Source organism: Trachemys scripta, chromosome 10, assembly GCF_013100865.1.
Source record: "Trachemys scripta elegans isolate TJP31775 chromosome 10, CAS_Tse_1.0, whole genome shotgun sequence".
In the NCBI taxonomy this organism is placed as follows: domain Eukaryota; kingdom Metazoa; phylum Chordata; order Testudines; family Emydidae; genus Trachemys; species Trachemys scripta.
In genome coordinates, this window is record NC_048307.1 from 10,517,609 (window position 1) to 10,661,787 (window position 144,179).

General features: G+C 44.1%; 2 protein-coding genes across 4 annotated transcripts in view; both read left to right on the forward strand.

Moving 5' to 3' along the window:
• Positions 1-11,607: 11,607 nt before the first annotated feature.
• Positions 11,608-87,258, forward strand: CARD11 (caspase recruitment domain family member 11). 2 transcript variants are annotated; one of them, XM_034784573.1, is made up of 24 exons: positions 11,608-11,851; positions 48,707-48,919; positions 49,600-49,737; positions 50,548-50,873; positions 51,385-51,564; positions 53,189-53,341; positions 53,818-53,943; positions 54,464-54,658; positions 55,322-55,501; positions 56,677-56,728; positions 57,890-58,005; positions 59,178-59,281; positions 64,920-64,972; positions 66,851-66,983; positions 67,603-67,804; positions 73,055-73,181; positions 74,256-74,496; positions 75,133-75,229; positions 76,343-76,432; positions 77,760-77,892; positions 78,471-78,650; positions 81,432-81,556; positions 82,460-82,575; positions 83,116-87,258. In XM_034784573.1, the coding sequence occupies exons 1-24, from the start codon at positions 11,839-11,841 to the stop codon at positions 83,318-83,320; spliced, it is 3,498 nt and encodes a 1,165-aa protein (XP_034640464.1). In that variant the 5' UTR covers positions 11,608-11,838; the 3' UTR covers positions 83,321-87,258. The 2 variants fall into 2 exon arrangements, with proteins under 2 accessions (XP_034640464.1, XP_034640465.1); XM_034784574.1 differs by lacking the exon at positions 11,608-11,851 and adding an exon at positions 34,138-34,297.
• Positions 87,259-108,105: 20,847 nt separating this feature from the next.
• Positions 108,106-144,179, forward strand: part of GNA12 (G protein subunit alpha 12) — an 87,274-nt gene continuing 51,200 nt past the window's right edge. Inside the window, exons 1-2 of one of the 2 annotated variants that reach the window (XM_034784428.1) lie at positions 108,110-108,703; positions 128,708-128,923. In XM_034784428.1, coding sequence (XP_034640319.1) covers positions 108,389-108,703; positions 128,708-128,923 — 531 coding nt within the window. In that variant the 5' untranslated portion in view covers positions 108,110-108,388. Of the gene's footprint in view, positions 108,704-128,707; positions 128,924-144,179 lie in introns of both variants that reach the window. The other variant, XM_034784429.1, reaches the window with a different exon arrangement.

Consider the following 144,179-nt stretch of genomic DNA (forward strand, 5'->3'; position numbering starts at 1 on the left):
CTCTCTCTCACTATTTAATTTCATAGACATGTCATGCATAGAGGGAGCCTAGCTTCTACCTATCAGTACCATTGTTTCAAAGAGGACTATGAAAAATGTAAAACATAAGTAAAGCTAGGTATTACATTTATGGGTTAATAAATAGCAGCCATATAATTTTACAGCCATGTTTAATCGCATGTAAGTATAATAGTGAGTGAAATATGAGTGCTATTTATAAGCAATTTGAGAGTTCCTCCCGACATACGGTTAAGTTTCATTCCCTTGGGGGGCACACAGTTAAAAACTGAACATCAGAGCCTTAAAAGAACAAATAGAACCAAATATGATAAAATCTTTCACAAGCAACAAGTCATAGAACAAACATACTCCATCTAAACTGACTTCTGAATACCCTGCGACTTGTTACCTGAATCTTGTCCTATTTTAATGAGCCCATAATAAGAAATAACAGTTATAACACAATGTTCATGTCATAGTCCAAAGGTCTGAAAACTGGTCTCTGGACCCTGATAACGTCTCATCAACTGCCATCAAGTTACTAACTCATCCCAAGTTTTTTCTGCAGACTCCAGTTCCTAAACAAAGTGTATCTTCCTTTCACATTTGCCCAGCAGTCTAGCTGCTTCCAATCCCTCTTCCTGCAATGGTTTCTTTACAAGTGAGGAATAGGGTGAATAAGTGGAAGATAATAGATTCTGCTTGTTTTCAGCACATGTAACATCTTTCCTTTGTTTTGCCATTTAAATTCTATGTATGGGCATGTTACTCCATTACAGGGTTTCTTGCACTCTCTACTGAAGCTAGATTGGTCCATAAAGTTAATTCTTATATTCACATCCCGTGTCCAGAATTTTCAAAGCCAGGCTTTTCCATTTAGTTTTTTAATATTGTCTTTGCTCTTGCCTCCCATGCATCAACTGAGTATATTGGATCATTTTTACTTCAGTGTCTTGGTGTTTTGTCAGCTGTAGGATCGATTTATTAAAACAAAACACGGACCAGCTTCTCCTTCCTTTGGTTTTTTACTTTCTCCAAACAACTAATTTATTTCCTTAGTTGTAGGATTGTAATGAGGCAGAGTGGTTTCCCTCTGAGCCTGACAGGGAGGTGCCACTACAGACACCCTGGTGGGTGGAGCCATGGGCGGCTCTATATTATTTGCCGCCCCAAGCACAGCAGGCAGGGGCTTTCGGCTGCGCACCTGCGGGCAGTCCGCTGGTCACGCAGATTCGGTGGCATGCTTGTGGGAGGTCCGCCGGTGCCGCACCATCAGCATATCCACCGCCGAATTGCCGTCGAAGCCAAGGGACTGGTGGACCTCCCACAGGCATGCCACCGAAAGCCTCCTGCCTGACGCCCTCACAGCGACTGGCTGGCCGCCCTCCGCGGCTTGCTGCCCCAGGCACGCACTTGCTGCGCTGGTGCCTGGAGCTGCCCCTGGGTGGAGCCAAGCCAGCCTCGCCCCCGTGCCGGAAGCAGAGCGGTGGGACAGGGAGTATGAGGCAGACCCTTCAATTCAGTTGGATGGGAGCCAGGGAAGTAGGCCTACATCTCTAGCCCAGTGCAGGACTGTGGCTCTGCTGCTGAGCCATGTAGCACCCTGTCCCCAGAGGGCTGACTGCGGAGAGGAGCTGCTGGGACTGCCGTCCACCATTTACCCAGAAGAGCCTGAGGACTCGCAGACTACGGAGCCATGCCAACGGAGGGCAATAGGAAGTAGCCCAAAGGAACCAGACGTTAGTCCAGTTGTGCTGCTGGGAAATGAGTCAGCATGTTTTGGTGGGATCCCTGCTGACCCAGTGGTAGGACCACCTGCCACTGTTACTGCCCTGGGCTGGGACCTAGTGGAGTAGGGTGGGTCTGGGTCTGCCTGCTGCCAACCCCACCCCTGGGATGGTGGCCTACTCATCCTAGGTCAGAAGGCCTGTACCTTGTTGGTGGCATGCCACAGCCAGAAGGCTGAAGCTAAAGACTGCTTGTTGTTCCATCCTACCCCAAGGGTCAGAGCCCCAGATTATATTTGCTGTCTGCCTCGGCCCCACCCAGAGGGCCAGGGTCTATACACTGCTCATTAATAGTGGTTTTTCTCCCTGATGCAGGAAGCAGAGTGGCCTCCCTCTAAGCCTGACAGGGAGGGGCCATTACAGACCACTATAGGGATTCCGTGTCTTTCCAATGGCACTGAATTTCACCTGCAGGCCCTCTTCGCAGTTTTTAGTCCTGGACAAGCAGGGATCTACATTTTTCACCCTTGAAGTTAAATGACAAACTTTTGATTAAGTCTTGTTTTTCTGCTGATTTCCCATGACAACGCTATAACAGTAAGAGTCAGACTGAAGGTTTTCCGTTGCCCTGGGATATGTGGCATTTGAGGCTATTGCACTGAATATGGGTGGTTCGGCTCAGAAAATAGCCTGGCACTCCACTTGATGCATCGTGTACTGACGCTGGGTGGTATAGTGCTTACTTCAAACATCCTGGGGTGGAAAGAAGAGTTTAATGCTTTGAAACAACACATACCCACAAATAAAAAAGGGAAGTAGCAGGAACATCCCAGGAATATATCAATCAGTGACCAAAATGAATGCATCACCCTCCACCTTGATGAGGGAAATTCAAACAACCTTAATGCAACTTCTACTGCATATCCCTCTCTTCGCTGGTTTTCCTTTCCACAAGGGATATTTTCGCATTATAACTCTAAAGTTCAGCCCTTGTATTTATAGACAAGGAGAAACATGTTTACAATGTCGATATTCAAGGGAAGTCTAAATCTGACGGGCTGTAAGTAAATCTGAAACACAGTTATTTTTTCAAACAGTAATTGATAGCCAGCTGGATCTACTTGTATTTTAACTTTACAATTGCATCAGCTCCTGTCTTCCTCAGATAGCACTTATTTTCAGCCTTGTAGGTAAACTCCTATGGCATTCCACTTTTGGAATAACAGGATTTTTTTTTCCAATTTGCCATAGAGTTATGTCACATTTGCTCCCCAAACTTACTCACATAGTTGCACTGGAGATGCATTTGTAAAAGGTTTTACTTGGGTATGCTATTAATAGTTATCTCTGAGTCACTTCCCCGCTACCTATCTTACATTTGGCTAGATCCTCTAAAAATATTATTGCTTATAAATGCAAAATAGATTTAGACTATGGTTCAGGTTGGAGGCTAAATTAAGGTAAAAGACTAGGGTCCAATTCAGGAGCAAGCGAAAACTGTCAAGCTGTTTTGGGATTTTGCCATTTGACATAAGAAATGTTGTGGGATCAGCTGATCTCAAGAGATTTCTCATAAAAACAGCTGTGGTATTTGCAGCTGAATGGGCCCAGAAAACAAGTATCTTCTCATTTCAGACCCAAACTGGAACTAACACCCTGGGGCAGGAGGGGGCTCAGAACCAGGATTTTAAACTGAATCCTGCCTCCCCACAGAACTTGAAGAGGTTTGGATTTGAGGTTCAGGTTTTGGAACATCTCTAACTTTATGTATCTTCAAAGCACTTATGGTAAATATTTTACAGATAAGGAAACTGAAATCACAGATCAAGTGGCTTGCTCAAACTCACTGAGGGAGTCAGTGCGAGAGCCATAATTAGGGATGCAGAGTTCTTACCAGTACTGTGATCATGCCTCTCCCTAAATTAGGAGAAGCTGCTATTTTTGCTACATTTATCCCCTAACCCTGTTCACATTGTAATTATTATTTGCTTCAGGCACTGCACCATTTGTTAATTATTATTATTATTATTTTATTACTCTGTCTGTGATGTAGTAGATCCCTCTGTATATGGCACTTAGCAAAGATTTGCTTCCTCCTGACCTTTTATGCAAGCCTTATGGAATTAAAAAGAGAGAAAATTAAGAATAACTCACAATCATTAAGACTGTGCAGGTGCTTTCAATTTGTTTCCATTAAAAATACAGGCAAATTACTAATTAAAATAAATGTTGACCTGTGAAGAAGACTGCAACATTTCCACTTTAACATAAAGGAACAAGAAGTAGCAGCCTGCTGCTCGGTTTTAATTTTGATAGAGTGGCCTTCTGACTCCCGGTGTCCTAACATTCTTCCCAGCTTAATCCCATAGAGTACATATTGGCAGAGCAGTCACTGCATAGGCAGAAGGATGGCATTGTGCTTAGGCATCGGACTGGGAACAGAGCTGACCAGAGCTTTAGTGGAAACATTTTTTCAACAACAAATGGCTCTTCAACAACTATGACGTTTTCAGGTTTTTCAGTGAAAAACGGAAACTGGATGTTTTCCGGTTCTGGACAATCTTTTTGGTTTACAAGCCCCAAACGTGTGGACGGGGGTAATCGAAAATATTTTTTGGGAAACCATCCTTTTTTAGTTTTTTTGTTTTAATTTTTTTTTTCATTTTTCACCAAATATATTCATGGGAAATTTTGAAGACCAAAAAATTGGCATTTTTGACCAATTCTTACTGGGAGTCCTAAGTCCTTCTCCTGTCTTCACTATAGACTTCCTGGGTGAGTGGGCAAGACTCCTAACCTCCCTATGTAGAGTTAGCTTCATCATCTGTAAAACAGGGATATGAATACTTATCTCGCAGAGTTGCTGTGAGGCAAAATTTTTGATCTGTAAAACTAAGATTCTTGGATTTGAAGCCCTATAGAAAGTATAATTAAAGCCAATAGTGCAGCCAGCGTGCTGAGAAATAGCTCACACAGAGCATTAGTAACTAATGTCTGTGTAGCAGCGAGGGGCTGTTAGCCTAGAGTCAGACATTAAATAAACCCGTATTCTTTTGGAAAGAGTGCCATAGTATCTTAAACCTTCACCTATACAGCCCCCGAGGCAGGCAAAATAGATCTGAGTTCACCATTTCAGCTGAGGGTTGCTCTTCTGATAGGTTGTCACTAGGGATGTAAATATCGGTTTAAAAAGTTAACCAGTTAAACGATTAAAAGTAGCTCCGGCTGGCCAGGGCTGAGGTCCCTCCGGCTGGTGCAGGGCCACCGGGGTTAACAGTTAAGGTCGGTTAATGGTAAGCCTAGTGCTTACCAGTTAACCGTTTAACCTTTTACATCCCTAGTCGCCACCCACCATTACTTTAATGTGAGGTCTTAATGGATGCGCCCCAAAGTCCTGGAGTGGGATTTGAACCCAACCCCTTACAGAACAAGGGTGAATGTGCTAACAACAGGCAAACACTGCTAGACCCAATAATACTGTGCCAATCACTAAAGGCTACAAATTTTGTGCAAAAATACATAAAATCCTGTACAGTCATATGAGAGGGAATTTTATACTATCTGTTGCCCCTGTGATATATGCCTCACTAGCACAATATTTCATAGTTCAGGCAATTGAAACACTATTTGAATGTGTATCATAAGCCTACAGATGGGAACATTTTCCTGCTGGATTTAAACCATTATCCCCATAGGTGTTATAAAAATCCACCTGCATGTTGCTTTTTAAGATCAAGGGGTATTTCTGATGTCTGATGTTAGAGCTGAAGGCTTAACAGCTACTTGTCTGCAGGGTGGTGAAATGGATGGGGAAATACATCTGAGTCAAACCTTCAGAGAGACATAATAAATTATGAATATCTCTAATTAAGAATGATGTTCTGAGGAGCTGGTTTTTAACCTTTTTACATTTGTGGACTCCTAAAAAAATTCTAACGGAGGTGCAGACCCCTTTGGAAATTGTAGACATAGTCTGCAGACCCCCCAGAAGTCCACGAACCACAGGTTGAAAACCATTGATCTAGGATAATTAAAAACACTAATAATATTAAAATATGCCTCGATTCCCCCTCCATGGTCTACCAAGGGCACCACTTTAGACTTCTGGCTCCCAACCATCACCTCTCTGGGGTGGAGACTCATGTCTCTCTCCCTCCTGACCAGCAATTTTAAGGCTGCCCAGCTCCCTGACTTACATTGTGATAGCCCCACAAGCCAGATGGCCTAAAAAGGCCTAGGACTATGACCAGTATATTGCCCACAGTTATAAGTTATTACACAGCTCCTTCTAAGCAAGCACATTTATTCTTACAGTAAAAGCATTACAGATCAAACATATTAAGACAATAAAAGAGCCTACACACATGCTAAAAAGATATCAAAGACCACCCCCAACTCCAACCTAGGGCTCTGGTAGGTTTCAGTCCTTCAAAACCCAGAATTGGGTTATCCCCACGGTTAAAGTTCATATCTATCTTAGATCCAGAACAACATCTGGGCAGATCATCTCTTTCTTTATACCTTTGATCTTGACCTTCTGTAAGAGGTAATCAGCAGACAATTACCCTCTGTTGGCATCGCTTCAAAAGGCTGGGTTTTGTGTAACTGGATTTGGGGAATTTCCATTAACCTCTTTCTAGGGATTTCCCAGGAAATCCATTTAACACTTATTGTCCCGAAAGTCAATACTTCTCAGGCACAATTTCAGTATAGTCTTTTGAACTCCCCGGTCTCACCTCTGTCACATCTCCCCACTAAAGAGGATACACACAATCCTGGCCCACAAATAATACATAAACGTAATACTAAAAGGCTTTTCAAGGATATTGCAGGAAATTGACATCTCTGTCACAAAAGGTATTCAATAGTTCTGTTTCTTTGCTGCAAAGGAGTTGTGTAAACCATATATACAGTACCACAGAGCTATGGCCTCCAGGACAAATGCATTATATTAATTCTCAGATCAATAGTTTGTGAAATGCATTTCTTGTATCCCCAGGGACTTTCAGAACTATTCTGCTGATAAGGAAAGATTTCCTAGGAGTTAAGGGCAGTCTTTGCATGAGCTGGGATTACTGTCTGGGGAGAAGGAAGAGAAGCACAGGGATGACAATTTAAGAGCTGGACAGTTTAGTGTTCCTCTGCATCCCATGGCTGATTCTGGTCAGCCTCTCCAGCATGGGAATATCCAAAGACATCTAGCAGCTTTAATGATGGACTAAAGAATGCCTTCCTGGGTGCCAGTGATCCAATTGCTGTGGAAAGAGAAGAGCGGGGGAAATTGTGCAAAGAGGCTCTGCCAGTGGAGAGAGACGCTTTGCATAGCTCCTATGGTCTAGTCAAAGAGAGGATGCCTGCCTACAGACCACAAGAGTTCTAGTTTATGTCTTGGAAGCATTAATGGGAAGGATGCATACAAAGCAAGTCCAGCAACCTGAAGAGGGACTCTGTTAATGTGCTAAATCCACTCTAATGTTTGGCCACCCTGGTAGACCAAATGAGCTAGATTCACCTCCAGGTTATGCTTTGGTTTCTGAAGGTGTAAACTCAGATACAAGGCTCCCAATGGATAATGTGCTACAGGGAGGGAAGGTACAGTGGGATACCGCAGCGAACGAGCAAAGCCCCAAAAGTGGGTGGAGCTGGTCAGGAGTGTTATGGACAGGACAGCTGAAGGGTGCACTCATTCACCAGCTTCCATTGGCAAGATTTCTATGGAGCCACCAGAGGAAACTAAAACTCCTCTTCCCTTATAGATATCCTGATGAAGAGTGGTAGTGAACACACCTCCTATGTTCCCTTTTGGTGAATTTCCTCTTCCAATGCCAGATCCCTTATCAGAGAGATGCAATTTACACTTTCTTGTACCAGGCTGACTGAATCTGGGCCAAGAAGCTGCAGGGGGAAAATACCACTTGCTCGAGAGCCTTTTCCAGGACACTGAAAATAGGGATCAATGGTAAAAAGAAGTTCTTATGAAAGAAATTGGGACAGAATGTGACCTTGTGTCTAAGGGCTGGATCACACCAGGCTAATCTCAGTGTATGGGGCTTCCATTTTATTATTAGGATAATTTTAAATCATTGCAGGTTTCAGTGGCAGGATCCTTAGGGTTTCTAAAGCCCCAGCAGATAATTAACCAGTCTGTAAGACCCCACTCTGAGCCCAGTGAATGCTAGGCTCTTCTTTAAAACAAGTTACTGAGTCTTTTGAAAGCTGTTTATGTACCTAACAGCACCTTGCAAAATAAACCAGGAACAGATCCTAATTCCCATATGCCCTATTTCCAACCCATTTTCCCGCTGGGAGTCGGGGAGGGGTTATCAGTGTTGTAAAGGAACTGTGGCTTGGTATTTATGTGAAAGAACTTTGGGAAATCTCAGCTGTGAACTGCCTGGTATTTCTGTAGAAGTAAGAGCTACAGGCAGAGCTAGTACCAGTGGTTGTGCTGCAAATGGTTCACCTAGTGCATCTGCATATCAGCTTCCTCTGTGAAAAGAGTAGAAAGCATAAAACAGAACTTAGTCCTATACTTGTTTTCTCAAAAATATCCTTCTGTTTCCTTCCTTTGCCCCAGCCTGTTGGCCACACTTCCCCAAAAGCTGCAAAACCTCTTAGCATGCAGTGTTTAAATGGCACTTCTGCCAGTAGCACCAATTCAGATATTTGGGGAGGGTGCAAGGCAAATTCCAGATCCTCCCTCTTCCCCCCTCTCCCCCCGAAAGTCCAGCTCTCCCTAGGCCAGGAAACCTCCCCTCTCACCTTCATAGATTCCACAGCCAGAATGGACTATTGTGATCATATAGTCTGACGTCCTATTTAACACAGACCATGGAATGTCCCCAAAATAATTCCTAGTGTCTCTCTTAGCAAAACATCCAATATTAATTTTAAAAATTGTCAATGACAGAGCATCCATCATGACCCTTGGTAAGTTGTTCCAATGGTTAGCTACTTTCAACTTCTAACAATTTACATGTTGTTTCCAGTCTGAATTTGTCTAGCTTCAACTTCCAGCCATTGCATTATGTTGTACCTTTCTCTGCTAGACTGAAGAGTCCATTATTAAGTATTTGTTCCCCATGTAGGTACTAATTGACTGTAATTCAGTCACCAGCGCATGAGCCAGCACCGCCAGGAGACAAGTTCTTGGCAGATTCCCCCGGCGCCAGGTTGCAACACCCCTAGGCTCGGCTGCTCCTCTGTCCATATGAAAGGGCAGTTTGGTCAACTTCAATGGCGTTGTGACACGCAGCCAGAGCGACACTCTGGACCACTCCAGTAGCAGCTGTACTGAAGTAGAACAGGACCACTGCTTAAAAATAGTTGGGTCATGGCCTCCTCCGGCTCTGAGGCCTATGGAACTTGGAGCAAGTGCCGAAACATTGCAGGGGCGATTCACGCTCCGGCCCCCAAAGTCCTCTTTCACTGGCTTCTTCCTGCCCAAAGAAGGAAGCATGCAGCTGAGGTGCACTCCTCGGTCTCCCACCAATCCTCTCTGTAAATGACACATGCAGTACAGAGGCTTCACCACAGGCTGAAGAGGAAATTTTTGTGAGAGGTCTGATAAAAGATGGCCCTCATTTAAAAACTGGAAGAGAAGGAGGTAATGAGGGGTGTACTGGGCTGTGCGTTGTACCGTACTGCAGCTCTCTGCTGGAAATGAGGAACTCCAGTATCCTTTGGTCTTTGGATTCTTGTTCTATTTATTAAAGTAATTACAGCATTTTAACAGGAAACTGGATTCCCCTTCAGTTTGAGCCCTCATCGGTTCCTTCCCCTTGGGGGAGCTTTTGCAATTGCTCCCTAGCTATCAAGGCAAGAGGCCCGGGTGCAGACGTAAAGTGGGGGAACCAAGAGGAAGAATTAAAGTTGAGGATGGAGAGGCGAGGCAGGCTGGCCCTAGCCATTTTGCTGCCCTAAGAAAATGTAGTTCAGCCAGCACAACACATTCTGTCCCTTCTTAAAAAACACTTTCATTAGGGATTTAAGTTTTCTGTTCAGTAATACAACTTTTTGAGACTTACATTTTCTGCCTTGCATTCATTCTTTTCACTTTGCCCTCTCACTTCCTTTGCTGTTCTCCATGACCCTGTTGTATCTTGGTATTTTTCCATTGGCTTTTTACATTTGTTTTTCTGTCAGCTGTATTTTTCTTTATAGCATAGCAACTGTTCCTCTTTCCTTCTCCCCCCTTCCTCATTCTTTTCCGGTGTAGCGGTCTCTCCCTCGATCCCTTCTCTCTCTCTCTCTCTCTCTCTGTTCCCCAGTCTCTCTGATTTCTCCACTAGTATAGGAGCTTATATAAGAAAAAGACCCAAAAATTGGGACTGTCCCTATAAAATCAGGACACCTGGACACCCTACCACACACTGACAGTCTCCTCTTCATCTGTCTCTTTACTCCCACTTAACTCCTGGTGCTGATTCCTGATGAGGGTGGGTCCAGTTCTATAGCTGCCCGAGTGCCTCCTGCTGGTGGCAGTATAGTAGTACCATATCTGTTGCATTCTCTACCCCCTGGAGGCTGTGCTGGCCCCAGCAAGCAGTGACCCGGAGGTTTTGGGGTGGAGGGCGATGTGAGCCCTTGTGTGTGGGCATTCCTGGGGCTTGATGTCAGCAGTGGCAGGAAGGGTGGTGCTGGGAATATTGGGCCAGCAAAGCAGCAAGGGAAGGGAAATGGAGGGGACATGTCCCCTTACTCCGCATGGCTGTGCCGATGGTAGGAGGCCTCTTTCCACGTTTTGGAAGGTGAAGGTGCTCAGTGAGACGCCAGTATATGGGGGTTTGCCCACATATGGCCCTGAGCCAGTAGACTAGCATCAGGCCTGCAGAGGTTCTGCAAGTCAAAGCTCTGCTGCATAGTGAAGTCAATAGAGATTTTTCTCCTCCTTGATAAAACATGTAAAATGTTATTTTAAAAATAATAGTATTTAAATCCCCCCCCCTTTGTTTAAAAACAACAAAATGAACAAACAGTCAATAACCTGGATGTCTCCTGGAGAAGCCTCTGAAACTTGGGCTTGGTCTACACTACCCCCCTAATTCGAACTAAGGTACGCAACTTCAGCTACGTGAATAACGTAGCTGAAGTTCGAAGTACCTTAGTTCGAATTAGTTCGAACTTACCTTGGTCCACACTCGGCAGGCAGGCTCCCCCGTCGACTCCGCGGTACTCCTCTCGGCGAGCTGGAGTACCGCAGTCGACGGCGAGCACTTCCGGGTTCGACTTATCACGTCCAGACTAGACGCGATAAGTCGAACCCAGAAGTTCGATTTCCAGCCGTCGAACTACCGGGTAAGTGTAGCCAAGGCCTTGGAAACCCCCAAACTCTGCCTGAAACTGCTGCTCTTGAAACGTTTTATTTTTCACTGTAGGCAGCAGTGTCCATTCGTCCTCTCCCTTCCCCTCTCTGGCTGGCGTGGGCTGTGGGCAGGGAAGGGCTATTACCTTGTGCTGGGAAAGGAGCAGTGCTGTAAGGTGTGTGTTTGCCATGTCTGCCTTCGCATCAAAGGGGAACAGATTGTGCAGACTCTGAGCCCTGGTGATGCAGGCAGACTCATAAGAGGCAGGGAGGAAATCTGATACTTCCACCCCAAGCTGTAGTTTGTGGTTGTGCTGCTGCTGGGCTGCCCAATCCCTTTCTGGTTTAGAGGCTGGAGTTTGCTTGCAGTGTGCACCTCTGGGCTCTGCTTCCACCTGCGTCCAGAAGCCTTTGCAAGCAGTCCCTGTACTGCAGAGCAGAGGGTGCTCTTGGTTTTTTTTGGTTTTTTGTTTTACCTTTTGCAGATTAATAGAGTCTGGTTTCCTGTCATGTTTTTGCATTTTCCTTCTCCGCCCCTCCCAGCCTGTGACACACTTTTTCTTACTTTCTGTCTTGCCACTTGCTCATTCTGACACTGGTGCACTTGCATCCTGTATTCCAGAGCCCTCTTCTCCCTAGACTCTTGGCTATCTGCAGGGCTCTGGCCCTTGCCGTTCCCTTCCCTCCCAGCAGATGCAGAGCAAGGTTCACCTCTCTAGGGCTCCTGCAGAGGGATACTTACAAGTGCATGGAGATGACCTAGTGAATTTCACCCAGCAGCAGGACAGCAAGTGAGCCTGGTCACTCATGAGCACCCAAGGTAAGAAAAACAACCGCCTGCCAGTCCAACTCCACACCATTGTTGGCTTGGTTCTGATCACTGCAGCTTCCAATTTCACTCCTCCCCCCTCCGCGGAGACTTCTTTGATAGTCTTTCTGCTAGCTCCTTTCTCACCCTCAGCAGGTCTAGCTCCACTTTGCATGCACAGATATATGAAGCCCAGGTTGCATTCATAGGTGCAAGACATAGCAAAATATTTTGGGGAATCAGGAGGAAGAATTGGGGGGCAGGGAAGAGGGAAGGAGATTGATTGACCAGGGCTGGTGCTAGGGAAGTTTCTCTTCCCACCCACAGCACAGTCCATCCAGCCCCTTTCTGTAAAACTCGTTTGAGGATTTATGCTTCCTCTAAGTAATAAAACCACTTTGAATGTTTTTACAGCTGTACTTCTCATTTCTTCCACTCTGTTTTCTTTGACCTTGATATATCTTCTATTATCTTTTCTGACATCTTTTAACGTCTATTTTCCATGCAGCATAATTTCTTTATTGTATGACAGCTGTTCCTATTTTTCCTTTCATCCTCCTCCAGCACCTTCCTCTTTTTTTAGCCTGTGCAGTGGGCTGTACCTCTTCCCCCAAGTTATTCATTTCTCTCCCTTCTCCCTCTATTATTTTGTTCTTCTCTGTCTTGTTCCCCTTTCCCATCTCTCTGTTCTTCCCTCCTCTAGTCTCTCTCCACTTCCTCTCCCCAAAATCTCTCTCACACATAGGGCTGCCTGCTCTTGCTTTACCCCAAAATTACCCTTCCATACACATGCTGTCTCCCTTTGCACATGTCCACACTTGGAAGATTTGTTTCAAAAGCTCCCCAGCCCCCCTAAAATCCCCTCATCTCTCTCTCAATCACACACACACCTATGCAGGTTTCTTCAATCTCTCTCACTAATACACAACAAACAGCCTCCCCCTTCTCCACACTGACTGTCTGTCACACACACAGCCTCCTTGCATCTCCCTTTATACGCACATCGCTTCTTCTCCATGCACATTTGCACATATATACGGCTCATCTGAAAAGGAGCCATTCTCTCCTGCTGCGAGTGTTCTCCTCTTCTAACAGTTTCTCTCTCTTCCCACCCCTCCCAGTTTTCCCCTCCCATGGCTCCCCACCCCAGCCCTTCCCCCATGTATCCCTGTCTCCCCCAGGTTTCTTCCTGCTTCCCCCATGTTCCTATTTCCTCTTCTCCCCCAGTTTTTCTTTGTCAGTTTCTTCCCTTTAGCTCCTGGTGCTGCCATACTGGACCGGAGCCCACCTTGGGGATCCAGTTCTCTGCTGCCTCCCTGCCTTTGCATCCCCCAGTGGTGCCTGCAGGAAATTTGGAGGAAGTGCTGATATCTGTGCTTTCCCTTTCCATTGCAGGCTGTAGGAGCAGAGCAGTGGGAGTGGGGGTGGGCAGAGAAAGGGAATGGTTTGTCCAAAATGTCCTTGGAGAATGGTAAAGAATCACAGAATGAGATATGTGCTTCAAAAGCTGGACAAGGAACTTAATTGAAATAGAAAAAACAATTACGCTCTTCCCTCTGCCTGACTGCAGAGCGTCTGCTCAGGACCTTCTGAGCCTTGAGGAGGAGGTTGTCCTGTTGATTCTCTTGGATTATCAAATCCCAAAGATGTAGACTCCGATTAGTGTGTGTCCGTCCATTAAGACTATGGTGTGATTGCTACCAGAACCTCACAACAATTCAGCAGGGGTTAGAAACAGTTAAGAGGCTACGTATTTCTTCTGTACCGAGAATTTTGAGTTGTCTCAAACATGTAGGATATTGGGTAATAAGGTGATATTGTGTCCTGGTTTAAGTTCGGATACATTTTGGACTGGATTGTGACACTTAAAGGAAGGCCTGAGACTTCTTAGATTTGACATCTCTCAGCCTCACATCCTTAAACCAGGGCCATTTAAGATGAAGATTTACTTCCAGGGCTGGCAGTGTTGTTCTGATTTCAGATTTCTCAGCATAAAGCTAGGGAATTGCCCCGTATCCCAGCAGAACTAACGAGGGGTCTTTATGTACTGGAATTCTTCTAGCAATCCGTCCTGCTCTCTAGATGGTCTTCCCCTTGTGGATGGGGAGTGGAGGGGAGAGGGAGGCAGGCCTGCAAATAGCGTGCTTGAAATGTGACAGCATCCCAAGAGTTTCAGGGCAATCTATGGCCTTTTGTCAGTGACCATTCCTTCCCGAATGCTGAAATAACAGCATTCTAATTTTTCTGTCACCTGTTGACTTGTAGGCCTATTGAGAAGTAGAATTTCTACAAGTCGAGAATATTATCACAGGCTCCCAGATAGTCGATTGCTTTTCTTCCTCCAGCTCTAATGCTATTATTTCTCATGGACTGTAGGCTCGTTTTGTGGGCATGAAAAGTACTTTGAGTTAGGGGCACTGGGGGGTGATTAGTGCCCCCACAGTGAAAATATTGGGGGTGCGGATCTATCTTTCTGCCCCCCAATGTTTTCCACCCCCACACTATCTCATGCAGACAAGAGGGGGACCAGAAGGAGGGGCTGGAGTGGCCACCAAGGTGCACAAGATCAGGCTGGCCACCGGGGAGCAGGTAGGACTCCCCAGCTCAGCATGGGCCTATCTTTCAGACACTAGCCACTGTGGGTCCTGGAGATGCCCAGCATGGGGGAGGGGCAGGAACACATGCATCAGATGCTGGGGTGGAGGTCAGGACAGGGCACTAGCACCTGAGCAAGGCGGCAGGGGGCCAGTAGCTAAAAAGTGTGTGTGGGAGCTCAGGGGGCACTGGGCACCAACCACATAGGAACGGCCGTAGGAACTTCCCAGGTTGGAGCCAGCTCCCTGCCCTTCCCCAGTCTTAATAGGTCCCCTTGCTTCCCCTTCTATCCCTCCACTGTCCCATTCACAGGGCGCTTCTTTCCCCCCTCTCCCCCGCTTTCAGTTGCACCATTTTAGTCATTCTGCATGATTCCACCTTGCGTTTTAGGTTCTTTTGTGTGCTGGGCCACCATACCTGACATGTTGTGAGGCCCTGGCATGTCTCGTGTACCCTTTCATTATGTCATCCTGCAAGGACTGTGGGACTACAGTACAATTGCTATAGGTAATCAGACCTCCCATTTCAGAGAGTTTCCCTCTTACTGCACCAAGTTGCAGGCTGGGACACCTGATAAGTAACTGGCCTTTGAAAATCTCCTCCCAGGACAACAATGTCTTGGCTGTTATTCAGTTCATGAGCTTACTTACAGTGGCTTCATTAATGACCAGGAGGGGTCTGAGACGTGCTCTTTGTCTTTGTAGCTAGTGGAAGTTTTGAATTAGCATGAACAACTTCTCTTAACCTCTAGGTTTACCCCAGTCTCCTCCAATATAGGTCTAAAGGTTAACGCCATTTTGCCTTCCCTTCCACTGGACTGAGAACAGTTACTCCAGAATGGAGAATCGGGACATCAGTCTTTGACTCCAAGACATTTTCATGTCGCTGTCTCAAGTAAGAGATGGCCCTGAACTAAGCGAATAACGAACCCTATAACTGGTGTGGAAACAGTACAGTCTTCATCCATGCACCTCCGTCAATTTATCACCATTTTGATTTGCACCAACTAAATTTGGACCCTTCATTGAACAAACTCTCCCAATGAATTTAACTTTAGTGACCAAGAGCTGTTGCCAGTTCAGAGCCAAGGGAAAGCAGCAGCAATTCGGACCACTTATGAAAATGAGGGTTTTAGACAGTTTTTCTCTGATTCTTCATTTTGCTCTTTAGGCAAATTATGACTCCCGTTAAAAAGCAAATAACCGTTTTTTAAACACTTAGGGCAGGTCTACACTTAACATGCTTCATTGGTGCAGCTGCACTGCGATAGCTCTTGAATGAAGAAGCTCAATGCCGACGGGAGAGAGCTCGCCCATTGGTGCAGTTCATCTGCCTCCCCGAGAGGCGGTAGCTATATTGACAGAAGAAACTCCTCCACCGACGTAGCGTTGTCTACACTGGGGGTTAGGTTGATATATTAAGTCACTCTGAGGTGACGTAGTTATACTGATGTAGATCTGTAGTGTAGACCAGACCTTATTTTCTCTGAATTATGTGTAAATTCATCCCCTTTGGAGCCTCCTGTTTTCTGGGACAAGCTTCCAAGGCATTATGTGAGATCTTCAAGAGTCTGCCAGCCCCCTCTGTAGACAATCTCCAATGCTGCAAAAACAGCAAACTTGTGGTATTTCCAGCGTACTGTTTATAATAAAAAACTATCTTGAATTTTTGCTTTAACAGACTTTTAGCACATTTTGAGCCCAATCCTGACTCTTTATGCAACCCAAACTCCTTGGGCATGCAAGGAATGTAAGATCAAACCCTTTATTGGTTTTAACATAAACCTTGGGCCAAATTCTCCATGGCTTTCCCAGTGCAACTCAGTTGATGTCAGTAGGATTGCCACAGTGTAACAGAGAGGAGAATTTCACCCCCAGAATTTAATGCTCCATGCTCCAATGTCAAGAGTTTTGATGAATTTATGAAAACACATCAGAAACTGACAAAAAGTGTTTCCATAAATCAAACAGTTACTAGAAAGATACTAGGGTCAGCTTTTAATAAAGTTCTCCATTTGACTTTTCCCTGGCAATCACCCCTGTTTGTCCTGTACTCCAATTGTAAACATTTGGTTTGATACATGCAGGAGCCTTCACAGATGACCACTTTCCAACTGGAAAACATTGACTATCAAAAGTCTGAACAAACTTGTAAATAATGGAGTGAGCAAGAACAAACTAACCCCATTTATAAAGGCAGCCTCAAGTCTATTTTTGCTCTGGTTCAAACTGGTGTGTGAAATGTGGACATTTCCTCTGGTTTTGGGCACTCCTGGTGGAGCCACAACCTTCACTAGGATTGCATGGTCATAAATGAGAGTGGTAGTTGGCCCATTACATCTCTCTTAGTAAATAACATCCATGTTGATGTAAAAGTTGGGAGCACAGGAGTCAACACCATGGGACCTGATCTTTCACCACTGAAATTATTATTTAGTATTTTTATTATTATAGCATTAGAAGTTATGGTGGATTATAGTCTGTTTTTTAAAAACAATTAAAAACAGATTTTTATGGTTGTTATTTACAGATTTTTTCTTTTAAAAAATAAACCTGTTTAAAGTGAAATCTGAATTTAATACAAAATATGTTTGTGATGTTGCACTCTATATGATTTTATGAAAATATGCTAATGAGTGTGAATATAACGTAACTGGAATGTGCTTCATGCAAAAGGTCTCTTGTAAGGTATCATTACAAAGCTTATAATCTACTGAATGTGGTTATTCTATTTGTATAAATGTATCACTCTTGTATCTGAAACTAGAAATATGAAATATAACTCTGAGGACCTATTGTAGTTATGCAAAGTGTGGGCCATTAATGGTGGTTTGGAATCTTGATGGCTCCCAGCAACCAGGACAATTGACTGTGGATGGCTCTGTTTGCTTGCAGGCCTTCCTGTGAGTCAGGCTGGGAGGAATGGGGGCTTGAAGTTTTACAGTGACATGTGATCATGTCACCTGAACTGGAATCCATCTTTAACCTGGTGCTTTTCCATTTAGAAGGAGGGGTGGGAACCCAGAGAGAGACAAAGGATTCCCGCCTTGTGCAAAAGATATATAAGGAGGTGGAACAGAACAAAGGGGACTGCAATTATAATAAATCCCCTAGCTACCACCTGAGTTGGAACAAGGGCTGTACCAGGGGAAAGGATTGTGCCCAGACTAGGAAGGCGTCCAGTCTGTGATAGAAGCTTATTGAAACATCTCTGAGGGTGAGATTTTATCTGTATTCAGCTTTCTTACTGTATTAGGCATAGACTTGCATGTTTTGTTTTATTTTGCTTGGCAATTTATTTTGTTCTGTCTGTTATTACTTGGAACCACTTAAAACCTACTTTTTGTATTTAATAAAAATAACTTTTACTTATTAATTAACCCAGAGTATGTATTACTACCTGGGGGAGGCAAACAGCTGTGCATCTCTCTCTGTCAGTGTTATAGAGGGCGAACAATTTATGAGTTTACCCTGTATAAAGCTTATACAGGGTAAACTCATAAATTGTTCGCCCTCTATAACACTGACAGAGAGAGATGCACAGCTTATACAGGGTAAAATGGATTTATTTGGGGTTTGGACCCCATTGGGAGCTGGGCACCTGAGTGTTTGAGACAGGAACACTTCTTAAGCTGTTTTCAGTGAAGCCTGCAGCTGTTGGGGGATGTGGTTCAGACCAGAGTCTGTGTTTGCAGCAGACTGGCATGTCTGGCTCAAACAAGGCAAGGTTCCGGAGTCCCAAGCTGGCAAGGAAAACAGGCTTAGGGGTACATCAGTTGGCAGTTCCCAAGGGGTTTTCTGTGATCCAACCCGTCACAATGTTAAGGGAGAAACTTATTATAATCTCTTAAAACATTTAAATAAAAAATAACTATGCTGAATCCAGGAGCCTTTATCAAGAACTTTGAGTTTAAAGGCTGCTTTTCTATATTAAGAACGATCTTTTCCCTCTGATTCTAACTTTTGAGGTCAAGCTTTATAAATGCGGCGCAATAGTAAATAAGCAATATACAATTCACCATTTTCAAACATATTAAAAAAGTACAATTAATAAGAATCTGAAAATATTAAACTATGTAATTGCTTAAATAAATATAGATAGTTATAGTGTACTGTCCTAGATAGCAAAAAGATGTACCAAATCTAGTGTAAATGCTCTAGTTAGTTGTGAATCAACATGTTTTAATGGTTATATCAACCCATGAGAATGCGCCTTTCTTTAGAAAAATAACTGAAGTGCAAATGGAAACCAAAGATTTAAATCAAGGCTTTACACTTGGTTATTTAAATTAGCAATCCACCCTGCTAGGCGCCCCGGTCTTGGGCCAGGACTCCATTGTGCAAGGTGCTGTACGTACACAGAACAAAAAGACAGCCCCTGCCCAAAGACCTTGAAATCTAATCACTAGGAGTGAGATCCTGGCCTCGCTGAAGTCAGTGGGAGTTTTGCCATTGATGTCAGAGGACCCAGGATTTCACCCCTAGGAGCTTTGCCCACTGACTTCTGCAGAAGCTGGATTGAGCTCATAGAGTGCTGCCCTCACTGCTGAGGCTACAGTGCCTGTATTGTACAGTGCCTGTACTTTTAAAAAAAGAAAAAAGAAAAAGCATACGTTTATTTTCAGTACAGATGGATTTTTACAAGTGTGCACGTCAAACAGCCTCCATCTCCCCCACCCCAACATTTCCTTAAAAATGCTGCCTTCACCCTCCTGTCTGGGTCAGTAGTTTTAATGGAGGTGAATATTTTCAGGAGAGTAACCTTTCTGCTTGTGATTTGTTCAAGGGCTCAGGAGTTATAATGGTCGCTGTAAGATTTATATGATTGCTATCTGTGGCACAGATCCAACAAGGTATTAAAAAGTGCGTCTGTTCTAGCTTCCTCAGCCACGTTTTCCTCTCCTCTTGGCCCCCCTCACTCACTTTTGCCCCTTGCAGACAAAAAGGAAAAACAATATCAGTCTATTTAAATTGCAGCTTTGGCAGAACTGGGTTATACCCATTTCACATATGACGTGTCCTAAATGTAGTTGGTGAATTACTTTTTTCTGGAGGATTGTCACAATGGCTTCAGTTAATGTTACAAGTGGTTTTCAGATTTTATTTTACAACTAGACTTCTCTTCCCCTCCACATTCTCCTGCCAAATATTTGGATTCCAGAAGAGACTAAATTTAGTGAGGGCCATATCCTGCCATCAGTCCACATGCAAAACTATCTACTGAAATCAGTGGGGAGTTTTGCATTTAAAATCACTGGCAGACAGGGCTCTTATATTTTTATACAAAAAACCCGAGTACATTTTGCAAAGCTCATGAAAGTAAAGAATGAATAGCACTACTAACAGCTGGGCATAATGTATGTAGTTCCTGTGCAAGTGTAGCAGAGGGATAGTTCTTGTAAAAGCCCCACTAGGCCTCATCTGCTTTCACCGCTGTATGTGGCATTGCTTTCCAATGTTATTAGCTGCGATGAGTCTGTGTAGCAACTCAACAGGAAAGAGGAATAGGCTTCCAAAGGAGGTTGTGGAATCCCTGGAAGTCTATCAGAAATGCCAAACTAAATGTTTTAGTTTAAAGAGGGTAAATATACATAGTACTGTATAAATTACTAGAGGCTTAGTACTTGTTTCTTCAGTGACTGAATCTCTGTGTAAAGTAAATAGGTATAGCGATGACAGATGCTTGGATTATGGTGTCTAAAGTAGGGTTACCATACGTCCGGATTTCCCCGGACATGTCCGGCTTTTTGGTGCTCAAATCCCCGTCTGGGGGGAATTGCCAAAAAATCGGACATGTCCGAGGAAATAGGGAGGCAGCATAAGCCAGGTCCGCCCGGCCCCAGCAGGACCCGCCGGGTCCGCAGCGCAGCCCAGCCGCCCGGCTACATTGTAGCGAGCTCGGGCGGGGGAAGGAGGGGAGCGCAGCCACAGAAGGCGGCGGAGGGGCCGCTGCTGCCCCCGGAGGCCGGGCGGACCACGCGCCCCAGCCGAGCCCGCAGGACCACGGAGAGGCCGGGCCCAGCCAGCGGCTCGGGCTTCCCTCACGGGCTTGGACTCCCCGGCCACTGGGGGACCCTTCCTGCGGCCCCGTCACCCCGCGTGGCAGGAAGAAGGCTGCGGCGCGGGGCAGGAGTGCGGCATGTGCCGGGGCTGCAGGGACCCGCGCTGCCCCGGTTGCCGCTGAGCATCCGAAGCCCCCGCCAGGCAGAGGCTGCTGGGTGAGCGGGGGAGCAGGGCAGGCGGGGCGGGTGCAGAGGCTGCAGGGCAAGGAGGAGCAGGGCAGGGCAGGAGGGGGGCGCAGAGGCTGCAGGGGTGGGGGGGTGCAGGGGCTGCAGGGTGAGGAGGAGCAGGGCAGGCAGGGGCAGGGGGTGTAAGGGCAGGTGGGGGCACAGAGGCTGCAGAGGTGGGGGGGTGCAGGGGCTGCAGGGCGAGGAGGAGCAGGGCAGGCAGGGGCAGGGGGTGCAGAGGCAGGGCAGGCGAGGAGGAGCAGGGCAGGCAGGGGCAGGGGATGCAAGGGCAGGCGGGGGGCACAGAGGCTGCAGGGGTGGGGGGGGGCAGGGGGGGCAGGGCAGGCAGGGGCAGGGCAGGCGGTGGGGTGCAGAGGCTGCAGGGTGAGGAGGAGCAGGGCAAGCAGGGGCATAGAGGCTGCAGGAGTAGGGGGCGCAGGGGCAGGGAGGAGGCGCAGAGGCTGCAGGGGTGGGGGGGTGCAGGGGCTCCAGGGCCAGTGGGGAGCAGGGAAGCACTTAGCAACCCCCAACCGAGATCAGAGTGGAAGGGAGGAGGGGGAATGTGGGGTGCTCAGAGGAGGGGGCAGAATTGGGGCAGGGACTTTGGGGAAGGGGTTGGAATGGGGGTGGGGAAGGGATGGAGTTGGGGTGGGGCCGGGGGCGGGGGTGGGGCGGAGTTGGGGCGGGGGTGGGGGTGGGGCCGGGGCCCCGTGGAGTGTCCTCTTTTTTAAATGTTTGAATATGGTAACCCTAGTCTAAAGTCTGTTTTGGCATAGTCAAATATACTTTCTCTTTGCACGAATATCATGCTATTCTGTAAGCCCTCTTAAATAATAGCATTTTAAAGTAAATTGGGTAAAGTTGTGAGAAAATTCATAAGCATGAAGGTTCCTTATCAGTGTTAGAAAAATAGTCTTTGACCTGATCCAAACCTCATTGAAGTCAGTGGGAAGCCTCCCATTGACCTCAGTGGGCCCTGGGTCCCTTCGTTGGTGATTAAGTTTTCCTCATTAATGTGGATAAAATAGAATATTTGCTATGTGAATGCTGGAATAGGCTAGATGGTGGTAGTATGTACCTGGATGCCATTAGCAGTTAACAGGTTGTTTCCTTTTTGTTTTGTAAGTATGTGTGTATGTGGACATATGTTTATAAATTAATTCTGAAAAATTTATATGCGATACATAAAATACTTCTACATAATGATTACTGTAACAAATATCAGTATGTGCAACGCTAGATTGGTTAATGGCTATGGGTTTGTTTAATGGGTTTCCGGATATTGTTTCTACACCTAAGCAGAAGAGCCATTTCCATAAAGATTAAAAATAACAATGAAGAAACTCTTAAAATATTTCCCTCTGTGAATTCTGAATCCTGAACATAAGTAAACGGGGAAAACACCTGAAGTCGCTTCACTCTGTGCATGTGTTTTAAACAGGATTATTTACTTTCTTCTTGCAGCACTCTATGGGTTCTTCCAAAACTCTACCACTGCACCTTAGTCCTGAACAAGAACGAACTCTTCCGTTCCAGACCTCGGTCCCATACTGCAGCTTCTATTTATTGGCTTCTCCTGTACAAAGAATTGCAGTTCCGTCAATCTCTAATGGCTTAGTAGTATACCCAAATTTGAGATTATCAAACTCATTTCACTGGGAGAGTTGTGCTTCTTTTGCAGCCTTTGCTATGAAATATGTTGGTGCAATGTGAAACGCAAAGTATTTAAACTCTTGTCTCAAGTCAGAAAGGGTGTGCTTTTTTTTTTCTTCTGCTTTGATTGTTAGAAGAAATAAAGGAGCCTTATGTTTCCTGTAGGGCTGGAAACACTGAATCAGTTTCTTTTTACCTGAAACTCTATGGTCAGAAGGGAGGATGGGACATCTCAACATGGTGTTGTTGTACATGTTGGTGTTTGTACGACTCCCTTGTGGTCATTGGGGCTAATGGAGTAGGAGCCTCTTGGTTAAATGCTTCTGACATTTATGGACGTGCAATGTCAGTGAATTCAGGGGTGTTGCACAGGTGTGAGAATATATTGGCCTTTTGTATACATTACTGTTAAGGATAGATTGAACTCTCCACTTCAAGAAAGCAATCAGAAAATTATATTTGTGGTTGAAGGTCTGGGCAGAAATGCTGGTAATTTTAACCATCATTTTGGGGGCTGGCAAGTTGTCAGAAAGTTCTGGCAACAGGTTCCGACCTTTTTTCTATAATGTGGAAGCCACAATGACTCAAAGTTGCATCATCATGACGTTGATGCTAAGTCACAACCTGATAGTGTGTTAGCCTGAAGCTATTTCACCAGGGACAACATCAGAAAAAATAGCATTTGAGCCTGTTAAATTACAGATGTCACCGACCCTATATGGCATCCTTGGGCCTACATTTGAAACATTGGCTATTGGAGGCAGAATTCCATTTTGGATAAAAGTTGACAAATTGTAAACATTCTTTGTTTTTCTTTCTTTTTCTGATATCTAGATTTCACCTGCCTGAATTTCATATATATCTGAACTTTGTTTTTAATGGGCCCATTATTGATTTGTGAGATGAAGAAAAAGTTGAATTTGTGAATACTGATAGAATCACAGAAACTTAGGGCTAGGAGTCATCACGTCTAGCCCCCTGTGCTGAGGCAGGACCAAGTGAACCTACTATCCCTGGCAGGTGTTCGTCCAACTCGTACTTAAAAACCTCCAATGATGGGGATTCCACAACCTCCTTTGGAAGCCTATTCCAGAACTTAACTACCTTCAGAGTTAGAAAGTTTTCCCAAATATTTAACCTAAATCTCCCTTGCTGCAGATTAAGCCCATTACTTCTTGTCCTACTTTAGTGAACATGGAGAACAATTGATTACCGTCCTCTTTCTAACAGCCCTTAACATACTGGAAGACTGTTATCAGGTCCCCGTCTTCTCCCCTGCCTCCCGTCATCTTTTCCCAAGACTAAAAATGCCCGGTTTTTTAAACCGTTCCTCATAGGTCATGTTTTCTAAATCTTTTATCATTTTTGTTGCTCTCCTATGGACTCTCCACGTCTTTCCTGAAGTGTGGTGCCCAGTATTGGACACAGTGCTCCAGCTGAGGCCACCTGGTGCCTGGCCTTGGCACTGGTGCTCTAGCTATGTACCAGTGCTGAGCAGAGCAAGACAATTATCTCTCGTCTCTTACCTACGACACTACTGGTAATGCATCCCAGAATGAGATTAGCCTTGCACCTGCATCACATTGTTGACTCTTATTCAATTTGTGATCCACTATAACCCCAGATCCTTTTCAGCAGTATTCCCCATTTTGTAGTTGCGCATTTTGATTTCTCCTTCCTAAGTGAAGTACTTTGCATTTGTCACTTTTGTCCGGCTTAATATAATATATGGAGATATACCTATCTCATAGAACTGGAAGGGATCCTGAAAGGTCATTGAGTTCAGCCCCCTGCCTTCACTAGCAGGACCAAGTACTGATTTTTGCCCCAGATCCCTAAGTGGCCCCCTCAAGGATTAAATTCACAACCCTGCATTTAGCAGGCCAATGCTCAAACCACTGAGATATCCCTCCCCCCCGTCTTTGTCCGTCTCTGTCTGTCTCTCCATGAACACAAGTTGACGCCACGCCATTCTATTTTGTTGCGAGCATGTTCTTTCCATTTCTGGCCAAAGAGTTTTGTCATGGGATCAGCCCAGCGCATTTTCAGTCTGCCCATTGGTCGCTTGTGGTCTCTGGGAATCCAATCACTGATGCGGGTTGTCAACTTATTGTCTTGCCTGCGGACTACATGACCCGTCCATCTTCGCTTTGCATTGTACATCGCCTGCACTACATTGGTCACCTCCGTATGTCTTCTGAGCTCCTCATTTGGTATATGATCACGGAGCGATATCTTACACATTCGCCTTTCCATTGCTCTCTGGGTGACAGCAAATTTTTCTTCCTCCGCTTTCATCATTGACCAGCTTTCTGCTCTGTATATTATTGCTGGCAAAACAGTGGAGTTATACAGTTCTTTCCTTTTCTTCATGGGCAGTTCATCATCCATTAGGGATGTCTTTATTTTGTTGCAACTTGGCCACCCCGCCTTTCACCTCCTACTGCATTCCCCTTTGAATGAGTCGTCTCTGCTCAGCTGCTGACCCCGGTAAATATATTTGTCGACCTCCTTGATTTCTTTCCCATTTACAGTGGTCATTCCACATCCACTTCATCTTTGACATGTTCACTTCCAACCCGATATCATGTGAATATGTTTGCAGTTGCTTGTCACTCACCACACTGACGCTGCCTGCTGGGCGTTTCGGGAATTAGCTCAGTCCCAATGGGTGCACCCTCGGGTGGTGGTGGCTCTCCTGTCCTCACTTCCGCCTGCAGACCCATTACAGCTCCTTCCTCTCAGCGTCTACTTCGTGGCACAGCCCTCCGGCTGTATCACCATTCGGTTTCCCCCCTTCTGGGGGACTCCTCCAACAAGAGTCCAGCTACTCCTCGTAGCAACTTGACAGTTCCCAGCTCCTTCAGTAGCTGGTGGGGGAGGGGCAGGCCTGCCCACTACTCCAGGCCCTGGCCCAGGGACCTGGCTAACAGTCGCTTCCTGCTGCCTCTTCCTTCCAGCTCACTGTCTCTATTCCCTGGGCCACTTCCCCGCAGCCTCAGTTCCTTCTGCTCCTGCCTCTGGCTCCAGCTCCTTTGTCCTCTTTCCAGGGCCTCAAGCCTGTAAGTCCTGGCAGCCCGTCAGGAGCCCTCTAGGAAGCCAGTCTTCTCCCTAGGGCTCCCTGCAGCAGACTCCCTCACTCTGGTCTGCAACATCCTTTTATATGGGCCGGCTGGGCCCTGATTGACTGGTCCAGCTGCCACCCTAATTGTCTGCAGCCTCTGCCCTAATTGGCAGTTTGCCGCTCAGCCTCCCTAGGCAGGTTTTAACCCTCTGAGGCCAGTGCGGGTCAGGTGTCCCATCCCATTGCTGTAATTTGTTCTCCATTTCTGCTGTGTCCTTTGCCAGTATTACACAGTCATCAGCAAAGAAAAGATGCGTTAACTGTTCATCAATTCTGGTTCCTTCTTTCCAGTTCAATTGCTTGAACAGACACTCCAGTACTGCTGCAAACAGCTTCAGTGAGATTATGTTGCCTTGTCTGACTTCTCTGCATATACTAATAATGCAGGGGACATTAAATAATGTTATCTCTGTCAAGCAATTGCGGTTAATTTCTTCCAGCAGGTCGATGTATCTCGGGTCGATTCCGATTTCATTGAGTGCGTTGAGTACAGCGTTGATCTCTACTGAGTCGAATGCCTTTTTGTAGTTGACAAATGCAATACACAGTGGTACTTTGTATTCCTTGCATTTTTCGATGAACTGCCGAACTGAGTGTATGTGATCAATTGTTGAATACCCTGAGCGGAAACCACCTTGTTCTCTGCTTTCGTGCATTTCAAGATCCTGCTTAATCCAATTGAGTATGACGCAGGTGAAGACTTTATACACTTGTGGGAGGACTGTAATTGGACAGTAGTTGCTCATTTCTTTTGAATCACTTTTCTTCATCAATAGTATTGTTTTTGATTTCTTCCATGCATATGGAAGACGCTTTGCACTTGTCTTTACTGAATTTCATCTTGTTGAATTCAGACCAATTCTCAAATTTGTCAAGGTCATTTTGAATTCTAATCCTGTCCTCCAAAGTGTTTGCAACCCTTCCCCTCTCCCCCTCCCCCTGTTTAGTGTCATCTGCAAATTTTATAAGCATACTCTTACTTATATCTGAAGTTGCCAAATGTAATTTGAATTTTCCCAAGGTCTCCTCAGCACTGGTATAGTAGAAGTTTTGCCGGTTAGGATTGGGGTATATTGGCAGATTACTGCAGAGCATGTATCCTAGAAATGAGTGTCCACTAATCAGCTTTTTTATGATTATGAATGTTAGTTGGGATAAAAATTTCAAAAGCACCTCAGTGACTTAGGCTCATAAGTAGGGCTACCATACGCCTTCAGGGTTTTCCTGGACATTACCTCTTTTTTGAGCCTCCATCCTCTGTCTGGGAGGATTTTTCAAATAACAGGCATTGTCCGGCTCAGAAAGAGCCCCAGATGGGTCCCTTCCCTGCATTGACAGCTGATTTGGTCATTCTTCTGCAGCCACAGCTGTCGGATCCCGCCCACCCAGGCCCCGGCTCCTAGCCCTGGGGAGTGGGCCCACAGAGAGGCACCAATTGACAGCTTTTGCTGCATCCTGGACTTGTGCCAGCTGCCCAGTCACCATGACAGGGAGCGATGCTGTCTCCCCCACCTCTAGTGAGTATCCCTGCTGCAGGTATCACCTCCAGCTCCCCCAAATGTACCCTCCTCTAGATCTCTTCCTCCCCTCCCCTCTTTTTGGTAACCTGAAATATGGTAACCCTAAAGTCCCATTTATTTTAATGAGAATCCCAATGGGAGTTAAGCACCTAAAATTTTGAAAATGGGATTTAGACTTCTAAGTCACTCAAGTGCTTTTGAAAATTTTACCCTTTGTTTCTTCTTAAAAAAAACCTCTGGAGAGACAAAAAAAAAATTAACAAACGAAAGTTAAAGTTGTGACAGATGAGTTAAAAAAAAATCCCAAGGAAATTCATAGTTAATGGTGCCATTGCATTCTTAACTCACCACATTATATCAAGATATTATAAGGATGTCAAACACTGATTAAGTAGCATAATGTATTTGCTGTAGTGCCCAGACATTAAAGAGCGAGTTAAGAATGGAGTGTCAGGCGTAATTGTGCGTTTTCTCATTTTATTGCTTGTGTCACATCCCTAACATTACTTTAAATGTAGTTGTGCGTATGTTTGAGTTTTCTCTTATGTTTCCCAATGGCTAGTAATATTTTGTGTTGTAGTTTTCCTCTCTTTCATGTGCCATGTTATCCATTACTGTCACCAGCCCTGCCAGGATGTCCTTGGAGAGGCGCCTTAATGGAGCTGTCCTGGTTAAAGAAATTCAATGTGATTGAGCTGCAGCAAAGAATCAAAATCCAAATATCTGAAAGGGATGAATAATAACTAGGTATTAAAGCATATTGGTTATTTATTACTGGCGGAAGGCAGGAAAACATTAGCATGTAAAAAGCTTCATATTAATCACTGCTGGTGAGTGGAAACCTGAAAAGTCACCTCTATCTTTGCTAACTCCATTTTCATTATTCCTGGTGTGTTATCACTCTTCCAGCCCGCTCTCCCCCAACGTCCACAGCTGGTAAGAAATAATTCCGAACAGGCAGGCTACAGAAACAGACAGGGTTAATTACAGGAAATAGAAGTAGTCAGGATGCCAAAACATAGCAGGTGGTTTCTTTATTTTTCACCTGCTCAGGTCCAGCTTCAGCTACGGTCTACAGGGAGGAGAGTGAGACTAGAACCCAGAAACTGAGCTGTGGTTCACTGTTCTTCATCGGGGTATAAATAGGGTCTGCAAGCTCAGCTGGGAAAAAAAATCTGTGATGAGAAATGGAGGACAGTGCAGTGATTAGAGCAGGGTAACTGGGCATCAGCATTCCTGGATGCATTCCTGGCTCTGCCACCAATTCACGGTGTTCCTCTGTCTACCCACATGTAAAGTGTGGCATAATGATACTTACGTGCCCCATGGAGGTGTTGTGAGAGTTAAATGATGTTCGTAAAGCACTTTGTGATCCTCCGTTGAAAAGTGCTATGCAAACCCAGTGAGCTTGATTTGATCTGAGAGGCTTTACCAGCAGTCAGGTATCAGCACCTGGCACTTTCCTGAGCCAGTATTACGAAGCTCTTACTTTTCTAAACAAACATCAGAGATGTAAACTCCCTGCCTTAGGCCATGCTGAGGACGACAAGATCCTGTTTCATCTGGAAAATCTTCAGCAGCCCCAAGCCACTGGGTGGAATGCTGCTCGTTCTTAGCCACTGTTTTCCATTACTGACCAGAAGAACTGCCTCTGGGTATGTCACATTGGTAGGCAAACTGTTTGTATGCAACCTCATTCCAGCATCTTTCAGGATTTTAAGACCTGCCCTGAAGTCTCAGGAGTGAAGCCAGAAGAATTAAATAGTAACCAGGGCCAGTGCTGTTAAGGCCCATCTCATAGACTCATAGACTCATAGACTTTAAGGTCAGAAGGGACCATTATGATCAAATGGTCTGACCCCCTGCATGCTGCAGGCCACAAAACTGTCCCTACCCTTCCCTTGACTCTGCTGATGAAGTCCCCAAATCCTGTGTCTTGGTGACTTCAATTGGCAGAGAACCCTCCTGCTAGTGATCCCTGCCCCATGCTGCGGAGGAAGGCGAAAAACCTCCAGGGCCTCAGCCAATCTACCCTGGAGGAAATTTCCTTCCCGACCCCAAATATGGCGATCAGTAAGACCCCGAGCATGTAGGCAAGAGTCTCCAGCCTGACCCTTGTTAGCCATTATATTATTTACCTGCTATTGCTCGGTATTCCTCAGCTAATATGTTTTACAATTAAACCATTCCCTCCATAAACTTATCTAATTTAATCTTAAAACCAGACAGGTCCCTCGCCCCCACCGTTTCCCTCGGAAGGCCGTTCCAATATTTCACCCCTCTGACGGTCAGAAACCTTCGTCTAATTTCAAGCCTAAACTTCCCCACTGCCAGTTTATATCCATTCGTTCTCGTGTCCACATTAGTACTAAGCTGGAATAATTCCTCTCCCTTCCTGGTATTTATCCCTCTGATATATTTAAAGAGAGCAATCATATCCCCCCTCAGCCTTCGTTTTGTAAGACTAAACAGCCCGAGCTCCTCTAGTCTCCTTTCATACGACAGGTTTTCCATTCCTCTGATCATCCTAGTGGCCTTTCTCTGCACTCGTTCCAATTTGAGTTCATCTTTTTTAAACATGGGAGACCAGAACTGCACACAGTACTCCAAATGAGGTCTCACCAGCGCCTTATACAACGGAAGCAGCACCTCCTTATCCCTACTAGATATACATCGCCTAATGCATCCCAAGACCACATTTGCTTTTTTCACCGCCACGTCACATTGTCGACTCATAGTTATCCTCCGGTCTACCAGAACCCCTAGGTCCTTCTCCTCTTCCGTTACTTCTAACCAATGCGTCCCCAGCTTGTAACTAAAATTGTTGTTAGTCATCCCTAAATGCATCACCTTACACTTTTCACTATTAAATTTCATCCTATTTCTGATACTCCAATTCACAAGCTCATTCAAGTCTCCCTGCAGAATATCCCTATCCTCCTCCGAATTGGCATCTATTTTAGAAAATATTAGCGAGACAAAGTGGGAGAGGTGATATCTTTTATTGGACCAACTTCTGTTGGTGAGAGAGACAAGCTTTTGACTCTGTCTCTCTCACCAACAGAAGTTGGCCCAATAAAAGATATCACCTCACCCACCTTGTCTCTTTCATATCCTGGGACCAACATGGTTACAACAATACTGCATACAACAATGAGAAAAGATTGTCATTTACAGCACTAGTTCAAGTACCAGCAGTACTCTTGCCCACCCACAGAATTGCTCCAAATGCTTCCCAAATAGTCCAGAAATCGTTTCACTTGCACTAGCCCGGGCAGCTCCTGTGAACATTTCCGTCCACACCAATTCGTTTCCAACCATTTCACTGCTAGAACAGGTAGGCAGTGCAAATTTTGTGGTTGCACTGGTTCAGGCAGCTCTCCCAGTGTTCTCCCACAGTACTTCCCCGCTTTTCAGTGATGACTCTATACAGGGTTGTTTGGGGTTTTTTGGCAACTTGTGCTCCTCCACCAGGGCAAAAAGGACCTGTCCATCCTTGCTCTGAACTTCCCTCAGGCAGCTGTGGCTGTGTGGTTGTGCAGGAACCTGGCACACTCCTTCCCCCTTACACCCACACTGATACACAGACCCAGTTGCAAGAACTTCTGTCTCCTGCTGCTCGGGAGCCGCATCAGAGGAGCTGGCAGAATAACACACATACACACGCTCCCAGGAACAAGCCCCTTGCTCTTAGGGTATGTCTTCATTGCAGCTGACCCGTGTCAGCTGGCTCAGGCAATTGCAGTGTAGACGTTCAGGTTCAGGCTGGAGCCCGAGTTCTGGAACCCTACCCCTTCATACAACCTCCTTTCCCTCTGGAGCTAAGGGAGCTAGAGACATGGTAAGCCCTGAGGCAAAGGTGTACAGCCCGCAAATGCCTGGATGTGGGCTGAAGACTAGTGAGGGACACTAGGTTTCTATATATATTTTGTAGGACTCTGGTAAGCCCCCCGGTGCTCCTCTTCTGTTGTTCTTTTGCACTTTGTATGTTGCTGTTTCACACTGGAGTGATTGCTACCACAAGGACAGAGAATCCTTCCCAGGAAAGAAAAACGTGGCACAACAGCCTTAGAAGAGCTGAAGATCTGGCAGGGAAAAGCAGGAGTTAAATTGCCTGCTGCTTAACAGTTGTGTTTTATGCTTGCCTGTCACCTCAGTCTCATTTTCCATGGTGGCTTTGTTAGCAGTGAGCTGCTAATTAAATTTCATATTTATGATGAGAAAATAAAATCATTGGACCTTTTTTAAATAGTCTTTTTTTTTTTTTTTTTTTTTTTTTTTGCATTTTGGCTCAGGCAGCTGAGTCAGCAAGATGAAACTTCCCAGCTTTCACAAGGAAGATAAACAGAACAAATAATGATGGAAGGAGAGTCTAATCTAAAACCCATGTAGTTATTACACTATATTAATTTTTGAATACAAGAAAAACAATTCTGTTTGCTCTTCTCAGAAAGCAGTGTTGCTGAGGAGATGGGAAAGAACCTTTTTGATTTTTTTTGAAAGGTTCAAGGTGCAAATACTAATCTAACTCTCAAAAGGTTGTTTGTGATGGGAGATAATATGTTGAAAAAGACTCTAGACTGGTCCATTGACAGTGATTACTACCATCTACTCTCCAGCAGAATGTTTATTTCTTGGGTTCCCAAGGATTAAATATTACCATGCATAAGCATTGATTTATGGTGCCATGTCTCTTCCTCTTGGGATTTGTAGTTTTTCTGTAGTAGTGGAAAGTTTATACAGTGTCATCAAACCAGAACTATAAACTACTACTTCCAGCAAGCTTTGTATGCAAGAAGTGTTCTATAGCCACATCCTATTCATGCAAAGCTAACATCTGAAGAAGGCTTTAAGGAACAGATTTTCAAGTACTCAGCATCTATAACTGAACCAAGATTTTCAAAGAGCTCAGCCAATTTAGGCATCTAAATAAGGGCCAGATTTTCTGAAGGGCTTAGTACCCAGCAGCTCCCTGCCATTGTGACACTTAGGACCAGATTTTCTCACCATTTGGGCTAGGTCTTTCAAAAGTCCAGCTGTGATATTTCCTGAGGGCATCTAGGGTTGTGAGGCACCCCGCCACCATCTGCCATTAGCATGAGGAACTCTTGTCTGTGCCTACCAGAAGTCAGCTCCCCAACTCCACCAGCAACACAAGCATTTCCCTCCAGACATGTGCAGGCCCCACATCCCCCCTGCAGGTTAGTGATCAGCACACTCCAACACCTGAACCCTCTGAGCATCTGCCCTGGAGTGTCTAGCTCCTGTTCCATTGAACGCTCTCAGTATTCACAGATTAGCTGCTCCCAAAGAAGCATTGTGCACCAGTTTACCAGTTTTCCTTCAGAACACTGCTCTGTTTAACACACAGCACTTAAATATGGTTGAAGTGAAAACAAGTACAAGTTTATTTAACAAAGCTTAGAGATTTGAGAAGTAGCAAGTCAAAGTATTGGAAACAAAAGATTACATGTAAAATAACATGATACACAAGACTGAATTATCCAGATACTCTCCTGTCTGGTGAAGTTTAGCCCATCTAAAGTATTTGCTGCATTTTCTAGCCAAGACTTAAACTGTAAGTCACACAATGATCAGCCAGAGAGAGAAGGGTCTACTACCCCCTGCCTAGGGTTACCAGATAGCAACTGTGAAAAAATGGGACGGGGGAGGGAAGTAATAGGCACCTATATAAGAAGAAGTCCCCAAAAATGTGACTGTCCCTTTAAAAATGGGACATAGGGTCGCCCTACCCTTGCTTGATGCAAACCTGCTTGTTGTCTTCTGGGGAGCTGTCTTATAACTCACATATCTTAAGAATATCGTTTTCAGTGTATACACATAGCTGTTTAAATATCCATACATACATCTTGCCATGATTAGGACGACCAGTGTGTTACTAGCTGTTGGTAGAGACCTCACATCCCACCCTTTGGTGCACTATTTTGTAGATGTCAGACCCAGGCGATCCCTGTAAACTCCTATGCATCCCTTACGTCCTCTGCCAGTTGACACCAACGGGTCGCTGGGTCACCCCAGCTGTTATTTTGCTGCTTACATGGCAGCTGAGCTCTTTGCAAAACATGACCTTGATTGTGGGTTGAAAGAAAATAAAAAATCTAGTTCTAAGGCTCTTGACTAGAGCTGAGAGCTGAAAGAATTCAATCCTCAAGTGTGGGAATTATTTACCTATTCTCATATTACAAGAAAAAGGTGACCACCGATGGATAGCTCTTTTGCAAAAAACATAATTAACCATTGGTAGTGGGTGATATGAGATAGCCAGGTATATAACTTGTACACACAATCTCTGCAGTTCCACTAGCTAGAAGAAACATGGGTAAGGATTGTTGTTCCTCATGTTTCAGGAGAGAAACCAAATACAAAAGGGGAAATTTTCAAAGGCCCAAACAATACTCTGGTACCTAATTTCCATTGACTTTCAGTGGAATTTAGGTGTCTGCACTTCGTGCCTTTAAAAAAAGGCCCCCTAAATGGATGGGATTGGGATTCTTCGACCCCCACTCCTCGTCATGTTTTTAGAGTATTTTCCAGAAAGGGTGTTTTACTGGTACTGGCCACTCTCAGAAACAGGATATCCATGTTAGATGGAGCACTGTTCTGATCTGATCTGGCAGTTCCTAACTGCTCCTTTCCCATGCTGAAAGAGGGGAATTCAGTCAATAGTACTCCTTCATCCTGTGTTTCCCCATACTGCTCCCCATGATGACCACGTTCTCTTAGGAGAAGATGATAGTTAGATTTCTGACTTGTTCAGTTCTTGGCTTCTCCACTCTTCACCAGTGATGCAACTTGACTCTGAATTGAACCAACTGGCCTCTTCTGTGGTGAAAGTGGAATTCCGTCTCATGCCATGTTTCGCTAGTCCTGCTGGGAACAACTTTTCCATACTGGAGTTTGTACCTCATCTTATTCTCCTTAGCTGAAGCAATGGGTCCAGTTTCAAGGTAAAGCAGCGCAAAGGGATTTGTTTAACTAAGTAATGTTTGCACAGCACAAACGGTAATGTTTGATGGTAGAACCTGCTATAGAAGTCCTGAGTATTGCTATTATTCCTTGTCCCTGGCAGTGGGATAATGATTAATGGAGAACGTTGCTTACAGGAACAAAGTACAGTCCCACCTGTTAAGGAGTTAGGAGTTCATTACGGTGCGGCTCATCATGCTGCTGCCCTAATAGGCTGTCTCAAGGGAACGTTCTCCCAGGCTGGGAATGGTCTCGTGCATTCCATCTTTGTTTTCCCCACCCTTTCACTGATGCACATGTTGCTGCAGAAGGACCTCTGTTGTAATGTCTGCAGAAGAGAAGGCTGCTTTCAGGTAATACCCTTCTCCCCCATCACATCCAGAGCAGAGCTCTCTAACACCATGAGACACTTCCTCTTTGATTTCCTTCTACAGAGGTGTCATGTTTTAAAGTCACCCACAGCCTCTGTTCAGAAGAAATGGGGAAGTGAGGCAGCCCCCAACACCTCTCCCCCTGCTATATATAGACACAGCATTTCTGAGAGAGGATGGTGGGTGTGCGCTTCCGGAGCTATGTCACACAGTCCCGCTGCGGCAGCAAGTGAAGAGGCAGGACACAGAGCGAGAGGAAGGAGAGGGGATCAGAGGGGGTAACGAGGGGAAGCCAGTTTAACTAGATGAAACTTATTTAAAAGGTTCAGCCACTTCTGTATGAAAGGCACTGCTTTCTAACCAGCAGAACTGTAGGTAGCCTGCCAGGAGCTGCTTCTCACTCCTAGTACGACTTTGTACTTCCTCAGCAGTGTTGCATTTTATCTGTTGGGTAATTTTCCTTGCCAAGTGACATCCAGATTTCTACACGTGCTTTGTGCTCTGCTTGCGGGGAAGAGCTCACAGCACTGTACTTCCAGCTTTAAGCCAGGGGTTCCACAAAGGGAGTCTTAGGAACGTTGGCACTGCCCATCCAGAGCCATTTCCAAGGAGCTTTATGCCTGAGAATGGAGCCTACCACCAGTTGAGTAAGTATGTTCCCCCAGAGGCTAGCACACCCTCTGCTAAGTTGCAGTGCAGTAGCATGTCCCATCATTTGACCCACTGATTCTGGCTTGGAAAGACACCTGATGCCTGTGTTATGTATGGGTTTACTTCGTTCTTCAGGCGGATCTGAGAAAGAAACGTGTGAGCAACTGGACTAGTAAATTGGGTCTTTACATTACAACTGTTGGCATTTCAAAGGCATAATTACAGGGAGGTACAAAATTGAATAAGTAGTTAGGTGAATACTATATATGTGAGGATCAAGAAGCAGTACACAGATAGTAACAATCATTGGCCGTAGGGTGCTGAGCAGTTTTTGGGATGACAAATTCAACGGTAAACAGTTCGCTGGTAAACATACAAGTGATTGATTCTACATAGAGAGCTAGGTGTGAAATCATTATACATGTGTATAGTGCATTTGAGATGTTTGAAAGAGCTGTCATATTCCCATGAAAGGCCAGAATTGTTGTATTGTGATACTTTATTTTAGTGGTGAGGTTTTGTGTCTTGTATTGTCTTATGTGTTGGGAGTAGTAGGTCTGCTAAGATCCATCTGTCTTCTGAAACTGTCAGTCAGCTTGTTACTTATTCATATCTCATATTTCTTGTATTTTGTCTAGCCACCGTGTAGTACTCTCATTTGTGAGCAGGAGTGTGACAGTACATTCCTAACAGTAGGTGATATTGGATCTCATACAGTCTTTTGAGTAAAGTAGTATTCATGAATTTATCTGGGCCAAGATGAAGACAGTGGAATTACATGAATGTAACAGATGAAAATTTTGGCCTTTCTGCTCCTTGGAATGTCACATGACTTTGTGCTCATTTCTTGCTGAATTTGGACACTTCCTGGTAAATGAGACAATCTGGTCCTGACTCTCAGACATTCCATGTCATGAACTGGTTGTTTGGAAATGACAGAACACTGTACTTTCAACAAGAATCCCATTGACCTCACTGGATGAGAGAAACATTGCAAGTTTGAATTTTGTGGACGCATTTTCTAACCCATGTAACATATGGGTTTAGAATAAGCCAAAACTTAAGTAAATAACACCCATGATAATTTTATATGATACAATTACATTTCATTCTCTCTTAATATTTATCTGTTTGTACTCATAAAAGGGAGGTGCTAATAGCACCAATGAGAACCAGCTATAATGCACGCAAGGGCAGTGGGAGCTTTTGCTAATGTGGGAATGAACCTCTATCCCAACCTTGGTTCCCACACAGCTCTGTCAATTCAACTTAATATGAGCCAAGGCTCACTGTACTAGAGTTAGTGCTAGTTTTATGATGGGGACGAACACACACACAGATATATACGATAAGTAGGGCAATGATTTTGGTGTCCAGAAACCTCCGTGACTTGAGCCTCTGGCGCCTGGGAGGTGCAGAGTCCTCCCCATAGCCCATGGTGGTTGGAAACTGTGGAGGGCCCAAGCTCCCAGCCGCAGTGGATGACGGGGTGCCCTGCAACTCCCAACCGCTGCGGGGGTGCCCTGCAACTCCCAGCTGCTGTGGTGGGGCAGGGATGCCCCGCAACTCCCAGCCGCTGTGGGCGGTGGGGGTGCCCCATAGCTCCTGGCCGCCATGGACAGCAGGGCCCCCGGGAGTTCCCAGCCACCACGGGCGGGTGCCCTGCAGCTCCCCACAGTGGGGGTGCCCCGGAGCTTCAAGCCACCACAGTCTGCTGGGGTGCCCCAAGTTGGGAGCCATGGGCGGTGGGGTGACTCCACAGCTCCAAGCTGGGGACCTCTGGGATGGTGTGGGGACCCTGCAGCTCCCCATTTTGTGATGCATATTTTTAGTAAAAGTCACAGACAGGTCATGGGCTTCTGTGAATTTTTCTTTATTGCCCGGGACCTGTCCGTGATTTTTACTAAAAATATGTGTGACAAAATCTTAGCCTTAACAATAAGACCTAAGCTAAGATCACCAGACTCATTTGCACTGATGGCCAAAGTGAATTTTGAACCCAGATCTCCTGAGTTGAACGGCTAGCGACTTGACCTTCCTGTACCTAGCATCTTGTCCTCCCCTTCCTCTTAACTCGTAACTCTTGCTCCCCTTAGCCTAGTTGGAATCCAGATCCCAGTTGTAAAAACAGACTGTTCATCACCACTAAAAACAAGTGTGAAGCCTGGAAATGGACTTCCCATAATCTCAACATTCCCTAGATCAAGTATCTCATGAGCCATGTACTACCCAAGGACAACAGCTTCTTTTTATACCTCTGTTTTCCCCCGCACTCTAGTAAAAAGAGAGTGTCTGTGTCAGCAGCTAAATGCTGCATTCAAACAAAAAAATCCAGTCTTTAAACCTGTTTGTATTACAATATCACCCTCATTGTCGTCGTCCTCATCATCATGCACAGTAGCGTGGAGGATGTGTAAATTAAAGTACTTACTAAGTGTCGAGCTTTCATCTCTCTGCTTGCTGCTTCTCGAATCCTTTTAAACGCACTAAATTCCTGTGGTAAATTATTAAAATTATTGTGCCATTAGCTTGATTTGCATGTTCTGAACTAACACTAATCTTTAGCATGCCAAGATCTGTCTCGGGACCTCCCAATCTTACACTCCCTGTATCTCCCCAATTGCGTCTCACCTCTCACCATTTTTACTACAACCCTTCTTACTTTCACCCCCATCTCTCTTGTGTCTCCTCTTTGTTTCTCTCTGCATTCCCCTCTCTCTCACCTTTCCTACTTCTTCTTCCTCCCTTCTATCTTTCCTTATCCCTGTTTCTCTTTTCTGTCTTTCTCCATCTCTCTTTCCTCCTGTTTCCCGTCCTTCTGTTACAGGAGAGCTGTCCCTAGAGGCACCATTTTAAACAATGGTGATATAAATGGAGCATTGAAATCCTACATTTGGATGTTAGATTGGCACCTAATGTGCATGTATAAAGCAGCTACATATGCACCTAAGAAGCCCTGTTAAGATGCCCACATCTGAAAATTCAGATGTACGTCTTCAGACACTCCTGGGGGAATACTGCACCTTAAAAATTCGGCACAAATTTTTAAAATTGTGCAAAATTCTGCAAATTTTATTTGTAAAAATTTCACTATATAATCATACCAGTTTCAATTATTTTGATAATTTATTTCAAAATACCTGTCAGCAAGTATGTCTGTAACAATACAGACACACACAAAAATTCCCCCCGGAGTAGAGAGTTAAAGAAACCCCTACGACAACCCAGTTCCTTTTTCTCTGTCCCCTTTCCCACAGAGCCCAGCTGGGGAGCCAGACATTCACACTCCCTCCCCGCTAGAGCCCAGCCATGGCTGTCCCAGCCCAGACACTCACCCCCCCTTCCCCCCCAACCCAGACCAGCCATGCCCCCCCCCCCTTAGCCCAGACACTCACACACACACCCCAGACCAGCCATGGGCCCACCCCAGCCACTCACACTCCCTATCCCCCAGAGGCCAGCTGCAGGCCCAGACACTCTTATCCTCTACCCCCACAGAGGCCAGGGAACCAGAGGGAGAAAGAGCCTGATGCTGGGTCCCAGGCTTGCACGGAGATTCCTGCGCACTGCCCCCCTCCTTCCTTCAGGGTGTACTGGAAACTGCAGGTGCTGGGAACCCTCCAGTTCCCCCGGCCTTGTCTTCTATTTGTGAGCTGGGCTCTGCACTGGCCCTAGTGGCATCCAACGTCTCTGCAGCCCATTTCTGGGGGGGGAGGGGGGAAGGAAATTCTGTGCGCACAACATTATTTTCTGCAAAATTCTGCATTGCCCAGTGGCGCAGAATTCTCCTCAGGAGTAACACTTGTCAAGTTGTCTGTCCTGATCACCGTGTTAATCATTCCGTTTTCTCTTAGTATGTATTGGGAAATGCCATGAATAACACTTTCAGAAGAGCCTACGTTAAATCCCATTTTCAAAAATGATGTAGACACTTAGGAGCCCAAGTTTCATTGTCTTAGGGCTGGTCTCCACTGAAAATTTACATTGGCATAGCTATGTCTCGGGGTGTGAAAAATCCACAGACCTAATCCTGGTGTAGACAGTGCTAGGTCAATGGAAGAACTCTTCTGTCAGTCTAGCTACTTCAAGCTACAGCCTAGCCACCTCTCTAGGAGGTGGATTAACTACAGGGATGGGAGAACCCCTCTCAGCACTGTAGTGAGTGTGTACCCTAAAGCACTACAGTGGCACAGCTGCAGCTATGCCGGTGTAGCATTTTAAGTGCAGACATAGCCTCACAGCGTTCAAAATGGGATGTAGATTCCTAAGTCACTCACAGATGCTTTTCAAAATGATTAGCAACTAGTGCTCAGATGCTATGGTGGTGGGCGGGATATAAATACCTGCATAGAAGAGAATACACACAGAAAGGGTGGCAAAAAAGCCTAAGTGTCGCTACCACGCTGTTTGCGAAGGAGGGTTTTTTCCATGTTCTGTGTTTTTATTATTGGTAATAGATGTTGTGCAGGCAAATCTGATTGGATGCTGCCTGTCTGGGCTATCACAATCTGTTGTGGGTTTTGCTATTCAGACAAAATTAGTCATTTTCCTTCCTGTATGAGAACTTGATAAGAACTCTGAAGGGCTAAGGCTAACAGACTTGAGGAATGCACAATCAGTTTGCCCTGGACCTCAGATATCTTACCTGATGGAGAGCACTGCAGAAAACGTGAATCTTAATCTTGTACCGGACTGAAGTCACTGCAGTGACATACTAAATATTATTGCACTGATTAGGAGAACACATGACCTCCACAGCAACATCTCATAGGACAAACCAGCATTCTCAGTAAAGGATCAATTTGCCCTTCCACAAAATAGATTAAAGCTAGGGATGGGAATCCCCATGCAAGCTCAAGTAAAACTAAATGGAATAAGCAAGAGTGTGTACTGTTCAGATATTAAGCAAGATTCTCCTGGCATGCAGAACAATTTCCAGCATTCTGTCTTTGATGCATATCATCTTTTCTAGACTGTGAGGTGCAAAGCCACTCCTGAGCACTACGCAATAACGATAATAATTGATCCTTGCGTCATCCATGCATGATTCTTTCACTTTTGGTGGAATGGAGTTTTATACGTTGTTCTGTTATTAGTTGGGAAAGTAGAACTCTTCTGAGGTTTATTCCAGTTGTTCTCTCCTGTTTAGAACTCCTGACTAGGAACTAATCTCCTGGGATTTATTCCACTATTTTAATATTTCATAAGGACATAAATATGAATGTAGGGACAACTTTGTAGATTTCTCCTTTTTATTCTTCTAGGTCTGACTCTCTTGAGGAAGTGATAATAAGTATGAAGAGTGAAGAGGAATTCTTTCTCTCTCCTTTTGCCAGAAGTGAGTTGGGTTTGCTTCCAGAGCATTCTGAACCACAGTTTAGGTTTGGATTGTCTCTGCCTCTCGTCTCTGATGTGTACTGAAAATGAGAGTTGGTTCCCTTGTGAACCAAGAGGGAAACTGAATAACGGGTAACTCTCTTGTGAACTGCAAGTGAAATCAAGTGATATATGAGCGTACCTCCTAACTGTCCTCAGTGAGGACTGTGATAGGCTGGGCCTCTCCTTTGGGTCACACTCAGGCAGTTTGAGTCTCTTCCACTTACAGAGTCCTTTCCCCATTTGGGAACTTTACGCCAAACTCTCTGGCACTATGGGGATCTCCTGCTTAAGGGGACATTCAGTCTCTGAGTTCCCTTATAAAGGTCTGATTTGTATATGGCAGTCTGGCACAGCTGGATCCGGGTCAGGGTTTACCTTCAACCTCTGCCCTGCAGTGATCAGGTTGTTCTATGTCTAGTAAGTCCTTGTAGGCAGCAGAGGCTTGTCAGCTGTTTCCCTCTCCGCTGCTCTGTTGCAAGAGTCCGCTACTTCTGGGACACAGCAGCTTTCCTCCTGGTTGCTACGTCTTCCTGTGACAAGATTTCTTTTTTAAGCTCGCTTCCTTCAGCTGGAGCACGCTTTGCAGGTGTCCCAATTTGGTACCATTTGAGCCCAGAGAAGCTCGTTAGCCTTCTCCTGATTGGGATGGGGACATGCCTTAGGACAAGGACCCAGCTTTACCTCACTGATCCCCTGCAAATCTAGTAATGGTCTCTTTCCCGCTGCAAATTATTTGTAACAAGAAGCCTGACTCAGTAAGAGAAGTGGATAGAAGATATTTATGCTAATGGAAAACTATATTGTGTTTAAAACTTTCTATTCTGTTTTTTATGGGTCCGACATTTTATATCTTCTACATTTTGCTGACGCTGGGGCATTTTGCAAGCTGGTTGACTCTCTTATAGACAGAGAGAGGGAGTGCTGATTGAAGTGGTTGTTTCAGTGTCCACCCAAACTAAGTAAAGCAGAAACATAGCTATTTTCAACCTTGATTATCCAGCAATGCTCTCGGCCTCCTAGAGATACTTTGAGGATTTCAGAATCTGAAGTAATAATACTGTAGTAATAATAATTAATACTTCCCTAATACCTACCATCCTGGGATTTCAAAGTGCTTTGCAGTTACTAATGAATCGTGCTTTGTGATGTTGGTATTTATTGCTATCCTGAGGCCTTGGCTACACTGGCAATTCACAGCGCTGCACTTGCTGCACTCAGGGGTGTGAAAAAACACCCCCCCCCGAGCGCAGCGAGTGCAGCGCTGTAAAGCGCCAGTGTAATCAGCGCCTGTAGCGCTGCACGCTCGCTCGCAGCGCTGCAAGCTATTCCCCTCAGAGAGGCAGCGCTGTGAATCCGCGAGTGTAGCCAAGGCCTGATTATCAGATGGAGACACTGCAACACAGAGACTAAGGTTCACATTTTCAAAAGCAGGCTCTGATTTTAGGTTTCCCTCCTCTAGGGTATCCAAATTTAGACACCTGTCTGGACAAACTTTTCAAATGTGGTTCCCAAAGTTACCGGTAGGTATCTAAATCCATATTTATGTATCTAAATAAAAGGGGCCTGATTTTCAATAGTGCAGAACTCCAGCCAGAAACAGTGAGAGTGGTGGGTACTCAGCACCTCTGAAATTAGACTGAGGTTGTCTAAAGTTCAGCACCCACAATTCAGAGGCCACTTTTGCAAATTTGGCCTTCAATGACCTACCCAAGGCTATATGAAAAACTAGTGGCAGAGCCAAGAATAAAGCCACGTTTCCTGGTTCTTTAAGCAAAAGAACTGATTTCCCTATTACATTTCACATTCTGATTTTCCTTTAGGAGGAAAAATAGCACAAAATTCTTCTCTTTTTATTGTATTTTGTTGTAGTTGGATGTTGCTCTGATACCGCAAAGCTGCATCTATCCAAAGAGAGGGCTTATGAAAAAAGCTCTCTGCTGTCATTATTATGGTTAAGGCTATGTTTTTGTCAAGGTTTTTTAGTTAAAATCATGGACAGGTCATGGGCAGTAAAGAAAAATTCATGGCCCATGACCTGTCCATGACTTGTACTATATACCCCTGACAAAATCTTGGGGGTGGGGGAATGGACCGGGGGTGCCATGGGTACTCTTGCGGGGGACTACCGGGGGGCACCAGGGGTGCTGAGGAGGGCGGACTGGGGGCGCTGCAGGTCCTGGGAGGGCGGACTGGGGGGTGCCAAGGGTGCTGGTGGGGCAGACTGGGGGCGCCGCCGGTGCTGGGGGGGGTAGTGGTGTGTGACCCAGGACTCCTGCTGGTGCTGGAGGGTTGGTGGGGCTGGCAGGCTCCCTACCTGGCTCCGTGCCTCCCCAGAAGCAGTGACATCCTCGTCCCTCAGCTCCTGGGTGTAAGCGCGGCCAGCCAGCTCCGCATGCTGCCTCCACCCCGAGCGCAGGCTCCACAGCTCCCATTGGCCGTGAGCTGCATTGGCAGCCAATGGGAGCTGCAGGGTTTGTGCCTGCAGGCAGAGGCAGCACGCAGAGCCCTCTGGCCGCGCCTCTGCCTAGGAGCCGGACATACCAGCCGCTTCTGGGGAGCCCCCCCCCAAAGTAAGTGCCACCCACAGCCCTCATCCTGTCCCGCGCCCCAACCCCCAGCCCCCTCCCTCACCCAAACTCCTGCTGCTGGGGGAGGGGGACACAGTGACCTGAGACTTCCCCAGCAGCATCCAGTGTGGCTGACCCAAGGGCTGCCTGAGCTGCTCAGGCGGCCCCCGGGCCAGTCACACCGGCCACTGCAGAAGTCACGGAGGTCCTGGAAAGTCACGGAATCTGTGACTTCTGTGACCTCCATGACAAACTCGCAGCCTTAATTATGATTTATTATATTACTGTACAAACACATGGTAGGAAGGCACTTCCTGTCCCTTGTGTGCTAGAGAAACATACAAAGGAAGAGAATGAGCTACAGCATACACGCAAAGCATTGCTGATGATAATAGGCACACATCTTGCAGGTTCCAGCTTAAAAATCTTATCCTTCTTATGTAACCCTTTTCTTTTTTATAAATATTATTTAAAACCTTGCTTTTATTTCATCTATTTAGCATCAAACACTAACCCACGCCCCCAACCCACCCCCGTTTGTATATTAACGTGTAGTTAACATGAGAATTTTCTGTGTTGTGGTTTCTTTTTAACTGCCACCACGCTATGAACATCTGTGAACAAAATGCGGAAGTCCAAGGGACCCAGATAATTCACCACTTCCAGAATAAACTTCCTCCTCCTCACTTGCACGGCACCCTGTGTTTTTTTCATATCTCAACCAAGAAGCAACCAAGTGATCCACAGAGATCACTGAGCACTGTGCTCCCACTCTGTTCTAGAGAGCAGGGTTTGGTTCTGGTCACCTCAGGACTGATAGAGTGGCAAGAATTCAGAGGAAGGTAATGGAAACGATTAAGGGGCTGGAGGGATTAACTTCTGCACCATCATGGTGAACGCTGCCTGCGTTGAATAAAAGTCTGGCCGTGGGAGCTTTTCCACAACAGTGTTTTAGCAATGCTCCCTTGAGTTGAATTGCAGAATAACAACTCCTCCATCCCCACGATTTTTCCCTTGCTGTTCTTGTTGCTTCTAAGAGAAGCTCCTTGCCTGTCCTGCCTTTGGACTTCCACCTAACTAAGAGACCCCAGGATTCAAAGCTAAACTCATTCACTGGATGTTGTTAGAATAATAATAAACCCCAAGCATTTTATCTGTCTAAAAATGAAGCTTTAGATCTGACCTGGAGATGAGTGCTTTATGGAAACTTGGTTCTGAAGCCTGGGAGGTTTTTTCCCTTGATCAGTGGAGAGCAGTCCCTGGCATATGAAAGTGTGAAGGCTGAGAGAGACCAGGGAAGAGCTTTAACTGTGAGGTGATTTGTTCAGTCAAAAATTGTAACAAAAAGAAAAAAATAGCAAACACATAGTAAGGTACATTTGTGTGAAACAGCCAGGAGAAGGCCAGTCCCTGAGAGAGAGAGAGGAAGAGAATGCTTCTTTTAATGTAAAAAGGGATTCTCTCTTTTATTCTTCTGAATCTACGAAGACCTTTGAAATAGTTAGGACTAGCTGGAGGTTATTATTGGATTAAGATCTCCTACTGTTAAAGAATATCTTGTATACTAAACACTGAAAGGAACAGCGGGAGAGCAATTCCTCAACTGCTGTGGATAGTCTTATTTCTTTATGGCCAAATCACGGTTCAAGTCAGCCCAAGTTTGTGTATTTGCACCTGTGATTTGTGATGGATGCCAAAGTGTTTCCATGGTACTTAATAGTCTCTGAAGGTGTCAGGTTACAACTCAAGACGTGCTGGAATCAGATGCTAGAGAATGCTTATAAAGATCAGATGCAATAAATGGTTACATATTTTTATACATTTCAAGGACATTGAAATCTGTTATTTTTAATTGCTTTTTATTTTAAGTGAAAACAGCTTCTCTGCAAAGATGTCAGAGGAAGGAAGGATAGAGGCAAGGAATAATGCACTTCAGATATGCAGGAAGTGTGTGCTGCTGGAAGTCTCTTCTCCATTTAAAACTCTTAGCCACTAATGCAGTGAATTTGTTAGTTTTCATTGGACTTTAGTTGACCTCCTCTGGTTCCTGACCAGAGCACCCAGGCTCCAGCCTCTCACTAGTATTTAATTAATTATAGAGTATTAGGTTAAATAGTAAGTTAAATAGACATTTGGTGCTGTCATAGAATCACCTTCAGTTTTTCCAGTGAACCGCAGGAGTAATTCCATGGAAGACAATGGAATTACTCCAGGCTCACACTCTTGTAAATAAGAACAGAATCAGACCCAAGGAATCCCGCGATGCAAAACCCTGAGCTCCAGAAGCTGTATTTTACTCACTAATAGCCCCTCTAATAGACCAAACATCAGCTCTGAGAGGAGTCAAGGATGTTTGTCACACTGGACTTCAAAGGTGGGAGATGTAAAGAAAGATGCAAAAGGCTCTTGTATGGAGACAGGGGACCACTCCTCTAGGATTTTTTTGATGGCTTGTGCATGTGTAGTAAATCCTTGTTTTATAATGAAGTTCTTATATTCCTAAATGGAAGGATCTTGATGGAGGGTTTTTTTTTTTAAATTCCTATGAAAATGTTTCTGCAATAGAGTGGTGTTGCTGAGTGAACTCCGCTCTTTGAATCATCTCATGGAGGGATCCCTCAGTGATGTCCCAAGGGAGCACTGGCAAAGAATGTAACAGTTCCTGATTCCACAGAGCAGGCTGGAAGAGATTCTGGGGTGTTGTGAACTCCAGAGAAGAGTTTATATTGCTCCCCTTGAGGCCCATCTCTGAGCTTATTGGGAACCTATCAAAAATCAAAGGATCTGGGGCATTGGGCTTTTGGATGCAAAAGACTAGCCCTGGGTGGATATAAGGGTGATCTTTAGTTCCTCTGTGATCTTTAGGTCCAAGCTTTGGCCCACATTTGGTCCATCCTCTCAAGGAAAAGGGCTAGAAATTTAGCTTTAAAAGAATGAAAGCTAAGATACTCTTAGGCCTTGTGTGCATGGAATAACTTTAGGGGTTTTTTTGGGGGGGGGGGAGAACTACTGTGCGTGTGCGCGCGCACACACACATACACCCACTATTTTTTTTTTAAATTCTCTGGCATTGTATCCCACATTTATTATTCTGCTTTGGAAGTGAAATACCACTATTCCAGAATGAGTTTTTTAGTGTAAGGTTCCTGTGGACACAGCAGTATTTTGGATTAACTGTTTCACTTCAGGCAGTCCTCCCACTGCTGTCGAAACTGCATAGCTTCACATCTGGATTGTGTGCCCTCTACTGCTTTGGGGTCGTTTGAATGGGTGTCATCTTTTCTTTTAAATGTTAACACTCAGGCAAGTGCATGCCTTTGCAATTCCTGTCTGTGGTGGAGCTGCATACCCAAAATAGCAGCCATGCCCTGTGCTTCTTCGTTCTCCCATCTGGCAGTTCTGGACTTCCTTGCCTTCTGGCGAGAATAGATCATCCAGGCCCATCCGAACAGCAGTCACTAGACGCAAGGAAAAACAAATGGAGGAGAAAGGGTAGTCCTGGGACATAGGCCAGTGCTGCTACAAAACAAAAGAGCTCTCGCAAGAGACAAGAACGGGACCTCCAGTAATGCTCCCACTATCTGTCCCTACTATGAGGAGCTGGACTGGATTTTTGCAAGGGAGATCACCACCAAACCCCAGCATGGGGAAGAAGGCCTTGGATGGCACTGTAACAACTGCCAAAGGCACCCAAGTGACCACAGATGGCATCAACAAAGCAGTGTACAGACTCCTTCACTATAGTTATTCTGCATTAGTTCTAGCAGTAAAATATATTCAGAAAAATCTTTCTCACGTAGACAAGGCGTCAAATTTCTAGTTCCCCCAAATTTGAAGGCGCTTTCAGCCCCAGGCTTCATAGACCTAACCCTAAGGGCTAGCTCAGCTCAGTGACTCCCAGTGTTTCCCAGGCAGTTTTGCAGTTCCTGAAACTGGAGGCTGAGGAAGTCATAACACATTCACGAGAACTCTTCTGGCCCAAGGAAAATAGTTTATTGCTGTTGAGCTAATTAGTTACTGATTAAAAGTCAGTTACTAAGAAAAGTCTCATCAAGCAGAACTCTTGTTCTCAGACTTGGAGAACAGCATATTGTTTTTAGATCACATCCTTTTAAAACCTTCAATATCTGGCTTAAGGAAACCTCCTGGATAGAGCCCCTAGCCTCCTTTTATCCCTGGTGGGATTTCAGGGCTTGACAGGGTGCTTTGGGGATTGCTTGCAGTAGGGCCAGAACACTTCCTTCTCCTAGTTCCATCCAAAAATCTGTTACCACATCCTTGATCTGAGCACCCTGGAAGGAGCTTTAAGGGAACTGTCTCTGCCTTTCCTTTCCCCATCTGAGGGTGTTGTGGTGTTTACATAATATACCTGCTGTATGCAGCGTTCTTCACACTTATTACATTTGATTGTAGGCCATGCACATAGAAAGTTCTTTTCTCAAACACATCACTGGGAAGGAAGGTCTTGGGTTGAAAGCCCTGTATTGGGAGTCAGGAGAGCTGGGTTCAGTTCCTGCCACAGACTTTCTTTGTGTGAACTTAGGGGCTGTCCATTAATTACATAACACATTTTCGGTGACTTTTTTTAAGATCCACCCACCCCCTTGTAATGCTGGAACAAACACACAGATTAAGGACCCTAATGAGTTATGTAATTTATGGACGGCCCCATGTGCAAGTCACTGAATCTCTCTGTGCTCTCAGCTCCCCATCTCCTCCAGCCTTTGTCTGTCCTGTTTAGATCTCTGCCTATGTGTTTGAAAAGTGGGTCTGCAGTCTGGGTTGGGCTCTCCCAGGCACTACTGTGATATAATAATAGGAGGCTGCTGTTAACATCTTGAAGACAGGCTGAGTCCAGCCAGACAGAATGGCTAACTCTGACTTGATTGCTAATCTTAGAGTGCATTATAAAAACATTTAAAATTCAGAGTACCTAGCATTCCTATCTGATGCTTGGGAGATTTCTTTTGCTGTGTGCTGACTTACTTCGCTACGTTTTCTCACCTCATTGTTGCCTGCCCTGAAACCTTCCTGGATGAGCTGGTCACCAAGAAAAAGTTGGCAGGAGACCGTTTAGCAACAGCTCAAATATTATGTGACCACATTTTGCATGAGTCAAGAATATTTTCATGCTCCGATGGTGTCACACACATTTAAACCCACTCATACACACGCACACAGACACCTGTATGCACACAGATACTTACGTTCATGCCCATGCACTGATTCACAGACAGCCACCGTGTACTGCGTGTGCATACATCTACTTTTGGAAATTCAGATGCAGTCACTCACACATATAGCTGCACATTGCACATACACCTGAAGCGTACATGCTCACATCTGTAAAGCTGAGATAAACCTGTGTGGGGAGGGGAGAGAGTGAATGCCCCATAATAGTTTAGTGACTGCGTGTCTTTGTGCTGCTGAGCTCTGCAAATTCAGGCCCCTTTCTTCCATTACACATCCTGCAGCACAGTAACCATTCAGAAGAGGAATTCTCTGACTTTTAGGAACCATCATAGTGTTAACCAGGCTGCAGAATCATCGCTTGAGCAATATGCAATCGTTCAGAGTCTAGCTAGAACCTCTCTAAGCTGTCACTTCTCAGATGAGCTGAAGACAGGTTGCACTTCAGCACAAACAGTTTTAATATAGGGCAATATCAGCATTCCTGAGAGGTGCAGCCGAGTTCATCGCATGTGACAGGGCAGCTCAGAATGGTAAACAGGATTGAAACCCTCCTGAGTCAGTGTGCTTCGTATTTATTTGCTGATTTGTTTCCTTTGCTAAGGAGCAGAGCCAGAAATGGATGACTGCCTAGAGATGCTGAAAGATGAGGAGGAAGCCCTGTGGGAGAATGTAGAGTGCAATCGGCACATGCTGAGCCGGTACATCAATCCAGCCAAGTTGACCCCGTATCTGCGTCAGTGTAAAGTCATCGACGAGCAAGATGAAGACGAGGTGCTCAACTCGCATATGCTGCTCTCCAAAATTAACCGAGCAGGTAATTCTTTCCTGAACGGCCAAGACTGCACCAGTTTGTGTGCTGCATTGCCTGGGTTGGGTTGACCTGACCCCAGCATTGAATTAAAATCTATGAAGGGCTCTCTGTTCCCTTTCAGTTAGATTTTTGGGGAAAAATCTGATGTTCACGAAAATGAACTGCTGTTTGGTAGTAGTGACTATAGCCAAGCCTGTGTTGTACAGAATGATGCTCACCAAGTTTTCATTCCTACATTTGCCAGTACATTTCAGTTATGATAGGCAGCAACCACTTCTCTTTCATGCCTGATGCCCAGATATCTCTGTCAATCAGGGCTGGTCAGCAGCGCCCCTTTGATTTGAGCATCACTTTTGATGGAAAGGTTTGCAATTCTGGCATTTCAGTACTGTACAGCGTGGGCTGTGTTGAATGCCACTGTCTTTCGAAGGCTCAAATCCAAATGCTACCTTCCCTACCCTATTCCTTCAGAGTAACAGCCCGCACAAACATGGAGAACACATAGCATAGCTTCATGAGATCAGCTGCGCACAGTGTGACAAGACTGGCTTTTCCACACTGTATTTATGTGCCAGCGATGTTAAATCTGGAGCGGGCTTGGCCTCAGGGTTACAATATCTGATTATCTTGTTCCCAGTACTCCTGTGTCCTCTCTCATTGCACTATTGTTGGGTTGTCCCTAGGCCGACTGCTGGACATCCTTCATACCAAGGGTCAAAGGGGCTATGTAGTTTTCTTAGAAAGCCTGGAGTTTTACTATCCTGAACTCTACAAACTGGTGACGGGGAAGGAGCCCACACGGAGATTTTCTACCATTGTCGGTGAGTAGGATCAGTCCCTGAGGAAATAAGGGATGGAGTCAAGACACGAGATAAGATTGATTTTTTTTTTCAGATGAGAAGTGTTAATGAGGCGTAGTGACGGGTAGTAGCTCATTCCCACTTCTCACTCTCTGGTCTGGTACGGCCTAGCATTGACTAAGCTGTTGGTGAAAGCAACACCCCGGTTGTAGGAGTGCTACCCAGTCTGCCTCCGTTTCTAGGATGGCAGTCATTACAAGGTGCCTCACGGAAAGACATTAGGGACCAGAATCTCATCTCAGTTACACTGGTGTGAGTCTGGGGTAGCTCTGTTGAAATAGACAGAGGTACTCTGGATTTGCACCAGGATTACTGAGATCCAATGGGTGTACATGAACCTGCTCCACCAAGTCCAAAAACAGGGGCATGGATATGTGTGTATTCACCATTGTAGTATATATACCTGTGTATTAGAATGTGTGTGAAGACTGAGTTGATGAGTACATATGCAGTTACATATGCTGTCTGTGTGTACTCTGAACATGTGCATGTATGAATATAAATATACGTATGTGTCTGTGTATAGTGACTCTATATATGATGGGGTGCATATATGTATGATTGTATTGTCTATGTATGGTATTTGTGTGTCTGCTAGTGAGTTTGACTGTGTCTGTATATTTCATTGTGTGTGTGTATTGTGTGTGTGTGCATGTGCATTTGTTTGTTCCCCACCTGTGCTGTTCCAACTTTGCCTGAACCCACATTATTAACCTGCTCCAGAGCAGTGCCATGGATCTTGGAGATGATGGGCTGTTTGATTCTTTTCAGTGGAGGAGGGACATGAGGGTCTCACCCATTTCCTAATGAATGAAATCATTAAGCTACAGCAGCAGGTGAAGACAAAGGATGTGCAGCGCTGTGAACTCTTGGCCAAGTCCCGCCAGCTGGAGGATGACAGGAAGCAGCTGAAATTGAACAATATAGAGTTGCTGACCTTCCAGGAGAGATACAACAAGATGAAGGAGGAAAGGAACAACTACAACGACGAGCTGATCAAGGTGAAGGATGAGAACTACAACCTGGCCATGAGATACGCCCAGCTGAGCGAAGAGAAGAACATGGCTGTGATGAGGAGCCGGGACCTCCAGCTAGAGGTAAAAGAGATGCTCTGGATTGGTTTGGGTATAAATCACAGATGGAGCATGAAGTGTGGCAATTGGCTCAGTGGTATTTTCAATTATGCTAAAGGTGTGTAGAACTCATACTTGCTTTGCTTATCCAGGTTAGAGGCTCACAGCATAATGAAATGTTAAGCGGAGATGATGTGTATTAGTGTAAGATTCCCTCTGAGGGATGGGACTTCCCAGCCTATGGAGAAAGGAAAAACATTGTTTTTTCAGCATCAATAATATATTGGGGCAGTTACCCAAGTATGCACTAAAGTTTCATGGTGGATTATCCAAGAGTTCCAGCATACCATGCTGGCACTGTATTGAGCTGTTGGGAATTAACCACCCCAAGAGCATGAAGTCCGTGTTTTGTGTGCACTCAACTAGAGGTGAGGATGTATTTAGAGAAGCATATACAGAGGCTTGATGTATTTTGGAGAATCTTTTTTTTCCCTGTGCCTCTTTCTGCTTTTCATTGGTTCCTGGGGTGTCCTAGATTGACCAGCTGAAGCATCGGTTGAATAAGATGGAGGAGGAATGCAAGCTGGAGAGGAACCAGTCACTGAAGCTGAAGAATGACATTGAAAACCGACCCAAGAAGGAACAGGTTCTGGAGTTGGAGCGGGAGAATGAGATCATGAAGACCAAAATCCAAGAGTTACAATCTATCATTCAGGTAAGCCAGAGGAGGAATTATGCCCCATCCTCTTACTCTGTGCCTTGAAATCAGTACACATGCCCATTATACTGGTGGGAAATGTGGGGGGAAGCTGTGCCCCAAAAACTACAGAATGTAGTACAGAATTTCTGGCCTGGTCAGAATGTTTCTGCGCTCCAGAAGTCAGAAGCTACTGAGACGACCTCCTTGTGGGTTATTGCAGAAAACTGCTCTAACTGGCATTGGGGGCTTCGCCGGGGTGGCCAGCTCCAGGTAAGGGAAGGGCATAAAGGAGGGCACAGCACCTTAGCCCTCCTTTTCAGGTGATGTGCTAAGCAGGGCTTGGCCAGACCCCAGCATCTATCTCAATGTGCGAGTGCTTAGCACCTTGCAGGAACAGACTTTCCTTTTTAGAATGACGCCTTTTAAAGATTCTCAACTCATTCTTATGCCAGAGCCCAGCTGTAGCCTCTCTGGCAGTGCCTAAAGTTTTAGGGCTTGCCTACCCATAAACCACTACACCACTATAGTGCTTCTGGGAAGACACTACCTATGCTATGTAGGCACTCCACCTCTCAGGGGAGGCAGCAGGTAGGTCGATGGGAGAATTCCCCCGTCGACCTAGCTCAGTTTCCACTGGGGATTAGGTTAGTTTAACTGTGTCGCTCAGGGGTGTGGATTTTTCACACCCCTGAGCGATGTAGTTATACCAACCTAATTTCCTAGTATAGAGCAGGCCTTAGTTTTCTACCAGGTGAAGCTCAAATCTTAAAAAAGGTATAATATCTAAGCTTACTTTGAGGCGTAGTCTAATCTGAAGACTCGTATGCTGTTAAAAATTAACATGATGATTACTATGACGCACAAGGAAATAATGAAATAATCACCAAAAAATAACTACCTAAAAATGGGAACAAAACAGTCCCAAAATAACAAAAAGCCAACTTATTTTAGAAATACTTATTTTATTCAGTAATCAAAATGTCAGTGGACTCTCCAACTTAGTATAAGTATTTTTAAAATAAATTTGCATTTTCTTGCTTAAGTTTTTTGTCTTTGATTCCTGGTTTATGTGGTTATTTTTGGCTGCAATTTATTTCTCCCACAGACATCTTGTTAATTTTAATTCCTAAAGGGGGAAAGAAAGTTTCTGGACATTGTAGAAAATGAAGTATTAGTTCTAGGCAGGGGCATTGGTGACTCTAAGCATGTGTTTAATATTCATTAAGCATAGTCATGCAAAGTCTGCATGTTTTAAAAATTCCTCTGCATGTTTTCTTGGGCCCTGCTCCTTGGCAAAGGGCAAACTCTGTGCTCAGTGGGCTGATTAATAGAGAGAGGTTTTGAATACAGGGCCTGGAGCAAAGGAGCGGCTGCTCATTGTCGCTGCATCCAAAATGTATCAAATTATATCAGATCCAATAAAAATAACCCCTTCTCCACAGCCATTCTGACAGTGAGCTGGGCTTTGTTCAGCTTTCAAAACATTAACAAATATCCCTCCCTTCTCCTACTTTCACACTGCAATCTTATTTTCTCTTCTTTTTCTTCTACTGTCTGTCTGTTTCTTTCTTCTCCGCATCCCTTTTTTTCTCTCTTTCTCTCTCCTCCTGTCCTATATCTTTAAACCTTGTCCCCTCAGGCTGGCAAACGTAGCTTGCCAGATTCGGACAAAGCCATCTTGGATATCTTGGAGCATGACCGTAAGGAGGCGCTAGAGGACCGCCAGGAGCTGGTCAACAAGATTTTTTATCTCCAGGAGGAGATCCGTCATGTGGAGGATCTGAGAGACAAGGTGAGAGAAAGACAGGACTGAAAGAATGGGATCAGATCTCTTTGAGGGATCTCTGATTGCGATGGCCAGTGATACCTGCAGGTGACTGCTGATGGAGAAGTGCAGTAGCAATTTGGTTCGGTCCTCCCTTCCCATCGTCAGCTGTTCACATGAATCTGTCTAGGGTCATCCAGACAGGGCAGGTGCAATTCCATCAAACCAATTATTTTTCATATAGACAACATTCACTGCTGTGGGAGTAATTTACAACAAGACCCCATCAGCATCAGCTTGGACTGCAGCAGTCTGAGCTTCCTCACAGCCATGCCTTTTCAGCACGGGGCTTCACTCTAGCCATATGTGTCTATGTCTTATGTAAGCAAATGTATAGATTAGTGCACACCTGGAGGTGAACAGGAATCTCCTCCATGCAGCAGGGTAGACCTCCCGATTACTTTGATGTACAGCTTGTATTGATTAGTCTGTGTCATTTGCAGTATCTTGAGGAGAAAGAAGACCTGGAATTAAAATGCTCAACTCTGGGGAAAGACTGTGAGATGTACAAGCACCGTATGACCACTGTGATGATACAGCTTGAGGAAGTGGAGAAGGAGCGAGACCAGGTACGTCACATTTGAAGCGGGGGAAGTAACAATGAGAAATTGGATCTTCTCTTTCTTCTGTTTCTGCTGGAAGCCACCTCTGGGAATTGAGGATAATTGGACCCAAAGTGTCACTACATTTGTTACATATAGTGGTTGCTATTAAAAAAAGTAAACACTTGCTAGATAGTGGCATTTGCCATACTACTGTTATCTACTAGTCTAAGCATAGGGAGATTCTTCGAGGTTCTGTGGCAGCTGCCAGTGGGTGCTGACTTTTTAATGGCAACACAGTAGGCTGCTTATTAATGTCAACGGTTTTGGTTAGCACTCTGCAACATTTGCTGCCAACTAAAAGTTGTCAGCCATCATCATCTTCGTTAATCGTATTACTATAGTGCACAGAGGTCCCAAACATTGTGCTAGAAGCTGTACAAACACACAGTAAGAGACAGTCCCTGTCCCAAAGACTGTGCAATCTAAATTAAGATGAGAACCCATGTGGCGCACACGGGTAAGCAGTGTTTTCCTTCCTCTGCAGGCATTTCGTTCCCGAGATGAGGCACAGACCCAATACTCACAGTGCCTGATTGAGAAGGACAAGTACAGAAAGCAGATCCGGGAGCTGGAGGAGAAGAACGATGAACTTCGGATCGAGGCAGTCCGGAAGGAGGCTTGCATTGTTAACCTGGAGTGCAAACTCCGACGACTCTCTAAGGAGAACTGTCATGACCAGGTAGGGCTACGGAGAACTAGCTGTGCTCTCTTCCCTTCATGGCTGTCTCAGTTACAGCATGATGTAGAGGAGGATGGGATTTTATTTTTATTCCCTCTGTGAGCAGCAATGCTAGTCTGAAGAAAGCAGTTGAGGGAAATTTCTCTTCTATTCAACTTCAATGGTGTGAGAAGCCCTCCAGGGCTAAGGGGTGGAACTTGGCTCTGCCACCCACATAGTCTCTCAGAGACTGGCAGTTCACTTCTGCTGAGCCTTGACGCTAAATGGAAGAGGAGGAAATGTAGAGGGGGGAAGTATGCTTGCATACTGGGGAAGGAAACTCCTAACAACTCTTTCTGAGGAGCTAGTTCTAATGAAGTTTGCAAATAGGTAAACTGGTTATGGGCCATGAACTAATGCTAAAGACGAACAGAAATTTCTGTGAATTTCAGTTTCAGTCTCTAGTTTGAGACCTGAACCACAATCTATTTGGTCAACAGACAGCGGCTGAACCACTTGAACTACAGGAATGTGGCCTGAACACCATGACAACTGAGCATGCAGGCCTCACTCAGTCCACAGGCAGCCCCGCCTGATGTACTAAAGGGAGGCCACCAGAAGTAGTGCTAGCTTTTGGCAATAGCCTTCAGCAAAAGGTCACTAAAATCTCTCTTTTATCTCTAGAGTTTACCAAGGAATCTGCCGGTTACCATTATTTCCCAGACCTTTGGTGCTCCTGGCCCCAAAGCCAATGGTCAGGAAGCAGATGACTCCTCCACCTCTGAAGAGTCAGCAGAAGACAATAAATTCTTCCTCCTTGATCAGTCTCGACTTAAGAGAAGAATGAACCTGAAGGGAATCCAGGTGTGTCCCAATCTGAGGCCAGAACTGTGTAGTTCAGATGGGTTGTGGAGGAGATACAGTCAGGCTTTGTGCGGGGGGGAAAGCAATCAGGTTTCGCGGGAAAATTGCTGCCCCCTTTTCCTCCTCCCCTATGCGCTCCATACTCATGCTGCTCATTTATATTCTCACTGTGGCTTCAATAAAATGGATCTTTGCCTCTTTAATAGTAGTGAAAAAAGTACGTCTTGAAAATTGGTTTAATGCCCTAAGCCCAGTATGTGTGGAATGGCTGATGGAAAATGCAGCACTGATGGAAAAGCTGGCATCGTCTGGAAGGAGCGATCGGACAGGGCCACCCGGGGCGGGGCGGGGGGGGAAGTGGGGCAATTTGCCCCAGGCTCCGGGCCCCACAGGGACCTCCATGAGAGTTTTTCGGGGCCCCTGGAGTGGGGTCCTTCACTCGCTCCGGAGGCCCCAGAAAATTCTCGTGGGACCCAGGCCCCCGGAGCGTCTTCCACTCTGGGTCTTCGACGGCGGGGGGGTCCTTCCACTCCGGGACCCGCCGCCGAAGTGCCCTGAAGACCCACCGCCGAAGACCCCAGGCCCCCCTGAATCCTCTGGGCGTCCCTGCGATCGGAAGAAATGAACAAAATCTGGAGCAAACATAGCTAGCTAATTCAGAATTACATGAAGCATTTTCTTCCCATTCAAATATAAGCAGCAGCATGACTGAGGTCCTTGACTTCCCTGACTGCTGGGCTGATTGTGGCTGCCACTGCATTCATAAATTGTAAAAACCTACCATCTAAGATGGGTATAGAATGTATGAGCTGCTCTTTCTCTGTGTCCCCATCTGAATTCTCTCTGTCTTTCCTAACCTTTCTGAGCCCCTGCTGTCTTTATTGCCAGGAGCAGTGGAGGTCCATTTTTTCCTTTTACCTGGCAAAGGGAGGCTTCTTGTATGAGCAGCCTGTTTAAACCAGTCACAAGAGACCCACTTCATCTTTTGTCATTCCCTTTGCAGAATATGGGAACTGCAGTGCATTTGGTGTTTAAATAACTCTTCTCCAGGCCCTGTTTGATGAGGACACATAGGCTCTGCAGTGTGACAAAGGGGAAGGAAGGGAGGTGTCTGTTTTACAGTGAATGTGACAAATATCCTGAGTTTGGCTTGATTTCTGTCTTTTTTCTTTCAGCTACCACGAGCTAAATCCCCCATCAATACAAGCAAAGCATCAGATTTTCAAGGTCAGAGAGAGCACCAGTATCCCTATTGCCTGTCTCAGTCTGTCTCATTTAGTCCATCTGCGTCAGTTTGTTGTAACAAACATGCCAACAGGGCGAACTCAGAACTAAACCCGAGAGACCTAAGCAGCAGTCTTCTTTTGCACTAAATGATGTTAATCGTCATTTCAAATTGACGAGAGGCTGTCTGATCATTCTTTCCATCCATGGTCACTCTATAGACAGCTTTATCCCGTCCCATAGACAGTCTCAGCTTTCTAGCTACTTTTAACTGGCATCTTCTATCTGATTATAATTTAAAAAGGGTCAAAATTAGACCTACTTTAAAGATCATCATACCATTCTGAATATTGATGGAATCTTTGAGTAGGAAGGGCCCCTAATCTACTGGGTCATCTAAACAGTCCCTTTATCTGTTGGCAAGATGGAGTCCATTTTTTACTCTAATCCCCTGTTGATATTTATTTTTACATATCCATCAGTTAGCTGTAATCTCACCAAATTATCATGTGCGTCTTGGCTGTCTGAATTTTCCTAGTGCCCTGCATTTAACTAACAGACACTTAACAAAAAGAAATGGTTTGAGCCAGGAATATGTGCATTATTTGTTATGTGCAGGCAGCATGCTTAGCATTGTACTGAGTAGAATGATAGAAGGTAGAAGAGATTGTCACTGTTCCATGGAGCCTACATGTTAAGCAGACAATCAGTAGAGTTCAGACACATAGTATGTTAAATGAGCAGATGGATTAATCTCCACCCATGGAGCAGATGACCAGTTCCAGCTCGTTTAAGTTTTTATATAAATAAGACATTTCTTTAATTGGTGGATTAATGTTCATGAACCTCATAGGAGAAACGTGTTTTAAAGAGGGGGTTGAATGAGGGGCAGAGTGCTCCCCAGAAGTGTGCACATTCCTGCTTTAGCGCATCTCCCAACAGGAGAGGGTGCTGGAATCAGAAGGCAAAGGAGAGCTCCCTCAATCTCCCATTCAGTAAAGAGAATGAAGGGGCAGACAGAAGATAAGCCCGAATGGGTGGAAAATCCTACATGTTGTTGGGAACGTGAGGAAGAATTTGTACTGAAGTGGATCTAATATAAATATCTCTGGTGTCTGTCTCCCTCTCTGCCTTTGCCTTTGTCTCTGTCATTTGTGAGCACAGCAGTCAGAGCACAGGATGAAGACGGGGCTGATGCCAGCAGCAGCCGCACAGACACCAGTTCCTCCAATCCTGTTTCCATCAATAACTCAGTCAGCAGCTGTGAAGTTGGCAAAATTGTAAGGAGCCTTCGGGTGCCCCTTGTTTGTCTGTGACCTTCCCTATAATGTGATTCAGAGCTCCCACAACCCAGCACTAGCTCAGCACTAGCAGCCCAGCTGCAGTCAAACTCAGGGCCCTGTCACTAGCTCCCTAATCCTTTTTACCAGCATGTTATTAGAACCACGTTATTAACCTTTCCCAAAACCACATAACTGGCTTATGTTTATTCAAATATATTTCAACAGGACTTTACAGGGTATTTACACCCTCTCCGTATCTCATCTCTCCGTTTAACACTTAGTGTAGGAGGTGGAGGCGTTTCTTCAAAGGCTGCTTTGTAATTGATTTTAGTGGAACATTTGAAATTCTATTGGAGTTTCTCATGCCCTTCGTGTCCATAAGCAACAATGTGTCAGAGAAGGGGCGCAGCTAGCAGCTGGTAATTTCTGCACACGCTAACCAATCCATTTCGGCAGTAGCCCCATAATCTCCCAAGGCAGACATGCCATTATACACAATGTGAGCACTGGCACAGCAGGTATAGTTAGAGAGGATGATCTTGCAGAGTGTTAATAAAAGATCTGATGAAGAACAAAAGACCTTGCCAGAGCACTGTAAGAAATGCTGCCCCCAGGAAATTAAAAACTATAGCCTAGACAAGCCAGTGGGGGACCCTCTGCCACTCATAATAAGCTCAGCTGCCTTTATAGGGCTACCCTTTGGACTATTAGTCAGATACACTGATGAATTACACTGTCTTGATTACAGGGCAGTTTAGAATAGTTTACGAACTGGTGTTATTAGTTTATTTAGAATGAGCAGACATGTATTTTCCTTCTTTTTCTGTATCCTCTGGTACATGTATTCACAATGCAACATATGTCCCACTTAACAAGGCTAAAGCTAAAACTCTGCACTGAATCAGCCACTTGCATTGCCACATAAGACCATATCATGTCTATACACAATGCGCGTGCGCACACACAACACACACCAACACAGAACAGTTGGAACATATAGACGTGTGCTCATGTGCATGGGACTCTGTGACCATGGAATGAGTTTGTCCTAGTCCATATTAGATGGAGACTAGCAGTAAAGCACCAGACCAAAACACTGATGACTTTTCAAATGAGAAATGGATATGACACTTAACATGGATTTTCTTTCTTTCTTTTTAAAATAAAAGCAAACCCTGAGAAATCGCAACCACAGTATCATGTCCACCACTCCAGAACCTCCAGGAAATGACTCAATAGTCCGACGGTACAAAGAAGATGCTCCTCATTGCAGGTGGGTAGCTGTGTTAGTGAAAGATGGGTAGAAAACGCTGCTAAGGCTAGAGAAGTAACTGTACCTCCTATCCCTTTTAGTCCTTCCCAAGGGCACGCCTCAGGTGACTGGCCTGGCTTCTCACACCTCATTCTGGGTGGAACCCCGTGGTCCAGTCAGACTCAGATTGGATGCATGACTCCCTACCATGCTACTGACACAGGCCCAGCTTGGTTTTGGCCCCTGTAAGAATTTCCCTTGGGGAGCCTGTGACAAGCATATGTTTGCAGTGATATAGAAACAGCATCGTCAGACCAGAGCTTTCTTTATTCATTTTTCAAAGGTGCAAAGTACATCGAACCCAGGGTTAAAACAATAAAAAGCCCCTACATGCATGGGTAGGATGGCCACTCACATATTCCTGGAGTAGCAGACATTCTGGTATTTCTGGGAACGGCATGGGCCTGCCCTCGCTGGCATGACCCTATCCCTCTTGTCGTGACCTCATGTGCATGGTGCGGGCCAGGTCACGCCACATGCGGGTGCCATTTTGAAGAGCGTGCCACCCTGCCCCTGCTGCTGTGACTTCTCTCACACAGTGCATGCGACATCACACTGGCAGGGGCAAAGCAGTGCACTCTTCATGACGGTGTCTCTCGTCTGATACCGGACAAAACGACGTGTGGTTTAGTCTCAGTACTGGACGGGGGACAAAGATTTAGAAAAGCAGGACTGTCTGGTTTAAAACCAGACAAATGGCCTGCTTATGCATGGCTATCATTACACCTTTGTAAATTCCCCTCAGCCCAGCTCTCTCCATCTCTGGCAGGGGGAAACAGACTGACCGTGCTGTAGTTTCTACTGTGTTTGCTAGCCTGATAGCTTTTCACTGATACACTGTGAGCAGCCTCTCCTACCTCCCCCAACCCCCCCACCCTTTTCTAAGATCTTGAGGGTAGGGTTCCCCTTGATTCCAGGCTTTAACCTTGGGAAGAGTAATCCGTTCCAGTCTGGATGGAGCCAGTTAGGGGGTATTCCCCAACAAACCTTATCTGTGTCATTGTTTTACCAGTCCTTCTTGGTTACTTTAATTAAACTCCATAGGAAGTACCTTCATCATAACTGTCAAGGCTCCTTCCCCACTCTGAACTTTAGGGTACAGATGTGGGGGCCTGCATGAAAACTTCTAAGCTTAACTACCAGCTTAGATCTGGTCCGCTGCCACCACTCCCAAATGGGCTAACTCCCTTCCCTGGGTAGTCTTGAGAGACTCTTCCACCAACTCCCTGGTGAATACAGATACAACCCCTTGGATCTTAAAACAAGGAGAAATTAACCATCCCCCCCTCCTTTCTCCGACCAACTCCTGGTGGATCCAGATCCAACCCCCTTGGATCTAAAAACAAGGAAAAATCAATCAGGTTCTTAAAAAGAAGGCTTTTAATTAAAGAAATAGGTAAAAATCATCTCTGTAAAATCAGGATGGAAAATAACTTTACAGGGTAATCAAACTTAAAGAGCCCAGAGGAACCCCCTCTAGCCTTAGGTTCAAAGTTACAGCAAACAGAGGTAAACACCTTAGCAAAAGGTACATATACAAGTTGAGAAAACAAAGATAAAACTAACATGCCTTGCCTGGTTGTACTTACAAGTTTGAAATATGAGAGACTTGTTCAGAAAGGTTTGGAGAGCCTGGATTGATGTCTGGTCCCTCTTAGTCCCAAGAGCGAACTCCCCCCCAAAACAAAGAGCACAAACAAAAGCCTTCCCCCCTCACCAAGATTTGAAAGTATCTTGTCCCCTTATTGGTCCTTTGGGTCAGGTGTCAGCCAGGTTACCTGAGCTTCTTAACCCTTTACAGGTAAAATGATTTTATAGTATTGTACACAGGAGGGCTGTTACCCTTCCCTTTATAGTTATGACAATAACCAAACATGCAGAAGCCTGCACCATATTCATAACAAATAGTACAGATATTTCCCAGTTCATCATAACTGCTGATGTGCAGTTTAAGTTCAGACTTCCTTTAAAAAAAAAAGAAAGCAAAAGTCCTGGGACCTGATCTTGATATGTGTTTGTATTGGATTGTAGCACCCCAACTGCTATTATTGTTGTCACACCAAATATTGGTCTTTTATTAGGAAATGCAAAACACTGGTGTTCAGGACACACAGTGGAAATTTTTTAAAACTTTATTTTTATTATTTTTATATAAAATATAAACATATAATGAAACAAAACATATATCAATGCATGCACAACATGTGTATGAGGGAGGAGTTGCAACTGGTAATCCCAACTCATCCAGCACTCCAAAAATCAGTAGAAATTTTAAAAAGCAAGAAATACAGAAGTTAAGGTTCTTTCTAAAATGTTAACTTTGGTACATTGCACATATTTAGCATTTTTAGTTCTATTTTTCTTCTTAAAATCTGGTGTATTACATTTTTGGTTGTTTCATTACATGTTTACTGTAAAATGTACATGTTACTGTAGGTACTTAATTTTTCACATTTCCTGACTCTCTTTGGCTTAACTGTGCCCTCTTTAAGTTGTGCTGTTGTAGGGGCCAGAGGGTTGCATGTGATAGTTTTTTTTATAAAGGTAAAGGAGAGAGACTAGGCAATTGCCTGTGCTTTGGTACCATTAACACATAAATGGTCCCAAAGAGGTTCTGAAGTTCACACCTCACTGAGGTAAATGGGGTGGAAGAGGAAGCAGAGTTCACATCTCTTTGAGACAGTTTTCAGCATGGTTGAACTAAGAGGAGAGATCAGCCCATCTGTGTACAAAGTGTTGGCTGTGTGTCAGCATGTGAAAAAGATAGACATTTAGGCCACTGAGTTGGCCTGCCCCGGTTTTTAGATGCCCAGGCTGAGTCAGCTTGGCTCTAGTTTTCAGAGGGACAGAGCCCTTGTGCATTTGAAGTCACTAGGAGCAGAGGGTTCAGCACTTGTTAAAATCAGAACCAACGTATCTCAACCTGGGCACCCACAATCAGTGGCCATTTTTGAAAATGTGTCTTATTTTTTTCAAATGAAAACTTAAAATTTGAGAGTGCAGTAAAAACTATAATGCCATCTTCAAATCATGGTATCTGCCATGTTTGCAAACCTTTGGACCCATGACAGTTCCTGATGGGGGGAGGGATAGCTCAGTGGTTTGAGCATTGGCCTGCTAAACCCAGCATTGTGAGTTCAATCCTTTAAGGGGCTACTTAGTGATCTGGGGCAAATATCTGTCTGGGGATTGGTCCTGCTTTGAGCAGGGGGTTGGACTAGATGATCTCTTGAGGTCCCTTCCAACCCAGATATTCTATGATTCTGTGTTAAAGTACTAGGGGTTTTTTTGTTTGTTTGTGTGTGTGTGAGAGAGAGGCTCTCACATTTCCTTCATGCAAGCTGTCCCAGCAGCACATCCTGTTTCTGTCTGGCAAGACAGATGTGCATAATGTCCAGCAGAGTAGAGGTGTAGCCTTTTTCTGCTGAGTCAAAAATCTTCACAGATGTCCCTGGAGCATGCTCAGAAGTAATTTTTCAATAGCTTACAACTTTGTGATTAGCCTGCCAAGCTTTTTTCAAACTTGTTCATTTCATGGACATGCTCAAAACAACAATAACAACAACAAAAACCTATTTACATGCCAAGTTTTAGGTTTCACTATTCAGCTGGTTTTGAGTTATTTGTGTGAAAATAAATTGAGGCAATTTCTTATAGTGGGGAAAAGTGGTTGGGTTTATTTCCCCCTGCAGCATCACATAATTTAAAACAAGTTGAATTGATTTTCTCCAAACTTTCTGCAAAAATTCCCCTTTCACCTTGGATCAAGTGGAGAAAATGTCAGCCTCAAAGGTAAGAATAAGGGGTTATCATTTTAAACCAATTTGCAGCCTTTACGGCAGCATTTGCCATAACCAAGCTGCCCTAGATATTTAGCCAATTGGATCACTCCGTTGACTGGATACAGTTGTAATAACTGGGCCTACAAATTTACCTTAATTGTGAGTTCAATGGTGAAAAGTGAATGAAAGGTCATAAAATGTCACAATAACCTATAATAACAAATGTTGGGGAGAAAAGATGCAATAGGGAGACAGACCAAATTAATCTAAACAAAAGGGCCTATTAATATAATTCAAGGACTGTTAAGATCATGCCTGGTAAACAAGAGAAGTGTGGGACCGGAAATTAATGAACCAAAGTTGATGTGTTGGAAAATAGGCCTAATTGTTGGACAGAATAATGAGGGGATGGGCTAGTCCTTCCATCATTCTCTTTTGGGGTCCTTAAGAGACTTTGGGGTGGCGGGGTAAGCTGGCTACCATAAAGCTCGCTTTTGAAAAGACAGGAGATAGGGAAGGAGCAAGCCTCATCATCATGGCTACCTCCCCCACCATCTCCTGGGACCCCCTTGACCTTTATCATCCTATCCTGAAAGATGTCCTAACTGGGCCAATAAAGAGGGACCAGATGACAGCACCATCTCCACTGACTCCGGTTAATGCCAAATACAAGCTGGGTGTGAAACTTTGTCATCTCCTGTGTGTCCTTTTCTTTCCCCACCTTATTTCTTCTCTTTCCTCTCCTCTCCTTTACCTTCTGTCTAAAAAGGAAAGCCTATTACCAAAGAGGCAACTAATGCAATGCCCTAAATAGCCCGATGCTGGTACAAGTTTGCCAGGTCTCGGAGTGACTGATACGACCATGTGCTGGGCCTGTGTTTTTTGCAGCAGCGAGGCTGCAAGTCAGAGTCAACACCAGAGACAGAAGCTGCATTGTTTTTCATCTTGGCTGATCTTCTTCATGATGAGCAGCATCTTACTCCCGCCTCTAGAAGTCCCTGTGAGGCCACTTATTGTGGAGGAAGATGCTGTTCGGTCACTGTAAGGGAATCACAATCTGGCCCCTTATTTTTATTTTTAGTAAAGATGTCAGCAAGACCTGAAGTGGCTAGTATTTTGTCATGGTGCCTGATCCAACTTCCATTGAAGCGATGTATCTTACTGATTTCAAAGGGATTTGGATTGGACGATGGTTGTGGAGTTGGAGGTTCTGCAGGTAGCCGGGTACACCAGACATTCCTCTGATTTCACCAGACATTCCATTGTCAAAGGTCCCTCAGAAAGACCTGTGCAGCTGTTATAATACTGCAAGTTCACTTCAAAGGTATAACCAAAATAAATCATTTTTATTGCTCTACTTGAAGCCCGTCCCTTACATTTTGGACCCAGTGTGGAATAAAGCACATTGCAGTCTAAAGCAGGTATTATGCATGCCCTGTATCAAAGTGTTCAAAAGAAGAACTGAAATAGTAAGTGCAGATCAACCAGTTCAGGCCACCAGAGACCACAGTTTCCTTCCACCTGTCAGAACCTTCATTACCTCTCTGTTAACAATTCTTCCTTCTGAAACTTCCTGCTGCTTCCCACACCTCTCTCTCCTCCACAGGCCTCTCTAGATAATGTTTCCTATGCAGCCTTCCTGTTTCTTCCCTGTGCCACACGTGTCTGTAAAGCTACGTCTGTTGGCACTGTCCTGCTGTTTCACCTGCCACCTCCAACACCTTCCTCCATCACAGAGCTTCCTCTGTCAGAGTCTACCGATACCTGCTGAATTTTGAAAAGTGAAAGTCTCTCTCTCTCTTCGTTTTTAATTCCAGCCTGGCTGAGGAGGACAATGACAGCTTTAGCTATGATACTTTGGAACTAGATGGTAAGTAAGGGGAGGTTACCAGTCTGTAACCTTAGCTCTGATCCATGATCATGATTCCTTAACTCACCAGATTCAGATACTATCCACCAGCCCTTATGATCACATAAAGGTGTAACACCTCCTGGGTGTGGTGTTCTGTCCCATCTAATGGCACCGAGACCACTTAGGCCTGGTCTACACTGGGGGTGGATCGACTTAAGATACGCAACTTCAGCTAAGAGAACAGCGTAGCTGAATTCGACGTATCTTAGTTCGACTTACCTCCCGTCCTCACGGCTCGGGATCGACGGCCGCCGCTCTCCCGTCGACTCCGCTTCCGCCTCTCGCTGCGGTGGAGTTCCGCAGTTGACGGCAGAACAATCGTGGATCGATTTATTGCGTCTACAACAGACGCGATAAATCGATCCCCAATAGATCGATCACTACCCGCCGATTCGGTGGGTAGTGAAGACGTACCCTTAGAGAGAGATTAATGAGTCTGTTACAGTCTTAGCTAACAGCCATGTGGCTTTTAGCTCCTGCAGTAGAGGCTCATGCATTCAGCTCCCGAGGTTTGCTCCCGGGGTCTGTCGGCGTTACATAGGGTTGGAGGAAGGAGGATACATGATATGCACTGGCTTTCCATTATCACAGGCAGAACTGGGATAGGAGAGGGATGCCTGACGTTCACTGACCTCCATTAACACAGGTAGAACCGCAGCAGGGATATAAAGGATTCCCACCCTCACACCTTTTGGAAAATGTAACAATTAAGACCAAATCAATCCACACAAGATTTTCTTTTTTTCGTATGGAGTAGACCCCAGTAGGCAGGCCTTCTGAGGCCGAAGCTCTGTGCTGGGTTCTGCCAAATCCAGGGACTGTAATGACCAGAAGGGACATTCAGTGCTGAAAAGGAAACAAATGACCTTTGAACCTTGTATTTTAGAAAATGGTGTTGGAGCACTGGCTGTAGAGGGAGCTGCAGCTTATTTAGTCCAAACCTCTCTCAGTGGGAGTCACAATGAGAAGTGGTGTAGGAGCAATGGCTGTGGAGCAGCTCTCTGATCCCAGCAGGAGTTGTTATAGGGAATGGGGAATGGTTTCTGGCTGTTGGAGAAAGAGGTAGTGAGGACTAAGCAAGGGACTGGGAACCAGGAATTCCTGAGTTCTAATCCTGGCTCTGGTCCAGGATGGATGTGTGATCTTTGGGCATGTCCCTGAACCACTCTGTATTTCAGTCTATCCCTACATAGAATGGGGATAATGATGCTTTTCTTCTTGGGCTGTTGGGAACATTAGTTAATGTTTGTAAAGAATTTCTCAAAGGGATTGTTACATGCCATCATTCTGTCACTGTTCCAGTGGCGCCGGAGCATTTATCGAAAACCATTTCTGTGGGTCTGCTGATTTACAAGGTGCCTTACAGATATCAAGGCATCCTCTGTCCTGCAGATTTAACAATCTAAATAAGATGAGACACAAAAGCACAAGAAAAAGCCCAGGTTTGCGCTTCAGAAGAGGAAAGGCAAGGTGGTGATTAGTGATGAGAAGGAGGGAGGAGCTATTGCTTGAAGAAGTGGTCTTAGGGAAGGATTTGATTTGGAGGAGAGAGAGCGTATTTGGCTGGTAAGGACTAGGTGACCGTTCCAGGCTTAATAGACAGCATGACAAAAATATGAAGCTGACAGTGACTGAATAGACTTTGGATGAGGGGGATTCTCATTCCTGCCTCCAGGGCTGGTGGAGCCCATTCCCTGCTCTGAATCAAAATAATGTGTCTCTCCCCCATCCCCCCACCTCAGGCTTGCCCTGGGATCAGCTCCGTCTGCACCTTTCCCCAGTCTCTGTTTCCTCACGGCATCTGGAATTCCTTCTGATTTTTGTGTCCTTTTTCAGATGAGAGTCATGACAGATACTCGCATGGAGCTCCCTCAGTGCACTCCTCCTCTTCCTCTCACCAGTCTGAAGGCATGGAAGCCTATGACCTTGAGCACGTCAGCTCCATTTTTAGGAAGTTCTCTCTGGAAAGGTATTTTGGGGATGCTGGTTTATTTGCCCAAGGCTGAACTGGGGGTAGAAAGGCTACCCAGGGCAGGGTTGCCATCTTTAAATGCAAGATATTAGATCACTCCATGAATCTCAGAGGATGGGATATCGTATGACACGGTGATATCACAATGTTGCATGGGCAGTTTGCTTCCTTATGTCCTCATGGCGCAATGCGGCAACACAACACGTTATGTTGGGACCATTTATCCTGCAAACTGAGACTGTGGTTGACTATCATGACTATCTCAGAAAAATCAGGGGAGGAAGGTGATCTGAAGAAAACAGCTTTATCCTAGTGACCTTGTTGTCTCACTGCTCACTCTGCCATCATACATCTGAGGCTGTTCAGTCTTGTTTCAGCATTTAGGAGGTGCCCAGATGCTGCTCTCTAGTATAACTTATGTAGTATTGTAGCAGAGAGGACAGATTTCTCAGGGGTCATTAGATCCTAGCGCTTGATAAATGTAGAAAGCTCATTTGCATGCCCCACTCCCTCCCCACATTTGTCCTGAGTGGAGAATTTCTATTTTGGTCCCAGACTAGTTGAGAGAAGCTGAGAACTGCATTGTCTAAGCTGTTTATTTGTTTCATGAACACAGACCTTTCCGTCCTTCTGTGACGTCTGTTGGTCGCATTAAGAACTCCTGCCACACTATCCAGCGCATCACACTGAATGGAGACAGCCTCAATTCAGAAATCACTCTGCTGGGGGGGAATGACAAAGGAAGCTTCATCAGCTCTGTCAAGCTGGGATCCCAAGCAGAGAAAGCGGGCCTCCGGGAGGGACATCAGCTGCTTCTGGTGAGCATTAAACATACAACAAACAGTGTGTGCTTATTGCACTAATCCCCTTTGTTTCTTTTTTCTTCTTTTAATTCCCTAGTAATGACAAAACATGAGCATCTCTGCAGCCAATATTCCTACATCTTTAGATCCAATCGGGAATCCTGCTGAGTGAGTCTGGAAGTGGGGGTATTTGTGGGCTTTCCAGACACCTGCACAATTACAGCTTACAATCACTCCAGCTGGAAGAAGCTGGGACAGGAGTGACTGCCACCTCCTTTTACACCTTTCCTTATAGTGATACCCCTTGGAAAAGACTAGCACGGGAGTGGCTGTGAGCTTTCCCTGTCATCTCTGTCTTGTGTGTTTGCTTGTTTGTTTGTTTTCTCTTGTTCAGTTTGTAGAGGCTGGTAGGAGGCAGCGTGCTGTGAGAGAAACAGAGCCCTGATTAGGCTGCCAAACAGTCAGCCAGTGGCACAGGTGCAGCAAATAGAGCTGTAAACAGGGGAGTTTGAGTGGGAGTTTGTTAGGGGTAGGGATGTGTGGTCCTCTGATTTTGATCTGGTGTTTGTTAGGGTGTTTGGGTCTTTGTTTGTTTGTTTGTTCCTTGACAGGAATTTAGGCGGGAAAGCTATGGCAGGTACAGAGGCAGCAGTGGTAGTGACCCAAGCCATGGAAGAGACAATGAAGATGACCAGATGTGGAAGCTGTGGGATGTACATGATCCTACAGTGGGTACCTGAAAAAACTTCGTTTGTATGAAGTTCCACTTGATGGAGCTGATGGAAGAGAAGATCCGAGGCATGGAGATGTGGGGAAACTATGGTGGAGTTTCGAGGGGGATTTGAGCAGATGATGGAGCAAAGGCAAGAGGAGGCTGAAGGGAAAAGCCAAGACTTGCAGATGCAAGCTGGACTCAAAGGACTCAGAGCAGAGCCTGATGGGTGAGGAGAGTGATCAGTGGAAGCATGTGACTATAAGAACCAGGCTGAGGAAAAGCCTGGCTGGTGAAGGAGAAATAGAGCTCAGGAACGGGTTTGCTGAGTTGTAAAACGAAGAAGGGGCACAGCAGGCTGTAACTGAAGCAGGGAGGGCAAGGAAGAAGAGAAGAGTGGCTAGTCCTACAAGAAGAGGGGAAGAGTCAATGGAGATAGCCAGAGTTCAGAGCCCCAGGACGATACAGGATGACTTGCAGAAGATTGTAAGGCAGAATAGAAGACAAGAGGACTCGCATCCAGAAAGAACAGGAGGAAGGCCGGAGAATTACACCATCACCAGAAAAAGGCAGGTCTACATGATTGGGGACTCCCTACTAAGAAGAACAGACACGCCTGTCACCAGAGCTGAACCAGAGGGTATGCTGTCTGCCAGAAGCTAAGATATGGGATGTGGACTTGAGTCTGAAGAGGATCCTAATGGAAATAGAAAAGAATGCACTGATTATCCTTCATGTGGGAACAAATGACACAGCTAGATTCTCACTGGAACATATAAGGAAATGGAGGCTCATGTGATGTTCAGAGGGATTCTGCCTGTCCCTAGAGGAGGAGAATGAAAGCGAGACAAAGTTATGATGATCAACAGATGGCTCAAGCAGTGGTGCTATAAGGAGGACTTTGGGATGTTTGACCATTGGGAGGCATTCGTGGACAGAAGACCGTTCTCATGGGATGGACTCCACCTGAGTAGGAAGGGAAATAGATTTCTGGGATGGAGGTTGGCAAAACTCATTAAAAGAGCTTTAAACTAGGAACTCGGGGGAGATGGTTGGGAGAAGCTCATGTAATCTCCATGTCTGATTTTAACATTAAGAGGAAGGAAAATCAAGTAAGAATGGACACAGCAATGGAGAAAGGAATAGCTAATATCGTTCCTATTTTTTTAAAAGCAGGGGGAAGTAATCCAGGAAACTACAGGCCTGTTAGTTTGACCTCAATTGTATGCAAGGTCTTGGAACAAATTTTGAAAGAGAAAGTAGTTAAGGATATAGAGGTGAATGGTAATCAGGATAAAATACAACATGGTTTTACAAAAGGTAGATCTTACCAGACCAACCTGATCTCCTTCTTTGAGAAGATAACTGACATTTTAGACAAGAGAAATGCAGTAGATCTAATCTATCTGGATTTCAATAAAGCATTTGATACAGTTCCACATGGAAAATTATTAGGTAAATTGGAGAAGATGGGGATTAATATGAGCGTTGAAAGCTGGATAAGGAACTGGTTAAAGGGGAGACAACAACATGTCATACTGTCGGGCTGGAGGGAAGTTACTAGTGGAGTTCCTCGGGGTCGGTCTTGGGACCAATCTTACTTAACAGTTTTATTACTGATCTTGACACAAGTGAGAGTGTGCTAATAAAATTTGGGAGGTATAGCCAATACAGAGGAAGACCAGAATATCATACAAGGAGATCTGGATGACCTTGTAAACTGGGGTAATAGAAATGGGATGCAATTTAATAGTGCAAAGTGCAAGATCATGTGTTTAGGGACTAAGAACAAGAATTTTTGCTATAACCTGGGGATTTTTCAGTTGGAAGAGACAGAGGAGGAGAAAGATGTGGGTGTATTGGTTGATCACAGGATGACTATGAGCTGTCAATGTGATGCGGCCATGAAAAATGTTGTCCTAGGATGCATCAGGCAAGGTATTTCCAGAAGAGACAGGGAAGTGTTTGTACCATTACACAAGGCACTGGTGAAACCTCATCTGGAATATTGTGTGCAATTCTGGATGTGACAGGATTCCCAGGGTGCAGCCTGTGACCGTGGGACCGCTGTTCCCCCTGAACTCTCTCCAGCCTGGGTTGCGTCTCACAATGCCTTGCTAGTGACCAGCAGCAAATCCCTCCAGGGGCTGTTATCACTCAGCACAACTGCATGTGGAGACCCAACACCTAGCTAGATTGCATGAATGCTCCCAGAGCCACTCATGAATCACACAGAGAAAGGCACCAGAGTCAAATCCCCCCAGCTCCCAGCACTGTACCTCAGGAATATACTGTTTTGCGCCGCGCAAGATGAGCAGTGCAAATTTATTAATTGGTTCGCCACTTCATCAATGGAAAGCGGATATACACCAGGCTTTGTATAAAACCTGAGCAAATTTACCACACACTGCAGGCAAACTCACTGGTAAAGATAAACAGTTAAGCAAATGTATTGACTACAAAAGATAGGTTTTAAGAGACTATAAGCGATAGGCAAAAAGTCAGAGTTAGTTACCAAAAGAAACAAAATATAAGCACAGTCTAAACTCTCAACCCTATTAGACTGGGCAACAACTAAACTAAGCAGTTTTTCTCACCCCACTGGATATTGCAGTCCTTAATATACTGATTGGCCCTTAAATCTGGGCCAGTCTCCTCTCTTGGAGTCTTCAGTCTTCTTCCGAGTGTCTTGGTTGCTTGCAACATAGGTGGGGGCAGGAGAAAGGCGAAGCATGGGCCTGTTCTGTTCTGTTTTATAACCTCAGTCCCATGTGCTTGGGGAACACACAAGTCCAGGCATGTCTGGTGGGCATTACTGAGTCTCCAGGCAAGGTTGAGCAATTCCCCTGGTGTGGCCTCATGCAGGTGAGTCATTAAATTGTAGCTCCCTTGCTGGACAATGGTTGTTGATGGGTTGTTTGACATCCGCCCAGGCATTGGTTACTTGCTGTTGCCACTGGAGAGCTAATATCTGGCTGATTCCCCAACTTACGGCATGTTTTAGTGACAACCATACAACACAGTTCTCATAACTTCATATGCATTAATGATATACATATATGGATAAAGAAATGACTTTCAGCAGATCATAATCTTTCCCCTGATACCTTATAAGGCATGCTTTATATGTAAGATCACAATCATATAAAAATGAGGAATATGGGGGTTACAGGACACTCCCGCAAGGTATGGAATGTCACATTTGATATCCCATGTTTAAGAAAGATGAATTAAAACTGGAACAGGTGCAGAGAAGGGCTTATTAGGAGGATCTGAGGAATGGAAAACCTATCTTATGAGAAGAGACTCAAAGAGCTTGGCTTGTTTAGCCTAACCAAAAGAAGGCTGATTGTTCTCTATGAATACATCAGAGGGACACATGCCAGGGAAGGAGAAGAATTATTTAAGTTAAGCGCCAATGTGAACACAAGAACAAATGGATATAAACTGGCCAACAACAAGTTTAGGCTCGAAATTAGGTGAAGGTTTCTTACCATCAGAGGAGTGAAGTTGTGGAACAGCCTACCAAGGGAAGCAGAGGGGGTAAAAACCTAACTGGCTTCAAGACTGAACTTGATAAGGAGGGAATGGTATGATGGGACTGCCTACAATGGCATGTGGCCCATCTGCAACTGCAGTAGCAAAAATCCCCAGTGGCTGGAGATGGGATACAAGATGGGGAGGGCTCTGAGTTACTACAGAGAATTCTTTCCCAGGTGTCTGCATGGTGGGTCTTGCTCACATGCTCCGGTTCTAAGTGATCACTATATTTGGGGTCAGGAAGGTATTTTCCCTCAGGTCAGCTTGGCAGAGATCCTGGGGGGGGTTCGCTGCCTTCTGCAGCATGGAGCACACATCACTTGCAGGTTTAAACTAGTGTAAATGGTGAATTCTCTGTAACTTGAAGTCTTTAAACCATGATTTGAGGACTTCCAGTAACTCAGCCAGAGGCTAGGAGTCTATTTCAGGAATGGGTGGGTGAGGTTCTGCAGCCTGCAATGTGCAGGAGGTCAGACTAGATAATCATGATGGTCCCTTCTGACCTTAATGTCTACGAGTCTATGAGCTGTTATCCTTAAAACTGTTAGACCCAGTAGCCACTTCTGCCTGGAGAAGCTGTCATTGTGGTAGCTCTGTGGTTTTGTTCAGCCCCCTGGCTTGTGCACCATTCCCTACTATGATTCCTGCAGGAACTGGACATACTATGAGCTTCCCCCCGCCACCAGCATTGCTACACCCTTCCCTATTGCTGCTCTTGATAGGAGAAGCTGGGAAAGGAATAGCTGCTGGCTTACCCTAAAGCCATCATCCCTATACCATTCCCAGTAGTGACTCCTACTGGGGAAACATGGATTATCATGGAGTTACAGTTCCACCAACTTCTAGAATTTCCAGAGGAGAGAAAAGAAGCTACAGACAAATCATTTAAATGTAATTGCATTGCTAACAAAAATAGGCAGGTTGTTTAATCTAGAAAGAAACTACAGAATGTAATGGGTGGCATAATTGTCTCACACACTGAGCTCACAGCTAAGAGTATCTCTTTCATCTAGCTGGAAGGCTGCATCAAAGGGGAAAATCAGAGCGTTCCCTTGGATACCTGCACAAAGGAAGAAGCTCACTGGACAATTCAGAGGTGCAGTGGACCAGTAACACTCCAGTATAAATCAAACCATGAAGGTAAGACCTAAAGTTTGGCTCATCACAGATTGCCAGAATTCTAGTTAAGGCACGTCCTCTGCTAGATCAGAATTCACTGAGCCAAACTCTGCTTTTAGTTGTACTGATGTAAACCTGGGGTAAATCCATTGGTTTCTATAGAATTACCCCAGATTTATACCAATGTAACTGAAAGCAGAAATAGCCCATACATCTGTCATCCCAAGAGTCTGGAGACCTTAGTGGGTGGGTCATTGGAGACAGTAATCACAATGTGCCAGATGATTTTTGTGTACTATTTTCTGTGATGTAACATGGTGTGCTACGTTTTCTTTTACACCTCTAAAGTCTGATTTAACAGTTACACTTTGGAGTTTACTTTGTTTATTACTGTTGCACTTTTATCTTATCTTTAACGGCTGAATGGAGTTTGGTTTTAATGATCATGGCTTGTAGTAATAATTTGGTATTTTGGATTAAAAATTGCATTCCAAAACCCATTTTTTACTTGTGTAGCTATGTTGGCCCCTTCTTTATCCTGGTCAGGGGAATTCAGTTGTACAGATCATGCTGAAAGTGATTTCTTTGATTTTCCTTTGATGTTTAAGTAGAAAAGAATATCACCCTTTTTTGAGCACCACTTGGCTGCAGATAAAGCATGTTACAGATTGTGGGAGTGCTAGTTACAGCTGTTAATGAAGCGAATAGCCTGCCATTAGACCACCTGGTAGAACTCATGTTATACTTGCAGGATTAAGTATAGCAGCTTAAGCTTTTCAGCCTGTGTCTTTGTTGGGAAGTTCACTGTTTTATGGATGATTTGTATAAAACCTACCAGAAATGATGTTGCCTAAATGTATCCTTACAACAGGAATCTCTTATGGACTGTGATACCTGCAGCGTGAGCTGCTCCCAGACCATTCCAACTAACACTCTAGCAGTATGAGTTTCCTCTCAGAAGTGCCCTGTCAATTTAAAGTAGGATTTCAGTGCGGTGAACTTCCACCACAACAGTGTCTACTCATTGAAAGCTAGGAATACAGCAGCACTTGGCCACAGATTGACCATGCTTGGCTCCTTCCTTTGTTGCTGCAGGTTACAGGAAACTGCTGTCGGAACTGGATGAAGGATTGATCACGTCAGGGGACTCATTTCACATCCGCCTGAATCTGAACATCTCTAGCCAGCTGGACTGCTGCTCCCTGTCGGTGAAGTGTGATGAGATTGTGCATATTCTTGACACCATGTACCAGGGGAAGTGTGAGTGGCTGTGTGCCAGAGTTGACCCTTTCACTGACAGGAACCTGGAAACGGGGACCATCCCCAGCTACAGCAGGTGAGCATAATGCAGGCTGAAATAGGACAGTGACTGACCATGAGCAGCAACTATATGAGCACTGTTGTGTGAATCAGTACCTGCTATAATGGGGGGAGGTGCAACTCTCAGAGTTGGTGGTCAAGACGGGTGTTTGGTTGCAACATAAGCATAAGCATGTGAGCATAAGGGTTTTGAGGGAGAGACCCCAGATTTTATTAGGAGACTGTGGGTTTCTCAGAGAGCAGGATAGGAAGATGGTCAATGGAGACCCCCTTTTCCTCAGCTGTGTACCACAGTCCTGCTGACTATTTTGTTCTGTGTCTTCACTGTGTGATTCATCCATTCCTCGTTGCTGTTAAATAAATTAAATTAATAGAGATATCCTATCTCCTAAAACTGGAAGGGACCTTGAAAGGTCATTGAGTCCAGCCCCCTGCCTTCATTAGCAGGACCAAGTACTGATTTTGCCCCAGATCTCTAAGTGGCCCCCCCTCAAGGATTGAACTCACAACCCTGGGTTTAGTAGGCCAATGCTCAAACCACTGAACTATCCTCCCCCATTCCCTTTAGTCTTTTCCCAAACACTGACCATTGCATTCCTCTAGATGATCTCAAATGCATCTTCTTGATCCACATGTTCACTGTTTCTTGCAGAGCCCAGCAGCTCTTTCTGGTGAAGCTACAGCGGTTGATGCACAGAGGCAGCAGGGATGAAACGGAAAGTTCATCCAACACTCTTCGAGCACTCCGGGTAGGTCTCCACAGCCAGGGTCTTTCCACACCAATTAATTGCTCCAGCACTCTTTATTACTCACTACTTCATCTTTATGTTACATTCCTGTTGTGAATCACTGTCTGTAAGCTTCCTTTGGTCCACTCTGTGGATAAGTGTCTTGTGTCTCCATTCCTTTTACCCACAGTGTTTCCTGCTCCGGGTCTAGCTCCAGTATAATTTTAACTCCTGACGCTGACAGTGAGAAGTCTCCACATGTTTAATATCCACTCTACCTGGTCTCTAGTCTCTTTAAGTCTTCCACACCTCTAACCTTCCAAAGGTCTTTCCCTCAATCGTACATGGGGAAGAAGCTGTGTCCTTAGAGCTAATAATCAGAATTTCTTCTCTCCTATCTTGAACAAGCATCTAACCCTTAGAGTTCTCTTTGTCCCAGGCCCAAAGAATCTGTCTCCTCCAAAAGTATATCCCATGCAGAGAAGTGGGATTACTGTATCTTCTGTGCATCAAGTCTTCAGACTTTTCGCCCTACTCACAGTGATACTGGGTTAAGTCTATTCCTTTAGCCCCAAGAGTTCCTATTATGTACACTAGTACATTAATTTTCTGCTGTATTAGCCACCTTGTGTGCACCTAACACTCCTTTAACACACTTTGGGACCACACATAAGAATGCTTCCAATAATGCAGAGATGCTACAATCACCATTTGGATTAGACTTCAAACAAGGCAAAGCACCAGATGGTCCTCCAGTCTCCTCTGATCAAGTGTCAGGGTAGACGGCAATCACTGGCATAAAAGCATGACTGGATGCAAATAGCCCTGCCATCCCACAGTAAACTAGTCACTGCACAGGTGGCCTCTGGTCAAATCTCTAGTGCAGACACAGTCACAGAACTTCCTCTGAAGAGAGGCATGTGGGGAAGTAGTAACAGGAGCAGAGTTTCTCAGCCTAGGCGGTGCTAGGTCTGTAATTTGCACAGAACACTCCTTAACTTTGTAATGGGTATGAATGCTAACAAGTCCCTATCTCCTTAACTGTAAATAGCCGAATAGCTGCTCAAGGCCTGTTTTGGTTTTTGGATGCTACGATTTACTGAAATTGATCTTTTCCTGTACAATTCTTATCAGAATACACTGCAGCCAGAGGACCCACAGAATGACCCCAAAGCCAGCCCTCGCCTCTCCCGTGCAAGCTTCCTTTTGGGACAAATTATACAGGTAATAAAGTTAAAATTCTCCTCTACAAAACATCAGAGCATGATTTTTCACTGGGAGTTTTGAGTCAGATAGCTCTTGGTGATATTCTCAGGTATCATGTTCTCTCAGAGTCTAACTTCCCGTGCTGGAGACATTGTCCAAGTGCTTATGATTGTAACAAAGAGCTTTAACATATAAGAAATCTGATTGATTTATACTTTCTAACTGTCCCTGTCATGCAGGACCTTTAGCTTTTAATACTCTCATCTCCATTATTAATATAATCTGGATATATCATACAGCCCTGCTCTGAAGGGCTAAAATGGACCTCATCTGAAGCATGACAATAAATTCTCTTGGCCAGACTAACTCTCTTGGTACTTAGGAGAATGAAATCCCAGAAGAGAATAGTTTTTTAATTGCAGGGGCAGATATTGTGGAGAGGATGGCAAATGGGTGGGTGAATGGTATGATTCATAGATTCCAAGGTCAGATGAGACCATTGTGATTATCTAGTATGAACTCCTGTATAACACAGGTCACTGAACTTCCCCCAGACAATTCCTAGAGCAGATCTTTTAGAAAAACATCCAATCTTGATTTAAAAATTGTCAGTGATGGAGAATCCACCATGACCCTTGGTAAATTGTTCCAATGGTTAATTACTCTCACTTAAATATTTGCACCTTATTTCTAGTCTGAATTTATCTAGCTTCAGATTTCCAGCCATTGGACCATGTTATGCCTTTCTCTGCTAGACTAAAGAGCAAATTATTAACAAAAATCCCCAAGGGTGTGGTTGGGAAGGTTAGAGAATGCACAGGTGGGGGAGTGAATATTTGGGTGGATGGTGTATGAAAGAAGCATTTTGTTGGGTGTTAAATTCTGCTATAGGAAAAAAGTGTTGAGTGCTGACAAGCTAAAAGTTGGGGGTTGCAATAAGGTAAGGGTACAGAAATGGGTAGTTTCTGGAACTGCTGTGCTAACATTCGTAGTGGGTATGCTACTCCCCAGTGAGTCCATCTGTAGTAACTCTGTTGATGCCGGAGGGTTTTGAGAAAGAAATAGAACATGACTCATAAGTAGAGAGAACAAGAGGAAAAGAATTCCACAAGGGAATAACAAAAGCTGAAGGTCAGATCTACGTTGTTTAAAATAGCCCTGGAATTCAGCCAGCATCTCTGTGGAAGGGTTGGTGAACGTGTAGCCTTGTTTTTGCTAGACACAGAGGTAATTCAAATCTGGTAGATAATGGAAGGGGACATAGAGCAAACAAATATGTGGAAGAATAAAGAATATAATTCCATACAATGGGTGGGGGGTCAAACCTCTTTGTTTGCTCTTTCAGTTTGTTAGCAGGTCTGAAAACAAATACAAACGTATGAACAGCAATGAGCGAGTCCGCATTGTCACTGGCTATTCCTCCAGTCTGGCCCGGACCTCTTCTGAAGCAATGAAGCTGTTGCCTGATAAACTGGAAGGTAAGGACATAACAGCACGACCGGATTTTACGCCCACTTGACGTAGGTTAAATGACTACACAAGTGGAAGGCAGTGCACAATCAGGTCCTAGGCCTTTTCCATATCTAATTTTTATGTTCTGCATGTGACTCAATCCTTGGAATTTTCTGGAGAGTCGGGGGAAGATAGCTCTTGAAAACAAGTCCACTGGACTGAAACATCCTATTTTGTTGACAACTGTTCCTAGGTTCTCTCCTGTTCTTCCTCCAAGGTGGTATAACTCTAAGTAGTGAATTAGAGTTAAACAAAGGAAAATTTAAGCTGTTAATCAGGAAAAATGTCTAACTGAGTGGTCTATTTAGCTGTGAAATAGTCTCCCAAGGAAAATGACAAGGGGCCTATTGCTTGAGTCATTTAAAACTAGACTGGACATTGCACTGGAGAATATACTGTAGGGGACTGTACTGCTCTGGATGGAGGGATGGATAAGATGACCAACCATGCAATTCCCTTCTCTAATGTATGTGATTCTTCTACATCCTTCTCCCAGTACTGGTGAAGAACAAACTAGATTGTAAACGGTCTCCTCTTTACCCAGATTTGGATTCAGAAAGTGAAATCAATAAGAGCCTAAGTCTGATCCCCTATAGTTTGGTGCGACCAATCCACTGTGACCGGAGGCGCCCGGTCCTCTTCACTCCCACTATGCTTGCAAAGACCTTGGTGCAGAAGCTTCTCAATTCTGGAGGTGCCTTGGAATTCAACATGTGCAAGCCAGGTAAATGTGTAAAAGATTGCAGTATGTATTAAATTTAGCAAGCCTTTTTACTGTAGGCATACACATTCCAGCTGCTGGGGACTCCCAGAGCCATATCACCACCCAGCATAGCTCCGGATCCTGCAATGTGACAGTTTGTAAGAACATTCTGAATGTGTCTGAGATATCCATCATAAATGGTCCTGAGGTGCTGTGTCTGTGAATGTTATACATGTGTATGTTCTATAGTTGCCACGATACACTCCAGGGACTGGCATATTGTGAGTGCTCTTTGTCAGTACTAATGTGTTTAACTCTAGGTAATGTGACATTTTGCTCAGCTCGTGTCTAGCTGTTGCTATAATGATGAATATTTTCCTTCCAACCAATTATAGGTTTCTTTCCAGTCCAGGGCATGAAGATCTTGCATTTGATCTTCTCCAAAGACTGGGTTTTTGAATGAAACTCTTTCTTGTTAACTGTTTACCATTCAAAGCAGTATCCTGTACCGCAGGGTTTCTCAAACAGAGGTCGCCGCTTGTGTAGGGAAAGCCCCTGGCGGGCCGGGCCGGTTTGTTTACCTGCCCCGTCCGCAGGTCCGGCCGATCGCGGCTCCCACTAGCTGCAAATTGCTGCTCCGGGCCAATGGGAGCTGCTGGAAGCGGTGCGGGCCGAGGGACTTACTGGCCGCTGCTTCCAGCAGCTCCCATTGGCCCGGAGCAGCGACCTGCGGCCAGTAGGAGCTGTGATCAACCGTACTTGCAGATGGGGCAGGTAAACAAACCATCCTGACCCACCGGGGACTTTCCCTACACAAGCGGCGACCCCTGTTTGAGAAACCCTGCTGTACTGTGATTGCTCTGGGATACACTACTGTCATAGTTCCAATTAAGCGCCACCTCTGTTCCACTCACCAGACAGCTATGAGGTGCTGAATCCCTTGTGTTTTAAGCCGGCAGACTATGAACAGAGTACAGTCACTCCCCCAGTTTAGGATCCCTAACACATCTTCAGAGTACAGATCTTAATCTGGCACCCCCTCCCGAGAGTTTAGACTGCACAGCCTAGTCCCTAGAACCAGTGCTGGCCCCTCAGGATATGTCTTCACAGCACAGTTATCTCGGGTTATAACTTGATGGTGACCACTAACTCAATTCCCATCCACACACGCTAATCTCTAGCTTGAATTAATTGGTACTGTAGGCTTGGGCTAGCTAGCCCATTGGTGGGGTCTTGGGCTGAAGCTCAAGTGCTTCTGAGTAATCCAGCGGGGATGCAACAGCTTAAGTTGCAACCACTCCACAGCAACTAAACAAAATGCACCCTCAGACTCCTGCCATAGCTTAAACGCATCCTCTTTCAGATCTCCACCTGAAGTTTTGAGGCTTCTGGGTTTCCTCTTGGGGGCACGTGGTAAGGTGTAGCACATAGCACATGCAGACGTCGCACAGGATTCTAACACATTATTGCTCTTTCTTAATAGCAGGAGACACACAGCCCTATACACAAATAATAAACCCTATGTGCATTGCACTGCCTTAGTTTCTCCACCATTTCTGGAGCATTCTGTGGGCTGGAGTCAGAGTCCTTGAGGCAATCCAGCATCCTTCCATTGCAGTGCATGGTTTGTGTTCTGAAACCTGGAGCCTTCTCCCCCTGCTCACCCATGCCAACTTTGGCTGGCCGGTCCATCCTCTTCCCCTCTCCTGCCCACACTTTCTGAGTGTCTCCCTGTGAGCTCTTTCATAGCTTTTCAGTTCTTCAGTCAGGTGACTCCAGCCTCTTCTGATGACCCCAGACCATGATACTTCAAACCTTTTTTTCTCTTACTTAATTGGCCTCTCAGAGTTGGTAAGACAACTCCCACCTGTTCATGCTCTCTGTATGTGTGTATATATATCTCCTCAATATATGTTCCATTCTATATGCATCCGAAGAAATGGGCTGTAGCCCATGAAAGCTTATGCTCTAATAAATTTGTTAGTCTCTAAGGTGCCACGAGTACTCCTGTTCTTTTTGCGGATACAGACTAACATGGCTGCTACTCTGAAACCTGTCTTAGGTTAAAAACCATCTGTTCTGAAATCCCAGTACCCTGGTCTGTGTTATTATGAACAACTTAGACTGATATAAATACAGTAATTTTAAGAGTCTAATTTACTCTTTGCCATTTGTATGGTTTGTTTACTATTCTGTATTTCATGCACCTTGGACAGTGAAATTGGTCTATTGCTAGTCAGATTGATTTTCAGATTCCTAGGCTCTGTACAGTGCTGTAGAGTTTGGTTTGCAATGTTTATTTAGTATGAGTACAAGAGCTGGGTAAGCTCTTTGGAGGAGGGACCATCTTTCTGCTATGTGGTTGTCCAAGACCTAGGACAACGGGCTGGGACCCCTTAGCCCCATGGCAACACCAATAATAATGTGGTGATATAGTAATCTATTACTGTGTGAAATGCTGTCTCAGCTACTGTGTAATATTCCAGCCTTGTGATTTGGTGCTGTGGAACATAGTTGCTCTTTGATTTTAGGTGTTGGTATAGTTTTTACTGCATCTTATTGTTGTCATTGGGTGCCTTGATTGTATTGTGGTGATTGCTCAGAAATTCACTGGTGCAGGCCATATCTGAGGCTTCAGTTCAATTAAATGAATGAAATGAGACCAGCACTCAAGAAGACGCTTGGTCTTCTTTCACTGTACCGTCAGAGTCCTGTCTGAATTCCTGCTGGACAGTTTCTTAGGTGCACATATTATGTGAACCCGCTAACCTTCCTTTCATCCCCCTCCCCCTCCCCCTCCAGATATTGTAACAAAGGAAGAGTTCCTAAGGAAGCAAAGGACAGAGACTATCATCTTTTCCAGAGAGAAGAATTCAAACACCTATGAATGCATTGTACCTGCCAATATTGAGGCCGTCACTGCCAAGGTGAGGGTTGTGGAATGTAGCCAGTATTTAGGCTGTCTGAGAGTCTGTCTACAGAGCGGGTTGCTTTTCATAAACAAAGTGGTCAGTTAACTGCCACATTAAGGGCTTATGTTTTCAGAGTAACTTCTTTTTTCTCCCTTTCTCATCCTGTTCCCAAATTTCTATTTATCTTTCCCCAAATAGCTTTAGCTTTGTGCGGTTATTTTTCTTTTCTTTTTGATCCTTAGCCATATCCTTTTACATTTGTGCTCTCTCTCTCTGTGATGGCCTACCTTGATAGAGTGAAATACCCTTTCATTTCCTACCCACTCTTCCCTAGTCAGTCCCCCTTTTGTTTTGTCTGTGTGTGAATGCAAAAGAGAGAGACAGGGACCTAGACAAGGAAAAGGATAGACTGGGATGCAGAGAGAGACAATGATATGCAGTATAAAGATAACATTGTCAGAGAGAGAGAGAGAGCTTCAAATACAGTGTATTTGTTACACGGTGGAGAAAAACAGAAGGATTAAAGTGAGAAGTTGGTTGTTTTTTCAGAAGTAATTACAGTACTTTGAACAAAGACCACACCTGTGCATGTGAATATATAATATATGTCTGACTTTATTTTTTATTTATAGTATTTTAGCTTATTTGTTATCTTTAGATCGAGTCACTCATTTTTAAACCTTTGCAAAAGGAGAGCTCTCATACCGAGTACTAAAATTAGCTTTTGTCTGATTGGCTAGTTGTGAATTCATGGGAGGAGTTTGGACCTGAAATGTACATTTGATGTAAAGGTTTTACATCAGGTCTGATGAATGAAGAGCAGTTCACCTGACCCTGTTGAGATATGTCTGTCTGTATCACAAGATATTAGTGCTGTGGATGTTCCCTCATGACCCTGTTATGCCTTTATGTTTTTAGAATAAGCATTGTCTGCTGGAAGCTGGAATAAGCTGCACAAAGGATTTAATCAAAGCCAAGATATATCCCATTATTCTCTTTATCAGAGTCTCAGAGAAAAACATCAAGAGGTTCAGGTAACATATCAAATCTTTCGAACATATGCTATTCTGTCTTTGTCACTGAATAACTCTATAGTCCAATGACTTTATCATGGGGGGGAGGGGGAAGAGCTTTTTCTTGCTAATCTAGTACTTCAGTATGTCTCTATTTCCTCCTATGACTCCTCCCCCTCCTCCCTGGAAATATGACCACTGGAGTAGCTATGAGTTGCCCCAAATCCAGCACTCTGTCACCACTCCTGATGGCAGTGTTTGTTGCAAGAGGATGGCACTGGACTGGACTATCTGTGTGCTCCCCCATACTAAGCACTTCTGTGCCGTTCCCTACTGGGAAAGATTGGGTCTGGAGTAGTGATAATCGCCCTACAATGAGCACTGCTTCATTGTTCTCCATGATAGTTTTGGTGGGAGAGGACATGACCGGAGAAGCTGTCACTTTCTAGCTCTCCTCTACCCTTCTTTATATCAACTCTTGCTGGGATAGAGGGAGATTGTAAGGATTCACTTTAAACATAACCCTAGTTTGCTTATTTTCGGCTTGGTCATCTGATGCAGGAAGCTGTTGCCAAAGCCAGAGACTGAGGAGGAGTTCCTACGCATGTGTCGCCAGAAGGAGAAAGAACTGGAGGCACTACCGTGCCTTTATGCCCCCCTAGAGGCAGACATGTGGAGCAGTATTGAGGATCTCATCCGAATAATCAAGGAGAAGATTGGGGAAGAGCAGCGTAAAACCATCTGGATAGACGAAGATCAGCTATAAAAATAGCAGCAAATAAAATGGAGCTCAGCGGCAATGAAAGGACACAGTAAAGTGGAGCTGGGGCTTTCAGAATTCTCTGATGCAGTGCCGGCCGCTCCTGTTTCATCTTTGCTGGCTGGGGACTCTTTCTGCTGGCAGAATTTGTGTGTCGAATGGAATCAGAGCTGTGTGTTTAACAGTGAGTGTCACAGATGCTAGGTAGCGAGGACATGGATGAGAACGCTGCTACCAGCATAGCGCCGGATTCCCCCATTCAGAGTCGGCAGCTGTTTAACACACGAGAAGGCCAAAGATCTCGAGAGAGAGCTTGAGGTAATTTATTATGTATAAAGATGGACCTCATTAATCTCCTGACGTGACCAGAGTAGTGAAATCTATAGGGAGATAAAGGATCAGGGTCAGGCTGAAGGACATGGAACCTATGGCGCGCCCCACGCCCAGTCCAAAGTGAGAAGCGGAGTATGTTCTATTAGAGAAGCTGCAAGGTGCCGAGTAGCAACAGAAACACTGCAACTGATACCCTCAGCAGCTACACAGCCCTGTGTGTACACGTAGGTGCAGTCATGTGGGAAGGGAAGAAAATAACCATTGTTCCTGGCATTAATGAAAATGACAATTTATTTTCCCTTTATTTTTAAACCTCAGTTCTGTTTAGCAATTTGCCATCCTGGCACCCTCAACAAAGCAAACTCCCAGCTCCCCAATGGCAAATCAAACCTTTCCAAATGGGCCCACGCTTCACTTAGCTGATCCCTGTTACTGTTATTTTACTAGTCCCACGACTTCAATCCTGAATTTCAAAAGCATATTTTAATACTAAAGCTGCTTGGTGCAAACGATGGGAGCTGACTCCAGTTCTCTGTGACAAAAAGATGCCAATGGAGTTAAAAGGTAGAGTGTATAAAACTATAACTCAACCCATCTTAATCTACGGAACAGAGACTTGGCCAGCCACAAGAAAGGAAATCAGTATGCTCTCCGCCATGAAGATGTTGAGATTGTCAAATGGTTGGATGCTCCATGATAGGAAATGTAATGAGGTTGTAAGGGGCCTAATGTGGGTTGCCACAACTGAAGACAAGTTGAGGAAGGTTAGGTTAAGTCGGTATGGAGACCTGAGAGCTATATCGGTAGAATGGCTCTTGCAATGATTGTAGACAGAAGAGGACAAAAGGGGAGACCAAAGACTCGGTACATAGACCAAATATCTGTAGACCTCAGAGAGACCAATCTTCATGACAGCCGGGCATACAATCATGAGTTTTGGAAGAAGGCTATAAAAGTCGCTGACTCCAATAGGGACGTGGCAAGAAAAAAGAAGATGAATTTTGGTGCACTCCTGGAAACTGGATGTTTGCCTTTACCCCAGAGACCTACATGCTTCCCCTGTGCTGGCATCTGCCAACATGCCTGCTCTGAATAGGAGGGGCCATTTTTAGAGGATGATCGGGGAAGTTCTTCCTCTAGTGGAAGTTCAGTTTTCGTGACCCATTCAGTCCTTGGCCTCTGCCATGATTGCCAGCATGGAAGCCAATGAGTATCACACTCAGCTGTAGACATCTGGGGTAAAATTTTCAAAAGTGTCTAAATTACTTAGGAACGTAGGCCCCATTTTCAAAGCACTGCCTTCTGTTGACAGTCAGTGGGACGTAAGTCCCTTTGTCATCTATGTGCTATTGAAAATGTTACGCCTGTACACTAGGCACCGGATTGAAACCACCAAATTAATTTTCACAGCAACCTTCCAATAATACGATGTGCACCACTGCTGACCTGGAATAAATGAAACAGTGACCTGTGGCTTTACGTCCCTTTTCCCTTGAGTCATCCATGCCTCCCCATTCGCCTCCCTTTTTAGATGGATTCTACACTGAAAGTTGTCATTGTTCCTGTGCTCATCCAAAGTCCCTGGTTTCAGTGCTTCAGGCCAGCATGCAGCAGCTGGTAATAAAAAGGCACACAGAGCCCAAGCCAAACATCTGGCGCTGTCACAGTTGCTAGATGAGTGACTGCATTTTCCTTGGAAGGTGTCTCTGATGTTCCTGGGTGCTGGGTACGACTCCACGGTGATGCACTTTTTTCTGTCCTGGTCAGCTTGCCAGACTGTGCCTACACATGCAGTGGTGTACTTTATTTTTTTTTTCTTATGGTACCTTATAGAAATCATTGCCTATTTTCCCTCTCATTCCCTGCTACTGTGCCCATCACATCATTAATGTTTGAAAAGCTGTTCATAGCAAGTATTTCTCTGAGAATAGTTAGTTGTCTGTCCTACTCCATACGTTGGGAATCTGCCCTCTTCTGCAGTGTAGGGGAGTAGAGAGATTATACCACTACTAGTAGTTTGTAATCCTCAAATTCTTTACAGATTATAGTATACATATGCAATGACATGCAACCATTCTGTGGCAGGGGGTAACAACCAACTGGCGAACTCAGCACATTGCATGATTCTCTAGAGGGCATTTGTCACTTACAAGAGCTGAAGGCAATATCAGGCATTTTCCAGGTATTTGTAATGTCCTGAGACCGCAAGGCTTAGCGTTGAACCATCTTTATGCAGAGACTATGGAAAGGTGGCAATAGAGACTGAGGTTGGATGAGATGATAGAACGAATTCTTTTTGTAAAAGGAGTGACTCCATGGAAGTGATGCAGTCTCCTGGCACCTTAACGCACCTGCTGGGATTTTCAAGGCTGTTGATATTGTAAGGAATTGTGAGCGTCTGCTGGTGTGAACTAGTGGAGTCATCCGTAGCTCAACAGGCAGAGCTCCCAGTTCTACTACACCCAATTGCTTTACACAGATGTCTGGCAACCTGTATAGTACGTGGAATCCTCATCCATTTTTCCAGGCTGAATTACTGGAGACGGGCTGGAAGCTTTGTTCCCCATCCGATCCGCAGATGTGAACTCAAGGGACAGAGCCAGAACTGGTGTACATTGCCATAGCCTCATTGAAGTCAGTGGAGTTATCCATGACAACATACACCAGCTGAGGGTCTGGATCCTGATCCAAGTGTCACCTCTCTGTAATGGGGCAACCTAACCTCTGGTATCGACACATATGCAAACATGCAGGCTTGAAATGTGAATGAGGTTTTTTCCAAATTTGAGGGGGTTCAGCATCTGTATTCAGATTCCGCCTGCTCCAGAGATAGGTTTGAGATCCACCCTTGGAGCAGGGGCTCAGTTACAGGTTTTTGATTCATCTAGTTCTTATTTGTGATGTATCTTTTCAAATGACCAACCCCACCTCCCAGACATTCTTTTGAGCACAGCCAATCTGTTAATCATCCTTGGGTAGCAGACAGCATTTATTCAGAGTTTGTAAGGGATTAGGAGCAATAACTAAGCAAATTGCCCACCAGACAACTAATTGGAAATTGGTTTAATTTATTGTAGAATAAAGATGGGCCAAAAATCCCAGTCTGAACTCTCCTGAGTGTGGGGGTTTGAAATCCAGATTAGAATCCAAGCTTTCCCAAATGTCAGGGTGTTCGCTCTTTAGCTCAAGGAGTTTCTCTTTGTTCTTCATTTGTACAGCCCCTAGCACAATGGGGGTCCTGATCCAATATTGGGGCTTCTAGGTGCTACCACAATACAAGTAAATAATATCAGTAAGGCAGTCCATTAAAGAAACATTCAAGCTGCAATACCACATTCAAACTGGAATCCAGGGTTTGAATCTGGAGATTTGGCTCAGGCCATCTCTACTGAAGATGCATCTGATTTGTATAGGCCTATAGTAAGTAAGCAAAGTTTACATCAAACTCTTAAAATACAAGTTGTAATTGGAAGTTGGAAAATGTCTCAACTTTCTTCAAAATCTTAAGTTGAAAAGGTGAGATTTCCAACATCCAAGGTAATTGCCTTGTCACTTGATGAGCTATTTATTCTCTAAGAACACTTACAGAACCAGGAAATAAAAATCTTTTTGAAAAATGAACTGTTGGAAAATGTATTTCTTTACCCTTAAGTAATTGCAAAAGAAGAACTGGTCGAAAATTTTCAAAATGGTATGGTTTTCCACCAAAAAGTGGAAAATGGAAACATTCCACAGAAGGAAGATAATTTCGATGAAATGTCATTACATCAAAATGAAGCCTTTTGATAATGTTGAAACATTCCATTTTGACATTTTCAGAATGGAATGTTTTGATTTTGGGTTTTGACATTTTTATGTTCATTTTTTTAAGTTGAAATTAAATGAAATGTTTCAATTGACCCAAAACAAAACATTTTCAAAAATTTAATTTCACAGGAAATTTTGAAATTCTCTGTTTTGCTCCAGTTTAGACCGAAACATATCTCAAAAATAATGGAATTTCCCACACACAAAAATTCTGGCTCCCACACAACTCTAGCAAAACAAGCTTTGTTTACTATGTTTTTGGTAAAGTACCAGTAAGTCATGGGTGGGGTATTAACGTTTATTTATATAACTTTAAAGTAACGTTAATAGTGGTTTACAGTCATTAGATGTGGGGCAGTATTTATGATAATAAAGAAAAGCAAACTAAATACAACTTTCCATTCTGCTTTGCCCAACTCTTAAATTATGCTGTATTATATAAGTCAGTATCATACAGGTCAGCACAGTGGGGAATTGTTGCATGTAAGAATTTCATGCAAACTTTATTACACAGTATTTGATTTTCTTTTGCATCAGCATGCTGGCTGGAGGCTAACCTGTCAATTGTTCTGCAGTAGCAGACAGCGGTGGTAGCACAATTTGCCAGGGAGGGAGAACTGACACAAAGCAGACTCCTCCCTACAAAGTTTAGATGGAGGTCAGCTGCAACTATTATAGAAATGTCTGTACGTCACTTATATATTTATGTTCGTTTATACTGGACCATTTTCATGGCCTGAGGTTGGAGGACTCTTGCAGTGACCAAGTGCTGAAATCAGAATGCTGTATCCAGGCAGACTGAATTCAGTGCTGTAGGATTCAGAATTTGCGTGTAAACCCAGTGCTCTCAGGAGGATTAGGACATGCCAAATGGCTACGTAAAATTGGGGCTTTTAAGCAGCAGTAATTACTCCATCTCATGATGACTCTGGGGACGCAAGGCACAGCCAGGGGTTTAGGGCTTCTGCAACAGTGACAATCTAGGATTTTGCATCTGTGTTTAATGCTGAATGAGCTGGAGCACTAGAATTTAATCTAGCCATACTGTTCGACCTACTGATTGCATTTATGGCTGGTTCACTACTCCCCCTTTTAAGAGTGCTAAGAGACTTGCAGCTCTGAGAAATAAACATCCTTGGAACCCAAATCACTTGCAATTTCTGTTCAGTGATTATTGCTCCTGATGGATCTGTTCTGTACATCTAGTCCCCCTGTAAATCGGAGAGTTACATGTGTGCACACATATCAGAACAGTCTTGTTACAGGGCCTGTAAGACAAGGTGCAGCACTGCAATTTCTGTTTTAATGTAGCGCTGTTTCTATTGTTCTACCCACTGAGCAAAATTAAAATGTACAAGAAAACTGCCAGCCACTAAATGCTTGGTTCTTCTCTTACAAGTTCTTTTGTTTTTCCCATTTCAACGGCCTTGTCCAGTTGTCAAAGTTCTTGTGGGCCAGCGCATCTATAAATGCATCTATTCAGGGCCTGCAGTGCACTTGTATTGCCCTAGGGTCCTTCCTTGTAGAGCTATCCTGTGCAGCGATCTGCGACACCAAATGATTAAAATCGGGGAGGGGTAATCAACAACAATAATCGCAGCAGAGAACTGGCTTTATCAGATTTATCCACACAAGGAAAGGCGGGAAGGTGGGTGGGGAAATCTACAGTGGGTCAATGCAACAGTCTTTCAGCCTGCGAAACATGAATCCCAATGTGATTTTTGCAACATGTGAAACAAATTGGGTTATTTTGCCCCTGCTGCTAAATGGCCATCTAGCCACATGTTAACAGAGTATCTGGTGGAGACGTCTCAATCTGGAATAGTAGTTGTTCTATTGGCAGAGCTCTGTAGTTCCCACACAATACCTGATGGAACCAGTGTGGCCATTCTGTCTGTCCCTTTCCTGAACAGATAATCTAATTCAGCCACTACAATGTGCTGCTCATAGAATCTTGCAAGGCACACAGAGTTTTCCTATACTTCTGGAGATAGCGCTCAATCTCTCTGCAGAGTTACCATTAGCCTTCAGGGATCATCCTTGATCCTTCCACGTGATGCTTCCTTCTGCCCTCAGAGACTGTCCCCTGAGTCTTTCTAGGGAAATCTGGCCCCAGGCCTCCACCCCTGAGTCTTCAAGATGAACAATAACACTTAGCTCTTAGGATTTCCATCTGTAGAACTCAAAATGCTTTATAAAAGAAGGTATTGCTATCCGCATTGTACAGATGGGAAAAACAGAGGTACAGAGAAGTGAAGGGACTTGCCCAAGGTCAAATAACGGGTCAGTGGCAGAGCCAAGAATAGAGCCCAGGTCTCTTGACTGCTAGACTCGTGCCCTAGCCACAGGACAATGCTGAGTCACATAGATATATAGAGTGATACATTGAAATAGGCTCAAGGCTCTGAATGAAGACACAGGCCAATTCTGATACTCCTATCTAGCACTTGAGTGGCAGCTGCCCTATCAGGTGAGGTTTCTAGTTTGACTTGAAAACCTTACCCGTAAGCCAAGTTTAGAACAACAGGAAGCTCCCGTATGAGTCCTGTTTCACACACTCACCCTCCCTCCCCCGCTGTCTCTTTCTGTTCCTTCGCTGCAGCAACCCTCTGATGTTCAGATCACAAGCAGATTCTCGGGGGTTAAATGCGCCATTAGTCACTGGGGAAAAAAAAGACCCTTTAAAAACAGATGGTGGGTGATAGAAAAACTGTTCTGAGTGTAAATATCTATACCAGCCCGGCTGCTTCATCAGATCTTAGCATCAAAAGCCGTTTGTCAATTTAGCAACAAACAGCAGTATTGATTTTATTCCAAACTACAGACCTCACGAGAGATGGAGAGGTGGTGCTTTCATATAGAAAATCCTAGGCTGCAGATCAGGCCTGGGGGGAATAACAAGACAGGACAAGCCGGCGAGCAAAGTAACTGCAGCACCAGAATCAGCTAGTATGTAAATAGCAGACAACAGGTTGGAGGTTATCAGGAAGGATGTGTGGGCTAGTTCAACCTACGCAGTTCATCACGGGGCAGGGCCCCAGACTAAAGGGCTAAAAGAGTTAGTTTCCCCTTTTCTGCACCAGAACCTGTCAGCTTTGGTCGGGGGTGTCCTGCGTCACATGAAGTTGCTATTTCAATCTGCACAGGGGTAAGCAGCTTCAGGAGAAGGTGGAGAGAAGGGAAAATGCAGAACAAGAAGGGAAGAATTCAGACCGCACTGTAGGATAAGGATGGCGTCTGTCTTGTACCCTCTCTCATTAGCTTCTCTTGTCATTAACTGCAGGGCTGACAAGTAGATTCTGGAAGCATTTCTTGATGGGAAGGGGCAGGTACCTCTGATCCCGGGAGAACGTCCCTTCCTCTCTGAGCTAAAGTCACCATAAATATTCCTCTTATAAGTACCTCACTAAGCATGCTGCTCCCTGCGCTCTCAGGAGAGAAGTGCTCTACAAGCCTGTTCATTTTGCCAACAAAGGGGTCTAGAGAAACAAAAAGGAATCGCCAGCACCGCCCGCAGCAATTTCATTTATTATGGCTCTAGCAAAACAGTGAGGAAATGCCCATGGAAGCACACTTAAGTCCCACCAGAGCCCATTTAGAGCCAGAACTCACAGGGCTCCCGTCCTGGTGCGGCATTCAGAAAGGGCCAACACATGCAGGGAGCCAGTTCCTGGCGTGACACTCAAAGACGGCCAGAATGTACAAGGGCTAAGTCCCAGCACAGTGCGCAGAGAAGGCCAGAACATACAAGGAACTGGGCCCCAGCATTGTGCTGGGAGAAGACCAGAATGTACGGGAAGGAAGAAAATGAAGCCAAGTTGTAAAAAGTGAAGAAAAATCCACAATTCAGCAAAATAAGGTGAAAGAGAGAGGAGAAAAGAGCGCAGTTCATTCCTGATGTACGTGGACATAACTCCATTGATTTGCACTTCATTCAAACTGGTCTTAAATATGGTCCAGAAGAAATTAAGCTGAGTCCCTTCTCTGACCTATCTTGAGTTCTTCACACCCATGTAAATTTATGATTAAATACAGTAGTTAGGGCCAGATTCTGATTCCTGTACTCAGGTCCCTCTATGGGGCTGCTAGTGGGGCACAGTTCTATTTAGGGGGATCAGAACGTGTCTCTAAATATTCAGGTATAACACATAACTGAAAACCAAGTGGCTCCCGCCAGCGTCGCTCCCGGTGAGCTCTGCCCTGGGATGCGCCTGTGCTAATGGTCTTTTTCTCTCTAGAAGCCTGGAATAAATGGGCCTTTTTTCAAAGACAGCCTCATGCTGGTTAGTCTGAACTCTGCCTGTGTAGCGCTGCTGCTTCACTACACCCTGGTGCTGAGCTGCTCCCCTCATTATCAGATTGCTGTTCATTAATCAAAGCACTAACAGTGAGATAGAGAAGCCTGGAATACAGCGTGGACGGTGCTTCATTTGTACTGATTGATTTTCCCGTCATAGTTTATTATTATTATTTACTGTGTGTGCTTCAAAACAGATTGAACTGCAATGTGTGGTGGGTACCTATTTTAACTCCTCTTTTTAAACTCCTCTTTTTAGCACCTGCTATTCCTACTATGGCAGTAAGAACAGCTAGTTCTCCAATGGCCAGGGCTCAACATCTTCTCTACTAAGGGACAGAAAGAGTGGAGTTGTTATAGGAATGGAGTTCTTCTGAGACATGGAGAAGTCCTGGTTTCCAGAGCTGCTGAGCATCTACAAGTCCTGCTGAAATCAGTGAGCTCCATGCATGCTCTGAAAACCAGAGCCCAAGATGTTATGTCTTACAGGTCCTCTATATTGGCCAGGGTTGCAGCAGGTGGAGGGATAAACTGAGGAGATTTGTAGGACTTGCATGGTTACATTTAGCTCAGGGCAAGGATGGTTTGGCAGCTTCATTGTGAGGTTTTTGTCTTGCAGTGGAAAGAATGAAGACTGTGCTGGTGATGAAATACACTCGGTCTTCTTTCTCCCTGGATCTCCATTAATCTCCCAAATCACCATTCATGGCAATTTGACTTTGATCTTCAAACCAGATTGGAGCAAATTTTGCAGATTTCCTCCCTGTTGTCTAGACTATCAGAGCAGGGCAGATCTAAAAGATTGGAGCTGGTGGTGGTGTGAAGTGGTCAGGGAAAGGTTCTCATTGAAGTTGACATTTGCATCAATAAAGGGAGGATGGAGGCTGCAACAGGCTTTACAAATAGACATCTCAGCCCCTCAATAGACATCTCAGCCCCATAAATAAAGTAGTGGCGAACCTAGCATCCCCAGATACTAGGGGTGAAATCCAGGCCATACTGAAGTCAATGGCAAAACTCCCATTGGTTTTACTGGGGACCAGGATTTCACACTAGGGATTTTCAACCATCTGAGCCTCTGGTTGCACTTATTCTGCAATTGCCTTATTCAAGGAATACAACAGGAAGCCCAAGGTTGGTTGCAGTCATGGGTGTGAAAGGCAGTTGTGGAGGGAGGTGATGAAAATAGATATGAGAGAGAGAGAGAGAGTTGTTTTTCTACTTGTATTTTATAATTAGCCCAGGTCAGGAGTGAGGGGGCAGCTGCCAGGTCACAAAGGCCCTTAGCACCGTTTCATTAATAAAGTTCATAACAGAAACCACAACTATTCAGCTGTTTTGAAAGTTTCCATGGGCGGTTCTTCACTGTTACTGGAAATGTGAGTCTCCTTCAGACAGGAATTTCTTTCTTATCACGTGCTTTATCTTGTTCAGATGCTGTTTTTTACTGATTGGGGAGGGGGAAGGAGTGTGTCACCACTACCTTCTGATAAGTATCAGGGGGTAGCCGTGTTAGTCTGTATCTACAAAAACAACAAAGAGTCTGGTGGCACCTTAAAGACTAACAGATTTATTTGGGCATAAGCTTTCGCGGGTAAAAACCTCACTTCTTCATCCGACGAAGTGAGGTTTTTACCCGCGAAAGCTTATGCCCAAATAAATCTGCTAGTCTTTAAGGTGCCACAGGCTCCTTGTTGTTTTTACCTTCTGATAGAGTGTGGCAGAATTGATCAGAGATAACCATTCTTCCTCTACTTGCTTAGCTAGCAGATAGGTCCTTTAGCTCCACTGGCAGAAGCCTTTGTTTTTTGAAGCTGGAGATGCTGAGTTGGACTGCCTTAGCTACCTCTCAATACCACATGCATACAGTGGTCTGCTGTCCCATAGCATCTGAGTGGGATGACGGAGTTTTTATGATGGTCCCTTCACCTCTTGTGGCTGAGCTCCTTGGGCTACAGCAAATAATTGTTTTCTCACCAGTTTTCTGGAGCAGTAGGAGGGGTAGTTGAGTGATGGCACAATGGACCACCAGGCCACAGTCAGTGGAAACACAGATGATCCCATCGATCAAGCCAATATTTGGTCACACGTGAAGTCGCACTCCCAGGGTTAGGAAACAAGCGTTTGAGGAGTTGATATCGTAAATGTGTTTTTACAAGCACAGCCTTGTGAGCGATGGGAGGAGGTGAGGTACATAGACATTAGTGACGGATTTAACCAGGACCAAGTACAGAAGTCTGGATCAGATTCAGTTGAGCAGTATTGGTCAAAGCATTGCATATCTTTGTAAATCTGGCACTGGTTCATTCATACTTTATTATTATTGTTATTAGGGCCCAGGATGTACTGCAGTTGGCTTGGATCAGAATCAGCTGCAAAGGTTTTCAAGATTTTTTTCTCTCCTTTCTTTCTTTGGTGCATTTATGCCAACAAAAGATGTTACTGATTTTTTAAAAGAATTCTATCTTCCTCTAGTGGTGAAAGGGGTTAACTTCAGTTTCCAGAAGCAATGGGCATGCAGATGTGTGCGCACAGGAGTGCATATGTATGTGAATTAATGGCGTGACAAATCTAAGGGGTCAAAGCCCCAGTGTTAGTGTTTACTTTCATAATGTTCTGTCTCATAGAACCCCCTTATCTTTGATTTCCAGCTGTTGTATATTAAATCCCATTTTAATGCCCCCATTGCAATAACATCCTTTTAAAATGCCCTGAATGACAGTGAATTCCCATTTTAGTCGTAGGACGTGATTTTTCTCCCTCCTAACTCCAGCGATGTAGGATAAAATACTGGGTCATGCCAAGAGGTGATGGGGTAATAGAACACTCCATATGTTTTACAGAAAAAATCTCTTTGGGTTAAGCTGTTTTCAGTTCAGATGAGACATGCTCAAGCCCTGATCACCTTGTAACACAGCCATACGATACAAGTGCACTGGAGTGAGGCAATATTGATTTACTTTCTGTAAAAATGTACGTAATGCCAAGAAGCCAGGCACTTTTCACCGCCTCTTCTGAACTCTGTCTGATTCCTGTGCCCCCTGCTGCCAGCCCCCAGCCTCATCCCCTCTGCTATGTGTCCCATATCACTCTAATCTAAAACTGAGCTGCAGGCGTCCGGCTGTGAGCCCCAAGTCTGACAGCCTCTGCTGTAAACACCACTGTGACTTCCTCTTAATTATCCATCATGTGTTCCTGGCTATAAACCAGGGGTTCTCAAACTGGGGATCGGGACACCTCAGGGGGGTCACAAAGTTATCACATGGGGGTCACGAGCTGTCAGCCTCCACCCCAAACCCCACCTTGCCTCCAGCATTTATAATGGTGTTAAATATATTAAAAAGTGTTTTTAATTTATAAGGTGGGGGTCACACTCAGAGGCTTACTAAGTGAAAGTGGTCCCCAGTACAAAAGTTTGAGAACCACTGCTATAAATGAATGCTTTACTGCTCCCTAGATCTTCTCAGCTCCATGTCTCTGGTATGAACTCCACATCTCCCTGTCCCTGATCACCACGGGCTTGACTGTGAGCTCAACTGTATTCCCTAGTGTGGTATTACAAAGAATATTGGACCAATGGGGGGGATGTGCCAAGATTGGGAATGCCACAAAACCGTACCTCACCCTGTTTCAACTGATAGTTAGCATTGTCTGCTATTTTTTTTTTTTTTTTGCTGCCAGTAAATATCCATTTAATGCCAAAACTGGATACTCATAAAACAAGCTGAACATGATTATTGGATGAGAATGTCAATACTATCTATTCATGACATCCTGGTGATTGGATTCCGGAATGATGGACTATGATGGTTTTGAGCCCCTCTCCGCCTTCTGAGCACCATCGTATTTCTCCAGACATTTTCATAGTGATAGAGGCAGTGTTTAGTTGCAGCCCCTATACACGATATCTACCTCACGTGTCCCCAAAGGGTCTTATGTCCCTTTTGCAACAGCCCAGAAAATCTCAGTGTGGCAGTTTAAACTGAGGCCTGGTCTACACGGGGGGGGGGAATCGATCTAAGTTACGCAACTTCAGCTACGTGAATAACGTAGTTGAAGTCGATGTACTTAGACCTACTCACCGCGGTGTCTTCACTGCGGTGAGTCGACTGCTGCCGCTCCCCCGTCGACTCCGCCTGCGCTTCTCACAGCGGTGGAGTACAGGAGTCGATGGGAGAGCGCTCAGGGGTCGATTGATCATGTCTAAACTAGACGCGATCAATCGCCCCCCGCTGGATCGATCGCTGCCCGCTTATCCGGTGGGTAGTATAGACATACCCTGAAAATATTATCAATGGGCTGTGGTGAGTCAAAGGGAAATACCTCCATCTTGTGACTTGTGTCATCTGCCTTGTCTCTGTCATCAGACCCTTACATGGAATGATTTCATTGGATCCTCACTGCATTGCAGCCATTTGCTAAAACATTCCAGATTTATCAAAGACGCTGTCATCTTGCTCCCTCCTGTCGGAGGCACTTTGGTTTGGGTTATTTTGGGTTCCTTGTTCTATCCTGTCCTGCCACCCACACCCAACTCCCCTCTGTGTCACCTGTTCCTCTTCCAGCCTAGGTTATAAATGATATTTCAGTTTCATTCAAGTCATTCCCTGACTAGCCCACTTATAGTGCTGCACAGGGAGATCCCAGCTGCCTCCCAGAGTTGTAATTCAATTGGACTCACCAGCTCTTGTTCTCAAACTGCTTCAGCTGCACTTTCCTCACAAAATTATGGCAGTAGCAACATAGGTGCCTGAACTAGAGGTGCGGGGGTGGGGAGGTGCTAACACACCCCCAGGCTTGAAATTGTTTCCATCCTATACAGGGTTTACAGGTAGGTTCAGTGAGTCTCAGCACCGCCACTATACAAATTGTTCCAGCACCCCTGAGCAGCAACGTCCAGAGACTGAGTTAAAGCTGGAAGTTTGAGCAGGGACTGCATTATTCTGCATCTAATCCCTCCATTCTGACAACAGCGGGGATGGGGTGTGGGGGGTGTTTAACAGGAACAGTGCATTGTTCTGCTTCACAGTCAGAGGCTGAAATGCCTTTGGAATCAAGGCACAGTGACTTGGAACATAAATAAGAGCTCTGAGTTAGTTGCTGCAAGGCAGCCCTCTCACTTCCCTCTTGCACCATTCCACCCACAGCTGTGCTCTTGCTCTGCTGCCGCCCAGCTGTGCTCCTGTAATAATGGATGGGGAGGAAAATTTAGACCTGTTCTCTCATGCTCATGTGCCACTGGGTGGTGACACAGTACTACACAGAGACACAGCAGTGACCAGTTAACCTGCACACATGCGGTCCGGGGCCTAGTACTCACAATCTTCTGCTCCCAAAACACAGGCTTTTATCACTTGAGGTAAAACAGTGGTTCTCAACCAGGATATATGTACCCCTGGGGGTACGCACAGGTCTTCCAGGGGGTACATCAGCTCATCTAGATATTGCCTAGTTTTATAACAGGCTACAAAAAAAGCATTAGCAAAGTCAATATAAACTAAAATTTCAGAGAGACAATGACTTGTTTAGACTGCTCTATATACTATAATATATACTGTAATCACACTGAAATGTAAGTACAATATTTATATTCCAACTGATTTATTTTATAATAATATGGTAAAAATGAGAAAGTCAGCAATTCTTCCGTAATAGTGTGGCTGTGACATTTTTGTATTTTTATGGCTGATTTTGTAATCAAGTAGTTTTTAAGTGAGGTGAAACTTGGGGTACACAAGACAAATCAGACTCTTGAAAGAGGTACAGTAGTCTGGAAAGGTTGAGAGCCACTGAGGTAACGGATAACCACCATCAATAAGCTGTCACTAGCATTAGGGTCTATAGTGTCATTGTAGGCTAAACACTAGAGGGTGGTATAACCATAGACACTTGGCTAGTCAGGTCAGATTTCATCCAGAAGAATATTTACCCATGCAGTGTGCTCTGTACCACGGGGCAGATATATATAAACCCAGGGCCAGATGTTCAGCTGGCATCAGTCAGCATAACTCCAGTGACAGCTCATTAATTAGTTTTCATTCTTGAGTGACTCCGGGGAGGTGCCACCATACTCCAACCTGCGGCTGCCCCTCTAACACTGCCACTAAGTGGTGCACACTGAGTTATCAATTCTCTTAGTTTGTCTGTTTGTTTTGGTAGCAAAACCAGCCACATTCTGCTCTGTGGGTAAAACCCAGAGGTCAGCTTCTGCGCAATCTAGCCATTGAAATCAGAGCCTTGCGCTCAGCACCTGCCAGGATTTAACTGAGCGAGTTTATCCCCAAGTTTAAATTGAATCTTTATTTGCAGCTTTTTATTTTTAAAATCTTGTTAGTTTGCAACAGAACCCGAGTTGTCTGTACAACCCAGCCAGTTTCCACCAGATTTGCTGCTGGTGAGAGCGAGAGCTGGACAGGACATAAAAAGCTTAGGCTTCTATGTGGCAATGCAGAGCAATACCAATTCACTACTGGGCTTCTGTTCCTAACTCAGCTGGCTAGATCACAGCACCAGGTTTGTGAATCCACAGGGGCTGCAGACCTCTGCTGTAGAGTAGCTTGAGGCTGCTTGCCAGATTCCCAGTCTGTGGTCCCCAGGTGCTCTTCAAACTGCTTTCTGTTTATTCCAGTTTACTTTCTCGCTCATTTCTTTTCAAATTGAAATATGTTTTTCTGTTATTAACTAACTCCCTGCCACCCTGCTTGCAGTAAAGCTTGATTTATTTATCCCTTTCTGCATTAAGGGGACGGGATACTTAATCTCCTGTATGTGGACTCAAACATATCATCTCAGTGAAATGCTGATCGGTCCTCCTCTGGTTAGCTTTCTGCCAGCTCTCCTCTGCCTTCCTGCTGGCCAGGTTCTGCAGCATTCACTACCATTTCTTTAAATTACACAGTCCCTCCTCATCAGAGACCAGTAAATCCTAAATTAGCTTGTAGTCTCTTGTCTGTAAGCATGCGATTGTCTGTGACCTTCTAACTGTTCACCATCTAAGCAACATTATGCTAGGTCAGTACTTGGAGGAATATCTAATCATTGCACTTTTGTTCTGGAAATATACTTTTCTGTTAATAAGTGTCTCCTTCCACAGAAACCTCTGCAGAAGACTAGAGGAGGCTGGTAATCACCTCATCCAGGGGACAATAAATAAACATTTCATGGGAGCAAATAGACTCTCAAGCACTGTGGGATAGCATTTTAAATCCATATTAGATGCACATCTATAAAGTGAAAAAATGAGGGTTATCCCTATGCATGGACACATGCATACTGTCTGGCAGTGGCACGTTCTTTCAAGTGGCAAACACTTACTGTAAGTACCGCTGTTTTTATACCCTTAAAATATTGTGTAGACGTGGAAAGAGAAGGTTGTTCACCTGCAATTTTCAGTGCAAAATTAAGTGGGCAGATTTCACACCATAAACTAGAGGAGGGGAGCCAGGAGTTCCTTGTAAAAGAGCTCAGTTTCTTCTCAGAGAGGGACTCGCTCAGTGGCAACTCAAATACCACCAAACTTCATGCTCCAGTTGCTCTGAAACAAACCCAGGCAGAGTGAGCAGAATATTGATCTCCACACCAAGGACCTCCAACATACCAGCCCATCAATGACCTCATGCAAACACTGGGGATAGTGTTTTATTCTTCCTAAAGTGTAGGTGTTAAGAAGCAGGTGACAGGCAAGTGGGTGACCCTGCATTTGTGAGGTCACTGGACAGTTCTGCAATAGATTAATGAAAATGACATCACTGTAACCTTTTTACAGTTAGCACCAGACTTCTTTTTTTTAAGTAACTAACAGAGTCCTTGTTTGAATCTGAGAGAATAACCAAAGAGAACATCTGTTTTCTCCTTTATATTTGAGCTTCACTAGCAGGTCATGCACATAATTATATTAAGCCTTGCTAATTTCCTACTGGTTTGAGGAGCTCTATTACCCATAGAGATATTTGGCTCTGCATCACTAAATAAGTCATTTTAAAAAACACTGCAGAAAAAAACAGGCACAGTTTAGCAGTGATTGTGATGAGTTCCATTCTCAGGGAGCTCCATTTTCCTTGGCTTGTGTTTGTCGTTTTTGCCATGTTGCTTTTCTCTCTGTTTCTCATGTTATTACCGAGCGGTTGTTTTTATAATATAGACGCCCCATGGACAAGTGTGAACCAACAGGACTACTTAGGGCTGCTCTTCCCATGCTCATAAGCCACAAGTCCACCGCTATGTGTGCTTTCCCAGGACATATGCCCGTTCTCAGATTCCAGTCCCGGTGTGCTTTCAAGACCCATCCTCCCAGGCAGAACATAAGAGCCAGTCCCCGTATTTTCTCAGGACATAACCACACATTCAGAGAGGCCCATGCTTGGACCCCAAAGGCTCCTGTACTCTGATGACAACACATCATCCCGGCACAGCTTGGCGGTTCAGTCCCTGTACTCTCAAGACATAGTCCTGCACTCAGAACCACAAGTCACAGTCCCTGTATTCTCTCAAGATATCCCTATACTCAGAACTGAGGCTTTGTGAGCTCTCAAGGCCTACCCTTATATTCATCAGGACCTTGCTAGGGTACACAATACGTACCATGTTGCAGAAATTCCATGGGAAAACCACAAGTTAGATTAAAAAATATCAGCTTCTTTCAACTACTAATAATTTGGAGACTAATAGGAGGTTTAGTGTTTTGAAAATTAACTCAAGTTCATTGAGTGACAGTGGCTGGCGCTGCAGCGAAAGAACAGGCTGCTGCCAAGTAGTCTGCGAATGAAGATTAATTGGGTAAAGAGCCACAACTTACATATTTCTTTTATTCCTATTTCATCCCCTAGGGGACCGAAAATGAGTGCTACAAAGAACACACACAAAAAATCCCTCTGCTACAAATTTTATAAAAGAAACAGACTTGCATTGTCCCTCCAGGCCTGTCTCAAGCTCCCGCACTGTTTAGTGGTGGGTGTGCCATCCGCAGCATAACGCATGCTGGGAATAAATTACACAGAGCAAGAACTGACTGTTTGTGAACTTAACAAAAGAAAGAGGAAAGAAGGAATAACTAAACATAGAAATGTACTGAAATCACACAGAGATGGAACGCACTATTGGGCTATCTGGCCATCCAGTCCACCGTGGCCAATGCAGAATTGTTGCCGGTTCTCTTGTGCTTTGTCCAGTCCTGTTTCAAATGTCACTTCCCCTGCCCCCAATAGCTCAATGAAGCCCTTAATTATGAACCTGGCACCCATTACATCTTGGGAAACTTCAGATCCCAGATTACCGCCAATTGTGTGGGATAGGGGTTTGAATATTTCCGGGTCCACTGTGGGGGAAAGTAAAGTGAACTGGAAAAAAGACCGAATCTGGGAGCCAAATTCATAATTAAGAGTCATATCCTGGGGATGCTGAATGACATCAATTTACATTGATTTCATTGGGTATTACAGGTACTAGGATTGGGCCCTGAAAGAAAAAAGCCAGTTGTGATAGGGATGATCAGACATGTGGAGACTATCCAGCCAAGATTCCAGTACCAGAAGCCTGAATTACCATACTGGGAGTCTCTGGTCCCATTGCTGAGATCTCTAGAAAGCATCCTCTCTATTTAAACAACTTTTTTCTGATTCCTCCCCATAAATTTTATTGTTTAATTTGTCTGACCATTTTCTTTTTATTCAGCTATCAAGAATACACAGAGAGAAGGCCATCAAGAGATTCACATAAAACCACTGGCAACACAGCAACTGGAACGGGAGCCTGGCCTTTTAACATTACAAATCCACCAGATTAGTTACGTGTTTGAAGTGTACCTGGAAACTGAACACCTCCTCATCTGGGCAGTAATAGTCACAATCACCATGATGTAAGAGAAGCAAAGGGAGCACAGATCATAAATCTCCTTCAAATCTCAGCTTTGCTATCTAAATGCATAGTAAGCAGGAGATGTTGTGAAGACCAAAATTATAACTGGATTAAAATTCTATGGCATCTTTAACTAAGCTAAAAGAAACCAGGACTGCTTTTGCCCTGAAGTAATAGTAGCCTGGTAATCTGACTCAGTTTAATTGCCTAACCCACTGGTTAGAAAGAACAACTCAGGTGATTTATCAACAGGGATTCCATTACTACATATTTTGTCATTTCCTTCTCTCAAGATTCCCAATTCTATAACACCTGGCAGGTACAACTGTGATCGCAATGTCATGTTCTTGTGTCCTCAGCATGGGTAAGTGTCCAGTGTATGATGAAAGTAGCACTTACTAATTTTGATTCTGTTCATGAAGCTGTTAACTGAAGTGATGATGCCACCTCATTCTCCTGACCAGACACAACAGAATGATGTTGCCACCAGATAATTCTGTAACACTAGAGGACAGAATGGGTGTGGAGGGGCTGTGCTATCCATGGAGTTCCCCATGAGGAATTCTGGCTTAGCCAAAAGTGACAGCTTTGCCTTCTTTCAAGAATTGCAGCACTTGCCCCTCTCTGTGTCTGGCCCACTTGGTAGATGCTTTGGAGGTAGGCAGGACCATGGTGCCACCCTTCCTCATTTCAGTTACGTTGTGCCTGTGCTCTCCAATGAGACTGTGTCCTCTTCTGGGTCTTCTAGGTGTAGTGGGTCAAGAGTAAAACAGAGATGTTGGGGGTTCAAGCTTACTACCTTCTTCCTCATTCAACTGAGCTCCCAACTGCTTCACAACCTCCAATCCACAGCATTCCCCCTGTAGTGGGTCAGCTGCCTCCTAGCACCCACTCATGACCGGAGGTCACTCTGCAGCAATAAATCAACTGCAAAGTTCAAAAGCTAATTAGAACACTTCCTTTGTGGGATTCAGTTTATTTATTCTTTACTCACATTGGCCCTCCACACTGCATTCCCAGTTCAATATCTCCCCCCCTCCCCTTCCTTTGGTAGGGATCTCCCAGCCCTTCTTCCAAGCACAGAGTCTTAGTTCACCAGTGTTCAGTTTTTACCTGGATGGACCTCAGCCTTCAGGCTCTGGTAGCAGGCTGTTCCTCCTGTTTTAGCAGCCCACTCCCAGTCCTCTTGGGTGGGGCAACTTCCCCTGGTTTCAGGGTCTTCACTGCAAGAGTCTTTCCATCCTCTCTACCGTCTATGCAAAGCTTCCTGCTGCTGCCTTAATAGGCAGAAGGTTTAAAACAAACGCAAGGAAGTACTTCTTCACACAGCACGCAGTCAACCTGCGGAACTCATTGCCAGGAGATGTTGTGAAGACCAAAATTATAACTGGATTAAAAAAAGAACTAGATAAGTTCATGGAGGATAGGTCCTTCAATGGTTATTCGTCAAGATGGTCAGGGATGCAACCCCACGCTCTGGGATTCCCTAGGGCTCTGACTGCCAGATGGTGGGATTGGATGACAGGGGATGGATCACTGGATGATTGCCCTGTTCTGTTCATTCCCTTTGAAGCCTCTGGCATTGGTCACTGTCATAAGACAGGATACTGAACTAAATGGACAATTGGTCTGACTCAGTATGGCCATTCTTATGTTCTTTTATAGGGGAATCAGCTATCCTCCATCAGGCCCCATCCACGCACAGCACAGGTGGACTGGAGCAGTTCCTTCGGTATTTAGGGTTGGCTGGCACCAGGCCTCCAGCCCTAAAGGGGCAAGCCACCCTGTGACATCACCCAACAGCTCCCCAAGAACCATCTTTTTGTTCAGAACTCAACTGCTGCATAGCCAGTGAGGGAAATGGAGTGACTGTTACTCTATCTTCCCCCTATTTCTCCTCCCCCATTCTCATCTTTCACTCTATGTTTTCCTCTTTCTTACGCTGCCAGCAACTGAGAGACAGGTAAGAAATATGCCCAACTTCTCAGCTAGCTCTTCACCTCAGAAGGAGGAGAAAAAAGGACACAAAGAACGATAATAATTGAAGTAACAAATAGAGAAGGAACAAGGGGAATGGAATACAGATAAAGAAAGGATGAAACTGGGAGGTGGAGGCAGGGCCGTCTCTACCATTTTTGCTGACCCAAGCAAAAACCAAAAAAAAGCCGCTCGCACTGCCGAAGCAAAAAAAAAAAAAAGCCACCGGACTTTGCCATCCCAAGAATGGACGGAATGCCACCCCTTAGCATGTGCCGCCCCAGGCACATGCTTCCTCCGCTGGTGCCTGGAGCTGGCCCTGGGTGGAGGAAGACAAAGAGGGAGTGAGAGAATGAAATTGATAGACAAGACTCAGTATTATGGTCACTACATTGTATTTAATTTACTCATGCAACTGGTTGGGGTTTTGATATCTCCGCAATGGAAGGCTGGGGGAGAGGGATGATTGGGAGTCATGGGGCAGGGCGATAGGTAGGGTCCAGGAAATGGGGAGTGTGGTGTATTTGAGGAGTAGTGGCAGACTGAGCACAGTATGTTGCTTACAAGATGTTTTCTTTGGGTGTTCACACACTTAATTGTGCTGCACACACACACACAAAATTAGCAAAGGCAACAATAAGTGGCTACACTAGCACTGCCCAGTCATAGTGAGGTTCTTTCCCACCCTCTCAGCCAGGGCCGGCTCCAGGCACCAGCCTGGCAAGCAGGTGCTTGGGGAGGCCACTCCGGAGGGGGCGGCACGTCCAGCTATTCGGTGGCAATTCGGTGGACGGTCCCTCACTCCCGCTTGGAGCGAAGGACCTCCCGCCGAATTGCCGCCGCAGATCATGATCGTGGCTTTTTGGGGGGGGGGGGGGGGGGGAGGGGCTGCTTGGGGGACCCAAACACTGGATCCGGCCCTGCTCTCAGCATGACAACAGAAGCGGTATTGTAGAAGCTTTGCAATGGTGATCAAACTTCATTCTGCACTGCAGTGAGAATAGTTTGGGGATGATTGGATGAACAGCCACAGCTCTGAGGGGGGATGGACCTTTTCCTTCTGCTGGATGGAAGGATGAATGGACAAGCCACTTCAACCCACAAGTGAGCATTGTTAATGTGGATCCAATAATGGGAGCTGAGGATCTCTAGCTGTTGGTTTGTTTGTTGAGCAATTCATCTGGGACCATAGTCTCCAGGGAAATTAAGCTTGGTACTTGTCTGAACTCTCTAAACCCCCTGAATCCCTGAAGCAGCCTGGAGTGCAGAGAGGAAGTGGTGTCGGCGTTATACTAAAGGAGGGTTCTGGAGCGAATGAGAAAGTACCAGGCTGCTCACTTCATAGTCACTTCGGGCCTGATTTTCACAAGTGCTGGGCACCTGCACATCTCACTGATGTCAGCTGGAGTGACACCTGGGTGCTCAGCTGCTCTGAAAGGCCATAGGATTTCCCCCCCACCCCCGCATCTTATGCTTTTGACTCGTTTCTTTGTGGGACAATGGTGTCATCTGGTGGCTGAATTGGTGAATTACATGTAATATATTAGAGGCGTCCAGCCCTTGGAGATAGCCAATGCTGCATCTTAACCCCTATAAAGAGAAAAGGTCCTGGAAGACAAAACCCCCAAAGTAGGTCCTGCAATAGTGAGAAGAGGACAGTTTGTGACAAACTACTATGCTCTGCTGCTCCTGATTCTTGCAGTACCTCTGTCACTGCACTTACTAAGGCTAAAAGGGTTTGTTTTGGAGTGCTGACAACAGCATCATGTGTGGTTAATGTTCACTCAGTACACTTCCAGAAAGGATGAGCTTGTTTTTAATTGTTCCTTGTACATCTGTGCATTCAATAACTGAGAGGGGGACAAGAGAGGGGGGAGCAGCAACAAGAAATGGAGACATCTCTCTCTATCTTGAATTGAGGGGGTGTGGCTATTTATTGCTTGAGTTTGCGGCCAGAGGGTATTGGATCCCCAGCTGTTGTCAGGCAATCACAAGCAACAGTTCCAGGAATGCTTTTTTCCACCAGTGCTTGGCCAGGAGACTGTGACAGTGTTGTTCAGATGTAGCTCTTGCTACTATAATCCATGCCTTTGCCACCTCAGCGCTGGATTAGTGCAATGTGCTGTACATACAGCTACCCCTGAAGTCAATCTGGAAACTTAAACTGGAGTCTGCTTGTTGGTGGGAGAATATGACATCAGTGCTCCATGATCTCCATTTGCTGATTACTGCTCTCCACAGGGATTTAAATTGTTGGTCTTGACTTATAAAACGCAACTCCAAACAGGTTGGGACCTGCCTACTTGGGAGACAGCTTCTCTCTTTGTTTTATGCTGCCACGGGTGCTATCGGAGGAAATGTTTGAGCTGGAGCATTCTTCAGAGAGGCTCTCTGTTTTGGAATCTACTCCTCCCTTAGTCCAAAATAAAGTGCTGATCATCATGGTACTTCTATTTCTCTGCTCTCATTTTGGGTGGAGGAGGGTGCTTGATGGAGGCTGATGGTTCTGTAAGAGGGAAGATTTTGGGGGACTGACTTTTGTTTTGTTGGAGATTGCTGCGGTCTTAACGGCTGGTTACAATTTGTTTTGTTTTAACTTGTGTATGGAAATTCATAGTTAAAACAAACAAAAACCTTAACCTGGTTCTGTAGTGGCACTGTGAAGAGAGAAAAAAACATGAAAAAAAAACGGTCACCTCTAATCTGGGATGACAAACGCTAAAATGCCTTAATTATAATTGTACGGTTATTGCCTGATGTCAATACGGGGCACTTAACATTCATTGGGTGCTTTCCCTGTGCATTTCTGTACATTAACATGTTTGAATTTCTTTTAAGTGTCACCTTAACTCTGCATTTCTTGGGTTGGTAATGCATAGTTTTGGAGACAACTATAATGTAACTATAATTTGTTTTTTAACCATTGTTACTGCTCTGTACCCCTAACCTTAACTCTATTTTAGAGTCTTTGTTTTGAAATATAAAAGTACAGTAACTAGTATTACAACAAGAAAGTCACAATCATGCTGTTTCAATCTGAATTTCTTCCTTTATTAGGGCCTGAGGAGTAGCCTGAGAAATAATAAAAAGTACATGAGCGTCTGCTACTCTAGACTTTGCAGAGTGTTTTATCATCAGACAATTGAACATACATTCTGCAGCATTATCTTTTCCTGATGTGTAGGTCACTTTGTCAAATGTGCAGTTTCGGGAACCTGCTTATGATTCTAGGTGGCAGTTTAGAGATGGATCTATTAAAAATTTCTCTGAAGATTTGTTGTCTGTAATGATTACAACATTTTGACTGAACAATTAACTTTTGACTTGGCAGTGATGCAGCCCTCCTCTCATTAAGGGACTGATCCTGCACGTATTAAAGACAATAGGAATTTGTTCATTGGGGCTGCTAAATCAGGACCTAATGCGCTGTCCGGTTCCTCTTAGCTCATCACTTAATACCTTGTGCATATGTTAGCAATTCTCCTCATCTGCTCTGTGTAGGAACAAGCCCTTGTGTAGTTCCAATAATTAGAAGAAAGAACAGGAGTACTTGTGGCAACTTAGAGTCTAACAAATTTATTTCAGCATAAGCTTTCGTGGGCAGGCTGTAACCCACGAAAGCTTATGCTCAAATAAATTTGTTAGTCTCTAAGGTGCCACAAGTACTCCTGTTCTTTTTGCGGATACAGACTAACACGGCTGCTACTCTGAAACCTGTCATTAGAACTTTGCCAGTGGCTTTCAATACACCCATCCTGACACTGTTTTCTTAATAATCTTTGTAAGGGAAGTTTCTACTGCAGTGTTAACTATACCTCTGATTTTATTTTATTCCAAACACCATTGGCAACTCCAGCTCTCAACTAACAACCCCCACTAAGGAATCAGGAAGAGGGGAGCGACATCGCTGGCTGGGGATTTTTTAACACTAGTCTTTTCCCACCACCACTGAGTTTAAAAAGCCCAACAATGATGAGAACACCTGTGAAACTGGGAGAGACAGGATAACACCGGCCTTCTTTCCCCTCCCCTAACACCTCCTCCCTTTCCCCTGGGCCAACAACTCCATCTCCCCTCTTCCACTCCCTTCCTAAGGCCCCGCCTCTTTGCTCCGCCTCCTTAGAGACTCCGCCCCTTTGTCCCACTCGCTCCTCTCTTATTGGTGCTTCTGCCCTTTACCCCGCCTCCCCTCTTGGAGCTCCTCCTCTTCTCCTCCCCCGCCGTCGGATCTCCTCCCCGTCGCCCCTCCTCCTGCCTTCCCCCCGCCCACTCTCCCTTAGTGCGGCGTGTCCAGTGGGAGCTCGGGCTGCGTTGATTGACACCCCGTTGCCCAATGAGGCGTAGGGTGGGCGGAGTGAAGTCCCGCCCTCGCCCCACCCCTCCCAGACAGCGCTCTGTAGGTGCCAGCCAGGCTAGTAACCGAGGGGCCGGCGGGCTCCCTCTCCGCCCTGAGGTACCCGAGCGGCCGGATCTCTCCCGCGGGGCTGCGCTCCCGTGGCCAGTTCTCCTGGGCTTCTGAACCGCGCGCCGCCGCCGCCACGGGCTGAGGGGCGCCGCGGCACCAGCCCCGCTCCGGGCCGCGCCCCTCCGGCTCCCCCTCCCCTCCAGGCCAGCGGCTCCCTGCGCCACACCCCTCCCCTTGCAGCGTCCCCCCGCCGCCGCGCGGAGCGGGGGAATGGGCGGTCCTGGCCCTTAGCGCCCCCAGCCGCGGCTGCTCGGAGCGTCTGGCTGGCCTCCGCCCGCTGCGAGGGGCGCTGCTGGGGTCCCCGCGGCTGCGAGTGCCGATCCCGTCCCCGTCCCCAGCAGCCATGTCCGGGGTGGTGCGGACCCTGAGCCGCTGCCTGCTGCCGGCCGAAGCCCCCGGCCGCGGGGAGCCGCGGCGGGAGGGCAAGGAGCGGAGCCGGGACTCGGAGCGGGAGGCGCGGCGGCGGAGCCGGGAGATCGACGCGATGCTGGCCCGGGAGCGGCGCGCCGTGCGCCGCCTGGTCAAGATCCTGTTGCTGGGCGCCGGCGAGAGCGGCAAGTCCACGTTCCTCAAGCAGATGCGGATCATCCACGGCCGCGAGTTCGACCAGAAGGCGCTGCTGGAGTTCCGGGCCATCATCTACGAGAACATGGTCAAGGTAGGGGCGAGCCCCGGGCTGGGGCAGAGGGGGCGCTGGAGCCCGGGGCCGGGGGTTGACCCTGCCACAGGGAACGGGGTGCAACAGCCGCTGGAGTCGGGCCGACCTGAGAACAGCCTTCAAGGGGGTGGGGACAAGGTTGGAGGGGACCCCATGCAGGACAAAGAGTTCCTGGGCTGATGGCGTTCTGGGCCGCCATCGGGCAGCAGGCGCAGCCCTTTGGGGCTGCTGGGGTACGGGGGTTCCGTGCATGAATGAGGTGAGTTGGAGTACAGGGCCTCCTGGGTTTCTGGATTATCATCCAAGAGGATGTTCTCAAAGAGCCCAGACACCCATGGAGGGGTTCTGGAGCGAATTCGAAGACCTAGAGGAGAAGGGGGTAATAGGTAGGTTCTGGGAAACCATGATGAGAACACCCTCAGGGGAGTTGGGGGCCCCCATATTTGGAAGAAGGCAAGTGAGAGGGAGATGAGGATCTCCACCATGAGGAGTGGGTGTTGAGGATCCTTTCCTAGAGGATGACCCTGAAAATGAGGGGGAGGTCCCCGGTATTACAGGAGTTCAACGCTATAATTTGGGGAACACTTTTAAGCGAATAGGGGGAATCTTAACACCAAAGACTTGTGGAGATGTATCTAGGAGATTGCCCCAGGGCCCGTTGAGGACATTGAGTGATCTCTTCAAGATTAAGAACACCCCAGTTGGAACGCTGGGGGAGAGGTTGGGCCTTCAGTCAATGCTTACATCTTTATTATGGAGACCTCAGTGCTCTGGGGCTCATGGCATGATGACTTCCTGGTGAGAGGATAGAATAGTTGCTGGAGTTCAGGGCCATGAGGTACAAGATCGTCCTCAAGGTGTAGAGAGCTTGGGGAAATTGACTGCCCACATCTTCTGCCTGGGGGTCTTAGGTGCTCTGCATAATAACCAGGTGGTGGTCATCTTTTAGAACAGGGGTTCTCAACCTTTTTCTTTCTGAGGCCTCCCCAATATGATATAAAAATTTCCTGGCCGAGTTGTGCCACAACTGTTTTCTGTATATAAAAGCCTGGGCTGGTGTTAGGGGTATCAAGGAGGGCAACTGCTTGGGGCCCCACAGCATAGGGGGCAACACAAAACTAAGCTGCTCAGGCTTCGGCTTCAGCCCTAGGTGGAAGGGTTTGGGGCCCCGGGCTGCAGTCCCACATGGCAGGACTTCAGCTTTCTGCCCTGGGGCTTGGCGAATCTAATGCCAGCCCTGTTGGTGAACCCCCTGAAACCTGCTTGTGCCCCCCCCCCCCAGGGGGTCCCAGATTCCTGGTAGAGAACCAGTTTTAGAACAATCCTACAGGTGCATAAAAACTGGTCACCAAGGGAATACAAGGAGCCCTTGTGCACAGAAAAATAGATACATGGTGTGTACAGGGGCTATTTCTTATATTCTCCATACAAATGCAGGGCTACCAAGAGGGCTCCTTCCCCTCTGAGGAAGGGTCCCTGCCTACTTTTTTTTAAATGTATCTGTATAGGACTTTCCTCACTTCTGCATGGACCCATACTTGTGAGGAAACTTGTAGTTGCTGTGGGATTTCCTGCAAAAATCAAGGAAGGGGCCTATGCACTATCTGAGATGAGGAAAATTGCTTCCACGTCTTAAGATGTGCTTCGAAAGATAACCTTTTTATAACAAAAAGAACAGGAGTACTTGTGGCTCCTTAGAGAAATTTAGTCTCTAAGGTGCCACAAGTACTCATGTTCTTTTTGCGGATACAGACTAACACGGCTGCTACTCTGAAACCTTTTTATAACAGCACTCTCTTTAAGCACAAGTTGAAGAAGTGACTCTTGCAGTCAAGATCTCCTTCAGAAGCTTCCCCGTCCATCCAAACCGAATGGGAAGACCATTTGTAGCTTAATTCCACTACCTGAATTGCTTTTAAGAAGCATGAGGCAAGTCGCTGAAAATGAGTGGTAGGAAGGGGAGGAAAAAAAGGAGTTTGTTGTGGTAGCAAGTGCCATGGGTTGGCTTTATACTTCACTGCAGGAGGAAGAAGTGGGCACATATAATGCACAAGGAGAGCTCAGGCCACAAAATCCATAGCTTGACAACTTACTTCTCTCTTTCTTCCTCTGGGGAAGAGGGAGGGAAGAGAAGAGTATCACTGGGTTTGAAGTATACCCAAAAGTGAGTAGTGTGAATCTTGGATTAGTGTATTTATTTTGGTGCTACCTTAAACTGAGTTAAAATGATGGTAAAGAGCAGTGGAATGTGTAAGGGTAGGAAAAGAAGTGGGACAGAACTGTATGAGAAACCCTGGTTATAATTTTATCTTGCCACTCTCCTAGACAAGTGGACAGCATCTGTCTGAGTTCTTAGTGGTCGCAGTTGTACTCTCACCTTTCAATATAGTTCACTCTTTCACCATAGATGTTGGGGAGCTGCCTGTAATTTCAACCTGGGTTTAATAGGTGGAGTCGAAATACAGTATCATGGAACAAACTTATTTTCAGTTGCCTAATATGTTCAAACCTAAGTTCCCTCTAACTACACGGCCTCGTAGCTGCCTATTAATCCCTCTGCAGTGGCTCATGGCTGCGGCGGGGAGAGGCGCCCTTCCTGGCCGGCCCCAGTTCAGACCTCCCGTGGTGGGGAGAGGCACCCCTCCCTCAGCCCCAAGCTGCTGCAGTGAGAGAGGAATGGGGATTGTCCCCAGTCCTCTCTCTCCCCACCGCAGCCTGGGGGCAGCCTGCACCCCAAACCGCTCATCTCTGGCCCCACCCTAGAATCCGCACCTCTGCCCTAGCCCTGAGCCTCCTCCCACACGCTGAACCCCTCATCCAAGCCCTACCCTAGAGCCCTCATCCTCCGTACACCCCAGCCCTCTGTCCTAGCCCTGAGCCTCCTCCCACACACTGAACCCCTCATCTGCAGCCCCACCCCAGAGCCCTCATCCCCACAAACCCCAACCTTCTGCTCCAGCCTTGAGCCCCCCTCCCACACCCTGAATCTCTCATCCCTGGCCCCCACCCCAGAGCCCATACCCCCAGCCAGAGCCCTCATGTCCCCCAAACCCCAACTCTGCCCCAGCACTGAGCCCACTCCAAACCCCTCGCCCCACCACATTAATTTTGTTATGTGTCACACATCACCTCCATATTGGTGCACATAACAAAATTATTCTTCACATAGACGTAAAAAATAGAGAGATCACTGGTTCAAAATAATGTAACCATCCATTAACTCTAAACGGAAATACCTAGATCATCTAAACAATATTGCAAGTACTAAATCTTAAACATGTATTAAGTGAATTTAAACAACTGGTCTTGTGCTCCAGAATTTAAGCATTTTTAACATTATAAAATATGAATTCTGCTTGACCCTATTGCTGACAGTTGAACTGCATTTTAGCTCCTCTTTCCACACTACTCCTCAGCATTATCAAAAAGCAGTTCTGTTAAAGCTTCTAGAGTTTTGGGATCTTTGCTAGAAATGTAGTGTAAATATCTCGGATTAAATGGTCACCTTTTATACCCCAATATGATTAAATTTCTCTGTAATAGATTATGCCCTCCTGATGGTTTGCATTGCATTCTTTCTAATGTGCCTCTTGAAGTAGTACTTGGTCATTTTATATGGATTAAATAAAATGGCATGAGTTGGTGCAGATAGTTTGTCATATTGACTCTGATGTCATCTGGTTTGTTTCCTTTATTACTAAATCTCCCACTTCTTCCTTTCTGATCCACAGCCTCTTAGTTTTCCTGTATCTTGTTGCAAATTAAGCATGAATGCATGGTTCTTAGCCTTCTCCTCCTTGTGGGAGGTCACGGTTTAAAAACAAAATGCTGAAATAAGTAAACCTGTGATCCAAAATTTACTTTTCCATATAGTACAGGTGATGGTTCAGAGCCTTGCTAGCTTTTTCTGGCATTGTGGGGCAATCTTCAAATATGTTAGTCTTGCTTTGGTTTAAAGTAAATAATCACTGGTTAACTAGGGTTTTGCTTGTTAATCAAGGCTAAGTTTCAAAGTAACTTTGAAACTTTTTGATGATTGAAGTGAAAAGCAGTAGTGTTAATGTTCTGCTTTGAGTACACAGACTCCATTACTTCAGCACACCCACCTGGAAATGGAAAATGGATAGTACAGGAGTAACTGCTGTGGTGTTTTTTTTTTTTTTTTTCTTTTAAGAAGAATCTCAAATGTATGGAGAGACTGAGGAAGTCTTTGCATGTTGCAAGTTTCTGATCTGGTGAATGGCTGGAGCTATTCTGTAAAAATGTTTGTTGGAGTTCCCATCTGAGTGTCAAAGAACAAACTGAATAACTGCTCTTAAACATAAAATAACTGCTCCCAGTCTTGCTCCTTCTGACTACAATTAATGAAGGTTTAGGGACTTCTGGCTGTACTGTGACCTGGTGAGTCATAACTCTGATGTTCCTTGTGTACATTTATTGTTATTTTCTATTTGTTTTTGCCTTTGAAAATGGAGCACCACAAAAATGGAAATGAACCAGGCTTCACTGCATGAGAAAGCAATTAAAATTACCCACTAACACCGAAGCAATGCCTGTGCCAGCATGTGTGATTACTTCAAACAGAAATCTAACAGCTAAATTCAGCTTTTAAAAAAAGCATAAAGTGTAATCTGTGGAGCTTTTTCAAATTAGTGTCCATATTGAAATGGACTAAACCAGTTAAAGCTGTAAGGAGCACTGAGTGATTTTTTTTCAGTCCAGAACCTGAATTATTTGAGAGTGACTGAAAAGTTCATATTTGAGTAGGAAGGGACTCCAGATAAACTGTTGCTAGACACTCCAATCCATAACTTAAGTTGTGGACTTTGAATAGAAAAGTTCCAGGATGCTGTACAGATGTGCACTCTCATTATGGCTGCACAAGTGAAAAGGTTTGTACTTGATCAGCGGTTTGTCTGAAACAGACACAAATTTTATGAGGCAATAGAAAGGGTGGAGTTGGAGAATACCATTGAATTCAGTTGTAAATTGCACTTATGTGAGCAAGCTGATTGTTCTCCTTGACACACTTAGCTCTTTATAATACATGCAGAAAAAACATAACCCTTATATTAGTTTGAGAATCCAGGGAGAAATGTCATCTCACTACTGGGAATTCCACAAGCTGCTGTATAAGTTGGTCTTGATCCACAATGTTTTGGGTTTGCATATGGGTGAATTCAGAAACCTGTGAGCGATTAGCAATACTTGACCTTCAGTAGTCTTTCACTGTAGAGGTAAAATATTCTGGGTATTGATTCATGATTAGTGGTTTTTTGATTTGCAGTAGGTATGGTTGATTCTTCATTAGTTTGTCACAGGACAATGTAATTTTCTTCTCGATCATGGCAGCTGTACACCTCAAAGGGCTGACGTGGTTCTATTACAACAGACCTATCTTTATTGAATTTTCTTACATTAAAGCTGACTTTGTAATTAAAGAAAATTCAGTAGATAAGTGTTGTAATAGAACTATGTCAGCCCTTGGAAGTGTACACATGGCTTTGTAATTAATTAGACCTTACATAGTATGATTGAATTGGTACTTAATTACTGTTACCTTCAGTCCACTCTCAATATATCTTCAAGATATAGATTGTTTTTAATAAAACTACCGGCATCATTGCCACCTTTACTCCTGACTTAATGGTAAAGGGCCATTGTTGTTGAAATTTGTTTCTGGGTGCCCTTTGCAATGCACTTGGAATAGAATCAATAAGACACTTAATAAATTGCACAATGCAAAATTACTGTAATAAATCCCACATTCCATCAACCCTAAGTAGATCTGGATAGTTTCTTGTTTGGGTCAGGAGGAAAGTGGTCAATATAACTGACTACATCATGGCTGACAGGATAATGAATACCATCAACAGTTACTATTGTTGCTTATTTCTTCGATAAATATTCACTCTTGATCCAAAATCGCATTCAGTTAACCCATATGGGTTCACCAATCTCACAGAACATGATTAGTCTTTGGAGTGTAAAGACACAAACCTTGACATTTTCCAGTCTAAGCCTCACATTTAATTTTTTTAAACCACGTGGGAATGCAGAAGGTGGAGAAATCACCCCTATACCTAGTTACAGTTTAAACATTCTCTAGCCATTGAAATATGCTTGAGTGATGGCTAGCGTTGCTGCTATTAGCATAGCGAGTATGAGCTTGAGACCCAGGGGCCTCCTGTGCATGTGATGATTCATTTGTTGGTTTTCTGGGGGAGGGGAGGTTTGTATGTCTAAATAAGGCATGTCTATACAGGCTCGAAACACTCCTTCTTCTGTAAATTACAGAAAAAAATTAAAGAGCCACTGCTCTTTTAATCTTTAGCAAATCTGTTTCATCTCAAAAGCCTATGTTTGCATCATTCCATGCAAATAGAAACACCTGGCATTGTGCTCTAAAGGTCAACAGACCTGGGCTATCTTGGAGTGGGGGAAGGAGAGACTTTGCTTTAGAGGCGAGGGAGCTCCACCAGCAGTTCGCCTCCCTTTCAGATCAAGAGGAGTTCATGTTGACAGTATTGCCAACCCCAAATGTTCAAAAATCATGAGTCAGGCTCACCAAAAAAATCATGATTGGCTTTAAAATCGTGAGATTATGTAAAAAATAATAGATGTGGTGTGTTTATTTGCCTTCTGCTTTTTGAGCCTTTAGAGTTCACTGGGGTCACACTTTGAAGCTTTTTTCACAGCCACGAGAGTTAGAAACTTACTTTTTCGTTAAGAATGAAGGCTGGAATCATCACACAGTCCCTTGAGTCCAGGAGCTGGGGATTTAAAAGATAACCATAATTATGAGACTCTTGACAAAATCATGAGAGATGGTAACACTGTGTCCACCTCTGTTGACTGAAACTATGGCAGTATAGTGTGAGGGGAGGGGTGGTCTCAGTCCATTTCATAGATCAGAATCAACACATCAAATTCAGAACACTAGAAGCTGCTTCAGCAATTTTCAACACATTAGCCAATTATGAGCTAGAGATCAGTCATAAGTTCATAGCACTTGATCTGTTCTGTAAAGATCCACATTAAATGAAAAAACTACTAACTTAATTCTGAAAGTTCTCAAGGGTTTGTGCCAATCTGCACCTCTGGGTTCAGCGGCCACTCTACCTTGAACTCTAGTTGCAAGTTTCATTTGCAGCATGAAGTTTTTGTTCTGCTGCATCTCATTGGATTTCTTTGGAGACAAGAAGTCTTTTCACAGTTTGCAGACAAGCAGACGTCACTGCTGCTACAAATACAGAGATTCCGCAGCTAATCCAAATGTATCTTAATGTTTGTGTTCCCGTGGACTAAGTAAATGACACTTTCCTTTGTTCATATATTTTATTTGGGCTGGCAGTCTGGAAGAGTAGTCATCTTTAGTGTTTACCCTGCTCTCACCTGGGTAGCATTGGATAAAGTATTTACATATATCATTCCACCATGCAAATAAAGTACTTGATGTAAGTTTCATGTTGAAGGTGAGTTAAGACTCAAATGTTAAAAGATCTTTCTGGCATTTTGGGGTATATCTCTTGTACTGAATAACACTTCCATTCTCTAGAAGACTGTAATACTTCATCCTCAAACAACTACTTTTTCTGTAGCAATCGAGAATAAAACATCTATTTGGCTAAGTTTTAGATATATTAAAAATTGAAGTTAATGGTTTTGTCTATTCCTTTCTGATTCGAACACTCCATTAAATGAGGTGGCTGTATTTTAAACACACCATTAGTGTGTTCTATGGAAAAAGCTTGTGAGTTTTAACTAGGAGTGAATTCAGGAATTCAAGCAACTGCTTCAGAACACTAAATTATCACAAATTCTTAATTTGTTACAAAATACTGTTTACCAAATACTTTATTAGTTTTCAGTATAATACAGCATGGAAAATGAGTCTAGTCTGAAAACTACAGCAGTTCTTCATGTTGAAGTCCAGTGTTTCAGTGAGTGATTTTGCTGAGATAAAGTGGGTGAGGTAATATCTTTTATGGGACCATCTTCTGTTGGTAAGCTAGAGCTCTTCTTTGGGTCTGGAGAAGTACAGCTCTATGCAAGAACAAAAGCTTCTCTCTTTGTCAACAGAAGTTAGTCTAATAAAAGTGATTAGTTCACCCACCTTGTGTCTAATATCCTGGGACTGACATGGCTACAACAACATTGCATACAATGATGATGTTGCTTACAGTCACAGTATTGTCAATATCAAGAGAACAAAAATAACCCGATTTTAAAAACATAATTTTTTTTTTTAGTCTATTGTGACTTTTTAACTGCCCGCTACTCCCCTACCAATGCATTTGTGATTAGTGTTAGGTTGCAAATTCATTCCTAAAATACACATCTCTCCCTGGCTGCTCAGATGGAGACTCCACCCCCCAGATAAGGGAACTGCCGTCCATTTCCTGTTACTGTCCTCTCCTAGTTGATTCCCTTTGATAAAAGAAGGGCTGGATGGTAAATAGCTTGAGCCACTGACTTAATGCATCATGATTCAGACTCGTACATAAACTTACTATGTTTAGGGTTGATGAGTTACAGATAAAGATATAAAAACTTAATCATATCAGTGATATTACAGTTCAGACTATGGAATTGTTTAGTCTTTTTTGTAAGAAGGCATGCTTCTCTCCTCTCTCCCACTTCTCTGACAAAGATGGGTAGCACTCCCACACTCCTCCGGACCCCGCTCGACTCATTTCCACACCCCTTTCCCCTGCAGCCCCTTAATTTGCCTCCTGGTCTTCCTCATTCTCCCCGTCTACCTTGTACAGTGTCTCTGCTGCTTCTCACAGTCTCTGTGTCCTGTCTAGGCCACTGAACCGTAGAGTTACAGCCATTTTGCACATGGGCATGACTTCAGTCTCATTGAAAACAGTAGGATGTGGCAGTTTCATTGCCACATGCAGATTGACTGTAATGAAATGGCAGCCATCTTGCTGGCTTCAGCCCCATTCACAGCAATAGGAGATGGCGGCCATTTTGAATGAGTGAAAACTCATGAGTTCCAGCCTTTCTTCATGTTTTCATGAGACAGATTTTTTAAAAAGAAACATGGCTAGAGTCGCGATGAAATCACAAGAGTTGGCAGAACTTCATTCATTTGTCACATCAGTTCCTAGATGTGGAATATACTATCTTAAATGGTGTAGTATAAACTATTGGCTATCTACAGTTTTTTGTATGAGGTCTGACAACTTTTTTTAATGGCTAAAGGCCTGGAAAAGGTTATTGCTGCACTGCTTGACATGTAGCTTGCGTACATGCTGTTGCCCATCCATTGTAAAGTAGGGAAATTGTTGTACTAAAAGTACTGCACAGGATCTTTTCAGGGGGAATAAGGCAAAACGCCACATTTATTAGTAATACATGTATTCATTAACACTGTATTATATGCATATAATATATTACACACACACACACACACACACTCCGTCTTGTTGTTACCAATTAGTTGCTCCCCTTAACTTCACTGGCCAGGTGAGTTAGATGGGGGAGGGGGTGGAGCCGGGCTTCTGCCGATTCGGATCGATGCTCCCATGTTGACAAGACGAGACCCGGGATCCTCTGCAAGACACCTCACTTTTATAGCAGCTTTTCTCTTATGCAAATCTATACCAGATTCAAACTTTGTGTCTGTGTCCATTGGTCCTTTGTGCTGCTTTCTTTTGAGTGTTGTCCCAATGCTGCAAAGAGGGTGTTTCCAAAAGAAGGTGCTTGCTTCTAACCCCCGAGGCCGTCAGTATGTCTGCTTGTTTTTAATGAGCCCATTTGACACGTTTTATTGTTCTTGGGTCTGGCTCCCAGCCCCTCTCCAACAGTTGAGGCTGTCTGGAGGTGCTGCCTTCCATGCCTTGCTCATCCACACCTCATTCATTCAACAGGGCAATTGATTAAGAGTGGGGGGGGGGGAGAGCTCTTGTTCTACTGCTAGCAAAAAGAAATTTTTCTTCTATCTTATTCTATCCTTAGGGGCTATAATATTATACCAAGGGCAATGCAAAGTTTCTAAATGAGGCTTTGATACAAAGTTCCATGAAAACAGAGGTCACACCTGGGTAGACCCACCACAAGGTTATATGAAGAGGCACAGTGTAAAGTTATATGAAAATTATCAGAGATTGATCTACAAAATGAATCATGTTGCTAATTACAAGGGAACTGAAATGCATTTGAAGTAGCTCCTTAAGACAATTCCTAGGTCAGCTAGAGCAAACTTTAGTAATGTTCGGTTATGTAGAACTCTGGGTAATATTTCATGTTAGTAGACTTAGGTGCTTGAGTAGAACCATCAGATTGGTGGTACTTGAGTTGTTTGGTTTCTTCCCATGTCTGTGCTGACTTCACGGACATGAGCTGGTGGTTGCCAAAAATGCTTTATTTTCCTTTGTAGTACTTCCCTCTACTTCTCTCACCTTTAATATCCGTCCATCTGTAGGGCTGTCTTCAGCAAGGTATGTGATCTTTTGGGATAATGAAAGACTTCACCCAATGGAGTACACAATTGTCTTAAACACTGAGATTTTTTCCTGTTACAACGAAGAATTAACTTTTCATGTGGAAGGTATCTGTTAACTAAAACACTTCAATAGTTTATCTCAAAACAGTGCAACAATCTTTCCTTTCTATGAAATTAATTAATTACTTTTTAAAGTAAACATTTTTTGCTCTGTTATCTAAAGAAATGTGATCAGTTACAAAAAACTTATCTTTTCTGAGAGAGGGAACTTGCTTTGCAAGTAGAAATAATCCCTTTTTTCCATTTTATAGCAAAATAATGAAACTGTTTTTCACAATTTATGGACCAGCACCATCTCATGTGAATTTAGATTTTTGTAGGTGAACTGGTATGCATGACAATAGGCAAGATACAGTCCTGATTTCGGTCTTGTGTGTTACTGTAATACAAATACTAATAATGAAATTTTAGCAGTCAGGAGTATAACTAAAATGTTACAAAACAAGCTTTTTTTGGCTCAGGTTAGTACTGTAGCTGGGAAAATCAAACTAGATAGCACAGGACTAGTTAAAAGTAGTGTCTATTGCAAATAATCAGAAAAAGCTTTTTAAAATAAAGCCCATAGGCAGCAGCAAACTTTCTGCCTCCAGGGCATTCATAGTTTGCATGTTGTATTCTAATATCTGGAGATTTCCTTATCTAATGTGTTGCAAGGTTTAGGCTTGTACCTATTTTTAAAAAAATTTCTGATCTTAGCAAAAAATCACCTGGTAGGTCAATTGAACTGGTCAGAAGTCAATTCCTAAAAACAAAAAGCTTTTTTGTTATGATAGTGTCTACTCTTTTGATCTGGAGTATAGGAAAGAATGCTGTAGGTGACAAAAGAAACTCCATTTCTTCCAAGGCCTGGTCTAACTAAAAAGTTAGGTCAACCCAGCAACATTGATCAGGGGTGTGAAAAATCCACAATCCTGAGTGATGTAGTTAGGCCGTATGGTGCTAGGTAGATGGAAGAATTCTTCTTTTGACCTAGCTACTGCCTCTCGGGGGTGGGAGGGGGTGGGGGGGATTACCTGTGCCAACAGGAGAACTTCTCCAATCGGTGTAGGTAGTGTCTGCACTGATGCACTGCAGTAGCACAGCTATGCTACTGTAGTGTTTCAAGTGTAGACAAGCACTGAGTGAAAGGGTGTCCCAGTATTTCTCAACTTCAGCGATTGAGCTCCTGATAAGATTTCTAATTGGTCTCAAAGTAAATGACTGAAAATAATCTTATTTCACTGTACTCCATATCTTCTGACTTGATAGACTTCATGGGATCATCAGGAAATATACTGTATAGTGAAAGTAGTGCATCATTGGCATCTGCCTTTTTAGAACTTGCAGTGAGAATGCTCTCAATGCTTCTGAGTTGGTGGGTATTTTTAAGGCTAGTGAATATTTCCACCGTAGGGAAAACAAACCCGTGACGCACCAGGAACTGTCAAGTAGCATAACCCTCTTCCCCTTTTTTTTTTTTTTTTTTAATGTAATCAAATCTTTAATCATTCAAATTGATCATAAAGTGAACATAAGCAAATTCAAACCTGGGACGGATCGCAAATAGATGAGGATTAAAATAAACTAGAGAAGTTGGCTGAAAACAAAGCTGTGCAAATTCTAATTCAAGCAGTTTTGCTATAGATCCTATTGTTTTATCTACTACGTGAAACCTTTATAACTATAATAGATATTTAAAGGTCAAATCCTGAATATACTATTAAGTAGGCTGCTTTTAATTTATGAAATGCTAAATTTCTTTATTAGCTATCTGCTCGGGTAGTCCTCATTCTCTGTAAATACATTGATACTTTTATTGAATTACATGTACAGGGAAACCATGCGAAAGAGTAATTCTCTTCAATGACCCATGATGGGCTTGGAATTTCAGTTACACTTGTCTTCCATACTTGAAACTGGGGACTCATTTTAGATTATATAAAACTACTGGTTCTTCAAGTATAGTATTTGCATTAATAATCTCACCCTGGCTGTACTAAAAACTGGGTTTACTAGAGTTCAGATGATCAAAAGTTGTCTATGCATTCAATCAGTTTATATATATTTTTAGACTTTGTTTATTTGGAGTTGCTTATTGGCTCCTTTAAGGCAGTGTGGTTCTCAACCTTTATAGACTACTGTACCCCTTTGAGGAGGCTGATTTGGCTTGCGTACCCCACGTTTCATCTCACTTAAAAACTACTCACTTACAAAATCAAACATAAAAATCCAAAAGTCTCAGCACGTTATGCTTGCTTGCTTGAAAACTTGCTTACTTTCTCATGTTTACCATATAATTATAAAATAAATTGTGGCCCCAGGTTGAGAAACACTGATATAGTATGTAGAGCAGTATAAACAAGTCATTGTATGAAATTTTAGTTTGAACATACTTTGCTAGTGCTTTTCATATAGCCTGTTGTAAAACTAGGTTAATAGCTAGATGAGTTGACACACCCTCTGGAAGACCTCTGTGTACCCCCAGTGGTTGAGAACCACTGCTTTAAGGTGTTCTTGCACCATGTTCTTGCTCTGTGTTCTTGCACCATGACAAGAACACAAACTAAACTCTCCAAAGCAAGAAGAAATGGAATCAAGTATCAGGGGGTAGCCGTGTTAGTCTGTATCTACAAAAACAAAAATCTGTTAGTCTTTAAGGTGCCACCAGACTCCTTGTTGTTTAAGAAATGGAATGTTATTGCTGAGGGTGATGGCAGAGGTATCAGCATCTTGGGGGGCTCTTGAAAGCTCAGCCACTGAAGATCTGGAAGAGACAGACAAGGGGTCATTCTGTGATTGCCTTGGCAAAGGACAGTGTTATATGATATTTTGATGCATTCCAGAGTGGTGAGGATTTCTTATAGTTTATTTTCTGTGTTCCTTATCTTGAACTTTGAGTTGAGAGGGCCAGGTTATGTAAGAATTTTTAAAACTTGGTTATCACTTGTGTAAGTTGTAAAATCTTCTTGGGAGTTTTAATCTGGTAAAAAGCCACTTTTCATAAGTATTTTGGAGTACAGCAAGTCTGCTTTCTCTCAGACATAGCAGTCAAATGAACAAAAATGTATAAATGAGATCTCTCCTTACATTTGGGAAGACAAACTTTGTGACTCACTTGCTTCTGAGCTTGAGAGAATTGTAACTTTCTGTGGTAATGCTGACCCACTGCATTGATACTAGAAAACATCTTTATGCCTCCTAATTCTCCTCTGATGTATGGGGTATACCAGTACAAGCCCCCAGCAAGTTGTTTATATAACTAGATGGATGCCAATTGTTATTTCCTCATTAACACTTTTGGGGACAAATTGGGAGTTCTTGCATCCCTTGTGAATGACTAAATCTAAAAGTAGCTCCTTTCACAAGGCTTTGTATGGAAATAGTAAAACACAACTAAGCAATGAAGTTATAGAAAAACTGTCTAACTGGATCCAATAGAAATTCTTAATTCTTCATTAGATTGCAGCATATTCAAGGCAGTGAAATCGTCTCAATATCTAAAGTCTGTGCAATTTGTGTAATGCACACACACCTGTTAAACGTTTGATTTTAATATACTTAAGCCGTAAAATAGATGAAAAATACCTTTTTTGAAACATAAAGAGGTTCTCATATGCAGGCATTGTGTTGGCAATTCAGAGTCATTTGTTAAGGCTCTGGATGGAGTGTAGTAAGTCAGCCTGTTTTCCTTCTTTATGTTCTAAGCCCTTCCATGCCCAGGAGAAACAGTTGCACACTTTAGGTGTAGCCTGAGCATTCAAATTCTGGTTAGGCAAAACTAATCATTTGATACATTTTTAGGATTATATGGGGGATCTAAAGTGGTGTAAATTAATCATATTCACTCTTTCCAGATGACTCAGGAGTTCAAGCCCATATACAGTTTATAAGTATCTTCTATTTCAGTGAGGGCTCACTCAGTGAGGCACATGGCTGCTTCCTGGGCATAAAAGTACAGCGTTGAATTGTGCCATTCCTTCACCAAGTGGTATAAATTACATGTGTTGTGTTCATCTGATATGACCTTTGGACTAAAGGTTCTGCAGTATTCCTCTTGGTTCTTCTTCATTAAAATCCTTGAGATGGGAGGGAAATGTGCTTTCATTCTTTGTGAAAACTTGTACCACTGGTTACTTTCCAGTTGTAATGGTTCAAGGGGCAACAGGCTCCCAAGAGAGGAGAGGTAAAAATATTACTTATAATTTTTGCCTTCTCTGAAGTGGGCACCTGGTGCTCCATGAGACTTAACATGGGGCGTCACTTCACTTGAATAACTTACAGTTGATGGGAAAATTTCAGTCCTTTCCTTCCCATTCACTCCCATCCTCTTACTTGTTTCTCTAGGGAGATGGAGAAATCTTGGGATTGGATTCTCTCTTATTGGGATCTTGCTTTGTCCTAAATCTTCACTTATTGCATAGTGACTGAATATATAGATCAAAGAGAGTATCCAGGCCAAGATATGGTTAATTGCTTATTTTAATTGCAGTTTAGTTTGCCTTTTTCATCTATGGCAGATGATTAGGTAGTTAGAGGCAAGCAGTTCTCTGAACAGCTCCTCATGCTGGTACTACATTGGAGCTGGAGAGAGAAGGGGAAAATATTTTAAAAGGGGGTTGGCCTGTTGTGCCACACAGAGACAAATCTGACTCCCTTTCTCTTATGTTGCATTTGTCCTATATCTGTTTCTGAAATTCCATCTTTGTGGAGGGAAAAAGTTGCAGAAGTGATAGGATTGCAGTGACTAGGTATTACTTCTCTGGCCATCTTGACAGTAGTCTTATAATCTTGGCTGACTCTTTGTATTAAGTGTCTGAGCAGCCTATTGCTTGATCTAAAATGACCTCAAGTTTATAACCATCTGTCTAAAGCTTCTATCCTAACAAAGGCTATGTTTACACTACAGCTGGGATTGACGCTCTGAGATCGATCCATCAGTGGTCGATTTAGTGGGTTTAGTGAAGACCTGCCAAATCGACAGCAGATCACGCTCCAGTCAACCCAATGAGAAGAGTAAGGTAAGTCGACGGGAGAGTTTCTCCCGTTGACCCCCCCCCCCTTCCGGAGTGTAGACCTCACGGTAACTCGACCTAAGGTATGTCGACTCCAGCTACGTTATTCACATAGCTGGAGTTGCATAGAATAGGTCAGCTTACCACGGTAGAGTAGACATAACCAACGTATAAGCCAGTGGTGGTGTACTCTTAGGACAAGGTTTCATACTTCTCTAGGCAGCCTTTGCCAGTTCTTTTCTCACCTCTAAACAAAATCCCTATAGTTTTTACTGAAATCTGTTTGTAGTATCTGTTGTGCCTCCACTGTCTTTCATACTGTGATTGTAGTAATGAAACCACTTGAGCAAAAGATTACTCAATGATCCACCTTTAGGGATTCTTATATTGACTGTTTCTAGGAACTCATGCTACAGTTTCTCTTTCTCTCCTAGACTTGGCTTTTGAGTTATGATGCCTATAGTGGCCTTTTGTCTGTAAAGGAGTACTGGAGAAGGGAGTGTTCTCTAGGGATATACAGGAGGCTGGAGTTTCATAATTCAGTTCTGGTCCTGACTATCTTTCTCTCACTACCTTGCTATAACTTACCTGAATTTCTTTGTATCTGTGTTTGCTATCTGTGTAATGGACGTAATAATTGGATGATATGGGTGTCAAACTTTGTTTTTAAAGCACTTTACAGATGTGTTGGATGGATTTCTTGTAGGATATGCAAATCCATTCTTGGATCCATTTGTGCTCTGTTTATAATGCTATAGAACAGAGAAAACTAGCAGGTGAGAAAGCTTGAGGGAAGATTTCTCTCTATAAAACACCTTGCTAAAGAACTGATCTGATTGGTCTTTCATTTCCCTTCACAAATGGATAACTTACAGGCAGACATTTAATTGTGTACGCTAAATTTTTTTAAAGCACTTAAGTATCCTTTTCAAAAGTGACTTAAGTTCCATCAACTTTCATTGGGACTTTGGAGCCTGAAGTCACTTATGTGCTCTTGAAAATCTTGTCCCAGTTTACAGATCTTGTCAGTTTGGGAAGCATGTATAGATGAATCTGAAACTGGTTTAGTGGTCACATTTGTTGCAAAACATCTCCACATCAGCTGTCAGGTTGTTTTCCAAACAGATGGGGAAACTTAACAAGAATAAACTCCACTCCCTTGGTATTTTTATATATGTGTAAGCAGGAAAAATCAGAGCTGACCATTGGATGGAAATAAAACGTACATCCGAAATTTAAAAAATACTAAAGTTGTGATGTTGATGGGAATTCCATTATCTTGTAAGCAGCTGTTGTAACATCACTTAGCCATTCATTGGAGAGAGTCTTAAGGAAATGCTGAAGCAATGAGATGGGTAAAGGCTGAAACCGTTTTAAAATTGTAAGATAGCGAAGCTAGACAGTAAACGGCTGACTGAGATGGTTCTGGAGAGCTGGAGCCTGAGCCGGTGAAAGGTCAGAGCTGGCTTGCATGGGCTGGAACACTACATGCATATTTGCAACCAAACTTAAGAGACGTAGAAGATAGAAATGGCAACAACTGATGTGCTTGTATTTTGGATAGCTTCCCTGGAGAACAGCCCAAATAACCATTCCTCTTTTAAAAAAAACAAAAACAACCTCCAAACATTGCTCTGTATATTGATAGGCAATAAAACACAACCTTGACGTTAAGTCCAAAAATAGCAGTTTTCCACTGGTCAGTACAAAACCAGTTCTGGGGGGAAAAAAAAAAAGAGCGACTTTGAATTCCTTCCAGAGTGGTACTTTTGTGTAAGTGATTAGTTTTAAAGAATGTGTAGAGTCTGTGCAATTCTGAAAGATAGCCTTGTATATTCTGTTGTCTTCCTTCTTCTTACTGTATGTGAAGCTCACCCCATAACTAACAGATTTAGACTTGGATCAGTGAGGGGGTGAATTAACTATTTGGAAATGAGAACAGGCTTTTCAGCTTTGGGTCAGTCCAATAAATCAAAATCCTAAATGCATATCTTTAGTACCTCATTTTGAGGATATAAATGGTGAATTGTACTCTGTGCTTGGTGTCATGAAAACATGTTCTTTGAACAGTGTGTCTGGAGGATTATGTTGTATTAAAATGAACATTGTTCAAGATTAACTGTTTATATTTGGGAAACCGCACTAGTAAGAACATTACTATATAATGGTTTCTGAGGTACTTTGATTATAAGCTCATGTTCTGTGGCACTCAAAACTGTTTAACGTCTCTCAACTCTGTCCCCCTCCGTTTTTTTTAACACAATATCCTTGCTGTGCCCTTTTAAAGGGCTGAAGTGGATGAGGTATTTATGTCTATATGCTAATGTTAATTGCAGACTTGTTAAGTAATCCAAGATTGCATGTGTGTGTTAAACAAAATGTTTTGTCAAATGTCCTAAACAAGAAGCTTCAGACCCTTGGTCTAGAAGTTTGGGCTGAAAGCTGCTGAAAAAAAGATTTCAGTGCTGTGTGTATTAAAAGAAAACAAAAAAAACCTTACACCTCAGAACAAAGCAGTTTGATTTTTAAATTGGCTTACAACAAATGACAACTGTTGTACCAATGAATCAGTTAGCTCATATAAAACCAAACCTTGTAGTTGATATATCCATCATTCAAATTGCTTTTGCTTTTAAGAACTAGATGTCTATTACATGGAACTCTTGAACATGGTGTGCTTTAATGGCTGTTAAAGTTTAAATTTGAAAGATATATTTTTTGTGCATTCAGCATGAAATAAAAACCTTGTGTAAAACTTCAAACCATGAAGACTGAGTTGGTCTATTTTGTATTGTCAAGAACTATTTGGTTAGAGAGCTAGATATCTTCCTCTCCTCCCGCTCCCCCCCCAAAAATCTGATTGTTAGAAAAATGAAATCAGAAGGTGGCAATTCACTCACTAAAAAGCCCTTTTTGTGAATGTGGCAAGTTAAAAGGAAGCTTGCTATTGGAGAACAAACTGTGCCTGTTTTTGCCCAGCCCTGCAGTATGAAAACTCACAGGATAATATGAAATATTTATTACAAATAAACTGAAATGTCTTGTCTTGTTCTGCCTACAAACTGGCTGGAGACAGCCATCTTGGTGAAAAAAAGTTGTCTGGAGAACAGTGCAAACTTACAATAGGATCTAAGCTATTTAACTTAAAGTCCACTAAAAAATGGCATGGTATTATGTTGGAACCCACACTGCCAGTGTCAAAGCTTTGTTCAACAGCAACCTGAACACCTCTAGGAGTCCATTAAAAATGTCAATGGCAATTTAAAATTAAAATTAAGTAAAATTGCTAACTTCTAATGTGAACTCCAACTACATGACTGAGCAAAATGGCACTAGTTCTTTAAGGCTATGTGGTAAACACATAAACATGTCCCATGAGTCTTGGAAAAAAAAACTTTTTTTTTTCTTATTTTCATTGCATTTTTTTTTTGACCTAGAGTTCTTGGGCATGGAGACAATGATCTGTAAATCAGTCTAGTTTACTTCAATAGAATATGCTGTATGCGCTTTCTAATACAGTTTTTGGCTTCCATGCTGAATAACTTCTTTCTAAGCTTTGAGGGGAGGTGTGGCCAGTTCTCCATGTGCGACATACCCAACAAACAATGATGTTTTTTTGATAAGTTCCTGTTTTTTTTTACATGGCAACCATCAAAGTTTCCTAAGGTATTCCCCCAGGCTCTGTATCAAGAAAACTTTGTAAAACACTCCATCTATTAAATAATCTCCACAGTGCTCCCACCTCCTCCTTTTTAAGACAGTTTCATATTCCAGCAGACTTTTCTGGTAGCTCTTACAGTACATTATGTATTTCAGGTCATGGCTAATAAGTGAAATAGACCTGCAGGTCTCTGCAGTACTTTAGGGGGGAAAATAATTTGGGTTGAGGGATAGAAGTGCACTATTGAATTGAAGGACTTTCAGGGGTGTGGGTGGGTGGGTGTGTAACCAAAATTATTTCAGCTTTTAAATTCTGCCAAATCTTTCAGTTAATCTTCATTAAAGCTGCCTTTTGTGGGGCTGAGTTAGTCTAACTTTCTCAGGGGTAGGATGTGACATAACTGATGTCAGTATCCAACTGCTAAAGACAGGTGGAAAGAGATGTCAATACTTAACACAGTTTCAGGCATGTGTCTGCTTCAGTAGATGTTTGGATAATACAGTAATGGGGTGGGAGTTGCTTATAAGTTGCTAAACAGAAAATATTGTAGTATACATTTGATATAGGTCTTTATTTTTATTCTTTGCTATCTGACCATGTCGTTGTAAAAGTGTTTCTCCCCATCCCCCACCAGCTATATAGCTTAAACACGGAAAGTTTTTGTTCCTTCATACATTTCTCCTTGCAGTGGAGCATATTTTGGATCCCCTTGTGAATTGTCCTCCCACAGGACTACTGACTTGTGCCACTGTAAGCTTCATGTACTTTTAAGTTCAAGTTCCTTTACACTTTTATTTTTTGATCACTGACTCTGTTTTATCTGAATCATTCTGTAGGGCTGCAAGGTTCTCGTTGATGCACGGGACAAACTAGGGATTCCTTGGCAGTACACGGAGAACGAGAAGCATGGAATGTTTTTGATGGCTTTTGAAAACAAAGCTGGAATGCCTATAGAGCCTGCCACATTCCAGTTGTATGTACCTGCACTGAGCGCACTGTGGAGGGATTCTGGGATCAAGGAAGCTTTTAGCCGTCGGAGCGAGTATCAGCTGGTAAGTATATCCAACTGTATGCTGATTGAAGAGTTGTAAACAGGGTTTTTTCAGTCTGAATCCCGTTGAAGAACAGATTGCTAAACCCGGTGTGTGGCCATAATACAAGCAAGCTGTAGCAATGCTATAAATCTGAGCATGCTATAGCAGCGGGAATGAGGAGTAATTGGAACCAAACTGAAAAAAACTATGGGAAAGAGTGGAATAAATGGACTAGACTGGAAGAACAAGAGGAACCAAAAAAGGCAGGAAATGATTGAACAAAAAAACCCCAAAAACCTGAGTTGCTCAGTTGGGCTGATCATAGTAGGCCACTGATTAATGCACACTCTTTTTTATATTTGTCCAGTTTTGCCAACTTGTATTATATTGATGCTGGCAGGCTACTACTATTTGCAGATCAACTCTTTTGAAGTTAATGTGATCCCTTTCCAAGCTGTTCTTGGATTTTTTTTTTTTCCTTTCCTTTTTTATATCTGCAAGTTGCACTTGAGGCAGCATTTGGATGTCAGCCTAAAAATAAAAACTGTTTTCCCCTGTTTTCCTTTAAAAACAGACTTCTAGAGTTCAGCTCAAAACTCAATGCATAATATAAAATGCCCGTATAATAAGAGAGCACTTCTGATATTGAACATTTTTGTCTTTGATATGAATGAACATATATCTATTATGCCTGTTGGAGCAGTTGATGACCACCCTTTATTCTCCTGTCTTGTCGTCTTTCCTACTTTCTCCACTCCTCTTCTCCCCTCTCCCCTCCCAGCCCTAAATAATGAGGCGGTTGTTGAGGGACTATAGCCTCTTTTGGTTCATTGGGGTTTTTTGGTTGTCGCTAACCTCAAGATGTGACTACCTATTTGGGTTCAAACAGTGGTATGATAACTAAAATCTGACCAGTCACTTAAGTGGCTTAGCTTCCATGCTTATATGTTAAGTTATGTTCCATGTTTCTCACTCTGTAACTTCACAGAAAACATTTCCTTTTTTTCATTGAAAAGAGATGTTACGACTTCCTAAAATTGGGCATAAGAGGGACTTTTATTCTAAATAGTGTTTTCCTTGCTTTGCTGCTATAAATAACGTTCTGTTCAAAGAAAGGAATTTAATTCTGTGTGATGGAGAATGTGACTTCTTATGTGAGAATTGCCAGATGCAAAGGTGAGCCCAGTAGCAGTGAATTCCAAGTTGGGGCCTCCCCTTACTATATTACACTCTCGGTATTACCACTTTCCTCAGACAGGAGGAGAAATGCCATTCCATCTCCCTTCTCTCCCCTCTGAGCAACCATAGTGTTTGAGGCTGACAGGACGGGGAGAGAAGCAAAGTCAAGTGCAGAGTTTTAGATTTAAGCAAACATAAAAATTGGAAATGAACAAGTACTCTAAAGACTCCCTTCCGGGTGCTGCTGTGATCCAAGACATCTTAAAACATTGGGTTTAAGAGCCTCTCTTCCATCCGGTAGGGATTGTAATTCTCCAGATTTGAGATTAGTTTGTGTACTTTTAAGGTCTGGAATGGGAAATTGTTACTTGTGCAGACTTCCACCCCCACACTGTCAGCTCATAGTTAAGGAGGAAATAGGCAGTCCAAAATAATCTTAGTCCTTTTACATCCTAGGCATTGACATGTAAAAATAACAGATATTGTAATGTCATGCAACTGACAGTAATGTAACACTAATTTACCTAGACCAGGAATAGCATTAAAACATATTCTTTGCCTATATCAGAAATGATTCTTTGTCTTCCCTTACACCATGCTCTTGTGCTCACACATACACAAGTCTGCGATGTTTTTGTTAGCATTTTCATACAAGAAAGCAAAGTGGCCCTATAACTCTGCTCTTTTTCTAAGGAGTCAAGTTTTTGGCTTAATTTCAATAACTTCATAAAATATAATATGCCATTCTTTATATTCTCATTGTTGCCTGACTCTGGAAAAGCGTTTCTGAAAACTAATTGCATAAATAAACTCTGAAGTTCTTGAAATGGAATGTGCTTGAAGTTTAAGGGCAGGAATTACAGCATTGCTGTGTCTTCCTTTTTTGGCCCTAAAAGGAATAACTGGAATTAATGGAATAGCTTATAACAAGATTAAAACAAACATTTCTGTTTAGCTGTGTCTTTTAGTAGTAAGGGTCGTCAATGCCAGATTGTCAAAGCTCTGATTTTTGTGCCATTACAGTTAAGATTGTCAGTACTTCCATTATATCCCTTTTCCAGAAATTTTAACTTTTAACTGTAAAATTGTGCTTTTGCTGAAACGTGACTTAAAAGTTCTCGGATCAGGAGTGACTCTCTTAAAATAGCAAGAGAGCTTTTTCAGTTTTAGTAAGTTTTTTGCATTCCTCAAAGAAAAGGCTGTATATTCTATTTCACTATGTGTGGTAATGCATTTATTTATTTTTGTTTTATTTAAAACAAAACACACAACCAACCAAACCCTTGCCAATATACCTCAGCACCACAACTAATAGTCCTTGGAAATTTATTTAGGATAAGTTGTTAAAATACCTGGGAAATATTTATTAATTAATCTTGTATATTTTCAGCATACCTAAACATCCTTTAATTTGCAGATTGAAGTCTTTCATGCAGGTGTCCGGCTTGCCAACCTAACTCTGTAAATTATTATCTTTCTTAAAATGTTTTCTTATATTTGCTAATCCTAAATAACTGAGACTGCTTAGACCTAAATGCTTTATGACCACTTGAGCTGTGATAGTAGGATTGGAAACTCACCCCTTGTAATTGGCTGAAGTTGGTTACAGGAAAAACAACCTTTTGAATATTACACGGTGACTAAGTATATTGCGGGGGCAGGGGCAGGTGGCAGAGTGGAGAACGGTTACATAGGTCAGAGGCTTCCTCCACATCACTGAATAGCAATGAAGTTGTATTATATTGGAAAGACTAGTTCCTTGATACAAGAGGTTTTTCAAGACACTAAATTAAGGCTGCTTTTGCATTCTTGAACTTCAGCTACAAGCTTAAACAAACAGAAGGCAGAGATGCATGCTAAAGACACCAGATCTCCACCTTTATGTTGAAGTCAGTAGTATTTGTAACATCTAATGCAGAGATTCCCAAACTCTTTTTGCGGAGCTCCTCCATTCAGAGTCATGTTCCATGCATGGGGAGGGAGAAGGAGGGGTGCCCAGTACCCATAGGAGGGTCCATGGGGGTATTCACCACTGGGAGCTGAGGAAGTGTTTTGCTTCCTGCAGTGGTCAGGTGATCTCAGCTCTTGAGTCCTGGTTCCCTGCCTGTCCTTGCTCCTTCCCCCCCCTCCCCCCCCCCCGCAGGGAAAATTACCAGGGCTGTGGTCAAGAGGGACGTGGAGTACTGTCCCCTTCCCCGATCACTGGACACTGCCCCATCCTGATCCTGGTACTTCAGTATGGTCCTGTCTGCTTTCCCTGTGCAGACTCTGTCGAGAAAGGCAAGGGGACAGGGCTCTGCACACTGAAGGGTTGGGGTGAGCAGGGGGCTGTGTCAGGCAGGAGTATCAGTACTCCTGGGGTGCAGCCTTTGGGTTGTAGTTCTCAGAGTCCCCCCCCCCCGGCCTTCCCAGCAAAGGAGGGTGACTGCTGGTTGGTGGCTGCAGCAATGGAGGAATGAGATGGGCAGGGAGCTTTGTCCCTTCAGCCAAGACCGCTCGGAGAGAGCGCCCCTCCCCCCCCCCCCCAGACTCCCAGCCCTTTAGTGCTGACCTGTCAGGTCCTTGTGTCCTCCAATAAACTCATCAGTGCACCCCACAGTTTGGGAACCTCTGATCTAATGTAACATGACTTAAATTGGTTATGTAGAAATATATTATATGGATACTAAGGGAAACAAAACTGTTATGGGCCCCAGAACTATTACTTGGGAATATTTTATATACAAAGGCATAGATGTAACCTGTAGCAGTACAGAATACTACTTGTAACCCGGCCTGCTGTGAATAACATAATTTAAGACAAAAGACAGCAATTCAAAGCAATTCAGTATCAACTATAATGCATGATATGGCACACAGATACAATCGGAATGATGCCTTAAATAGAAGTGAATTATAATTTATTGCATTAAAGCTTCATAAGTGTACAGTAGGAACTTAGAATTATGAACACCAGAGTTACGAACTGACTGGTCAACTAAATACCTCATTTGGAGCTGGAAGTATGCAATCAGGCGGCAGAGGCAGAGATAGGGGTTGGGGGAAGCAAATACAGTACAGTACTGTGTTAAACATAAAATACTTTAAAAAAAAATATTTTAAAGATTTGACAAGGTAAGGAAACTGTTACTGTGCTTGTTTCATTTAAATTAAGATGGTGAATAGCAACGTTTTTCTTTTGCACAGTAAAGTTTCAAAGCTGTATTAAGTCAATGTTCAGTTGTAAACTTTTGGAAGAACAACCACAACATTTTGTTCAGAGTTACAAACAGTTCAGAGTTACTAACAGCTTCCATTCCCGAGGTGTTCGTAACTCTGAGGTGCTACTATATGTGGTACATGGAATTAAAATATTCTTGAGGGCATAGGTACTAGTTTTCAGATTGATACATTACTAGACAAGTCCTTTCAAAAATAATCTTGCTGCTTAATAAATTGAATGGTTCTGCTTCACCTCTTGTTGGCTCTTAAGGCTATTCATGCCATGCCTAATCTCATTAGGATGTAGCAAAAGGCTGATAGCTGAGGTCATGGAGATTGGAAGTAGCTTGTGGTCTGGCTTTTTTGTGTTTAACACCCACAATTTTTCAACAAGCAAATGCTATAAAGTGGAGGGCTTATTTATAACCTCATATTGTAGATACTAGTTTAGATCTTGTCCCTACGTGGGCACTTAAATTGGTCTAAATAGATGTAAACCAAATTTAACATGTCTCTGTTGATTTATAGGTCTTGTATATATGAGAAACTAAATTGGTTTAACTAAAGGTGTGACTTTAAACTGACTTGGTTAAATAGAATTATCCACATAGAAGTTTGCTCCTTAGTTCTTTTTAGTTTAAACCAATTACTGATTTGAACTGAAATAAGCCTGATTTTTAATCTTAACTGAAACAAGTGCCTGTACAATCTCTTGCACCAGTTTAATTTAACCATTTAACACCTAACTGGTACAGCTGTGTATAAACCAGGCCTTAGAGATGCTTGCTGTGAAGACCTTGCTTAATGGTGTAAAATATCTTCAGGGTGGTCTTCCAATCAATTTAACACTAAACTTCTTTTGTTTTAAACTTAAGATCTATGTAGTAACATTTTGTACAGTCATTATGCAATATACCTGTCTACCAAACCATATTATAGCAGTTGTTCTGCTTTTGAACTGTCTGTACACACACACAAAAAAGTTACTAAAAAAGTAAAGTAAAATGTGATGCATGGATTGACTACCTATAGCTAAAAAAATCTAATCTATAGGTGGCTTCCTTTGTAATGCTAAACTTAATGATTGGTTTAGCAGTGAAAAGCTTGTTGAATTAAAATGGCTGTTTGACCATAACCTAATATAATCTGAAATTTTCTTCACTTGGACCAGAGGAGCTGCCTCTAGGCATTTATCAGCACTTTCTGTTTCATACACAATGCATTCAAGTGCTGCCTGTAAATCCCGTCTGGGTATTTGAGCCTCTTAGAACTGAGTGGGTGGATTCCACAATAGCAGTATTTTCTTTGCTTCAGTGTCTCTCTCTCCTAAATCAGGCTAACCAATTTCACATCCCGCCCCCCTCCCCTCCCCCTCCCAAGTTCCTCTGTTCCTTGTATGCAAGCAAGTAGTTTTGGGACAAAAGCTTCATTGTGTATTTGGTTACATTGTCAGGTCGCTGTCCTCATTTTTTTTAGCTACAAGAATACTTTTGTAATCAGTGTGTGACTCTCTTCACCCCCCATATTTTCTGTCTGTATTTTTGAAAAGAATACATTTTATCACTACACTATAGATACCCTGTAACACTTATTCTTTCTGAGGTCTTCTGTGCTACCTCAGATACTTGGATTACATTCCTCCCTGCCAGCAGATGGAGACAGGATATTTGATTTGCATGGCTACTTCCACAAAGGAGCTTGTTATGGAATCATTGGTTGCTTGTCTCGAATACATGGAAGCGAAGAATCTGAGGCTTGGGCCCAATTCCAAGTGCTCTTGTGTAAACAGGAGTTCGATATGTACCAACATCTCAGGGTTGTAGGGTTTAGGTGTTGCCCTCTTGGAACAACACGGGTTCCCAAGTCCATCAGACTGAGTACTTGGTGACTTCCTGTCCAGCTGAAGGCTCCATTCTGTATCAAAAAGGCCCTAGGGAAACTCAGTGCAAGAATAGTAGCTGTCCTATGGATGCAAGAAATGGTGGTAGATTTACTCTCACCTCTTCCTGCAGTGGGTATACTCAGTGCGTGTGAGGGGAAAATCATGGCAACTCTCTTTAGCAGCAGTGAGGTGGCATAGGCTCAACCCTCTTTCTCCACTTCTCTGAAAGTACGATTGGCAGCAGATTACTCCTTTTATCCAGCAGCTCTTGCACCCAAACAAGGGATAGAACTTGCAAAAGCTATTTCCTGTGCGCGCACTTGCTATTCACTTTAGTATGTCTGGGAGGGGGACTTCTTACCCAAAATTGGTGCACGCAAAAATTGATGTGTAAGCATAGCTCAGCTAAATTAGCTATCTGTATCTTGGTGTTGCTCCATAGCAATGGATACAGTCCTTAACACACGTGGACCTAATAGGACTTGGTAAGCAAAAAAGAGAGACTCCTGTTTCAGTCAGTGCAAATGTGAATTTTATCCCAGCACCCCAGCCCTCTTAAAGATTAGAAAATCTACCTTGATAGGTTAAAGGAGCTCAGTTTATTTAACATAACAAACAAGGTTTAAGAGGTGACTTGATTACCCTCTGTAAGTACCTTCATAGGGAACAAATATCACTGCTCTACAGCCAAAATGCTTCTGAAATAAATGTAGTCAAACTTTACTAATTCTGGGTTGCTGAGAATGAAAATGATGATGCTTAAAATTTTTGATTGGCTCTAGTTTTCAAGATATGCTATTGGGTCAGTATATACGACCCTTGACTTGGGAATGGCGGAGGATAAGTGAGTTATAAAGGGAAGGGATCTCGATTTAAACCAGAAATAACTAAAATACATCTTTGACTGGATCTATGAATAAATCTATGAGTGGGTTTGGACAGTACTTGCTTTTTAGGCAAAACAATGAATGATGCAATCTGAAGCTGGTATTGCGTCATACATGATGTGAATTACATCATGTTATTCCTAGAAGTCATGGATGATGCAATCATAACGAAGCTTACATCACTCTGCTGAACAAATTGCCCTATATCAGCTCTAGAAATCCTACAGTGTCGTGCTCTCTTATTTGTCAGTGTTTGATTTTGCAAAGGGACACATTTCTGTTTAGCCAAAGTGAACAGAGATGCCTCGTACTTGTGTGAACAGAGCAGATAACTTCACTGTTATGTTTAAAGCTATGTTTGTGGTGAAGTGACTTTTGCATCACAAAAGCGCAGTATAACCATTATGGTTAAGAAAGCCTATCACCGTTATTTTGGCTGCAAAATTGGAGATCAGGACAAGAGGTGGGCCCCACACATATGCTGCAACACTTGTGCAACAAATCTTCGCCAGTGGTTGAACAGGAAAAGGAAATCTATGCCTTTTGCAGTGCCAATGATTTGGAGAGAGCCAACAGATCATACCAGCAATTGTTACTTCTGCATGGTGCCTCCAGTTGGGAAAGGTGTGTCAAAGAAGAAAAAGTGGACTGTGCATTATCCAAACATTCCATCAGCTATACGCCCAGTACCCCACGGAGAAGGACTGCCGGTTCCTGATGCACCAGAATCATTCTCACTTGAGTCAGATGAGGAAGAGGATGAAACTTCTGGTCCTGAACCATCAATGTCACAGGACCCACATTTTCTCCCATCCTCCTCCTCTGAACCACACCTCATAACACAAGGTGAACTGAATGACCTTGTCAGGGATTTGGAACTACCCAAGAGTAAGGCAGAGCTGTTGGGCTCCAGACTACAGCAGTGGAATCTCCTGGCAGGTGATGTTAAGGTTTCCATGTTCCGTGATCGTCAAAAGGATCTTGTCCCATTCTTCTTCATGGAAGGTGATCTTGTAGCCTGCAACAACATTGATGGTGTGATGGCAGCCCTCGACATCGTTCACGATCCAGATGAGTGGAGACTGTTCTTTGATTCATCGAAGACGAGTCTTAAAGCTGTTTTACTGCATAATGGCAATGTTTTGCCATCAATTCCAGTTGGTCATGCAGTCCATGTGAAGGAAACCTATGACAACATGAAACAACTTTTGAGGTGCATAAACTATGACCATCAGTGGCAGCTTTGTGGCGATTTGAAGATTGTTGCTCTCTTGCTTGGTCTGCAGACTGGATACACAAAGTACTGCTGTTTTCTCTGCGAATGGGATAGTTGTGCAAGAGATTCCCACTACATCAAGAAAGATTGGCCACTCCGACAGTCATTGGAGCCTGGGAGGAAAAGTGTTCAGCATCCACCACTTGTTGAATCCAGGAAGATTTTGTTACCACCCTTACACATCAAGCTGGGTCTGATGAAGAACTTTGTCAAGGCCATTGACAAAACACAAGCAGCTTTCAAATACTTCCATGGAAATTTTCCATGGTTAAGTGAAGCTAAGATAAAGGAAGGTCTTTGTTGGTCCTCAGATTCGTGAACTTCTTCGAGATGATGCATTTGACCATGCACTGCGTGGCAAGGAAAAGACGGCATGGAAAGCCTTCCAGTTAGTGGCAATAAATTTTCTCAAACAACAAGGCAGACAACAACAGGTTGTTGGTGGAAAACCTCCTCAGGGCATACAAAAGCCTTGGTTGCAACATGTCACTAAAGATCCATTTTTTGCACTCTCATCTAGATTGTTTTCCACCGAACTGCGGAGCAGTGAGCGCCGAGCACGGTGAGCGATTTCACCAGGACATCGCAACAATGGAGAAATGCTATCAGGGCAAATGGAGCCCATCAATGGTTGCAGACCATTGCTGGACAGTGACAAGAGATGCTCCATTTAATGAATACAAGAGACAAGCCAAGAAGCGCCGAGTAGACACTGAATAGGACTAAACTATGTACATAGTTTTTTGCCTTTTTGTTTCATAATAAATTTTGATTAAAAATCAGCAAAAGGGTTATATAAAGTGTTACATAAACAGGATAGGTGAAATATCATGTAAAGCAACCATAAACATATGAAAAGACCTAGGTTTACAATTTATGATTAAAACTCTATCTACACAATGTACATAAACATAAAATGTAAAAACTTAAATATCTTAGAAACAGTAGCCAATCAGTTGTTTTAATTGTCATATTTGAATTCAGCACATCAAAATACATAATAAATAGCACATTTTATCTCTGAAGCAGACGACTTCTCAAAAATTGTAGACCAGTGTATTTAGTAATGGGCTCTTCAGTCTAGCAGAGAAAGGTATAACCTGACTGAAGTTGAAGCTAGACCAATTCAGACTGGAAAGGAGATGTGCATTTTTGACAGTGAGGGTAATTAACCATTGGAATAACTTACCAAGGATTGTGGTGAATTTTTCTATTATTGGCAAGTTTTAAATTGGGAAGAGATGCTCTAGAAATTATTTTGGGGGAGTTCTACAGGAATGCAGATTAGATGATTACAATGTCTTTTCTGACCTTGGAAACTATGAGAGCACCAAATATTAGCTTTTATATGAAGCAGCAATCCATGAGAGGCATGCATTGAGGGGTTGTGTGGGTTGCAGAGGTAGGAGGAAACTTCCTGCTCTGCTCATGTTCAGCTACTACTAATGGGAGTGTTCCATGCAATTCAGTGCAGATAGCCATAAATGATCTAGAACCCCTGAAGTCTTTTTGGGGGGGGGGGGGCAGTTTGCGGTAGAAGGTCAAGAAAATACTTTAAAACTGTTCTTTTATAGGTTCTTTTGATATTCCCGGTCACTGTATGGGACACCTGTGTTTGGACACTATCTCCACTTCATTTACTTGCTGAAAAGACACTTTTTTAATTTTTATTTTTTATATATATATATATATATATATATATATAATAAAAATCGTCTTCACGTGGAGGCTAATGGAGTTTTATGATGCTTTTTTAGTATCTGAAAACTCAGTAGTATGCATTGTTTTATCAAAACACAGTATAGGTCTATCTGCACTGAAGTAAAATGCCCACGACTGGCCCATTTCAGTTGATTTAAGCTGTGGGGCTATTAAATTGCAGGGTGGGTGTTCAGGCTCTGACTGCCCGCAGGTCCCCAGGGCTCAGGCTCCAGCCCAACCTGAACATTTACAGTGCTGTTTTATAGCTCCGAGCCCTGTTAACTGATGTGGGCTTGCCAATGGCGTTTTATTGCTGTGTAGACGTGCTCTATGTAACATGATGTGGCAGTCTCTCCAGTACTCAAGGTGAAACGTGGATTGAAAGCTATAACTCCATCTCAGACCTTCAGTGATTTTACATTTTAGACATAAGCGCATGACTCAAATAGCATTTTGCTCTCTTCACCATGATTGTGTGTTATACTATTTCACATAAGAAGAAGAGGATTTATGTATCTAATGTCAACTCTTGTGGATTTGCTCTTCAGGAAATTGAAGTGCCAAATTAGCTCTGTTGTACAGTAGTTCATAAAACAAATGTTACAGGTAGACTGCTGTTCTCCAAACCACTGCTAGGGTTACCATACGTCCGGTTTTTCCCGGACATGTCCGGCTTTTCAGCAATCAAACCCCCGTCCGGGGGGAATTGCCGAAAAGCCACACATGTCCGGGAAAATGGCCAGCACTTCCTCTCCTGCTGGGGCTCTGCTCCACTCCCCCCCTCCCAGATTTACAGCGCCAAGCTGCCCGAGCCAGTGCTACGGGCTCCGGCCCCCCCCCCCCCCCCCGCCTCCGGACCCCGAGCCCCCAGCCAGGCACTTCTCCTACCCGGCTCCAGCTGAGCTGCTCCCGTGGTGCAAGGTCCGGAGGCACGGGGGGGCTGCCCGAAGCCGGTAACGCTGGCTCCCGGCAGCTCGGCTCTGTAAATCTGAGTGGGAGGAGCCGAGCAGCTCAGCTGGAGCCAGGGAAGGGACGTGCCCAGCCAGCTCTGGGTCCTGAGGCAGGGGAGGGCTGCCCGAAGCCAGCAGCTCGGCTCTTACATTCTGAGAGGGGGGAGCAGCTCAGCTGGAGCCCAGGTAGGAGAAGTGGGGTCCGGAGGTGGGGCTGGGGGGTGCTGAGCGGGCCGGGAGGGCCAGGGGGTGCTCAGCCGGGGTCCGGGGCGGGGGGGCCAGAGGGTGCTCAGCCGGGGTCCGGGGCGGGGGGTGCTGAGCGGGCCGGGGGGCCGGCAGGGCTGGGGGGGGCTGAGCGGGCCGGGGGATGGCTGGGCGGGGGATCGGGGGTCGGGGGGTGCTGAGCGGGCCGGGGGGCCGGCGGGTGCTGAGCGGGCCGGGGGATGCTCGGCCGGGGGGCCGGGGGCCGGCGGGGCCAGGGGGTGCTGGGGGGGGGGCCGGCCCGGGGGGGAAAGGCGGGGGGGGGGGCAGCCTGAGCCGCTCCTCCTCCCCCCACACCCCCCCTTACCTGCTTCAGGCTTCCCGCGAATCAAATGTTCGCGGAAGCAGGGGAGGGGGCGGAGTTGGGGCGGGGACTTTGAGGAAGGGGCGGAGTTGGGGCGTGGGCGGGGCTGGGGGTGGGTCCGGGGTCTGGTGGAGTGTCCTCCTTTTGGAGGCTCGAAATATGGTAACCCTAACCACTGCTGAATCATAAACTTACACAAGAGGCTACAAATGTTGCTTGTTCTGTAACTTTGACCGCTTTTCAGTCCAGTTACTCTTACATATTACATCAGTTGTGTCCATGGAGGCTTCTGATGCAGATATACAAAAGAAATAACAAAACTATTCATTACTTCATCTTGAGCATAATTTAAACAAAGTGCCCGCTACAGAGAGAACCTTTTCTTCACACAATATTCATTGCAAAACTATTTTAAAAAATTCCAGGATTTTTCAAGTTTGCAAAACTTCTGTGAAATTGCAACATCATGGGGAAGCTTTGCACAACGTCATTGACATCTCTAACACCACACTTTAGTATCCATGTGGAAGTCCATGGTGTCCCTACAAGCAGCATAAGCTAGTGGTTGAGCACAGAGCTAATAGCCCGAAACATCCTGGTCACTCACTGGCCATGATATTTTGCAGTTACTAATATTTGTAAAGTTCTGTGTAAGCTGTCTCTTAGCAGCCCTATGTGCTGATGGTTGCATCTTGTGCTCCAGAACCTAAACTTTCACTTAAATTTGTCTCTACCTCACATGGCTGGGAAAGTAATTTGAAGAATGTGAACCTGCTGTAATATGATGTAGTAATGTATGCAGACAGCTCTGAAACAATAGTTTTCAGTGATGTAAACTGCCCCTGTTCATTTGAAGGGGCATTAATACTGAAGTTAAATGTGAGCACTTAACCATTTAACTGCTGATCAAAACATTCCAGTTCCTCCACTTTTGCATATTAAGATCCAAACAAGCTAAATAATATCTTGCTTTGACATCACAGGTGACTGGATCTTGAGGTGGACCTTGAGAGAAGTGATACTTTTCTTTTCTGCTTGATCCTGGAGGAGTAATGCAAGATGCCCAAAGCCACACAGCAATTAAATGACAGAACCAAAACTTAAAACCCTGGTTTTGTGTGTCCTGTCCCCTAAAGTATTGTACTTGCTGTATCTTTTTGAAAACTTAAAACTTGAGGGCTGACACCATGCAAAACAAAACTGCAAAATTCTATACAAATTACTGGATATAGACCAACTTTGCATGGTTTTAGCATTGTACTTCTACGGTGTGCAATCCTATGTACATTTACAGGTTTAAAAGTCACTAAATGAGATCAACAAACTGACCCAACGCCAACAGAAACCTCTCCAAGTAGCCTACTCCAAAGCCTTACCAGCATTTACTCTACCACCCCAAAAACTGCCTTAAACAGGCCTTGCAACATGTCTTGAAGGTCACCAAAATCCAAGCTCAGGATTGCGTGGGAGTGATCTCCAAAGTTGAGGACTCCCTTGCCACTTTTAAGAAATTTCTGCTTAGTATCCCCTTGTCATGTAAACAAAGGAACTCTTAGCTTGAGCATCTCACTGGACCATAAATGCTGTGGAACATCATGAGGAGAAACCCTGCTTCTAAGGTAGGTAAGACTCAAACCATTTAGGTATTCAAAGAGAAAAATAATCTTTCACTGGAAATCAATTGGAAGTCCATGTAGATTATGAAACACTGGTGCAATATCCTTCCCTCATGCGGTGGGTTGTTTCTTCTCCCAAGCTGGAGCAGATGCAACAAAAGCTGCTCCATGAACAGAGCAATTGTGAGATGTCTCCTCTGGTAGATAGAATGGGGCGACAAAGTGACATGTTTCTACCCTTTGCACTACTTCAGGGTTATCTTCTGCTTGGCTGTTTTATCTGTAATTTAAAACATTGGTTGTGTTACAGTGTCCTTTCTCCATTCTCCAGTGTTTTAAATTACACGCCAACTAAGGGTTAAAAGCTAACTGTACTAAGTTCTTTGAACAAAGACCGTTCTTGTCCCAGAGAACTTCCAGTCTAGGTTTATAGCAAAATGCAACAGCTGGTTGAAGTGCAGTCAGCTGGGAATTGGGAGGATGAGGCAAAGAGTAAAAGGAACATGTTTCTGTATGATAAACATGAGCTGCTAATAAGGAACAGGTATAGACATAGGGGAGGCTAGTGAGGCTGCTGGGGATAGCTCATGTTTAAATAAAATATGGAATGAGAACCTGTGCCAATGGGCTGCTTTGGTTTTCTATATTGTATTTGCCCCTCCCTGCCCCAGTCCTTCATCTGTATTCTGTCTAATTAAATTGTAAAGACTTCAGGGCAGGGACCATATTTTAGGTCTAGAAAACACATAGTATGTTCCAGGCATTTTTATTAATGCTTCCAGCTTGCAACTTCCAAATGGCTACGGTTTAGAGCTTGTCTGGTTCTGTTCAAATAGCATGGTCTTGGAGGTAAGTAAAAAGCTTCATATTTATAACACTAAATAAATTCTGTAGGAGTCTCTGCTTCTGGCTCTTCAAATGCAAGTGAGTATTCATTTTGAGTTTGGTATGTTCAGGGTGGAAAGTAATTTGATCCTGATTCCAATGTTGGGTATTTGTGAGCATAATTTGCATATTGCATAATGATGGCTGTACTTTCCTCTGAAAATACTTCCTGTCATCAAATCCTTCCTACTCATATATACATTGCCAATCCTTATCCAGGATTCATTTGTTTGCCTTTGCAGCTCATGTCTAGTGACCTTTGACTTTCAGAATTACCTGAACCCCTGTATAGCTTTCTAGCTTAGATGCTCTTTCTTTTTCATGTGGCTGCAGTCTTTCATGTTTACCAGTGCATATTCCCTTACAACAAACACTTCTGTTGAAGCATGAAATCTTAGATTTTTTTTTAGAATGAAGAATTAACTTGATCGTAATTTCTGAGACTGCATTCTCTACTCCTAGCAAAAGGCTCTAATTTTATTATGCATAAAACCAAGTTACAGTAACAATTTAAGTATTTAAGACAAAAATACAAATTAGTCCTACTCTAAATCTTGCAGGATTTTATTGAGTATAGGGATTTGTTCAGAGTAAGTCCAGCTGTAATTAATCTTTGCGTTCCCATCAAGAAATGCTGGCAAATGCTGTGAGAAACAAGGGAGGAAACTTTCAGCTCAGCCTCTCTCTGAGCCAGTACCCAACTGTGGCTAAAATCCACTGGTGTAATCTGCTCTTTAGTGTGCAAGAAAACTCAGATCTGTACAGATCTAAATCCAACCCTGTTGGCTCTTGATTAAGCTGTTTGGTGTCCATGTTTAGGAAGTAATTAATATAGATCTTCATTTTCAAATCTCTTGCTGAAATAGTTTTTAGAGAGACACCAGTTTCAGGAATGTATTCTTTTGTACTGGAGGTCAAACAAAGTATCTTAAATTTTAAGCTGGGATTTGTGTGCCCAAGGGAGGTAGATGCACAATTCCCATTGAATTTCAGTGCAAGTTGGTGCCTAAATCCCTAGGCACTTTGTGAAAAACCTCCCACTTGATTCCAACATAGGAATTAACTGCACTTGTTAGAGGCTTAAACAATAATACATTTTTTCACATTAAGAGAAGTCTGCTGATCGGACACC

Coding starts and splice junctions, on each gene's coding strand:
- CARD11 (XM_034784573.1), top strand. Junction 53,342..53,817: donor TGGAGGATCTGAGAGACAAG/GTGAGAGAAAGA, acceptor TGTCATTTGCAG/TATCTTGAGGAGAAAGAAGA. Junction 56,729..57,889: donor CAAAGCATCAGATTTTCAAG/GTCAGAGAGAGC, acceptor TTGTGAGCACAG/CAGTCAGAGCACAGGATGAA.